This window comes from Hippoglossus hippoglossus, chromosome 19 (assembly GCF_009819705.1).
Source record: "Hippoglossus hippoglossus isolate fHipHip1 chromosome 19, fHipHip1.pri, whole genome shotgun sequence".
Classification (NCBI taxonomy): Eukaryota; Metazoa; Chordata; class Actinopteri; order Pleuronectiformes; family Pleuronectidae; genus Hippoglossus; species Hippoglossus hippoglossus.
Window position 1 is genome coordinate 17310014 of NC_047169.1, and position 144179 is coordinate 17454192.

At 41.2% G+C, this 144179-nt stretch overlaps 3 protein-coding genes across 3 annotated transcripts in view; 2 read left to right on the forward strand and 1 right to left on the reverse strand.

The window, feature by feature from the left end:
- The first annotated feature begins 17076 nt into the window (after positions 1 to 17076).
- On the forward strand, positions 17077 to 59023 carry LOC117753425 (myosin-IIIa). Its single transcript, XM_034571502.1, has 19 exons — positions 17077 to 19272; positions 19303 to 19333; positions 20266 to 20330; positions 20619 to 20682; positions 31606 to 31715; positions 31872 to 31946; positions 33606 to 33699; positions 33824 to 33927; positions 34043 to 34106; positions 36877 to 36990; positions 37121 to 37282; positions 37361 to 37474; positions 37568 to 37626; positions 44674 to 44797; positions 44889 to 44984; positions 52003 to 52134; positions 57806 to 57931; positions 58015 to 58092; positions 58784 to 59023. The coding sequence occupies exons 1-19, from the start codon at positions 17807 to 17809 to the stop codon at positions 59021 to 59023; spliced, it is 3318 nt and encodes a 1105-aa protein (XP_034427393.1). The 5' UTR covers positions 17077 to 17806.
- A 9918-nt stretch (positions 59024 to 68941) lies between these two features.
- On the forward strand, positions 68942 to 120292 carry myo15b (myosin XVB). The gene is made up of 43 exons (XM_034571121.1): positions 68942 to 69001; positions 71044 to 71103; positions 71227 to 71284; positions 71390 to 71514; positions 71966 to 72061; positions 72149 to 72384; positions 73869 to 74038; positions 78005 to 78077; positions 78181 to 78363; positions 78476 to 78585; positions 80032 to 80099; positions 80391 to 80460; positions 81526 to 81558; positions 81724 to 81804; positions 82175 to 82278; positions 82417 to 82656; positions 84557 to 84635; positions 84886 to 85014; positions 92239 to 92392; positions 93210 to 93300; positions 95272 to 95539; positions 95687 to 95793; positions 96946 to 97005; positions 97083 to 97158; positions 97332 to 97450; positions 98800 to 98915; positions 100317 to 100458; positions 100609 to 100720; positions 100851 to 101169; positions 101275 to 101338; positions 103214 to 103286; positions 103372 to 103448; positions 103539 to 103615; positions 104624 to 104754; positions 104884 to 104978; positions 105096 to 105173; positions 105271 to 105367; positions 110006 to 110154; positions 110269 to 110399; positions 113524 to 113657; positions 113756 to 113889; positions 119470 to 119610; positions 119976 to 120292. The coding sequence occupies exons 2-43, from the start codon at positions 71101 to 71103 to the stop codon at positions 120030 to 120032; spliced, it is 4860 nt and encodes a 1619-aa protein (XP_034427012.1). The 5' UTR covers positions 68942 to 69001; positions 71044 to 71100; the 3' UTR covers positions 120033 to 120292.
- A 22810-nt stretch (positions 120293 to 143102) lies between these two features.
- Positions 143103 to 144179, reverse strand: part of rbfox3a (RNA binding fox-1 homolog 3a) — a 556640-nt gene continuing 555563 nt past the window's right edge. The window contains exon 16 of the mRNA XM_034571195.1: positions 143103 to 143381. Within this exon, the coding sequence (XP_034427086.1) occupies positions 143379 to 143381 (3 nt within the window). The 3' untranslated portion in view covers positions 143103 to 143378. The remainder of the gene's footprint in view (positions 143382 to 144179) is intronic.

Genomic DNA, 144179 nt, shown 5'->3' on the forward strand with positions numbered 1-144179 from the left:
AACTCGTGAGCGGACTCCAGGTGGTCATGGAGTTTCCTGGCATATCAGTCCCTGGAGGTTGTCAGAGGGCTTGCTTTCCATCATCTCAGCCGGAGTCCGAATCTCCCATCCTAACATGCAGCGGGGGAGCAGGAGCTGGAGTCCTGGGACACAGACCGGTATGCCATCAGCACGAGGGGAACATGGGTGGCCCAGTCTCTTTAGTGTTTAGCCGCCACTATGGCAGGATGTTGCGCCAGTGTGCGGTTGAACCTCTTGACCAGGCCGTCACCCTGCGGGTGGAGGGTTGTGGTGCAGGTCTTGTGGGACCCAGTTTTTCGCACATGGTTGTAAACACACAGGACTCAAAGTTCCTGCCTTGGTTGGTGTGAATGACTTTGGGTGCCCCGAATCTGCTGAACATCTCCTCCACCAAAGCATCTATGATGGTCTCCTGGTCAGGCAGTAGTGAAGTAGTGCATGGCGGTGAGAATGTAGCGGTTACCCATTTCTGTTCAAACATTGACCATAGTCCCTTTGTGGCTCGAGAAATCACAGATACCTCCTCCCACCAGGGCTGTGTTGTGCTGCCACCCACATGAGTGCTGTTCTGATTTCGACATCCTCCTCCAGATTTGTTCTTAACTCTGCTGCATCCACAGCCACTAGTCCCTGATCGGCTGACGGTCCCCCTGGTCCCACAGCTGCACATTTCTCCTCAGTCTGTAGACATTCGCTCTCCTGTGCCTCCCTTTCTCGCAGTAGCGGCACTCATCGCTGTAGCAGGGGCGGCAGGAGACTGCATCAGCGTTGCCATCCCATGCATCTGGTCTATGGACCACCTTGAAATCATAAGCCTGTAGTTCTTCGACCCAGCGTGCCAGTTGACCTTTTGGCTGTCTGAAGGACATTAACCATTGCAAGGCTGAGTGATCAGTCCAGACAGTGAAGTGGTGGCCCCCAAGGTAATACCTGCTGGACAGTGCTGACCACAGCAAGCAGTTCCCACTTGGTGATGCAATAGCGCCGTTCATCCTGGTTGAATGTCCTGCTGTGCTGTATTATGCCACCACTCTTTCTCCTTCAGGTGTCACCTGGGTCAACACAGCACCTGAGCCGATGTTGCTGGCACCAGTGTCAAGAATGAAGGGAAGGGTGAGGTCAGGTGGGGTGAGAATCGGTTGTAACATCCCCACTTGATTAATATGCCTTGATACCTCCTGGGGTCGGGACACAGAAGCAGGGGTCCACATCGTCCCGATTATGCCGTCCCTGATTTCCATGGTTAGCTGGGTTGCGAGGGCATTGTCGAACCAGGTGACCAGGCTGTCCACATCCCCAGCAGACCCTAAAGGGAGGCCTTGGAGGCTGCTCCTCTCTGTTTGGTGGCACACACGGGTCAGTTTTTCCACCCAGGCAGGTTCTGCTGTACTTAATTCGGCTCCACAAGCAGCTCTCACTTTTGGTGTGTGTCACCTGCAGCTTCCCGTGCCCCAGCACACAGCGTCTCTCGATCTGTGGCTAATTCCAAGGCCTCCTGGAGGGACCTGGGATGGGCCAGTAATGTCTGGATATGCAGGTCAGCCGGTAACAGGGTTTTGAGGAAATAGTCTCGGGCTAACTCACACTGGATAACGGGGCCCACCTGAGTTTAGGTGCGGTGGACCAGCACCTCAATATCGTTGACGAGATTCCTCAGTAGCTCCACAGGGTGACGCTATCAACTGCATAGTTTAGAGTGAAGCAGGCTGGCCGCTGAGCATAATCCGAGTAATAATAATAATGCAAGTTTGTGTAGATGGCGGAAGGGCTTCTCTGTGACGGCCAACATTCCTGTTGTCTTATTTTTCTTATCACCTCTCCTCTCGCACAGTGTCCAACGCTGTGCGATCCAGATGCCAACAAAGTCAACAACGCCACAGGTGCAACCACCAGACCCTTATGGGACATCAAAAGTCCCTTCTTGTCCTTTGTTGCCCCCCCCCCCCCCCCCCCCCCCTTGCTGCCAGACACTGTGCTCACTTGCTCCTGCACTCTTATATGTATATTGTTTACCTTTGTGTGTGAATGCAAACTAGTCTCTTCAATCTTCAGCTAATGAAATTCTTAAGAAGCAGAACACAAATCACGTTTCTTTCCATTCGACATTTGATGCAATTTTCATCATTGGGCCCAATTCTTTTTGATTCTAAAATTTCACTCACCATTAATTTACCTTCAAAATGAATCATAATACACTCTACAATGATAATCAAAGTATGGTTTCTTTGCTTGTGGGATCTCAGCATGAATAAACTTTTCCCACTTCACTTACCGGTTATGTTCTCTAGCCAATAAATATTAGCCCTCTCAACCAAAACACTAATGTGGAGGCTAGGTCCAGAGCTATCAATGTATCCCTTGTGGTGAGTACCAATTTTCACCTTCAGAAGGCAAATACTGGTTAAGTATCAAAAATCCCATTGTTAAGCACACACCCATTCATACACTGTATCTATACATAGCACATACACATTTAATGCATCTGTAGCCCACATTGGAAAAGCAGTGAAAATACATTCTTAAGGCTGCAATATTGTGTATTGTGTAATTGCTATAGAGAGAGAGAATGTATACTTTAAATGACACTGTATTGGCTCATTGGGTGACCTACTGTTACATTTTCTAGCCAGTATAGGGAGGTACCCAGCCATCCTCTCTGGTAAATCTACTCTATGTCGAGTTTTTTTTATCTGTGTGCATCCTGTCTGCCATTTTGCTGCTCAAGCTAAAAGCATACTACCTGCTTTGCTCAGATCTAAAATCCTGTGTCGATGTGTGAGGTAACCCTGCTGACCTGTTGAAAGGTGCAGGAATTCTCATTATTCAACGGTGAGTAGTAAGACATCCGTAGTTGTTGATTAAGAAGAGATTTACCGCTAGGCTAACGGTTACGATGTAAAATTTCATTGACATTCGCTAATAGCATTAGCATGTGAGATATGGGGAAAACGTGTTGAGTGAACCGCGATTCTGTCGCCTCGGATCTTTGTATGTTAATTGTCTATTGTTAAATGTGAATACCAAAAGCTACCTTGTTAGCTATGTTGTTTATAGAGGTTATTAGGGCAGATTTAAAGCACTGCTCCATGTTCATTTACTTTTTGCCCAATAGCTGTGAAGTTTCTACTCATTGAACTTCAGTATTACCATGTAGCCATTATGTGCCTTGCATAAAAAACCAAAGGACTGATAATATGTGTATGAATGTATGCCTTAAGTCAATGTGATTCTGTTTTGATACTGATACTTGACCTTTATAGAATTCTAATTTAATTTAGCATTGAGTTTGAACTAAAATAATTATATTTTGTTGTACAACAGAGCCAATTATAGGCCATAACTTGAAGTGGAGGCTGTGTTGATATGTGAGCAATTGTTCATGTTAGCAGATATGGTCAAGATATTACTGTGTTTGGATTACATTCCATATACACGTGTGACCTGTCTATAGGTCAGGTTTGGTGAAGATACGAATTCTCCGGTGCCAGAGAGGACATCCACCGAAGAACCAAGATTCCAGTTAACTGGATGCCGAGCCACCATAAAGATCTTTGAGAGAAATATTGACTTCCATGTTCTTCACTCCACGGTGTGGTAGGACAGACCCTGTACAAAGACGGATTGGGCCCCAGCAAACAATCCACAAATTTGACATTTAAGACTGGACTTAGGGACTTTAAAGTGACTTATGTGCACACTTTTTTTTATTTTATTTATTTCTGTTTATTATTTGGGGGAAATCGATGCTGTATTCTAACTGTCAAAGAAACTTGAACTGCTGTTTGTGTTCAAATACAAGTTCATTTAAGGCAATCCTGTTGTGTAATTCTCATTACTGATATTCAAGTCCAGGGCTCCTATTAACCTAGTATCTCCTATCCTGGTCCACATTTATACTCTTTCTAGTGTAACCAAGGGTTACACATCTCATACATTTCTTTATTGCATTTAGTGCATAACACGACACTACATTGCATATTTCCCCTGTTTGTGCTGCAGTTGCACCAAACAATAATGTCTACCTCAAGCCTGCAGGGGTCAGCTGTGGGTAATAGTGCTCATGAAGAAGGTGCACCTTCCCTCATCGATCGATTTGCATAAACAATGCAATGCAACCCCCAATGCATATGCTGACCCGGGTCGTCATGTTACAACTAGACACAATCAAAGTGGCATCACTGAGTTAACCAGCCTGTTGGAAACTATATATCTATAGCCTCCTGATGAGGAACAACAGCAGGCTGATGAGTATGAGGACACTGCGGCAGCCTCATTTGTGGAACAGCTTCAGGACCTTCAAGCGAAGGTTGATACCTCGGAGAAGTGGCTCAAAGAAGCAGTTGACAGCACTCTCAATCGTGAAAAGAGCTGCAATTGAGGCAATGGCTCAGGAAGCTAAGTAATATTTCAACACTAAGCTGCAGAGGTTTGGTCAGGCGGTAGTGGCTTGTTTAGAGCAAATGGATAATAGGTGGGGAGACGAACCTCAAAAGACTGTCAACAAAGGTTTTTTCTCCTGGAGGCCAATCAGCTTCTCCGCTCCTGCAGCGCCAGGGCCTGCCAGCCGCCATACGTCTGAGGGAAATGTTACTCTCCCATCACTACCTGCAGCCACCCACAAACCTCCTATTACGATGGAGTTTCCTCAGTTTGGTGAGTCAAGGAATTCCACTGATGTCACTAATTTCATTGAGCAGCGTGACAACTTTTAGACCCTCTGACCGTTGAGTGATATTGAGCTCTTTGGCACACTCAATGCCATTTTAAAAGGGCCGGCACTGAGTTGGTGGTTAGCTGCAGCCCATAGTAAAATCGTTGATTAGATAATTCAAATTTTTGCTTTCTTGCCCACCGACTACCAGTCTGAAATAGAGGAGCAGCTCAGCTCAAATGTACAGTCACCCACTCAATGCCTGAGGGACTTTGCATATGACCTCCGTGCTTTGTGCTTGAAATGGAGACCAGAGATGTCGGAGGAAAAGATTGTGTGACGTATCCTCAGTGCATGCAATCCAAGGTTGGCAAGTGGCCTACGCGGCATTGTGACCACTGTGGACCAGGTGGTCAAGGTGGGGTCTCTGATAGAAAAGGACTGGAGTAACTCCAAAGATTACTGGAGCTCTGTACAACAGTCCAACCCTTCAGACCGCTCTTCTAAAAGGTCCAGCAAGAAACCTGAGCATGGCCAGGGCTGTGGGCATGGAGCAGATGTGGCCTCTGTGCTTGGGATCCCAACTCTCCTTGTGGTGCTCATAGGGATCCGAGGCACAAGGGAGGGATGCTGTTCTGGATTCAGGATGTACACATTCCCCGATGAGTAGAACCCTGTGGGAAAACATAAGGAAAGTGGATGAGATGTTGAGTGTGAGTGAAATACCAAAGATTATTCTGGCCAACGGGCAAGAGAGTAAAGCTATCGGGAAGGCTACCTGGCTCCTCTCCCTCCACGATGCCCACATCACCATCAGCATACATGTTTTAGGTGACGACCAGCTATGCATGCCTTTACTGCTTGGCTTGCACTTCATGTGTGCAAGCCAAATCATCTTAAAGCCACACATGAGGAGATATGTCATGCTAGTTCTTACCAAAAACACGTGATGCATTGCAGTGGAGCCACGCAGTGACTACAGTCAACGTTTACATGGCTGTAATGGACAATGAGAAGCCATCAGCAATTACCCTCTTGGAAGCTCCACCCAAGGTTGTTCTCCACCTTTTTTAATCCTTATCTAAGAAAGTCTTCTTTCCAACCCAACAAAACATATTAATAGTTAATAGTGCACTCACAGTAAACTCTTATTTTCATAAACAATATGATCTCTGTACAATAAGAATGTACTGTATTGTTCATTCACATCTATTACCTTGGTTTTCAGCAGGATATCTGATTAATGTTGAAGATGGGCCTCTGTCTTATATCTTGTTTTAATTAAGTGAGAAGATAACACACAAGACAATAGGTCAATTATGGAGTTACAGAAATAATAACAAAATATACTTTCAAAAGTGATTACCATTTCTCTTTGTCCCTGTCTTTCTCTTACTCTCCTCCTTAGTCCCTGTTTTCTCTTTCTCTCCCTTGAATGTTTTTATTTTCATGTCTTTCTATTAAAAACGTTTTTTTAAATCGTCATGTATAGGCCATCATGTGAAATACCAGGAGCGAAGTGTGAAAATGTGTGTTTGCGTGTGTGCGTGCGTGCGCGCACACAAACACAGAGGTCTCGGGGTCCCGCCCCCACTCACTCGCTCAGAGCGACACACACGCTTATCCAATGCCACTGGTGCATGAAATCTTTGAGTCTTTACAAGGGGCCTGGTACTTTAGCTCTCTCGACCTTCAGAGTGGGTACTGGCAAGTGTCAATGGATGAAGAGAGCAAACACAAGTCTGCCATGGTCACGCATATAGGCCTGTTTCAGTTTAAGGTCATGCCATTTGGTTTACGGAATGCTGGAGCCACCTTCCAGCGGATGATGGAAAACGTCCTGGGGAAGTTAAGAGGGAAAATCTGCTTCATCTACATAGATGACATCATTGTCTTCTCCAGAACTCAGGAACGACATCTTTGTGACATAGAGGCAGTTTTCCAAAAACTACACCAGGCTCATCTAACCCTTAATGTCAATAAATTACACCTGTAAGAGATTTAGCTCTCTTTCGTTGGGCATGCAGTTTCAGGCCAGGGAGTGGAAGTAGACCCCAAACATTTTTTTAATCCATTGCAGCCTACCCGCAACCCACTGATTTGAAAAGAAGGTTATGATACCAGCCCACCAACCCCAGAAACCTCCGGGGGTTAAGTTTATTCCTCGGCTGGCAGACATTGTAGCCCCACTCAATAATCTCAAGGGAGTGCCATGCGAGTGATCTATGTATTGTCAGGTCACCTTTGAACAGCTTCCTACTGTCCCCACCAGTGCTGACTCAACCAAGCCCACACCTTGGCTTTCAGGTTCATTGTGACTCCAGCGATGTGGGTCTTGGAGCTGTCCTGATGCAGACCATTGAAAGAGAAGAGAAAGTCTTTGCCTTTACATCAAGGGTTCTTCATGCTGCCGAGCTGAGGTATTCCACATCAGAAAAGAAATGTCTGCCAGTTGTTAGGGCGAAGTGGTGACATTATCTGGAAGGTGAAACGTTTGACGTGTTCACAGAGTTCTAGCCTGGGCATTCAACTGTCCCAAAACCTCATCCTGCATTACCAGATGGACACTGAGGCTACAGGTGTTCTCCTACTGCGTCCATTACAAGAAAGGATGCTGTAATGTTGTCCCAGATGCACTGTTCCATGCACCTTCTCTACAAGAATGGACTGCGTGTATCGCTGTTGCAAAATCATACTGGTCCAATCTCCCCAATTCCCTTCAGGACAACGAAAAAAGAAGAGCAGTCTGACACAGTATGCCAAGAGCTTGGTCAAACCATCTGCCAGCCCGCACCTGGCCGCATTCATTATCAACAGCAGCAAGGAGCATTGTACGAGGGTGTGCCATCGAAGTATGGTGGATTCAACTACCATATGGTCATCCCTGTGGTGCATGTGTCAGAGGTCCTTGCTTGCAACAGCCTGTTTGGAGGTCATTTAGGGAGGATAAAGACTCTTGAAGGTGGCTTGGTGGCCAACTGTAAAAGGGCTGCTATTGGATCATGAAACACCATGGCTAAACTTTAGCGAGAGTCCATCATGGACTCAGTCTCAAACACGCGAACAATTGCAGTGAATAAGAGCTGAAGTTTTGATTGTCACTCAGTGCCCAGGTCCCCACAGATTACATGAACCACACTTGCTGAAAGTGGACACATTCTTCCTATTCCTTAGCTTCTCACAAAAGGACTCACTTTTAAGAGGGGTCTGTTTGTTACTAGTCTCACTATGAAGTTGTGCCGTTTGATTACCTTGTTTCTGTAATCATGTCTTAAGAATACTCTTCATGTTAGCAGAGTTCTAGCCTGGGTACTCAACTGGTGGCTAACTCTTCATGTTCAGTAAATTGGTCGAGCTTTTTTCGCCCTGAAGATGCCAAAACACCAAGTCTGCCAGATCCTAAAAAATGACATCTTCACACGCTGGGGGGTGCCCACTTACCTGGGGTCCGACGAACCCCCAATTCACAAGCCAACTGATGTCCAGCCTATGTGACTTCTGCGGCATGGCACAAAAGCTCACAAAGTCCTCAGACCAATCTGACGGAGAGGGTCAATAGGACACTGAAAACCATGATCGCCTCTTTTGTGGGGAACCACCATCAAGACATCAACACAGCAGTACATGAGACCTGTGATGGCCGCTGCAGCAACCACACACACTGAAACTCAGTAACATGGTGGTAACCTTTCTTAATTCCTAATTTGCTTAGTTTGTTTCTCTTTGCACACGCACCCACATCACAGATAAATAACTGGACACATAGATTTTGGTTTAATACAACATACTTCATTTATTTATATCTTTCTTTTCTCTGATAATTAATCAAGTTTTCTTTGAGTTACCAGTTCCTGGGGGTTGCTGCTGGAGTCATCTGGCCATTCATCAAAAGGAGGCCCAGCTGCAGCAGACAACCTTAAATGGCTTTGAGCATTAATTGGACTGCACCATGTCACTTGTAATCATGGGGAGGGATATTGTTTGTTTTAATCTTTGACTACTTTTTGATATTTATGTTTAATTATTGTTCCTACGTTAATATTATACGGCCTTATACTGGGGTATTATGTTGTGGCTGTAGTTTGTTTTCAATATTATTATGTCTAATTCTACCCCCTTTTGTGTTTTGAGTGGCTTGATCCGCCACTATTTATGTTCCCCTGTGTAAGTTGAGAGGGAGTTTTTGTGGTGATGTTAACTTGGCTTCACTGGGTACCAAAGGCTAGTTTGGTTGGTTGACCTTTTGCTGGCCCAGATTGGTGAAGTTTGACCTTTTGCATTTTTGTTAATGAAAACCAAATTAAAATACTATTTTTTCAAAGAAAACTATCTGTGGCTCTCTGGTCTTCCTGCTCGGTCCCTGACAAGACCACTGGTGTGACCCCTGCTGTGCTAGCCCTGGGATGCAACCTTAATGGCCCACTAGAGTGTCTCATTCACAAGTCCACTGTACCCAGCACTCCCTCATACTACACACTACACACACATACACAAATGCTTAAGGAGGTGGAAAGACGTGTGGGCGTGACAAAAGCCATCAAACCAGATACTGTAATGCACAACGCAGAGATGTACACTTTGCAGTTGGGGATCTGGTCTGGGTTTCATCACGACCATTGTCTAAAGCCTCAGCTAAATTCTCTGCCAAGTTTGCATCCAGATGGTGAGGGCCTGTCAGGGTAGAGAAAAGGCTAGGTCCTGTAAACTACTCTGTTCGTTGGTTAACTGATAAAATGAGGGTGGATAATGTAAATGTGGTCCAAGTGAAACCATTCTACAGTCCTGATAAGCTGCTGGCTGAGGGGGAGGGTGTAGTGATCACCTGCCTTTTGAGTAGTTAAAATAAGGTGAATCGTTACAACAGTGCTATGACCTCTTTAAGGTAAGATGGGGCCATATCATTAACGGCTCTGTAGGCGAGGAGGAGAATTTAATTTAATTTAAATTTAATAAGAAGCCAGTGTAGTCTAGCTAATACAGGAGAAATGTCATCTCGTTTCCTGGTTCTTGTCAAAAAATACAAAATATATAGATAAAGAATAAAAAATATTAAAGAGAGAGAATGCAACATGGTATCCGGATGTGTGCGAGGTTCAGGTATTGGGTGAGTCCAGAATGTTCTCTGTCAGACAGAGGTGACTGTTGTAGTATAATTGCCCGTGGCAGGAAAGATTTCCTGTAAAAGTCCTTGTGACAGCACATGCACCTCCTTCGGAGAAAATACGGAGCAACTGTGGAGTTCAGTGCATGTCTGAAAACAGTAGCTTTCGATAAGGGAGACCTGAGCTGCTAGCGGACACTGAGAAGAGACGGTCCTGTGAGAAGGGGTTAGGGAGTTGATTTTGTATTTTGTGTCAATAAAAACGTGTCCTGGTGAGGGGCTGTCCTCTAGTCTTGTGTTGGAGACCCATGGTGGCAGGCAACTACGCCACAATTAAATTTGGGTATATAGGTAAGGAGATTCAGAAATACAATAAAGAAAAATAACAAAAGTTTCAATAATTGTGCAAAACATCACACACATTGCAGCAACTGAACTCACAAGAGAATGATCTATTCCTGTATTCACAGAGCTATGTTCCACTAACACTTTCAAGAAAGAGAATACAAATTATACATACAGGGGGCGGCAACAGCCAGACAGTGGCCTACGACTTTCAAGCTGTACCTGCCGTCAGGGAAACGGCTAGTGCCGGTGAAATATGAGCGGCTAAACTACATTCAACTAACAAACCCACAATGAGGGCAGGATAACTTCATTTGTCAAATTGTTGCACAGGTGAGATGGTGTTCCTGCTTTGGCATTTTAGCCTGTTGCCCCTCCACCTGGGCCATTAGGACAGCTGCAGGGTTATCAGCTTGTCCGCCATTTATTGAAGTTTCACCCCCTATTCCTTTCTCCCTGCAAGGGGGCGGTGGCATATTGGGGATGTCTCCCCGGGATCCCCTGCAGCTGCCTTTAAAGCCAGGTCCTTTTCTGCAGTCTGTGCTCCAGAAATGCAGAGGCTCAGTGAATTAGACCATGCTGTGTCTACGGTTTGTGCCGTGACTCGTGAAATGACTGCCGCTCTGACTGATAGTGAGGCAGTTTTGGAAAAGCTGTGTGATGGGAAAAAACTTGTCACTGCCAACTGATCTTTGTGTTTCTCGTTTAGAATTGTTGAAAGAAAAAATAGAGGACCAATCTCTAAAGGACCTGTATGACTTAGTTTTGCCTACATCTAAGGTAGGAAAAGTGAAGCAGGGATATTTCATTGTGAGACATTTAGTGGTGAACCTATTCTGCAATTCGTATTTCCTTCAACATTTAGGACATCTGTAATTCAGACAGCTCATAATGTTGCAGGACATATGGTTATGATAAAAACCTACAATCATAACCTTCAGCATTTTTTCTGGCCACGTTTAAAACGTGATGTTTCTGCATACATAAAGATATGTCACACATGTCAGGTTACAAGCAAACCTAATAAACAATAAAAAACGGCTTCTTTGTATCCAATACCTGCAGTGAGTTTTGTGTTTGAGCACCTGATTATTGACTGTGTGGGTCTTCTTCCCAGGTCCAAGTCAGGGTGTTCTTATTTGTTGACTGTAATGTGTCAGCCAACAAGATATCTGGTTGCTTATCCACTCTGCTCCATCTCTGCAAAATCTGTTGTGAAGACCCTGAGCCAATTCATGTCAGTGTTTGGGATCCCTCAAAGTGTTGAAGGGTCAAATTTTACATCTTGGTTATTCGCACAAGTTCTTAAACAGCTTCAAATAAACCATAACAAGGCCTCTGCGTACCATTCACAGAGCCAAGGTGCACTTGAGCGCTTCCATCAACATCTTAAATCCTTGCTGTGTGCTTATTGCAAAGAACTAAAAGCAGACTGGGAGGAAGGTTTACCTTGGTTCTTGTTGGCGGTGTTCAGGATTTAGTCCTAATGAGCATGTTTTTGTACACACTGCCATTGGCTTCTTGTCAGTGGTGCAGAATCAGTGGATGGTGAATGATCCTCCACAGAACTTAATTACCTATGTTAATGGTTTCAGACAGACAAAAAAAAACTGTTTGTCCACAGAGTACAACAATGGAAATTTAGGGCAAGCGACCAGGTTTTAAGTCAGCTGTAGGTGTACAATCGTCAGCACAGCTAGTTCAAATCCTGTCTTGCTTTTGTTTCAGCAGCCATGTCTGCCCTGGTATATCCCTGCGAAATGGAAGAAAATGGGTTAACATACTTGACATACAGATAGCAAATGTCTTAGGTAGTGGAGCATGGAGCATCCAGTAATACAGAGACAAGTGTGCAATGTGCAATCAGTTCGTTTGAAGCAGTTTTTACAAAGAGCGCTATAATCATGTGAAACTCAAAAGGCATAGCTAGAGTCTGGATTGTAGCAGACTTATCCTTAGCAAGTTCACAGGCTCTTATCAATTCAGTTGTCTGTAAAGATACATGTCGTGATAGAGTTTCTGCTATTAATGTAACATTATATCAAATTTGACTCGAAACAGCGTCATTTACACCATGTTTACAGCCCAAATGTCCTCTGATATCCTCCTCTGGAGACGCATTTACGTTCACACGCACACAAGGTCTCGCGGTAGCATCGCTACTTTAGGTCCCGACATTTAGGCTTAAAACATTGTGTAAATGGTGCTGTTTCAAGTCCTTTGAATGTCGGGGCTTACAGACAGGTGCAGTATGGAGGCATTTCTGTTGTTCACCGCAGGGATGACCGTATGGTAGTTGAATCCATTGTATTGTATTTTGCTACAACGCTGTTTACCCTTGAAACTCCAAAGTGTTTTGTGGACCCAAACACTTCACTTATCCCTCCATCAGCATAGTGGTGAGTAGATAATGAGTGAATTTTCACTTTTCTGTGAACTATCCCTTTTCAGGCTTTTAGAAACAAGTGTTGTACCATTTGTTAAGGAAGTTCTCTGGAAGCTGGTGAAAGGAGAACTCAGGCAGCAGCTGATGTCTTATGCAAAAGATTTTAATGTAGACTTGATGCATCAAGGAGACCAGAAGGTGAAACAATATACAAAGGCTAACAGAGTTACTTGAGCAATTGTCACCCCCAAGTCTGAAGATGTCTCCCACAGCAGCCACATATATCTGTCAGGATTTGTGAGGCAGATGGACCCAGGATGCAAAGTTTAAACTAAAGAGTCTTTTTAATAAACAGTCTTTAACAGAAAAATAACAAACGCAGGAATCTCAAAAGGTAAAACTGAAGAAACAAAAGCACATGGGAGAAAACACAGGAGGCTTACACAGGAGATCAGGACGGGAGCTCAGGAGACACGGGATACAGAAACACAGGAGGACAGGACATAACGACAATAGACAACGATCCGACAAGGACAAAGGGGAGCACAGAGACTTATATACACACACAGGGAAGGCAGAGGCAATTGGACACAGGTGGACTGGTGCAGACAATCACAGACAGGAAGTGAAGAAAGAAAACACACAAGCAACAGAGACTACAAAATAAAACAGGAAACAGAACACGGAGTGTGAAAACATGAAACACGAGGAGATACTAAATAAACTGAAAACACTTTGGAAACGGTGGAAACTAAACACTGAAAAATACCAAACCATGACAATATCTCCCTCTACTTGTGTCACCCATTCCAACAGCACATCCATGAAAGGCTAGAATTGCTGTCACTCTTTATGTAACATGTAGGTGTTTGCATCCTAATGGCTAGTTAAGCCTTAATATGCATTCCTAAATCACAGTGTGTCCGTAGTACGTAGACACTACAATGTACTGTTGGTTGGCCCTTTATCTATAACTTGACCTTGGGTACTGCTTGGAGAGAGAAGGGAATACCTGTGGAATTAGACAGACACTATTCTCCTGTACAGATATAATGTAATATACAATATACATAATATATAGTGGCATATACAGTAATGTGTGAGGATGGTAAAAAATTCCTCAACACCATCAACGATTTTTGTGTTTCTATGGATATTTACAAGGCTAACATTAAAATTTGGAAGCAAAAATTAAAGGTGGAGCTCCTTTTATTAGGCCTACATCATATTGACCTTGATATAGTCACAATTTCTTCAGAGTCCTCTGTCATAGTTTGAACATGAAATAAATGTTCACATCTAGTTGTTAAATGCTCTCTGCGTTTGACATGAACCATTAAGCAGTACTGCATTGTGTACACATTTGCCCATCATTATTATGGAGTACTCTAGGTGTTGAGTGTCCAACTTCCCAGATCTTTTCATTCCGTGGATTTTTGGTAGGTCAGTATAACATGAGGAGCATATAGATCTTGACAACCTTGACTGTATCTAATTTAGGCTAAACCTGAGTTAGACAGGTGGTATCATTCTAGCAATGCAGTAAATGCACTCTGTGAGCATGCTCTCAGTTTATTTATTTTATTTCTTTATTTAGCCAGTTCTCATTTATTTAGGTCACAGTCATATTCACTCCAATACACATGCCCACAGAAGAGGATTTCACATTCATACGGCTCTGCTCACATTGCCCTCAACAACTTTATACCATCCTTAGTAGAGATTATTCAAAAACCCATTCTGCACTGCAAATCTCTTCCCAATGAATTATTCTGTTATATCTGTTGTTTTTGTTCAAGGAGTGCAATGGCATCCTCTCGGTATTTATGGGAAGATTTTAATGTTCTTACTGTCTTGTGCAGGTTGTTCCTTAACACAAGTATCTTCATGTCGAGCTAGTTGGCAGTCATCCCTTCCCTGACTCTGCCGCAAGTGAGTCTGAAGTTTCAAACTACTGCTTTGGAAGGTCTTTGGCCCAATGATTGGATAAGCCACATTTGAAGCAGGCATCATCTCTCTTGCTTCCTTTGCCGACTCTTCCTTCTCTGCCACAAGCTCTGTGTGCCACCAAGCCCAGTCTTTGCTTCATACATATCAAATGAGCCACCTAGAAAAAACAATGTTTCCAAGAGAAACAAAAAACTTTTAAAAGGGTAAAAAGAACATAGAAACCTCAGAGAGAGCCACATATGAGGGATCCCTCTCCCAGGACGGACAGAAGTGCAATAGATGTCAAGTGTAATGGAGAACATGAGCAAGATAAGGGTATTTACAGCATTGATTAGAATAAACACTTTGTAGCATAATGGAAGGTCAATGAATTGATGGATTATTGTCAGTAATGAATGAGTATCTGAGGAGAAATATTGTATATCAAGCAGTCTTGTTGTAATCATAGTCCATGGTCAGCAACCACCACGATCAGGATCCACCATCAAGATCGGATTCCACTATAGTCCACAGTCATTGTCCACTGCCACCATCAGGATCCACCATCAGCTGCCACCTCGATCGTGGTCCACCACCACTATCAGATGCCAACACGATACAGGATCTGCCATTATTATCACGATCTGTTTCCTGGAATAGGTGATCACAAGCTTCTCTGAAAAGAGGTTGAGGTTTCTTCAATTGTCTATCAATTGCCCTTGCTGGGAGATAATCCCACTGTCCTTGAAACAGCCAGAGGTTAAGACCCTCTTAGTAATGTGCTGGAAATAATCTAGAATATATTGTATACAATATATGGAGACAATCTTACCACGGTTAAGTCAGGCAAGCGTCTCGTTGAACAAAGGTTACATATTTCTTATATAGCATTTGTGGAAGCCATGAACTTAAAACCCTTTGGTATAAGTTTCACATCATGCAGGCTGGTCCAATGATTGGTCTACAAAAGGGTCAGTCCCACACAAATAATATGCATTATGTATTTGACACAGAGACCCCTAACTGGACAGGTTGGCGCCGGGAGGCCCCAAAACCAGAAAAAGAAAAACTGTATCCATAGATCATGGTGAAATACATGTGGTAAAAAGAAAGCCCGACCACAAAATCATGAAACCCAAAACCAATCGACCCATAAGTCATGCATTTGTTTACTATTTACAAGTCTCAAATATACATTTGAATCCATATCACTATTAATTTATCTCAAAAATCGTAATTTTGCCTTTCATGCTAGATTGTACTCATCATCACCCCATCCACTACTCTTTAATCAACCACCTCAAATCTGTTACGTGCTTAGGTTCCCTAAAATCAATCAATCAATCAATCAAATTATATTTGTATAGCCCATATTCACAAATCACAATTTGTCTCATAGGGCTTTACCAAGGTGTGACATCCTCTGCCCTTAACCCTCAACAAGAGTAAAACTACTTATTTAATGGGGTAAAATAACATTCAATTTTGCTGATAATATACAGTCTGATTCTGTGAATGTCCTACCCCTTTAAAGTGGATCACAGTATTCGTTGCTGTAGTTCTTCTGCTATTAGTATTTGCTGCTAACTTTTGTGCAGTAAAATTGGTCAGTTGGACAGAATGGAATTGATGTGAAGGTCAAATAGATTAATATTCCAGTACAAAAGGACAAGCATTCACTCTCAGATTAAAAACAAGTCATTAAACCTCTTTCTCTCTCCTCCATCAGCACCCATTGGTGATCACTTGAAGCAGGACCTCTCACCTTTCCTCCCAAGCATTCACCAGCTGGTCATATGAACAATGGAGCAGTATGGCCTGACAGATAAAGCTGAATTATTTAGATGGGACTTTGTGTTTGTGTGTGTGCGCATTGGTGCATGCCAGCTCACCTTTGTCAAGGGGGCACAGTGCATATGCATAACCACACTCAAACTTATTGGGTTTGTGCAATTGTCACTTTATATCTCCTTGATATTGGGGTGTAACTGCCCCCCAGTTTGTTTGTTAGTATCAGTAAAACCAGCACTTTAGGACAAGCTGGAGCACATTGCGGCCCCCAGCCATGCCTAAGTTCACCTGAGAAGCCTGGTAAGGTATATTAAGTTGAACTGAGCTCTTATTACTGTCCCCCCAAGGCACATGGGCTACACAACTATATTTAGGCAGATCTAAAGATAGCATCTCACTGCCATGTTTGTGGTTGCAATGGGAAAGGATGCAGTATGGAAATCTTGAATGAATTTTGCTTTCTTCCTGGTTTGTTTCAATATTCAAAATTCAAGTTTATCTTAATCGAGATTCAGTGCAACTGTCAAACTCAGAGCAAGCAACAGGGACATCAAGTGTTAAACCCAGTCTAAATGTTGATAGATTGAGCAAGGGACCAGTTTTCAATGAGCTTTACAAATGTGATCGCCAAACTATTCTGTACTTTTATTGAAAGGCCAACATATTGTATCTGTTTGTGGGTTGTTGTCAGATGTTTTCTGATGTTTTAAAACCGAAGTTTACACAGTCTTTTTTCCTTTTCTTAGTCAATATGGAAAATTACACTCTAAATACAAATTATCAGATTTTGTTATTCTGTAAGCATCTTAAACTTAAGAATGAATTTTCATGTCACCAGTCAAGTATCAAGGTAGGAAAAATGCTATGTAGCAAAGGGCTGAGGAATCCAAAAAAGGAAATCAACAGAAAAATGTGAAACAGAATGTTTCAGAGGCATCTAAGCTGAGCTGAAGCGCTTAATGTAAAACTAAAAAGAAGGCAGGTGAAGCATAACAAAAGGAATGAAGCAAATGGTATATCACCACCTCAACATGAAAAAGATGGTAAAATACAGGTGGCATAAACAAGACTACCAAACTTGTTCACCTAAAGCACTTACTAAAAAAACAGGGAGAATCAATAACAAGCTACTTAAGACTGAAAGCAAGAGAAGTGAACTGTCAAAGTGACAAGTGAGGAGGAATCAGTGAGCATTGCAGAAGGCTCAGTGGATGCTACTGAGCAGGAAACCTGTAATAATGAGGAGGAGGGGGAATGGTGCTGTGACGCAGAGCCACCTGAGAAAGGGGAGTAAGAGGAGTGGTGAGGAGACAGAGCCATCAGATACTCAAAGATATACAGAACAGACAGCAAACGAGGAACCGGACAGTTTTCAGAAGAAGCAAGAATTGTGGAACCAGTGGCATCCATTGCAGAGGAAGAGGTAAATTAAGTTGACCTATTTAAGGACCTAATCAGTGATGGGGCTAAAGACAAGGAAATAACCCTGGACTTATCTTACAAGCCAACAGCTGATAAAACCTACAGAAGATGCGGACTGACTCCACATCCCTCCAAGCATGTACAAGTGCCAACATACAGGATGGTTAAAAAAACTAAGATGGACAAGCAAGCAGAGAGGGCAGAAAAACAGAGGGTTGAAGTAGAAAAGAAAAGGTTAAAAAAGGAAGCAAATCAAAAAGCCAGTAAACCAAAAAAGAAGACAAAGAAAGAGGACAAATCCACTTCTGGAAGAGAGGATATAAAATCAGTAATAGGTATTTCCCTCAACAAGGTTGACACAGAAAAGAGCAGGACATTGGTAGCAAAGAAAATAAAGAATGCCGACCTAGAACATGAGGAGGAGAAGACTGAGCCAACGATGACCAAAGCCATCAAAGACGAAATAATGCTGCTCAAGGGCAAAGGTAAAGACCTGAGAGCCATTCTGGAGCCTGAAGAGCAGCAGGATGCCCAAAGTTCTGTGAAAGGGCAGCGACAGAGTTTGCTTTTTCGCAATGTCAAGATGAAATCTCTCCAAGACAAAGCAAATAAGATGTTAGCAAATCCTGATGTGGAAAAATCAGCGAGTGAGACCATTGATGAGGGGTCCAGTAAACCCAAGGATGGTTTAATAGCAGGAATAAATGTTGTGGCATCTCCTCATCGAGTGTCTGGTTGGATTCAGAAGAAGCTTAACTTTAAAAATAAGGTTTCTGTTTGGACTAAAGCCATTGGGGTCTCTCACTGGCTGTCTTTTCAGGCCATAAAACAAAAACAAAGCACCAGAAAATCTAAAGGAAATGTTCTCCAATACAGGATGGCCATGAGAGTTGCCAGTAACACCAGGCTGGTCAGAAGGAAAAACAAGAGCTCCCTTCAGGATAAAATGGTGGAGAAAACTGGCCTCCAGAGAAAGGAAGTGGAGGGATGTGAAGAAGTATTCCCAGCTGAGGTAGAAGCCAAATATGCTGTAGTACTCCCCAGGATGAACATCGTGGGCAGGAAAAAGACACTCATAGCACCCCTTCGAACTCCTGGACCTCCCACTTCATCATGTACCCCTGAGTCACCAGGAGAGCCCACTACCTTAGAGCTCAAACCCAACAAAATGGGTGCCAGGCTTGTACACCTTGTCAAGCCAGATCCCACCTTGCTTAGGTCCACTCAGAAGACCTTTCCAGCACTTACATTAGACGGGAATGTTGCAGGGAAGGTCCCTGGGTCCAGTGGTTCGACGAAAAGAACATCCAACACTGAGCATAAAGGCAGGAGGGCTGCTCTAGACAGTGAGGATGGAGTCACTGTGCAACAGGCTGACAGAGGGAGACTGGACCAATTCCAGATCAACTTAACCAAGATGTCATTGTCAGGGGGAATGATAGGTGATGGATTGACATGGGCCAAAGGGCCAGAGCCAGAGAGAGAGGATGCAGCTGCGATACCTAGTTCAACCACTCAGCCGTTATCAAGTGGGGAGGCAAATGCAGTGATGTCAGGTGGCTGCTCCTTGTATGAAGAAGAGACAAACAGGGAAGTAGCCCAGCTGATGGATGTGGGTGGTATACATACTATCACCCAACCAGAGGTGCACTGGGCTGGGAACCTGCAGATGAATGGGGACCCTCAGGTATGTATTATATTTTTGATGTTATAGTAAATGCTGAAGGGGACGGCGTATAGCTCACCTGGTAGACCTGCCACCCCAAAGAGGCTACTGCCTCCGCAGCGGCCTGGGCTTGATTCTGAGCCGTGGCCTATTGCTGCAAGTCTTCCCCCACTCCCTCTAAACCCCCTTCACAGCCATTTCTCTGTCCTATCAAAAATAAAGCCCAATAGATTTACTTAAAACAAAAAGCTGAAGTAAACCACCAGTAAGATATAGTATGAAATACCATTCTGTCACATGAAGAAGAAGAACATCAAGAAAACAAGTCCCTATATTGTCAGGACTGGCTTTGTGCTGAGAACACATTGCCACACCAGATGGTGGAGAAGCTAAGCAAATTGACAGACGATGACAGTTGGCAGGGCCCCTTGGAATTTAGAGGACCCCACACAGGAGAGTCGAGTTGTCAGCACACAGGTATTTTATGTATAACGTCCCGTTAGCTGCCCTCGCCACAAACAGCTGAAGTGTGTTTTTGTATACACACGCACAACATATATATGTTTTATATATGTAAGGTAGATTTCTCTACCTTACTGGAACACAACACAAGAGAGCCTCAGTATATGCCATTTCACTATTTTTTCTCTCTTCTCGTAGCATTTTTCCATAAACTATAATTATTCTTTATCGAAAATATCATTGTGAAAATTGACTCTATTGTTGTATATTGACTATCACACTGCTACACTACTACTATGAGAAGAGTAAAATATTTGCAGCAGAGAAGTGCAGAATAAAAGCACATAAAGGGCTCTCATTCACATTTTGAAAAAATCTAATTAAATTCAATGTTACTCAGACTAGAAGATGGCTGTGGAGAGAAGTGAAGAGCTAAATTGTTAGAAATTGTTTGTCCTCAGGTAAGGTAGTACTGTTATTGTCACTTTCAGGTGGAAATGCCAGGAAGCAGAAGACCTGTAGAGGTGGATGAGGTGGAAGATCTATCTCAGTTGAAGTGAGTTTAAACACACACACACACACCCTACAATCTACAATACAAAGTTTTTTGGAATGTGTTTAATTTACTTCAATAATAAAATAAAAAAGGGTACTACACAAGTCATGAAAGAACCAGCACTTATCTTACAAATGATTTAATGTGTGAATAAAATAGGTATTATTCTCATTCAATAGTGCAAGCAAGGGAGAACATTAATTTTTAGAAGTGATTTTGAAAAATGTATTTTATATCTAGAGAAGGTACATTTATGCATAGTTTTAACCTGTTCCTCTATGTTCTTAGAGAGGTGTGCGAGAGCTCTGTGATTTTGAATTTGAAGAAGAGGTTCCACCGCGACTGTATTTATGTAAGTTTCATTACTGACCACACACAATGATAATAAATGTTTAATAGCTACACACTAGCCACAATTTCAAACAGTATTTATTATCAATCGGAGAAGCTAGTTCAGTGAATGTCTTTTACAGAAGACTTAAAAAAATCTATTTTTTCTTCAGCCTTTAACTAGATCTTGCACTCCTGCATGCTTTTTTTTTTTTATACGTTTTAACATGTTTTTATTTTTAATCTATTTTGTATGTAAAGCCCTTTGAGCTACAATTTTTGTATGAAAGGTGCTATACGAATTAAGCTCTATTATTATCAATGGAATCATTACTAACGTACCGGTATAGTCTGAGCCTCAAAGGTCCATAGTCAGCCCGATGCATGTTGTATGCATTTTGAAGAGAATAGACATTCAAGCACACAGGTTCCAGGCCAGGATGCTCTATCATGCAGGTGGGGGACTGAACTTGGTTTATGCTCTTAAGAACCTAATGAGCAGAAAAAATAAGACACTGTGGTACCACAACATAACGACTTTGGCTACAGTGCAGATTATTTCATAGTCTAACTTGTGTGTCTCCATGCAGCACACATTCTGTCTATCGGCTGGCATCATTGCACAATTACCACAGGTGGAAAAAGCGACATTACTAGCGGAATAACGGCATGTGACCTCATTATAAAATGTACGTTATGACAACAAAAGCAAAATGCTAACTACGCTACCACACGATTATACACTTAATGCGATACGCTTTATCTTTTCAACCTTCTAAAGCAACTGCCATTATATCAAATACAATGTTTTTTAACTAAGTGTTTTGTTACATGAACTGAGCTTTTAAACCGAGGATTATTCGAAAATAACTGAATAAACGATTTCTGCATGCAGCAGTACAGGTGTATCAGTCTTGGGGTCTGACTCTGGATCAAATATGTAGGGTCTAATAACGTTACTCTCAACAGTAGCAATCGCCATTTGTGTTTACCAGAGAGTTTTCCCATGCTCCAGCAGGAGACCAGTGATAGGCCTGGTCGCTTGATACTCAAAATGCAGTCAGCCAATCAGAGGAGGGCCTCATTAATAATTAATGAGGCAGGCAAAAACTGTCTGTTGTGGTTGGAGCTCCAGAGAGAGGCAGAAGAGGGGACACGGTAATCCACATTGCGATAGTTTTACAACCACTGATATGTCATTTTAGGGGTACTAATAACTCAAATTAAATCCCAGAAAAGTGTAAAATATGGGGCCTTTAAGTATTTTAAATCAGGTAAAATATTCTTTGAATTCATTAAAAATAATTCCATGCTGCAAATTTTGTTTAAACTGGATTTGGAAAAAAGTATAGATCTACATTACCCAAGGCCTTCAGGCACCAGGGACCCTAACTTAACCCTTGTGTTGTCCCTGCTTCCCCAGGCTGTTGGCCCCCTCACATAGCCCACCCTATATTAGGACGCACACGTAGGGCAATAGACGTGAGCAGCCCTTGCAGATGTATTTGTTACACCCACGGCACACGGTGTGAGTTTTACAGTCCTTTTTCCTGGGGCATATCTGACACCTCTTCCTCTTACTCGCCCCGAGCGGGGCTGCTGCTAGGGCTATGGAGGAGGCCGGACGCTCGGGTCGAGCGTCGTAGTTAAGAACTCTCTGTGCGGCGGCGGCGGCGGCTTTTACAGCCTTCACAACCGCGGCGGACGCTTCCGTGCGGGGGATGCGCTCCCTTCGTGTGATGAACGGAGTCACGAGAGCCTTTCCCAGCTGCTCTAGGAACACCCTCCGCTTGTTCCGCTTGCCCGGCATCCAGTCTGGCTCTCTCCATATCACGAAGGCGTTGTAGGAAGAGACGTCGAGAATGTTGTGAAAGACGACCAGGGGCCAGCGCGCGGTCATCCTCCTGCAGCTGTACGTTCCGATCACCTTGTCTAGGTTGTCCACGCCACCTTTGTTGCGGTTGTAGTCCAGGACGATGACCGGTTTCCCGTCCTCGCGGTCGCTGATGTCGGCCTCAGGGTGCCGTGTGCTCAGGAGCACCACATTCCTGTTTTTCTTTGGGATGTAGGACACCAGAGTGGCGGTGGGCGTGAATGCGAACTTGGATGAGAACACCTCTCTTCCCTTGACCGGGCTTGTTCTTCCGAACTGTGCCGACCACGGTGAGCTTCCTCTCCAGGAGCTGCCGCGCGAGTTCATAGGAGGTGAAGTAATTGTCGCACGTGACGTTACGACCGTGCAGTCCCTCCGTTACATCGAGCACTACCCGCAACCCCGGTTCCGTTCTGGGCGTCCGCCGCTCTGCTTTCCGGTGTACACTTGCATCTTCCAAACGTAGCTTGATTTCGCATCGCAGGCCACCCACGACTTGATCCCGTATTTCGCCGGCTTGCTGGGCATGTACTGACGGAACGGACACCGGCCTAGGGAGAAAAACAGGAGGAGATGAGAGGAGATGAGATGAGGACGAGGACTAGCAGCCGCTATCTACATAACATAACATAATAATAATATAAAAAAAAAAGACTAACCTCTGAACGGAACCAGTTGCTCGTCCACGGTCTCTTCGGGCCCCCGGGTTGTAGAGGTGCGGTAGCCGCGACACCCACGCCTCCCAGACCTCTCGCATGGCCGCCAATTTGTCCGTGGCTCGTCTCGCGGTCGTCGAAGCGCAGCAGTCTGGAGTATGTGTGGAAGAGTTTTAGGGGCATCGTGGCACGAAATATCGCCCGGCCGCTCTCAGCGTCCCATAGGCTGGCGGAGGCCTCGCCCTGGGACCTGTACACGCCCACTAAGATCAGCAGCCCTACGTAGGCGCGCAGGTCGGTCTCGTCCATCCCTTTCCATTCGTCGCCGTATTTTCGACGATCCTCCCGATTCGTCATCTCCAGGATAATGTTCTCTACCGTCGGCGTGATGAACAGGCGGAACGTCGAGGCTAGGTCACCGGTGCGGGACGTCACGTGGATCGTGGGGCCCCGAAGCACGGGGACTCAGGCGGACGGCCCGGAGGCCGGTCAGGGACTCAGGCGGACGTGGGGCAGGAACTGGAGTAGCCGCTGCCGGGACCCCCGACGCCGTAACAGGTGTGACGTCTGCCGGGACCCCGACGCCGGAACTGGAGTGGCGTCTGCCGGGACCCCCGACACCGGAACTGGAGTGGCGTCTGCCGGGACCCTCCAGCGCGGGACAGGGACTAGAGTAGACGCTGCAAGGACCCCTGACGCCGGAACTGGAGTGACGTCAGCCGGGACCCTCTGGCGCGGGACAGGAACTGGAGTAGGCGCTGCGAGGACCCCCGACGCCGGAACAGGAGTGGCGTCTGCCGGGACCCTCCGGCGCGGGACAGGAACTGGAGTAGGCGCTGCGAGGACCCCCGACGCCGGAACAGGAGTGACGTCAGCCGGGACCCTCCGGCGTGGGACATGGACTGGAGAATAAGCTGCCGGGACCCCCTACGCCGGAACTGGAGTGACGTCAGCCGGGACCCTCCGGCGCGGGACAGGAACTGGAGTAGGCGCTGCGAGGACCCCCGACGCCGGAACTGGAGTGACGTCAGCCGGGACCCTCCAGCGCGGCACAGGAATGGGAGTGATGAGTACTGGGACCCCCGACGCCGGAACAGGAGTGGCGTCAGCTGGGACCCTCCGGCGCGGCACAGGAATTGGAGGAATCAGTACCGGGACCCCCGACGCCGGAACTGGAGCGGCGTCTGCCGGGACCCTCAGTCCCCAGTCCTGGAACCCAGCCAGGACTGGGGGCTGGTGCCTGTGAGCCCGCTGCAGAGGAGGGAGGCTCCCGCTGTGGATGCCCCCTCTCCAACATCCGCCACCCACAGTAGAAACCTTTTGGAGGCTGCGGGGTCCTCCATAAGCCCAACAGCCCCCCAGGTACGGGTCAGTGGATGGGGCTGGAGGCTGGTGCCTGTGAACAGGCTGTAGAGGGAAGGGGTTCCTGCTGTGGACGCCCCCTCTCCGACATCTGCCACCCCCAGCAGAAACCTTTTGGAGGCTGCGGGGTCCTCCATAAGCCCAACAGCTTCCCAGGTACGGGTCAGTGGATGGGGCTGGAGGGTTGAGGAACTCCTCTAGCTTGTCCTGCACCACCAGAAGGTTTTACCTCAACTGCCAAATATTAAGGTGTGTTAATGTAGTTACCATCAGCATACATGTCACATTTGAGGCAGATGGGAGCATGTACAGCGACTTTACAACAACTTCCTGTTTGCTGGTGTTCCATTGAAGGTCACGCCATCGCCATTCAATGTAAAGGCTTAATTGTCACAACCAGTGGCGGCTTGTGCAACAAACATGTTAAACACAATTTAATTAGACAATAATAGTCTACTCTTACGATGCGCCTGGTAGACTGTAAGCACATGTAAGCATTCGATAGAAATTGTTTTCAAATTGTATTTGGTTAATATCAGTCTAAATACATTACATTGTAGTGTCACGGGTTGTCCCTAGGGGGGGGCAGTGCAAAAGAGAGCGTAAAACAGGCACCATCAGACAGTATAAATGAAAAATAAAGGTTTATTGGTCCGTCCCACTGGCAGTTCCTTTAAATCAAAAATAAAAAATAAAAAAAAGTCCATGAATAAACATAAAGTGTCCCGGAGGAGAAAGTGGTTTCTTCACCAAACCAAAGTAATCCAACCCTGCAAGGTCCTCGGTAGCTGTTCCTCCATGTAGGCGTCCTCTCTCCTACTCCGGGCCCAACTCTTCTCCAGTGGTGCTCTCCCCTCTGCCCTTTATTCAGTTTCCCAGCCCTGCCTCAATTAGGGGCCTTAAGCACCTGCAGCTGGGTGCACGATGAGGCAGTCTGAGAGCTGTAGTCTCTAGCCCGGCGGCCATTTTGGGTTGTGGGCACTGATCCTGGGTGAGGATGTAGCACCCCTCCACAACCTGTCCCCTTGTGATGCCACAACATATACTTCCTGTTGTGGGGCGCCGGCCAAATGAGTGAATGAAAATTTCTTTCACTTAGTTAAACTTAAACTTTTGCCAACCACAGGACCTGAGGCTGCTCTTTAATTGGTTGTTGCAGATTTTCCACGGGACGCAGCTCTCTGCGCCCCAGACACTGGGGCAAACTGTTATTGATTTACGTATTTTTTATTGAATGCCATTGGTCAACCCTCGACACCATCCTCAGCTAGATCCACCTTCACTGAGTTCCTCTCATCATCATTTACCTCAACATCTCTCCCCCTACGTCTTTCAGCGATGACTCTCTTGGCTCCTTGCCATTCACCTCAGCCCTATGCCCTCCCTTCCCCATTGGGACTCCCAACCAGTGCTTCTGTCTCTCCAATAACCATCGCGGCGGAGGAGGTAAGAAGAGAGTTCAGTCGTCTCTGCCCTGGCAAGGCTTCATGTCCTGACGTCCTCAGCCCCAGACTGCTCAAAGAATGCGCTTTTCAACTGTGACAGCACATATTCAACCTGAACCTGAGCACGATGGTTATCCCTGTGTCAGGGTTTTGGTTGAGCAGGTGGACCCAAGATGCAAAAGCAGAGTTTTTTTTAAAAATGGCCTTTTAATGGGAAAAAATTACTTAACAGGAGAAAACTACAAGCAGAGAAATCTCAAAAAGTCCAAACTGAAAAACAAAGAGCACACCGGGGAAAACGAACCGACAAGGGGAAGCACAGAGACTTATATACACACAGGGAAGGCAGGGGCAATTGAACACAGGTGGAACACATGAGGACTGGTGCAGACAATCACAAAGACAGGAAGTGAAGAAAGAAAACACACTAGGAGCAGAAACTACAAAATAAAACAGGAAACAGAACACAGGGAGTGGGAAAACATGAGACACAGAAACAACTCATAAACAAACATAAACACAGGGATAAACATGAAACACAAGGAGGTAATAATTAAACTGAAAACACTCTTCATAAAGAGGCAGAACTCTTTAGACACTCAGAAGACAAAACCATGACACCCTGCCCTGTGGAAAACATCATGTCTGGTTCCTGTGTCCAAGAGAAAACACCCCACCATGCTTAGTGACTCCAGACCAGTTGCTCTGACCTCACTTCATGAAGTCACTGGAGAGACTGGTCCTAAAGCACCTCCGCACAGTACTCAAGCCATCACTGGACCCTCTGCACTTCGCCAACCAGCCCAATATTGGAGTGGCTTTTCCAGTGCTTTTGAGTGGCTTTTCCAGCCTGCTCTTCTCAGCTACAAGCTACTCGGCGTGTAGGTGGATGCTTCACTACTGGTCTGGATTACTAGCTACCTCACTGATTGGCTGTGAGGCTGCAGAACATCAGGTCACGGATGGGGGCACCTCCGGGGACGGCCCTGTTTCCCTTCCTGTTCACTCTCTACTCCTCAGACTTCAGATACTGCTCACTGTCCTGTCCCCTGCAGACATTTTTGACAACTCTGCCATTGTGGCCTGTATCAGCATGGGACATAAGGCTATATACAGCAGCATTGTGGACTTTAGGAAGCGAAGGACTAGTCTGAACCCAGTCACCATCAAGGGATCAGTGGTGGATGTCGTTTAGGAATACAAGTACCTGGGCGTTCGCATAGACAATGAGCTGCACTTGTGTGGAAACACAGACTCGAAAGGTCAGAACCGACCGTCTCAGGAGCCTCATTTTCTACGCCGTAGTGCAGTGGTCACCAACTTTTTCGAACCCAAGATCACTTTTTACTTCTAAACGTAAGCCGATCTACCACCCTGATATTTTCCAAAAAACCCACTTAGGAGGGTCATATTTATAATTTTTACAATTTCTGTTAAAGGCTCAATGTACGAGCATAAATATACACAATAAAAGGCAGTTATGCATCTTTATCTATTCAATGAACAATATTCACATTAATATCAATTAATATATACAGCATCTGTTCAATGCTAAATATTTAGCTTCTCAGTTCAACGATATGTTCTGCAGAGGAGCTGCTACTGCAGCACAATGTTTTTACATAGGCTTTGCCTTGAATATGGCCATAAATATGATTATTTCCTTGTATAAAAGTACTCCTGTATACTCTATATACAAGTACTATACAGTATGAAGCTGTGCATCTTCCGCTCCTGCAAATATTTCACAATAAAAACCCTTTTTTTAAACAATGGATTCGGTCAACAGAAATGCTGTGGGTGAGGGTCACGTGGAGGGCAGAAGAGATTGCATCATCAGTAGACCTCTTTTGCCCGATATGCAAAATGAAGCAGGTCCAGGGTGGGGGATTTGATGTAATGCATGACCAGCCTCTCAAAGCACTTCATGATGGTGGGAGTCAGTGCAACAGGGCGGTAGTCATTAAAGCTGGATGGAGATGACTTCTTTGGCACAGGTATAATGGTGGTGGTTTTGAAGCATCTGGGGACAACAGCCTGACTCAAGGAGGTGTTGAAAATGTCTGTGGGGACATCTTTCAGTTCTTCTGCACAGTCTTTCAGCACCCAACCAGGGAAGTTGTCCGGACCCACCACCTCGTGAGCGTTGATCTTTGAGAGAGTGTTTTCTTCACATTGGCTGAAGAGAAACACAAAACATGGTCGTAAGGGGGAGCTGGTGACTTCTGTGCAGTGGTGTTGTTCAGTGCATCAAAGCGTGCAAAGAAGCTGTTTAGTTGGTTCAGCAGAAAGATCTTGTTGTCACAGACTTGAGGTGAAGGTTTGTAATCTGTGAGGGTCTGAATCCCCTACCAGAGGCTCTGTGTGTCTCTGCTGTCCTTGAATTGCCAGGTCATTTTCTTGCTGTACTGACGCTTGGCTTTCTTGATGCCACGGGACAGGTTGGCCGTGGCTGTTCTCAGTTCTGCTCCGTCACCGGCTCTAAAGGCAGTCTTCAGCAGTCTGTGAACCTCTCCTATCAGCCATGGCTTCTATTTTAGACTGTGAAGTGATGGTTTTGGTGACAGTCACATCCTCGATGCATTTGGAGATGTAAGCTGTCAGTCTCTGTGTACTCCTGTAGGTCGGTAAATTGGTTGTGTGTGCTTGCTTGAAGATGTCCCAGTCCGTGGTGTCAAAGCGGTCCTGAAGTGCAGAAGTGGCACCTTCCGGCCACACCTGTATCTCCTTTCCCCTGTGGCCTGTATGCTGTATGTTTCAGCATAATGGTGATGTGATCAGCCGAGGTGGGGGAGGGGGGATGCTCGTTTCAAAAAACAAGCATCGCTTATGTAAACGCACACACTGCCACCGGTGTCCGAGGCTCTGTCTACCCTGTAGCATGTTAGCTGATCCAGCGGCGTGGCAGAGTCTATGATGTTGTAATTTAATAATAATAATACATTTTATTTATTTAGCGCTTTTAAAAGGTAATCAAAGACACATAACATGGTAAACACAGTCGCAATAAAAACAATAACAATAAGGTAACATTATAGCTATTAAAAGACATTTTATATTAAAAACAATTATAATACATAAATAAATCACAGATTAAAAGCAGATATCAAAAAGGTGAGTTTTGAGTCCATTTTTGAAGGAGGTGAGGGAAGGAGAATGTCTGAGGCGTTGGGGGAGAGAGTTCAAGAGGGAGGGGGCAGCGATGTAGAAGGCCCTGTCCCCCCAGGTTCGGTGCTTGGACAGGGTGAGAGGGGTGAGGAGGTTGGTGTTGGTGGATCTGAGGTTGCGGGTGGGATTGTGTCGGTGTGGGAGGTCAGAGAGGTAAGAGGGGGCGAGGTTGTGGAGGGTTTTGTATGTGATGAGGAGAATTTTAAACTGTATTCTTTGTTGAATGGCGAGCCAAATTTTGATGATTTTGGTGGATGTACCATAAAGGATGCTATTGCAATAGTTGAGTTGGGAGGTGATGAAGGCGTGGATGAGTGTTTCATCGTCTGAAGAGGAGAGGGAGGGTCGTATATGGGAAATGTTTTTTAGGTGGGAGAAGTATGTTTTTGTAATGTGGTTGATGTGGTGTTCAAAGGAGAGGGTTTGGTCGAAGATGAAACCGAGGTTACAGAAGTGTATGGATGCGGGAACAGTGGAGCCGTCGATAGAGAGGGAGAAATTGTGGCAGGAGGTGGTGATTGATTTGGGGCTGATGTTGAGGATTTCAGATTTGTCGCTGTTGAGTTTGAGAAAGTTATTTTGCATCCAAGTCTTTATATCTGTAAGGCAGTTTGTGAGAGTGGAGTGAGTGGCGGGAGTGATTGATTTGGTGGAGATGTAGAGTTGTTTGTCGTCAGCATAGCAGTTGGAATGGAGGCCATGGTGGCGTATGATGGCGTATGATGTTACCGAGGGTGAGCATGTAGAGAATAAAGAGGAGGGGACCAAGTACAGAACCTTGGGGGACACCTTGGGAGACTGGGGCCGTGTTGGAGTTGGATTTATTGATGCTGATGAATTGGTGGGGGTCGGAGAGGTAGGATTCGAGGGTGTGTACTTTGAGGCCAGTTTTATTGCAAGCCTGTCTGTAATAATTGTCTGAATGGGGAGGACTGCAGCTGAGATGGTTGCTGACAGGTGTGACCAGTAGCGGTAGTGATCATGATGATTTGGTCATGTGTCCGTTAAAATTACAACACAGCAGTCCATTATGTTGCGCTGGGTATTCAGCTCTCAGGAGTTGTTTGTGATCCATCTTGTTGTTATTGGAGTGAACATTGGTGAGCAGATGGAATTGCCGGTCGGTTCAGGTTTGCTGCTAGCGTAGCCTGTACATTTCCGCGCTTTCTCTCACACCGCTTGCGGCGTCTCTTTACCCAGTCAGGGACAGCAGTCGGATCCGGTGATGTTGGCATTCAGCAAAACAGACCAAGGCTGCGAAGTTTCTGATGAGCTGTAGGTGGTGCTGAGTTTTTTTCACAGTCTCTACTGATGTCTAGCAGAACCTGGCGACTATACGTGTACCTCGAAGTAGACAGACGTGTAGACATATATACGTGGAAACATTAAAACACATTGTGATGGTATGCAATAATTACCATCATCTTATTATTTTAATATCATGCGCAATATTCAATATGATGTGCAATATCCCATATTAATCCTTTTATTTTTTCTACTTGCTGTTTTTTTTTTATTAGTTTCTCTCATGAAAATTGCTTATTTTAAGCATATTTTATTCTCATTTCCATTAGAATATTCTGCATTACTCTGTATACACTTTATCTTTATATTTTATTTATTTTTCATGGTATTCAGCCAGCCAGCATTTGGCATTCAGCCAACATGGTATTCTTCCGGAGGATGGAGGTTACTCTAATGCCAATGCATGGTGCTGGCCCAATCATAACGTCAACAATTAACAACACAGTTTCATGCTCGTGACACAGACATCCTAATGTGCCATGGTAGCTACTCTATCAATGCAATACTAAATTCACATACATGAAATAAAATCCATAATGACACACACTAGCAGCCTCTTTCACATTAATGTGATTTGATTGGCTAGCGCCTGTGCTTTGGGTATTTTCTAAACACCTTTTGATTGGCTAGTGCCTACGCTGCTACATGCAAGCGCAAGCAACATGATGCTATTCAGCCACAACGCAGTACATCACCCCATTCAAAGTGAATGACTTTAAGATGAAGCCTCCAACACATATATGTGAGTCCTGGATTAGACTAAAATGGAGCAGCAAAAGATACAATTAGGATGATGAAATGCAATTTAAATCTCCACAAAAAGAACTAGCAAGAGAGATGACAAAATGTATTCATGCTAAATATATTTGAAGCCAAAAAGCTGTTATTATGTTGGTAAATAAATAAGTCAAGTCAGATACAACCATAACTAAACTACTATCATCATTGCAAATATTTAGCAACAATTTACCTACAAAGCTTGCCAAATTTGTTTTTAGAAATTTTCCTCGAAAACGACATGATTTGTTTGCGTCCTTGGGTCCCTTGAAAGGCGCTATATAAATGCAAGCTATTATTATTATTATTATTATTATTATTATAATCATTCATTGAATGTCTGTCATCTTTTCCCCTAGACTTACATTGGAAACATGCTACTGTCCATTAACCCCTTCAAGCCTCTTAACATCTACACAGCTGAGCTGAGACAGCAATACCAGGGGAATCAGCAGCAGAAAAACCCACCGTAAGAAAATACTTCTCAGACTGCACAACATACTAATTTCTCTTTATTTCAATGATGGTTGGCAGCATGTGTCTCATAAGATATTTCAGTTCCTTAAAACACATCTTCTCTCTTGAAACACAACTATGTTTGCCTTTCTGTTGTTCTCTGCTTCAGCCATGTGTATGCCATAGCTGAGGGCACCTTCACACAGTCTCAGGCCTCAACACAGGAGCAGTGCATCATTATAAGGTACTGACAGGAACACCGGTTACATTAGTTTTAAAGTATATTTATGTGTAGTTTTGCCAAGTAGTTTAATCTTTCCTGTGTACTCCCATACAACATTCTCAGAATCAAAATGAAAAGAAGTAGGCCTGTGATATAGTGTTTCATTGACAACAAATCATGCAAACGGACAAAAAACTGGCCTTGAACAAGTATGTGTATTCAAATCCTAATATATATTATTCCTCTAAGCCATAGAGCTTAAAAAAATACTGTGTCCAAAAGCTAAAAGTATTGCTGTTCAAAAACTATTGAAACACTGTAGCATTAAGTAATGTTAAGTAAACAATTTCTGACCCAATCCCACACCACTGTACTGGTGTTGGAAGTACTCATCAGATATAAATTATCTGCTGCAGAGCATCATGCCAAAAATACATTACTTCCTACTAAGGCTTTAAAAAAAGGGAAATTTAACTATATATTTGTGAGGGAAGTTTTTTAAAGTCTTTTTCAGTACGTTGTGAGATGGACTAATAAAAAGTTGGTTATCTTATTTTAATTATCAATTAATCAATTAATCAAGTGATCAATCAATAATATTTTATTTATATAGGCCATATTCACAAATTACAATTTGTCTCATAGGGATTAACAAGGTGCAACATCCTCTGCCCTAAACCCCAAACAAGAGTAAGGAAAAACTACCCCCCAAAAAAACTATTAACAGGCACATGGCTGTGAATTGTTTCCAGTATCTTCTGATAAACACAGACTACAATAGAATTGCTGTCCAGAATCAGAGTAGTCAATAATCGTATATTCAAATGTCATTTAAAAAATGGTAAGACAGAAGAGGGTTTTAGGGAAATATTATTAAATTTTCAATTAACCAGAGTTGGTTTCTCAGCTGGTGTGTCGCTAAGTGTGGACAATTCATTGAAAACGTACTTGTTCACGTTTCCAATAAATTGTCCAGACTAAGTGACAGTGGTGAACCGGGAGCTTCAGTTTAGGACTATGCTTCGACAGTCAGAGAAGCTACAACCGCTTGGCTCGTACCAGCTACCGGGGACTGGCTTACTTTATCAGCCAATGATTTTGTTTCCATGGTGCAGAGCCGCGATTATAAATGGCTAATCCCCGCCTCCATCCTGGCAAATAAACTACATTTGTTACACATACTGTTATGGCTAAAGGAGGCAGAGGAGTAACAGTCAGCACACTGAGCAGGAGAGAGCATGGCAGTGAGAGGGGGAGAGAGAAGCCATTGTTAACTTCTAAAGCTATGTTTCTAAGCTAACACAAGACAGGAATAGTGTGTAAATCACTGTAAAAAGAGATGGAGAGATATAAGTTTGAAAAAAATACATATGTAAATGTGACTCGAAGTTAGCCTCAGTGGATCAGATAATTGCAGAATTAGGAGAAATGAAGAAGAGCAGAGATCGATACACTAACACCAGCGAAAACCGGAAGTGACACAATACAAAACTTTAATATATTTGTCTCAACAACTACTGGGTTTATTTTTGTACTGACTGGACTTACTTTTCATAAACCTTGCAATGTTACAATACGTGAAAACCCAATGACATTCCCATCAGCCCCAGCTGTTCTGTGTTTAGTAATAATTGGCTTACATGCTTACATGTTAAACAAATTCTTCATGTTCTTCTGTAGTGGCCAGAGTGGTTCAGGGAAAACAGAGGCAACCAAGCTGATAGTCCATTACCTCAGCACCATGTACCAGGGCAGAAACAACAATCTACGACAGGTAAATATTGGTCAAAAATGCACAAAAACACTTGAGTTGGCAGCACTGCACATCATAATGTATATGTTACAGTCCTTCAAACCAATCCCTAATTCACTTCCCTTATTTTCTCTTCCTTCACCAGCCCATGAAGGTCTTTCCAATTCTTGAGAGTTTTGGCAATGCCAAGACCATCCTCAACGACAACTCCAGCCGCTTTGGCAAGTACCTCCACATCCACATTCTCAAGTGAGTCCAGCTAATTTGAACCTTTGTATCTCACATATTGTTTCTTTGTTGCTTCCCATCTCAAAATTGGTTTCAGCTTTTTTATTTGCTATCCATGTCTTATCTTTGTTAAAAGTGGTGTTGTTGTCGGGACCTCATTGTCCAGATATCTCCTGGAGAAGTCCAGGGTTATATTTCAGGTGAGAATATTAAGTGTGGTGTGGTGTTTGTTCAAAATAGGAATCATGGAAGAGTCCATAATTTTACATTCACTGGAAAAGCAAATTTTATCCGGTTCAACTAGGTTCACTGCTGTTGTATGCCACCGCCAATCAGTAGTTTCAGTGTACATACTTTTTCATCAATTAATAAAATCAGTCAGACAAACATGAGACAGAGTCTTATAGACTGTTAGTGTTATTACAATTTAATATGTACAAAATAAGGTTTTCAATTCAAATATCGACGTGCTGCACCTAAAGCTTATCAGGACAAACTCGAATTATAGCCTTTTCTGTATCAAGGTGGCCCCGCCTGGCTCCCCTTAGCAGCGCCACTGCACTGAGGCGCATTACTCTGCTAGTCAACAAGTGATTCTGCTCCTTGGATGTTTTGCAATCACTGACATGTAGAACTGATCTTTATAAAAACCTGCTGATTTCATATTTATGTTCCTGGATAAACGGGGCCTCGCTCCTTCTGCAACAATGAACTTAAAACACTATCACGAGGCAAGGCCTCAACCCGCAGAGGCCCGGGTTTGATTCCAACCTGTGGCCATTTATGCTTGTCCTCCCCCACTCTCTCTCTGTCACCCCTTCACAAGCTTGCTTTCCTATCCATTAAAGGCAATAAAAAGCCCCAAAAATATATTAAAAAAAACAACAACATCCTAATCTGCAGGAAGAACTTCTGTATGCAGGTGTGTGTGTGTCTGTCTGCTCATCTGTGTTAATCTTTACACATACAGAGAGACTCAAACAACACAATGTAAACATTTGTCCTGTACTTGTCCTAATACCTTGTGATCAGTGATGGTGTTAAAGTGTAAAGTGAGAGCAGGTCAGCGGGAGAGCGAGGAGGAAGCAGACGCCGACAGACACTCTGACACAGGACGACCGGACCTTTAATGGACATCTGTCCTGATCCTGAAGCAGCAGTGGTTATAATTATGCAGCAATGAATATAAGCAATCAGGTTTTATGTTAAAGATATATGTGATCACACAGTATGTAATGATCTTGCAGCCCTTAAAGGGATAGTTCATCCAACAATAAAAATTCACTCTATTTACTGACCGATGGAGGGGTGGCTGAAGTGTTTGAGTCCCCCCAAAACTCCCGAAGTGTTCCTTCTTTGGCTCATTGATTTGCTTTTTGGTTAAAAAATGGTTTGGAAGCTCAGAATTAATATCACACTATAAACGACACGAACTAGGAAAGTGATAAAAAAGGATTTTCAACCCCAGAATTGCTTTTGGTGATGGAAATGGATTACAAAAACAGATTGGAAAAAACATCACATTGGCTTTGGTGCCTACATTGTGTTAAGGGCTGCAAGATCAAAATGCTGCTCACTCACTTTGACTGGGGTGCCATTGTGCATTGCTGAACCGCATTGTGGTACTGTTGGGGTACTCTGCCTCCCATGTGGCACCATTAAATGTGTGCCTTTGGGCATCCAATAAATTAGCTATCAGAAAATATTTAAGATTAATACTAAAATATTTATCTTAAATAATAACTTTAATTGGAAAAGATAGCCAATTTACTGATTCAGTCTCATGAATGTGTGTGTGGTTCAAAATGGCAGCTATGGCCACTATGAAGACAAAAGGCCACATGGGGTGCTTCGACCATGGGGCAGAGCTCACTGTGGGAGATGCATGTGTGAGATGCTGGCACCAGAACTGTTTTTTTAGGGCAAGTTTCTCACCTAGGTGTGACGAGATAAAGGATCCTGGGAGACTGAGTTTTGGAAGCTGTCCTTTGTCTTCAGGACAAAGACGACATGTGGTCAGACTTTGTGTACACATGTAAGCCCATCTATTGTTCACTGTGGATATGAGGTGGCTGGGAGAGCGCCTTTCCCTGTACCAGATGATCAATCTGCACAGGTGAGAGCTGTTAGCTGATTGATCCTCAGGTTTAAAAGGCAGCAGCTGAGCGGCCTTACAGTGTCACAATCACAGAGTCCAATCAAATCATATTTAAACAAACACGAGCACAGGCACAAATACTACTGATGGAATTCCTTGAAATTTTATTCAGGGGTAGGACACGGCCCAAGGAAGTACAGTGAAAATGTGGCAAGACAAATTTGAATATCATTGGCCACCCACAGTCTTAATTACTAGGAAATAGGAAATGCTGCTTTAAGATGGCAGGATTAGGCATTAGGCTTGGCGGAGCTATGCACTCTCAGAGCACCCCTTCTACCTCTGCCAATGAGGTTATGTTTTCATCTGCATTTATTTTTGTTTGTTAGTTAGCAGGATTATGCATCAACTATGGCAAGGATTACAACAAAACTTGTATGGATCAGAGAAGAACCTTTAAATTTTGGTGCAGATCTGGATCAGGGTTCTGAAATTTTCATTGATTTCTTTGAAAACTGATTCATGAATCATGATGAAAAAAATGATGGGACTGATATTTACGAGTATGTTCAAATTGATACAGATCCAAGTAAAAATGGAGATCAAGTGAATTTAAATTTAAGAAAGGTAAATGCTTTAGCTTCAACCCGCTAAACTAAGATGGCAATATTACCTGTTAAACATTAAACTTTAACATTGTTATCGTAAGCATGCTCACATGTTGTTTTCAATAGTACATCTGTGACTATTAAAAGCTTGGATGTTCTGTTAATTGTTATTATTTACTTGTACGTTTTATTTTTGTATTCATCATTTCAGTTCATAAACTCCATTTATGTCAACGTCTAGTTTTGGTCTCATTTCCCTTAAAGGCCAATGAGGAGAGGAACTACCATGTGTTTTACGAGATCCTAGCAGGGATGAACGACTGGGACAAACAGGAGCTCTACCTACAGGGACCTGAGACCTATTACTACCTAAATCAAGTACAGCACACATTAACACTGAATGATCATCTATGGCTTTTCTCTTGCGTGGTCTTGGTTCCTTTTCACTCATTAAATGTGTAACACATATATATATATATATATACATTTTTAATCTGTTCTCCACTAGGGTGGTGCCTGTAAGTTGAATGGGAAGCAGGACAAACAGGACTTCCAACTTTTGGTTCATTGCTTTGAGACCATTGGACTCCATGCTAACCAGGTCTCCACAATTTGGGCCATTCTGTCCTCAATTCTGCAGCTAGGCAACATCTGCTTCAGCTCATATGAGGTGTGTGTGTGTATGTGTGTGTTAGTGTTAGTCAAATCAAATTTGGTGTGGTTTCATACATTAAAGGTGTTGTTTCAGCATGAGTCCTTTGAGGTGTCCCACATCTTCAGCGATGCTGAGACCAGAAGAGTTGGCTCCTTGTTGCAGATTTCCTCAGAAGCCCTGCAGACCATCATCACTCACAGAGTCACAGTCAGTAGCACCTCATGCACCAGTCATGCTTTTTCTGGCTTAATTGTTCATGTATCTGTAAATGTGCACACTGATCAGTACTGTCATCTACAGGAGACAACCTATGAAAAGATCTACTGCCCCCTGTCTGTGGAACGTGCCATAGAATCCCGGTAAGTATACAGTTCCTCTAATGGTGATGCAGACTGGAGGTAACCACAATTAGCACACACTTGTTCTTGGCTTCTATCCATTCATCCATCAATTTCCTCACATTTATTCTGGACCTTGCAGTGGCAAAAGGCCAAGGATGGTATCCCATGTCCTTCTCCCGATCCATGTCCTGCAGATTTTCCTGGATTATTCCAAGGCCTACCTAGTTTAAATTATATAGTATAGGTAATCACTCAGGTGTGGGGTTGCCTTATTGTCTCCTTCCAGGTGGATGTGCCTGGACCACTTCCACAAGGAGGAATTCAGGAGGCACTCAAATTAGATGCTCAAACCACCTCAAATGGTTCTGTTTAACACAAGTGATGGTACTCTGGTGGTTGTGTTGATTATTGTTACAAGACATGTTGCTGTCTTGGGACCAACCCTTTGTTTTTGCATCTTCACATAGTATGCTTGTTGCCATTCCTGCTGGCCATCTATATTATGTGTTATGTCCAAACATGTGTGGAAAGACCTAAAGTAACACTGTAGATGGACTTAGTGGAGCTGTGCATGGCTCCCTGGTGTCTGCCCTGGACTTGGTGACCCTGCTGACGGGCTATGCGCCTTCTCCCGGCTGTGGAGCTGTCTGTGGTTTCTGAGTCCATAGCCAGGGACTGTTTGTGTTTATTTATAGCAAGTCATATCGGCATCGCGATATTAAAAACGTTATCGCATATCGCATGTTTTCCTAATATCGTGCAGATCTAGTGCCTACAATAAAGACCTACTGGACTGGTCGAAACATTCCAAAGCACACTGACTGTGCATGATAAGCCCATGCTTTGTTATGCCAGATAATTTAATTGCAGAATTTGAGTAAACAAATGTGATGATAAATTTGAACCTTGGTCAGTCTGAATATGCTATACCAAATATAAAAATAAACTAAGTGAAAGCCTTAAACACAGACTTAGCTCTGATAGTATGCAATGGAAAGGCAGCCGGATAACATGTAACCTGGCACATCACCGTCAATCGGGCCCACACAGTGAATAATTAGATGCTCAAATGGGTAAACCACAAGGATTGGACAAAGTTGCAGCATTTTGAGAGACTGTTTTGGCTTACCTGTAACGTGGAATGTATGACAAGTCTTAATATTAACTGCAATATCATACACTGCTCAAAGAAATGAATGGGACACTTAGTCGTCACAGTATAACACCAAGTCAGTTAAACTTCAGGGATATCAATCTGTCCATTTAGGAAGCACAAGTGATTGTGAATCAATTTCAATTTCTTTGGTGCAAATGAAAGGGACAACTTATCCTTCCTGACTGATTCTTTTCTAGTTTTGTCTTCTGCTAGCGTCCTTGTCACTACTGGTAGCATGAGGCGGTTGTGGCTGAGAGGGGTAGAGCGGTCATCCTCCAACCTGAACCCCAAACTGCCCCTCATAGAAAAAAGTGCTGCCCATAGATGCACTGTATGAATTTGTGTGTGAATGGGTGAATGGCAAAAAACTGTACTGTAAAGTGCTTTGAGTAAACTAGAAAAGATATAGAAATACGGACCATTTACCTGCAGCCCAATCAGTTGCACAGGTAGTCCAGCTCCTCCAGGATGGCATATCCATATGTGCGGTCGCAAGAAGGTTTGCTGTGTCTCCCAGCACAGTCTCAAGAGCATGGAGGGGATAGACTAGCTTTTACACAAGGAAAGATGCACTGGGCCATAGATGGGAATCAATCAAGTAGCAGGACTGGTATCTGCTTCTTTGTGCTGGGAGGAACAGGAAGAGCACTGCACTACTGAGTCACATATGAGTTGCCGTGATGAAATTTACCTTGCTTTTCAAAACTGGACACTTTCCAATGTTGATGGACCACGATTTGGCCTTGAAGATAAAGACCAAGAATAGTTAGTGCAGTGACCAAGAGCTTTGGCAGCAGTATTATCTGAAACCCTCTTTTCCCAAATATACCATGATGTGCTAGCACATATACATCTGCCAGAGTGGCAGCTTCAGAGACAGCTTTTACTCCATGTTCAGCAATATGAGTGGCAACCTCAGGTGGAAGGCAATCTTTAAACTGGGTTAGGGTTAGATCCTTAAAACTAGTTACCTCCAAAGCAGAACACCTCCTTTTGAAATGTTAAGTTAAGTCTACAAACCCCTAGCTACCGCCTCAGGTTCAAATTCATAAGCTTTTAAACCTGCATCTTCAACAGTCAACAGTTGAATATTTCTGGCTGTCACTTGCACTATGAGCTGAGTAAGCTTCTTGTGCCTTTCCTGTCAATACGGACTGCAACATAACTACATGGCCAACCAATAACATCAGTGACACGTTCAATAAGGGAGAAAATGTGTCTGGATCAGTCAACAAATTTTGGTACAAGACGCAAGTTACCTATCACATTAAACATTTTTTGACTTTGTGAAACCAACTCACCTGAACACTCAGGATCAGCATTACCTGACCTAATTAGGTCTAATCTTTACTGCTTTAACAATAGTTTTTTCTTTTCCAAAACCACTCTTAGCCATTTATTTTTCATAGTCAATTTATCCCTTTCCATTTGCAACAACAGCTCGTTTTGCTGCTTTAGGTTAAATTGTAGAGAAAACCACAGAATGATCAACACTGTTCCTTGGAATCGGCAAAGTAGCTGACAAAACACACTTTTTTATTAAAGTGGCGTTTCAATGATTGCTATTTTTTTTTAAACTATTCAAAAATCCCTGACGAAGTCTGAACAAAAATAGCTACAGTAGCCATAATAGGAAAGCTGTGATTTATGAGGGGTGAAATTTAGATTAGAGCCACTGCCACTAACTACCTGTTAAAAACCCCAAAATGGCTCATCACAAAGAGGTCAAACATAATTAAAGGTTCAGTGTGTAGAATTTAGTGACATCTAGTGGTGAAGGTACATGTTGCAGCTAACTACCCCTCACCTCACCCTCCTCTTCCAAACATGAAAGAGAACCTGTGGCTGATTTCAGTTGTCATTAAAACTCAAGAGTGTTCTTGTCTGTAGCTAATGCCTGCACATACCATAACCCCAACACCACTATGGGCCACTCTGTTGACATTATTGACATCAGCAAACCGTTTGCTGTATGCCATCTCCCATAGTGTAAACCAGGATTCCTCTGTTCAAGTCGGTTAAGAAAACGTACTGCAGTCAGGTCCAGACCCTGGTGAGGCAGACGAGCACTCAGGTGAGCTTCTCTGAGATGGTTTCTGACTGTTGGTGCACAAATTCTGGGGTTGTGCAAACCAACTGTTTCATCAGCTGTCTTTGTGGCTGGTGAGGCCAGTTGGATAAAATGAGACAAGATAAAACTTTATTGATCCACATCCCAGGGAAATTCTGTCGTTACAGCAGCAGGCAAGTCAGAATAAGGTAGACAAGAGAATAATAATATAAAAGAAAGGCAATAGAGAAATAATTAAAAAAAAATTTAATAAATGTATTATATGTATGTATAATATAGAACTTTTCAATGTAGTGGTTTGTATGAAATATTATAAGTAAACTGCAGTGGCACGGGATGATTGTTCAAGCAAGTAAAAAAACTGTTCATAAGAAAAAACAATTTTGTACATTGGAAGAACCTAGATAAAAAGTTATTTTCTGTTAAAAATAGTGCAAATAGTATAAGTAGACTGAGATGACCAGTGCAGTATAATATTTTTCCCTCCAGATGGTTTTGTAGAGTCTGACAGCAGTGGGAATGAAGGACCTGCGAAAGTCTTCTTGCACTGTGGGTGAAGCAGTCTGCTTCTAAAAGAACTGCTAAGGGCCCCTACGGTGTCATGCAGGGGATGAAAGGTGTTATCCATGATGGAATTCAGCTTCGCTAACATCCTCTCTCACCCACCTCCTCAGTGGGATCCAGAGGGCAGTCCAAGACAGAGCTGGCTCTCCTAATCAGTTTATTTCGTCTTTTTCTGTCCCTCTCAGTGCATCCTCATCCCCAGCAGACAATGGCATAGAACAGTGCACAAGCCACCACAGTGTCATAAAAAGTCCTTAATAGTGTTCTGCACACTCAGAAGGACCTCAGTCTCCTCAGCAGATGGCGATGACTCTGGCCCCTCTTGTACAGGACATCTGTATTGGTGGACCAGTCGAGTTTGTTGTTGAGGTGAACAGCCAGGTATCTGTAGTCCCCCACTATGTCAATGACCACATCCTGGACGTTCACCTGTGTGGTCTGGGGTGACTTCCTGCGGAAGTCTATCACCATCTCCTTTGTCTTGGTGGCGTTGATGTAAAGGTGATTCAGTATACACCAGTGGAGAAAGTCAGGGATGACCCCCATATACTCCAGTTCGTTGCCATCTGATACACGACAAATGATGGCTGTGTCATCAGAGAACGTCTGGATATGACAGCTCTCTGTGTTGTGTCTGAAGTCTGATGTGTATATGGTGAACAGGAAAGGAGAGAGCGCTGTTCCCTGTGGGGTCCCTGTGCTGTAAACAACCACATCAGACACACAGTCACAAAGCCTCACATACTGTGATCTGTTGGTGAGGTAGTCGATGGTCTATGCAGCCAGGTGGCAGTCCACTGCAGCTGATCATGTCCCTACTGCCCTGGAAGAGGAGGAGGGAGGGCGTGGTGGCTGCATCGGCAGGTCTGGGCTCTGGTAGTTGGGGAAGGGAGCGGGTACAGAATTAAAACTGTTGAAAAACTAATTCAGCTCATTTGCCCACTCCTTGTTTCCAGATTCTGGGTTCGTCCCACTGACCTTGCGGTGGCCGGATATGGTTCTCAGGCCTCTCCACACCTCTCTTGTGTTCTTCTGATGGAGGCATTCCTCCAACTTCCTCCTGTGGCCATCCTTTCCCTTCCTTATCTCCTTCCTTAGCTCCCTCTGTACCCTCTTCAGTTCCTCTTTATCCCCTGCTCTAAAAACAATGCCTCTGCTCATTCAGCAGGGCCTTTAGTGCAGGGGTCACCCAGGGTTTGTTGTTTGGGAAGCACTGCACCATCTGGGTAGGTACAGTGTTCTCCACACAGAAGTTTATGTAATCAGTTATGCAGTGGGTTAAACTGTCAATGTCCTCCCTGTGTGTCCCACACAGAACTTACCAGTCTATGGTCTCAAAACAGTCCCTCAGTGCCATGCTGGTGTCCTTAGACCATTTCCTCACATACCTCTTGGTTGGGGTTATTTATTCACCATAGGGATGTAGGCAGGGAGCAGACGAAGAAGGTTGTGATGAGAGCGGCCCAGTGGGGGGAGGAGCTGTATAAATCCTTGGCTTTTGCATAAAGACAGTCCAGTGTTCTATTGTCAAGAAGTTATGTAACTCAAATACACATTGTCCAGTCTGCCACCAAACTTCACATTTGACTAGAGTCCAGGGGCCTCATTTATAAAACATTTTGTGGAATTCATACTAAAAGTGTACATGCGTACAAAAGCCAAAAATGGCGTGCGCGGAAAAAAACCAGATTTATAAAGCCGTGCGCATGCACATGTGAACGCAATGTTCACTTTATAAATCACAGTCCACCTGGAAATGTTGGTTCTTGGATCGCCTCACTTCCCGCCCTTCACACGCCCAGCTTCAACCATAAATGGTCTATGCCATTGACATTGAGGTGTTTGTTAGTAAGGTGGAGGTGAAGAGCGATTTCATGGCACAGCAGTGATATCATTAATAAAGAAAATACAATGATACACTGCTGATAATACTGTGAGTGAGAGTGAAGACAGTGCCTGAAATAAAAAAAATCTTATTCAAAGTTGGAGGCAAAACAAATTTCACTTCACACTGTCGGAATGTGGGGGAACTTGTTATATCGCCTGTACATATTTTTATTTTATTAGTAAATTCAGAGACAACTGTGATGTCCCCAAGTTATAAAATATAACAGAATTATTTATATATGTTTGTGTTTGCACTAAGATGGTTCTGTTCCGTCGGGTCGATCTGTGTAATACTGGACTCAGTTCAGCACAAAGATCCAAGATCACAGATCTATAGAATCTAAATCAGCTGAGTAGTCATCATCATGGGCTAAAAAATCTTTGTGATCGCTGAACACTCTTTTCCTCCTCATCCTTCCATTCGCCTACGTCCATCAAGTAGCATTACGCACGCGTGTCACCGCAGTATTTATTTATTTAAAGCAATGAGACCGATTACTGTGAAAGTGAATGGTTTTTATATATTTTTGTGAGTGATCTCCTGATGGCATAGTCACGTTCAGTGCAGCGATTTTACACACACTTGTCCTTAATGATACACTCACAGTGTTAGAAGATATTATTAAAAACTATTAATCACTCTGCTGTTTAATGGAATCTGAACGTAATTAGCTGTTAGTCTTTTTCAATTAAAGGTTCTTATGGAACAGATATGTCACACGAGCACAAAGAACTCTGTTGGTTTTAATGTAAATGATGAAGTGGATCGATAATCTGGCTTCAATTCACCTCCTCATGTCTGCATCATCAATTTCCCCTCTCCAAAATGTTCGTACGCATGGGTCAGAGTTTGTGTGGAAATGCGCACATTTTCCCGTCAAGTTTGTTTTTATAAATCCCAAGGTTTGCGTCAGAAGTGGCGTGTGCACGTTTCAGGTTATAAATGAGGCCCCTGGCCATGACGACATGACATGTATTTCATTGCATGTTCTTATGCTCAACCTAGTGGCCACAGGAAGTGTTGCTAAATGTGCTAACAAGTATGTCAACTGCTACATACTCCATACTGGAAATAACATCTCAGTCTTTCACAGTGTCACAGTGGTTGCTGAAGTACATCAATCAGCATCCTGCAACCACCCCAGGCCTGTTTAATGCTGGTTGCAGATTTATTTGGTTATTATAATTTAAATGTTTGCTTGTCAATATCACTGACATCTTCAGGGTTATATCTTCAGACAGTAGTACTACCCAAGACAATTGAATTGATGTTGTGTAAAACTGCTGGAGCAGCCTTGAAATTATTGTGAATCAAAGTTTTAACTTGAGTTTGTACCTTTAAACTTGAAAGGTGCATATGCCTCCTCTCTCTTTCCCTCTCTTATAGAGATGCCATTGCCAAAGCCTTGTATTTGGTTTTGTTTGACTGGTTGTTGGAGCAGATCAATGACTGGCTGAGTCCCTCAAAGATGGACAGCACAGTGGGGGTTCTGGACATTTATGGGTTTGAGGTTAGTATCCTGGACTGACATCTGGAGACATAAAGTAAAGAATATCTTGTGGTGTTGGATGTAACATCACAGATTCTCTGTTATTCTGTAGGACTTGGGAGTTAACAGCTTCGAGCAGCTGTGTATCAACTTTGCCAATGAGCAGCTGCAGCACTTTGTCAACAAGGCAGTGATCTCTCAGGAGCAGGTAAGTTGGATAAAGGCTAGATGAATGATCAACTGACCGTCTGGGACCTTCTTAAATAAGGCAGACCTTGTAAATGGATTATTACTAAAAACATTACTGATGTAGATCAGTTAAGCTGCTCATAATACAACTGCTTTTGGGTTGAGAGTTTAAAAAAACATGAAGTAAATCTCCTTCTATTAATTGTTTACTTCCTGAACAATTTTGTGATGCAACCTGACCAAAAACATTTACCACTGTGGTGTTGATGGGTTAGTGTAGTAACCACATCCTGAATCCAGCCATATAATAAAATATACATATAGGATTGAATTTGCTAACACTTTGAATGAATGTAAATAAGCCTGTTCTCAAAAATGCTGAAACGTTACTAAATAAGAAAATGAAGCTTTGAATTGCAGAATTTATGGGTTAGTTGATGGGTTAGTTAATGTCAGACCTATTACCCTTTATTGATAACCTATTAACATGTATTACTGTTGATGGCTTATTAGAAAGTGAAAAACTAATTTAATGTATATAAAACAAGCAACCACTTGATTTATAATATACCTTCAATAACAACATTACTTTTAATGACTCACCGGCCAAAGTGATTATTTATGACCTGGTTTATCAGGAGAAGATTCCTGGTGGGCTGGGCTGGTTGTTTGGCTGCAATGGCCGGTTACAGGGTCACTTAAGACAATAACTTTATAAATGAATAATCACACATCAGCATTTTGCAGTAGGCTCACTTAACTGTACACCCAGATGTAAGCTGATGGATGTGTGTGATGTGAGTAAGAAAGAGAAATTAGAAAGTCAGGATTGAGAATAGAAACCTCATAGGGGGAGATGAAAACCAGAGTTAAAAAAGAAAAGCTTTACAAGCCCAATGCACATAAGCCAAACTAAGCAAATATAAAAAAAGGAAAAAAAAGCTTGCTGCTTAGTAAAGGTACAAAACAAGTGCTAGAAGTTGATGGTGATGAGGTATGAATGCTAGTTACAGTCTCAAAGTATATATGTGATACAAATATGTGCTTTGTTAAATGCAAAATTGTGCATTGCGAGTGTGAAACACTTAGTAGTTTAGTGTAGTTTTGAATCCACAGCAGGTGGTGGTGAAGAAGAGGTAGAACCAAGTACAATATCTCAACCATACCATTAACTCCAAAGTGGAGATGTAGGTCTGCTTAATAATTGTCCGAACACTATTGCAGGCAGGGGATATTGTTGCAATTAGACGTTTTAAAATTGTATTTAGTGATGCAGAGACCACTGCAAAACAGTCATGCCGAGTGAATCAAATGCACATAGAGCTGCTTTTGAGTGACCCCATTGTTACAGCCTCCCTAAACAAAAATTGGCTTAACTGGAGATCTGTGTTGCGTCATAATCTACCGGAAGAACTTCTCTTCTGTTTGCAGGAGTGTGTGTGAGTGTGTGTATGTCTGCTCGTCTCTGTCGCTCTTCACACACAAACTGACAATCACATATATTTAGGTATTAATTGATGGTATTTGATGATGAATCCGGAATCATTCCCTTTAACCCTGATGTCCTGGTTGTTCGCATCACGTTACGTCTCATGTTGTGTGTAGCAGGTTTGAACATGTCTCATAAACTCTAGAGCGAATCAAACACTAATTAAATGTCAAGTACTGTACGTGTCTTAATAATTTCTGATTCGTGTTGGTCTTTATTGTCAAAGTGTAAGGTGAGCAAAGGTCAGTGGGGGAGTGAAGAGGAAGCAGACTCTGACAGGTGACGCTGACACAGTACAGGACGACCAGACATTTAATGTGCGTCTGTCCTAGTTCTCAAGCAGCGGTGGTTATAATTATGCAGCTGCAGGACATGGTTAAAAGAATGAACATAGCAGAAAACATGAATCGATTATGTTCTGTCACTGCCTTGATGCAGCGTTGTCCACGTCTGCATCGCGATGCATCTAAGAATCAAGAAATTTCCACACCTCTAGTCAAGACCAGTGTGAAGTTGTCTCTTCAGTAGAGCCAAGGTGGGAGGCAGAAAAGCACTGAGGTGCAACAGAAAACAACAGAAAAGCACTGAGGTGCCGTGCATTGTAAAGACTGGCGAGCTTGCTTGGTTTGTCAAATCTTTCAGAGAGCCCATTTTTAGCCAAGTGATATGGGGTATTGGCGCAGACTTGATATGTTGAATACTGTTCTTTTCCATTAAGTGTATTGAACTCTTCATACACTAGTTGTGGGCCGTTATCACTAACGAGCTGTTGCGGTAGACCATAACAGCTGAAAATCAACCTTAGCTCTTCGATGGTTCTCTCTGAGGAGGTTTTTTTCATGACAGCAACCTCAGGCCATTAGCTATGAGCACCGACTACAACTAAAAAACATGAGGACTCATTGCCATGGTGCTTCAGGCCAGTCCCACGGATGTAATTGAGCCAGCTGTGGGAGGTTTCTCAATTTCTGGTAGGCTGAACATGACTTTGCTTTCTCCTCTATAGCTGTATCAAGTCCTGGCCACCAGATATAGCTGCATATGATTTCTTTCATTCGCACCACACCACAGTGTCCATAGTGGAGCTCGTCAAGCACTTTTTTTCTTAGTGGCAGTGGAATAATGACACGCTAGCCCTAGCATCTGGACTGGACCAAAAGCTTGGGGCCAAGCTGTAAACCCATATGACAGGAAAGATGACCAAAATGCAAGAGGTTGGTTGACACATCTTGGTATTGCGTTATGCGTTTGCACAGTGAATGAAGGAGATAAGTGTCACATCCTGTTGAGGCGTGCATCCTGTTGCCAGTAGATGGTGCAATGATTATGTTGAATTTGGAATGTAAATGTGGTCACAAGGTCATTAAACATGTTAAATCTTGTGGACAATGTAAAGTCATGTTAGTGAAACGTCCTTTTTCATGGCAATATGGCAACGGTCATGCTGTTGAATTAAAACATACGATTAGCAAAACTTTTCTTTGCCGTGGTTTTGGAGGTAGCAGGGAGAGCACCATCACCAGGACCATAGGATCAATCAGCGCAGGTTAGAGCTGTTAGCTGATTGATCCTCTGATACAAAAGCAGAGCAGCCGAGCTGCCTAAAAAAGACGGAGACGGAGACCCATGCTGAGAGACACTCATGAACAGTCACACAGAGACAGAGCTAAAAAGCTGAGACGCCAGCAGGAAGTGCTGGTGTATTTTGAGTTAGGTTGCTACAACCAGGTTCAATCCGTGAGCCCTGCATGGCACAAACAGAGCTTGTGGATTAATTTCCAGAAGTCTGGCTCCAACACCTTTGTTTTTGCCTCTCATATTGTCCCCATTATCATAAGACTGTCCTCTGCATGAATGGTCCTCTATGTGGAACCAAATGGGTCTTCATCCTCAGGCTCAGACAATATTGGTGATGCCTGTGTGGCTGAGGAGGTGGATGGCTCCTCATCCTGGCCAGTGGTCGAGGGTGCTCCCAAATATTTCAGAAGTAGACGTCTTTTCCTGTGGGGAGACCTGAGGTCAACCGGCCACCGTCCCCATCTCCTTCTGAGTGTGTGAGAGACCTCAGCTTCGCTGCCTGCTGCTCACTAACTGGAAATAGAATGCCTACTCTGACAAGGTAAACTGACACACGGTGACATGATGAAATAGAAAATAGAAAATCATCTTTTTTGCGACCACCTTGTGCCACCCCGGCATGATGCCACCCTGGGCAGCTGCACATGTGACCCATAGATTCATGTCTGCTGTTGGCCCTTGGCAGAGGTATATTCCCTACTGAGTGCCATTCTAGTTCAATTTTTTATGAAAGATATAGGACTGTACTCTGGTCCAATCCCGTCAGATTGCTATCTTTGGTGTCCTTGAGGAAGGTGTTAGAATGAGTGCTAAACAAAATGCAATCTCCTTGGTTCTAATTGTGTGTTGAATGCGTGAATTCTCATTGAATGAAAAAACAAACAAATCTACGGCTAACCAACCAGACATAGTGGTGCTTGACAAGGACTAGAAGATGGCAGGAGTGATAGATGTTGCAATCTCCACTGACAGTAACATCAGTAAGTAGGAGCACAAGAAGATCTAGAAGTGGCTCAAAGAACAATTGGAACAGATGTGGAAGGCAGGGGCAGACTGGGACAATAATTCAGGCCGGGAATTTGACTCCATTCCAGGCCACCCTTTTCACGCAAAGCACCAGGGGTCTCATTTATAAAACAGTGCGTGGGATTCATACTAAACGTGTACGTGCACACAAAAGCCGGAAATGGCATACGGAAAATAAAATTCCGATTTATGAAACCGTGTGCACGCACACCTGAACACAATGTTCACTTTATAAATCACAGTCCACCTGGAAACGTTTGTACTTGGATCTGCCTCATACTCCGCCCTCTACATGCCCACTTTCAACCATAAATGGTCAATGCAAAGCACCTCATGAATATTAAATTATCCTGATGACCAATGGGTTTCCACCGAAGAAATGATAGCAGCTGTCATGACAGAGTCACGGCATCAATCGATGAGAAGAGGAAGCAAAACTTTCTGACATTGACTTCGAAGTGTTTGTTAGTGAGGTGGAGGTGAAGAGCGATTTTATGGGACAGCAGTGATGTCATTAATAAATAAAATACACTGACACACATCTGCTGCTGCTGTTACACACTTTAACCTAAATAGCGGCAACCATTATGTAGGCAGCGTACTTACCAGGGGGAGATTCTATCGCAAACCCCTATAGACACCACCACGTGAGCACACTGATTACTACCACTGCAACTCACACTGCAAGGACGAGACCACAACACACTTTTCAAGTGACCACCATCCTTCAGGCCTACTACACAGCATGCAAAGTGGTGTGCATCCCCTGAATACTCCCCGTAGGTCACCCAGCTGCCTAAAACAAGTAAAGGTGTGAGACACTCAGTTGGTTCAGGGTCACCATAAAATATTTAAAAAAACAATCAATACAGACAACACTGGTGTAGGCAAAGTAGCAATCTGGCACTTGATCTGCAACGAGGGGGAGACAAGGTCAGCCATCAAATTGCAACCAAATACATTAGAGGGGATCAGCCTTTACGCTGCTATTAAATATAACCCTGCTCAAAATGGGACCCTACTTTACAGAGACAATGGATGGCTGACTTTGTACTGTGGCTCAAACAGGGGAGAGGTGAACTCTGAATCTTTTCTCAAACATGGGGTCACAGAAATCTGGGTCGAGACACAGCCACCCAACTGAATGTACAAGACACGTCATTAGATTTCAAACAGAACAATATAAACATATCTTTCTCCCAGTCTCCCTTACCTGCACAAACACAGCAGTCACCATCTACCAGGCATCAGACAAAAGAGGAAGTAATTGCCTGCACCTGTCCTTATATAGGCGGGGAGTTCTCCAATCCCACCTTCCAGGCCGGCGCTCTAACTCATAGCTGTCAACCCTCACATCTAATTTTGCAGGCTAACCCTATTTGTTGATGTAACAGTTACCTGACTAGTTATACATTTGGCCACTCTGTTTATCAGAGAGGAAAATTATCCAAATTACAAAACATAAATATGGGACTGACCAACAAGTATTTAAATACTGAGTTTTCAAGGTATGCTATGGCTATGGTTGAACCCTCAAAAATTCACTAAGAATACAGCAATCATAGAACACACAAATGTACAAGGCAAGACACACAAAACAATTAGCCTACACTTTAATAAAGAGAATGAGATACACCTGCTCAAATTATTAACTTTATTTTCAAGCATCAAGCATATTAAAAGTATCAAAAATTTCACACACACTGATATTTAACTTAAGCTACAACCATGTAACTAAGTCAAAAGTTTGAGCTTACAACGTTCACTCACTGGTATCCATAAAGAAAACCACTAAGCGTAACCAGTAAGTAATTATCACTAGTATACCAGTAGGCGGCACAGTAACTCACTGCTCTCTGCCATCTTGTCAATGACGCCATCTTTGTCAAGTGCCATAAGAATCTCCTTCTCTGTTGCCATTAAAAGGAACACTTCTAGGTTCTCTTGAGTTAGGGTGGTTCTTAGGCGGTTCTTCACTAATTTCTTCACTAATCTTTTGTCCAGAACAGTGCAATGTAGGAACAGCTAAGTTACTGTGCAGAGCTCTAAAACTCCCAGGCTTCTGGTGGACAATCCAAGCTTGAGGAAGACATGCAAACCATTTATTATTTAAATAATATGAGTATCGTCAACTTACAGTAAGTGAGCTGGTCTGAATCATGAAAATCCTGATCTGAAAATAATCCAACTTTGGACTTGTTCACAACCCAAAACCCTAAATTTGTTTTTGCTAAGGGCTTTTAACGTCGGTATCAAACATAAACAGTTTATTATCAACAACTGGTATTACACTGTACTCCCATGCTCCTTGGAAGGTCCTATTTCCCAGGTTGTGAAGTTGTTGTTCTGACTTTGGTTTGTTCATCTGCTTTTAAGTCTTTACAGCGTTTGAACAACACCTTGACCACTCTTTTCAATAGTTGTATATCAATTAAGAGTAAATAAAAAGGATCAGGTTCACATTAATGAGAAAATGTCTTTACTGCCGAAAAAGTATGGTGTTATAAGGCTCTTCTGAGAGATGGACATGCAGTTTGCCAGTGACAAAAGTGTAACATTTGATAATTTCACCTTAAAAGCTACTATTTAGAGCTGATTGTAATATATATATATATATATTAATCTGACAACACATAAATTAGATACAACTATTGAACCTTTAACTGAGAAATTAGTTCAGCAACAGTAGTTTCAAACCTGGATCTGTTGTAGTCCAACCAGCTCCTGTAAGCAGCGAGGGTTCCACCTACAGCTATTTAGACCTGCAGATGAAAACATTTAAATGTCAAAATTTAGACCACCTACAGGCATGTAGTACTAAAACCAATGATCTTGTAGTCTGTGTTTTCATCTAAGTAATAGGTAAACTGTTCAATGAAACCAAGAACTAGCATTCTTTAAACCAAAGAGCACCCACTGCAGTATCACTGTGTGTGTCCTATAGGAAGAGTACAGTGCAGAACAGATCCAGTGGAACTCCATGCATCTCAAGAACTTCAACTCCTGTCTGGAGCTGATTTCCTCTAGGCCACAAGGCATCCTGCATATATTGGACGAGCAGACTTGCCTCCCCCAGGTACAGATATGCACACACGCACACACACATTCATAAATATACATATATCCCTCTTATTATCCTTCGGGTATTCACCTTATTCAATGTTTAAAATCTCTAACAAATGGGTTTGATAAATTTTCCAGATTTATTGGGGACAACTGGGTAAACATAAAATGTACATATTATATGTTTTCAATGTGAACGCATCTGTGTATAAACTTCTAATCATCTTCTAATCATCTTCTAATCATCTAAAAAACCTTAATCTACTCAATCATATAAGATGCCGGCCCTTTTATCTGCCGCGGGAGTTTACAGGCCTTATTGCTATGGCTGTATACATACCACCTAGTGCCAACACCAAGCTTGCACTGGACGCCCTGCTAACCACCATCGGTAAATCACTCAATGCTTACCCTGATGGAATTTTTAACAACATGTGACATGTGCCACGAGAGGTCTTAACACACTGGACCATGTCTACAGCAATGCTAAGGAAGGATACAGAGTCTCCAGCCTCCCCCACTTGGGCCTGTCTGACCATCTATCCCTCTTTCTCATGCCTGCTTACTAACCTCTCATAAGTAACTCCAAACCTAGTGTGAGAATCATAAAGACATGGCCTGAGGAGGCTTCCTCTCAACTCCAGGACTGACTTACTACACATCCACAGTCCTGTTTTACATAAAGAACTGTGTTGATTGTACAGTTGATAAATGCATCTGGTCCTTCACAAACAACAAACTGTGGATGAATAGGGATGTCAAACTTCTGCTGCTGGAACGCAATACAGCCTTCAGATCAGGAAACAGTGATCTCTACAGCACTGCCAGGTCCGATCTGAAGAGAGCCATTAGGGGGGCTAAGGCACCATTCTTCACCCCTGAGAATCAACACCGGAGCCCCACAGGGGTATTCTCCCTCAACACACATGACTGCACACCGACCTACAATACAAACAACATTACATTACATTACATTTCATTTAGCTGACGCTTTTATCCAAAGCGACTTACAATAAGTGCATTCAACCATGAGGGTACAAACCCAGAACAACAAGAATAGAGAAAGTACAATTTCTTCAAAAAAAGCAAAACTACAAAGTGCTATAAGTAAGTGCCATTTTAAGTGCTACTAAATTGTTAGTTTTAAAAATGTTATTCAAGGTATAGTCGGAAGAGATGTGTTTTTAGTTTGCGGCGGAAGATGTGTAAACTTTCTGAACATAATTAAATTTGCAGACGACACCACCGTGGTTGGCTTGATACACAATGGTGACGAATGTGCCAACAGGGATGAAGTCTGCAAACCAACAGAATGGTGCTCCACCAATAACCTGGCACTTAACATCTACAAAACAAAGGAGATGATCATCATCTTCAGGAAACAGAAGGAGGAACCTGCTCCCCTACACATCAGAGGAGACCAAGTGGAGACTGTGGCCTCCTTTAAATTCCTGGGCATGCACATCTCCCAGGACCTCACATGGACCACAAACATCACGACTCTGGTGAAGAAGACACAGCAGCGGCTGTATTTCCTCAGGACGCTGAAAAGAGCCAACCTGTCCCAGCAGCTGCTTCTCTCCTTCTATGATTGCTCCATTCAAAGCATTCTCACATACGGCATGCTGGTGTGGTTTGTTAGCTCCACTGAGGCAGACTAGAAAGCTCTTCAAAGAGTAATTAAGACTGCACAACAAATCGCTGGAACACAGTTACCAACACTAAAGGACATTTACAAAACACGTTGTCTCAGCCGAGCCAAAAACATAATCAGAGACTCATCCCATCCGGGTCACCACCTCTTTACTCTACTGCCCTCTGGGAGGCTCTACAGGTCTTTAAAAACCCACACTTCCAGGTTCCAGAAATGTTTCTATTCAAGTACAATTAGAGAACTAAATTCTGCTCAAAAGTCCCCAACACTGTGAAATAATCAAGTATGTGCAATCACTGCCATCATGTGACACATTTTATATAGTGCAATACAGAACATGTGCAATTTAATTTTTAACTCTTGACTTTTAACTTATTTATATAGCTTTTACATTACACTGTTTTTACGTGTGTATGTGATCCACTGTTTTTGATGTGTGTGTATATATGTGTGATCCACTGGAGACAGTAATTTTGTTGTGCACTGTACAATGACAAACACGGCATTGAATATCTATCTTAGTGAGAGAGCCACTGATTTACCTGACATGGGGAGTTGTTGTCTCAACCGCCAGTATTACCTTTCAAAAAAGGAAAGTTATAATGGTCCGGTTATCCACTTGAACAACAGGGTAGACTTAGTGCTCTCATCTAAACAGTTCCAGGCCCCAGCAGGTATGCTGTTCACATGTCAAGACATAAAATCAGCAGTTGAGCTCTTGATAACACGATAAATTGAGAAGGTTATACTTGAGATGACAACTTGCGTTATGACCCAGCTCAAGGGAAGCAACATAGAGGAACAAGTTATGCCGAATCGAATTTATTGTAAATTAAATTTATCAGAAACCATAGAGTGCTGGCTGATAGCAATGCTGCTGATCCTGGCTGCACAGATAGAGAGAGAAGCTTCTCAGGCTTTGATTAGGCCAGACAGCAGGTGCCAGGTAAAGAGCTCAAACAAGGGAAGTAGGAGCTCCAGGTTGGCTGGAAAACATGGCACAGAACAAGTTTTGAGACATAAAGGAGAGGCACATGTATGGGTACACTTAGAAAAACTTGGTTGCATAGAAACAATGCAGGACGGACCAGAATGTGACAAAATTGCAGTAATACAGAAGATATAGTTACTATTTAGTTAAGCGATTATCCTTAGTTAAGCGATTCAACACTTCGGAGCCCACCCTGAAGGAGGTCCAAGAAGCAGTCAAAGCTGCAAGAGCAAGTTCTGCCCCTGGCCCCAGCGGAGTATCCTATAAGGTCTACAAGCAGTGCCAAAGGCTCCTAGTATGTCTCTGGAAGATCCTAAAAGAAATCTGACAGAGAGGAAAGGTGGTTGCTCAGGGGAGGCAAGCGAAGGGTGTTTGGATACCGAAGTAAGAGGACTCAAGCAACATCAAGCAGTTTCGTACCATCTTTTTCAAGATTGTGTCCCAACGCCTTACTGAGTTCCTCTTTAAGAACGCATATATAGACACTTCAATGCAGAAGGAGGGAGTCCCAGGGGTACCTGGATGCCTAGAGCATACACAAGTGGTAACCCAACTGATCCGGGAGGCAAGGGAAAGCAGAGGAGACCTAGCAGCACTCTGGCTGGACCTAACCAACGCATATGGATCGATCCCACACAAGCTCGTCGCAACAGCACTGATTAGACACCATGTTCCAGACATGATCCGGAACCTCATCCTGGACTATTACAACAACTTCAGGTTGAGAGTCTCCTGAGGATCAACATCATCTGCATGGCATCAGCTGAAGAAGGGCTTCATCACTGGCTGCACAATCTCAGTGTCACTGTTCTCCCTGGTTATGAACATGATTGTCAAGTCAGCGGAGGTGGAATGTAGAGGCCCCATGTACAAATCCGTGACTAGGCAGCCCCCCATAAGAGCATTCATGGATGACCTAACGGTGATGACAACATCTGTCCCTCGGTGTAGATGGCTCCATCAAGGGCTTAAATGACTCATATCATAGGCAAGGATGAGTTTCAAACCAGTCAAGTCCAGGTCTTTAGTCCTGAAGAAGGGAAGAGGGGCTGACAAGTTCTGCTTTACCCTGGGAGGGACTCAGATTCCGACAGTGACAGAGAAACCGGTCAAGAGCCTGGGCAAGTTCTTTGACGGATCCCTGATGGACACAACCGCACTTCAGCAAACCAGGAGCGACTTGACAGATGCGAAAGTGGCTTCAGTAGGAATCTGTGTCAAGACCGGAAGGAAGTGGCAGGCACATGAAGCTGTCGACAGAGCAGAGGCATGGCTGTGGCACAGCATCTTGGTGGGCACGGTAGCGGTGGGACAGGCTGGAGTGGGCAGCTTTCCCAAACCATGCTATGACAAAGCCCGGGGAAAGGAGAAGCATCAACTGGTGCAGGAGGAGATACTAGCAGAGGTGGAGGAAGAACGCAGAAGCAAGATGGGTGGCATGTACAAGCAAGGCGCCTGGACTGTATGGGAGCAGAACCCCGCAAGACTACCTTGACTGAGCTCTGGAAAGCCGAAGCATGGCGCATCAAGTTTCTCATCCAATCAGTATATGACGTTCTCCCTAGTCCAGCCAACCTGCATTGCTGGGGCATGCCCAACACACCAGCATGTCAACTGTGCCAGAGGAGGGGCACATTGGAACACATCCTCAGTTGCTGTCCAAAGGCCTTGGGGGAAGGGCGATACAGCTGGGCGCCATGACCAGGTCCTAAGGTCCTTGGCAGACACAATCAGCACAGCGATCCAAAGCAGCAAGAACAAGCATGCCCCGAAAAAGTCCATCACCTTCATCAGTGCTGGGGAGAAGGCACACTATCAGCCTAGCGCTGCAGAAGTGCTTTTTGCCACGGCACAGGACTAGCAGCTCAAAGTCGACCTAGGAAGGCAGCTCAAGTTCCCAAAAAAACATTGCAACCACGTCGCTCTGCTCAAACATGGTGTTAACATCGGTCTACAAAGCAAGTCGTCCTGATGAAACTTACCGTCCCCTGGGAAGACCAGATCAAAGAAGCCAATGAATGCAAGAGGGCAAAGTACAGAGATCTTGTCGCAGAATGCAGGACCAATGAATGGAAAAACCCGCTGAGAGCCAGTTGAAGTTGGGTGCCAGGGCCACTCTCTAATAAAGACACTGAAACTCCCTGGAGTAAAAGGACTGCAGCGCAAAAGAGCCACAAAGAGCATCCTGGAGGCTGCCGAAAAGGCCTCATGATGGTTGTGGATCTGGAGGGGGAATCTATGGTGTAGTCACTGTTACAGTTACAGTTGATATTCTATTTTAAAAATAAGATCTTTCTAAATGATTGAAAAGGTGTTTGGTTTTCCTTTTTTTTCTCTTCTTTTCTTCCAAATGTTATTTATAACAATAAACACCCAAAAGATCTGTCTTTCCAATTTTAGGTCAATTGGTGAGATTTTACAGTGATTTGTATATTCTTCTATAGTTGCATAATTGGTACTCTGGATGAATACATCCAGAATACTGATTTGGGTGGGTGGGAGGAATGATCGAGGTGGCAGCTGATGATGGATCACGATGGTGGATCCTGATGATGGACTGTGGATTATGGTGGCACCTGATTGTGGTGGTGGATCCTGATCGTGGTGGCAGCTGATCGTGGACTATTATTTTTAACGAGACTGCTGATATACAATAGGCCTACTCACATACTCTACCATAACTGACAATAACTCCTCAATTCATATACTTTCCATTATGTTACAAACTGTTTCTTCTAATCAATGTTGTAAATTCTCCATTACACGTGGCATCTATCGCACTTCTGTCTGTCCTGGGAGAGGGATCCCTCACATGTGAGGGATCTATCTGAGGTTTCTAGGTTTTTTCCACTGTTTAAAAGGGTTTTTTAGTAGTTTTTTCTTACTCTTGTTGAAGGTTAAGGGCAGAGGATGTCGCACCTTGTTAAGCCCTATGAGACAAATTGTGATTTGTGAATATAGGCTATGCAAATAAAATTTCATTGATTGATTGATTGAACATAAAGGGCTTTCTTTTTTTCCATTTTTTTTATTTTTCAGGCCACTGACCACACCTTCCTCCAGAAATGCCACTACCACCATGGGAACAGCCCCCACTATGCCAAGCCCAAAAGCCCACTTCCAGTCTTTACTATTTATCACTATGCTGGAGCTGTCACTTATCAGGTACCGGGAAAAGCACAACAATTTATTGCAGCTGATGCAGTGACAACAATTGTACTTTAAATAATGCTCTTTTCTTGTTTTAGGTTCAGAATTTCCTGAATAAGAACCATGACCAGTTCAAGACAGAAGTGGTGGAACTTTTTGCCAGGAGTCAGTTAAAGGTGAAAACAACTAGAAACTTACACAGGTTGTCAATGTGGGCCCATTTGCTTAGCATAGCATAGCAAAGCAGAATTTTTGGAATTGGTTAACAGGCAAAATACTGAAAGTATCCTGAATTAAAAAGACAACAATTTCAGTCACTCTTCTCCACCCGTTTCAATTTTAATACATACAATCTCATTCCTTCATAACAACACCATTACCCTAAGGATGATTAATTATTGTAAATACATAACAAACCAGTCACAGTAGACGTCCCAGAGTGAAGGACACAGGAACAGTGGGGAGAGAGGAGTGATCAGACTGTGTGCAAATATAGGCGTGATCAGTTGGTACAGACATTGTAATGCAATGTCACCTGGGTCAAAAGGAGGGAAGAACAGGGGATTTACATTGACCCCGTTCAGACCTGGTATGAATTATCTTCCTGAGTGATCCGTTAACAAGTGGTCAGCGCTCAGCCCAGGTCTGAACGCACCCCAATTTTTCCTCAATGAGTCTTGAGATCTGATCACTCGGACCACATTTTGGTGTGATCTGAGTGATGAAAGCATCAGGCAAGGCAAGGGCAATGGGTGAGATGGGAAGGAGTGGAAAAAAGAAAGATCTCCTGGATAGACCAATGGAAGATATGGACATTCATGACCTTCATGGCTGCCTTGATGTCTTTCCATCTCCCAAGAATCTCAGCCAGTAGTGGGGAGAGGATCCCACATGTCTTCTATTCCCAACTTCAACAACACTAAAGGACATCCCGGTGGGCTAAAAGACCAGCCTCACTCAAGGCCAAAACACTTATTAACCCTGCCAGGTCCTACAGCCCTGGAAAGTTGGAACACATATGTCAACACTGTGGCAAACGACGCTGCCACCGGGGTCTCCCAACAACAACCAGAGACAAACTATTCAGGTTTCAACATGCCTCATTAGAGGAGAACGGCAAACATAAATGGTCCAGTAGTCTCAGATGGCATCGTGGCAGCTCACCTCAGCTCTGTCCATGTGTCTTTCTCTGTCTCATGTGTGTCACCCTCTGAGTTGGCAGCTCTGCTGCTGCTTTTTTAATCCAGGGAGAATAATTGGCCAACTGACCTCAGCTGTGCCAATTAAATCTCCCTGATTCACCTGGAGGTGCTCTGACAAGCTACCTCCACATACCCCCCATTGCCAAAAAACACATTCGGGGGTCACCGCCACCTGGGGATCCAGAAGAGGAACGGGCACCGCTGCCTTCACCACTATCTGGGGACCTGGAAGAGGAGCGGGAGCAGTCTTCACCTCCCATCTGCCTGCTCCCGGTACATGGCCATGAACTCCTCTGTCATTCCAGCCAGCTCCATCTCCAACTTCACGTTGCCCACATTGGGCCCCACATTGGGTGCCACTTTGGCAAACAACGTTTGGGTCTCCCAACAGCAGCCAAAGACAAACAATTCATTTTTATTTTGAGAACAGAGAAAACATAAATTCAAATAACAGAACATAGCTTTATCGTGGCCCAGCTCTGTTCAGTCTCCTCCTATCTTAGGTTTCGTGTGTTTCTCCCTCTGCACCAACTAACTCTCCCTGGTTCACCTGGAGGAGCTCTGACGAGCTACCTCCATAAACACCTTTCCTCCACACTTCACACCACAAACAATTCTTTGGGAAGGTGAGGGTCCAACTAGACTCGCCACTTCCCCTGAGCCTCACTCATGCAAGTTTAAATCAAGCTTACAGTGGGTGGATGCAGTGTAGGAGGCTTATGAGCGTGAATATGTGGAGCTGGCCAATGCTCAACAATATGGCTGGAAAACAAAGGTCTAGCCAGTTGAGGAAGGCTGCTGAGGGTTTGTACCCAGATCAACTACAAGACTGCTTGAGATACGAGTACAAGGGAAGACCAACCAACTGCTATAGACTTCTCCAGAGTGCTGAGAAGAGCAGTCAGAGGGCTTGGATGAAGATGATTGGGCACCAACTGAGTGGATGGCATCTAGGGACCCTAAGATTCACTGCTTAACCATTTGGAGGTACAAAAACCTTCTGGAGAGTAAGTGTCCAGTACCTAGTATCTGTTGTGCCATAATGCATTAAACGTGATACCATAAAATGGTGTGCCTTTCGGCATTCAATAAATTTGGTTATCAAAATAAAATATTAAATATTAATGTTTTATTATTAATATTAAATAATAACTTTAATTGATTAAAGTTACCTCGGGGCACCACCCTTCAAAGGAAGGGAAAAGATAGCCAATTTATTGAATAAAGTCTCATAAAAGTACTAACTACAAATTTGGAACTCTGATTAACAATTAAATTAATAACTATAACCAAAATTACCATATAGATAGTTAGCTAAGTTGAAGGATATGGATTTCTTGACAGTGTAGAGGTTGGCAAAATTCACTTATGCAACATTAATAAAAAAGCATTTGTGAAAGGAAAACATTTATTATGAATATAATAAAGTATAAAAACACAAATTACTAACTGGCCAAAGAGATAACACCCTTCCCCCACCTATTGGAATGTTTACGACCTGTAGAGATAATGAGGTGAAGGGATATGCATGTGTCTGTGTGTGTTGGTGCCAAATTAGACAAAATTACTAGATTGGATGCAACGAAAGACTGTGAAGAGCATAACAGACTAACATTACTTTCTCAATAACTTGTACCCAAAATATCACAACACCACAAATCAAACTTATAAACATCACACAGAATCGAATAAACAGTCTTGCTTAGCCTAGTATAATTATTAAGCCCAGTTGTGTTACCCGTCCGTGGAAAGGGGAAAAAGGAAGTTGCTGTGCAGTTCGCAGTTTTGTGTCGTCTTGCAAGTCTGTGGCTCCTGCCTTGGTGATTCTGTTGAGCTGTGTAGCTCAGTTGCTGGTTGAAGTTTTCCTGCAGGACATCACATCGCTGCTAGGAGGGTTGGTAGAGCTTGGAGTATGAGGAGGTTTCCTTGGTGAGATGAGCTGGAAGCTGCACCTTTGTGCTCCTCTCGAAGAGTTGGATGGAAAAAGAGGATGTGAGCTGGAGAAGAGGCTCGACAGCCTTCCCTCCTGTGGAAGGATTGTAGGAAGAGGCAGAAGAGACAGAAGAGGGGGAGACCTGGCCTTATATTGGCCCGATGACCTCACAGGTCATGGGGTCCAGAGTGACCAATGGGAGTTGAAACCTGTGTCCCTGGGGGGGGTTTCACACCTCTGATGCTCCCTGGGAGACTGAGTTCCTTGCTCTGGTTTTTGATGGCCCCTGGGAGACTGAGTCCTGGAGGGACATGCTGCTTCAGGCTTTGACGGCACATGTAGGCCGAAGTGTGGTTTCACAAAAAACCATGGCCCAACATATCTTACTCAAGTATCTCAGGTGTGTGATAAGTATATCACCGGAGACATATACTTCTATGTAACAGATGTCATAATGACAAAGTTTTTTTATTTTATTTATGAAAAATATACATAGAAGACATGCATGGGAGTGAAAATCACTTAAGCAAATTGCACGTCCAGAAATGTCAGACAGGTCACCAATTTATATATTCTCTGCTGATAATTAAGAGATAAAAAAGTCAAACCTTTCGTGAAAATAAATTCTTATTAAGTAATTTATTTGCTTTGGTGAAAATAGTGTCCTTCTTTAGTCTTGTACAGTAAAAATGATCAACAAGCTACAGACAAAAAATGTTTTAAAGTGAAAATGATTCATTACCGGTATCATGACTAGCAGTAGTCTAAAGAGTAAAAATATTTAGGGAAATGCATTGTACAATGATTTTAAATATGAGAAACCAGTTATTTCAAAAACATCCATAGGAATCCCAAAACACACTAACACACAACAAAGAAAAAAATGTTTACTTCATAAGGCCGTGTTCAGCAGATGGTGTCAGAGATGTTCCAGAAGGTTCACGATGATTACATTCAGCAGAGAGAGCTTGGCTGGAGAAGGAAAGGCCTTCGACAGCAGCACTTTACTGCTGCCTCACACTTCCTCCAGTCCTTGAATGAACTCATCACCCGCCTGGAGAGGTACCGACACACAAAGAATTCTATCAGTAAAAACCTTTGAAGGGGATACAGTTTGACGACATGCATTTAGCAGCTGTGGTTTCTTGGGGTCATTTATTTAAATATATGTAATGGAAATATAAAGATCCATGACAAATATATCCAAAATATTAATTTGGTGTGAATCGTCTCTGATACCAGCTCTACAAGAGATTTCGTGAGATGACTGAATGGCTCTGATGAGGATGTTTCTTGAATATGTGTTAATCATGTGTATTGCTGTTGGTTAATACTCATACGATATGCCAAACATTTGTCGTGCCTTTTAAGATAATTAAATACTAAACAGGTCTCAGTTGCAGGCATGTCTAAAGATGAAACAACTTCTTGATAAGTAATTTTTGTCTTTGCTTTTTCTCACTTTATAACCAGATGCAAAACTACGTTTATTCGTTGTCTGAAGCCAAACTATGTTAAGGTGACCTCAATTGATTTATTTAAATGTAATCTAGTATTATAACACCAGGTACCAACAGTATTTTCCCGGACAAACAATGCATGCATTGGATCTCACATATCTTCTATCAGCTTCCAGGTATCTTTGATGTGGACTATATGTCAGCCCAGCTGAGGCATGGAGGGATGCTGGAGACTATCCACATCCGGAAAGAGGGATTTCCCATCCGGCTTCAATACTCCTACTTCATAGAAAGGTGTTGCAAATATACAAAGCCTCCCTGTCTACATCATTATTAGACTACTTGTTACTTAAAGATGTACAGCACTTCACAACAACTGATTCATTCTAATTGTGGGAATATTCAGATAAACATTTGCAAGCAACAACAGTGTAAAGCAGAGTGTTTCCCACAGTTGATCTGTTATTTCATAGAGGCTTCTTTTATTTAGAGTACCCTCCACAACAAAAGTAATTAATTTGTATGGAGGAACAGAGATGATCTGTCGAAGTTGTGTTATGGTGCTGACACTCTCAAATCATTTGCATCATTGGGGATTTAAGGGCTTCCAAGATGAGCTTGCCATATGATCCATTTCACAGGTATGGGGTTCTGTTGACCCAGCAATTGAGTGAGGTGTCAGACAAAGAACAGACAATGGCTTTGCTGGACATGGTTGGTGCAGAGGAGGAACACTACAGACTGGGTCTCACCAAGGTACCTATTTGCTTATTCATGAGTTTCATTGGAAGTTTTTACTATACATATCAACGTTGTCAGACTTATATGTGTGTTAGCTGTTCCTCAAGGAGCTTCTGTACAAGCAGCTGGAGGAGAAGTGGAACAACACTCAGACCTGGGCTGCCATCACCATCCAGAGGAACATCAGGGGCTTCCTCTGCAGAAGGAACTTCAAGTTCTTCAGACAGAAAGCCATTGTCATTCAGAGCCACATTCGAGGACACCAGGCCAGGTATAGAGAGCATAGAGACCAGAGAGGAATAGAAGGTTGATAAAAGCTGTGACGAAATCTCTGGATTTACAGGAGACAATGTCATTTAAATACAAATGGCACTTGTGATTCTTGGTTTTGAGTCTTTGACTGTGGTAAGCTGACTAATGGCACAAAGGAGCCCCCTAAGTGCTTTGAGCCAAGTGGCTGGATGAGTCTGTTGCTGAATGTGCTCCTTACCTACTTCAGTTTGGTACAGAGGTAATGAGAAGGGTTGTTGATAGCTTTTAGCTTTCCTCTCATCTTGTTATCTGTTACTGGCTCCACATTGTCCAGCCACATCCCCACCACAGCGCTGGCCTCCCTTACCAACTTCTTCAGTTGGTTAGCACCAAAGCTCCCTAAGCTGCCACCCCAACACACGACAAGAAAGTAGATGATACTGGCCAACAGTGGCTGCTTGTTAATACAAGGCGCCGTCCCTTCCAACATCCTGAGACATAATTTAATTACAACCCCAAATCAGAAAAAGTTGGGACGGTAAGTTGCATTTATAATTAATACTGAAAACACTGATTTGTAAATGATATTTTACCTGTATTACAATGAAAACGATACAAAAGCACATTATCTGATCTTTGACCTCATGAATTCTATTGTTTTTTCAAAATAAAAAATCTATTTGGATTCTTGTAACCTATTTCCAAAACGTTGGGACAGTAAGGCATTTTCCACTTTGTAATATTGCCATTCCTTTTCACAACACTTAAAAGACGTTTAGGGACTGAAGACACCAAGTGATGAAACGTTTTATGTGTCATTTTGTCCCATTCTTCTTGCAAACAAGTCTTACGGTGTGCAACAGTACGGGGTCTCCGTTGTCGCATTTTGAAACGCAAAATGTGACACAAACTCTATATGGGACAAGTCGGGACTGCACACAGGCCAGTCGAGCAACCGCACCTCTTCTTCCGCAGCTATGCCTTTGTGTGTGCAGAATGTGGTTTTGCATTGTCTTGTTGAAATATGCATGGACGTCCCTGGAAAAAAAGAGAAAATCTTGAAGGCAGCATATGCTGCTTTTTCAAAATCTCTATGTACTTTTCGGCATTAATGGTGCCATCACAGAACTGTAAGTTACCTTTGCCAAGGGCACTGACAAAACCCCATACCATGACAGACCCTGGCTTCTGGACTTGTTGCTGGTAACAGTCTGGATGTTCCTTTTCATCTTTGGTCCGGAGCACACGGCATCCATTTCTTTAAAAAAAGACGTGAAATACTGACTCGTCTGACCACAATACACATTTCTACTGTGTTATGGTCCATTCCAGATGCCTTCTGTTATGGAAGTTTTCTGTAAGCTGGTGAAAAGAGAACTCAGGGAGTTTACTTTAATGTAGACTTTATGCATCAAGGAGACCAGAAGGTGGAGCAATATACAAATGCTAACAGAGTAACATGAGCAATTGTCACCACCAAGTCTTAAGATGTCTCCCACAGCATCCCCATATACTGTATCTTCCTCTACTTCCGTCACCCATTCCAACAGCACATCCATGAATGGCTAGAATTGCTGTCACTCTCTATGTTACATGTAGGTGTTTGCATCCTATTGGATTGTTAAGTCTAAATATGCATTCCTAAATCACGTTGTGTCCTTACGTCTTGCCACTGGTGAAATACGCAAAAGAGTTAGAGTTGGTGAGAGTTGAAGTTGGTGTCTATCTGTCTGGCGCATCTGAGTTAGATATGGAAGTCCCCGAGCGTAGACACTACAATTTACTGTTGGTTGGCCCTTTATCTATAACCTGACCTTGGGTACTGCTTGGAGAGAGAAGGGAGTGTAGAAAGTTTCATTACCAATAAAAATTCCTTCTAGGGGTTTAACCATGCCTCTGTGGCAGGATCAGGGAGTTAGAATGGTTGCGACAACTCCACCAAAGGGAATTTCACCCCCAGAAATTATAAGGCTGTGTTTAAAATAAACACAGACTTTTCACACAGGTTTGAAACATCCAAAGGGTCAGTGAGAAAGTTCCATTAACTAAATGTATTTATTGAACAAAAATGTATTACGCATTACTGGGGCACCAGCTCCTATATAAATGTCAGATCATGAAGTCATGAATTTTTGATTCAATGTATCTTGTTCTCTTAAAAAGACACAAATGCAACAACCAGATACAAATATATGAGATTTATTGACTATCTACTAAGGGAATGTTTACACGGATCATAATGCAAAGAAAATACAAAATGGAATAAATGAAACATCTTGATATCTAGCAATGAACTTGAAAGGTGACTATTTGGGTGATTGTGGCAGATTATGTGATAAAATGGATTCTGCTGTAATAACGTTACTGGTAATTTATGAATTGATAAGAATAAGCTTAACTTCGTTATAGAAATACTGGGAAAAATTGGTGATGGTCATACGACGTTAAATTTCCAAAATATTTAAACAAGAATTTTATTTTAATTGTAAAAGTTATTTAAAAGTATAACAAAAATGAGTATATGATGCACTGGTCTTCTGATTAGCTGGCTGTTGATTTGGCTTAAAGAAAAATAGGATCTCTCGCAGGAAAGTAGTAGAAGTAAGGTAAAAGTAAAGACAAAGAGTCTTTGTCCGACCACTGTTTAATGGGGGCGGTCACACTAAAGACAAAAAAACTTTTGGAAGATAAGTAATGATTTTGCATTTTTAGGATTGATTTGAAGGTTCTTTTAACAACTTTCGAAGCTCAGCATGGGCTGGCCACTTGTTACATTTCGCAGCTCTGACTCCCTACAATCCCAGTCGCAACTTGTCTTTGTTAGTGGTCCCTAGGTCAAGGCTGACTAGTCAGGGTGACTGGGCTTTCTCTGTCAGGGCCCAGAGGCTCTGGAACTCCCTGCCTGACGAGATTAAGCTCGCCAACTCATTACCTAGCTTCAAAACACTGCTCAAAACTTATTTTTATAACATCCGATTTGTAACTCTGGTACCACTGTGTCGTTGGAAGTCCTTTATTCCTTTTATATTATTTTATCGCAACCACATTTGATGTAGTTTCTTAAATAGGTAAGCTTTTGACTGTGCTGCCTATAAGTGTAGGTGTGTAGTTTAGTTTTTTCTTTTAAAGGCTTAGAGGTAGTGATGTCTTATCTACTGAGCTTGGCTCTCACATGGCTTTCATAGACCTGCCATACAACCCACTAGCCCTGTTTTCCTGGACCAGCTGTAAGCCTGTTTAGCCTGTATTTAATTTTTAGTTTCTGAATTGCCCCACCTGAGAGTCGTTATTTTAGTCTTTGCATGAGCTGTGACACTAAAGAAAACAAGGATTTTAGTTAGAAAAAACTGGTCAAATAAAAAAAACACAAAAAGTATTTTAACAAAGTAGAAAATTATTTGAGTCTGAACTTAATAAAACCAAATGTCAGCACACTGTGACATCATTGTCAATTATAATTACAAGTGGACCACAGCGTAGCCTACCTCTGACGATTTAACCATCTGTCTGTAGTCAGAGGTGAAACAGTTTAAAAAAAAATCTTGTTTGGTTTGTGAAACAAGTGAGGAAAAGACCATGTTCCAGATTCTAGCTTGCGTGATGCAAATTTGGTGTAATGGGCCCCATCCTATCTTTGGATTTGGATTTTAAGCAGACCTATCCAAGACAAACTGAGAGCAGCGAATCAGTTTTGACATATAGGAAGCCAGTTCTCAACTGATTTGAACCACCTTCTTTAAAACTTGTTTTTTTAAATCACTTAATGTGACTGTGATGTATGTGTGTATAATAGCCAGAGGGCAAGAAAAGTAGAATGTCTGAATGACAAAAACTTGTTACTTAGTTATTTCCACCTAGTGTCATGAGTGTAGTGTAATGAGAACACAATTCTTAATTTCAAATGATGTCGTGTTCTTTTATCCCGAGGTATGAGAAGAGTCGGTCTCTGTTTGGTTCAAAAAGTATTTATTCAGAAGCAATGAAAAGGTACAGCATAGCTATGTGCACATAGCTATGGGCACTCAATACACAGCCTCGGCTTTCTAGTAGCACGGGGTAGTCAAGAGTCGCCCCGAACGGACGACAGGTAATATTTATAATAGTAGGTAGAAGGCGTGGTCCCAGCATCTTGGAACTGGAATCCACCAATGATGAGGAGCCGCTCCCAGGTTCGTCCCTCCTTTGATAGTAACTGGGCAAATCTTCACATTCTGACAGTGTTTGGTTTTGTGTATTAAAAACAAGCCTTTATCCGGCTGAAGCTTTGTGAGTCTTCAGTAGTTTTGCAGATACAGTGTTGTTGTTCATTGGAGTGAGAAACATTGTGTTTCTGCTTTATCGGCTGTATGTTCTGTGTGCGTAAGCATGCGTATTTATCAGACAAGACAACACCTTTCCTATCTGGCCTTCAGAAGCTGGGGCAGCTGCTTGATTTCTTTCTAAGGCATAGGTCACAGTGTCTTAATGAGCACAGTGCATTCATGTATGTGTGATGTTGAATAAAGCTAAAGGAATACTGTTTAAGTACAGTGTATTGTATGCCACGGATTACAGTCCTAACACATAACAAAACATTAATTCTTTCTGTTAAGGTACAAACATGGTGCGTGTAAAATCGATCCTTTTCGGGGCTATAGTGTCTAATTATATTATTAAAATCCTAACAATGAGCAGCAATAAAAACACAATTATAAATGTTATATTCAATTAATGGTGATGAAGAAGTGAATTAGAGAAGAATAGAAAACCTAAAGATGAGGCAGAAATTAGAGCTGAGAAGGAGTTACGTTTCACCTGAAGCCTAAAATGAGGTCAGAGAGTGATATACTAACATTGAACACTTTGTGTTGCCACCCCCTCCCTTCATCTAGGAAGTACTACAAGCGTCTGAAGCAGTCCTTCACCCAGTTCTGGGCGGTTATACTGGTAACAAGAGACACCATTAAGAGACGTCATTGGAGGAAGGTAAATGGTAAAGAGAGATGTTGCCCAGCAAAGTCCCTGATTGGGTTTCCTGGCAACCTCATGTTTGCTTAGTTTATTGTGCTGTAAACCTTTGCTCTAACAATCAACAACCTTTGGCCAAAAAGTACATTTGGTCACCTTTCTTTTTTAATTGTCTCTGAGATTGCTTTTTTCACCTCATAATGGAATCTATACAGTGATTATTGTTAATTTCTGTTTTTTATTATACATTTGTATTAATTATTATTATAAGAAATCTCATCCCTTTCCTTTAACCAACTTTCTTATCTTGCATTAGTCATGTCGTTTTGACAGAGACACACACACGCCCTGCTTACACACTCTGGACATGGACTTCAACCTCTCTCAGTGAAATTTGAAACAACACTAAATCTCTTGTTCCACCTTCTGTAACCCGTTCCTTAGACTTCTAGTTCTAGCTATAACAGGAGGCTTCTTTTTCCTAAAATAGTGCAAACCCAGGGGATAGTTACAGAGGAAACTTTAATCAACCTAAAGATTCTTCTATCAGGTACTGCTTGGGTTTAATCTATTTTTCTTATTCTCTCTAAACTTACAATTATTATTTTTCTTCTTATCATGCTGTTGTTGTTTTACGAGGCTTTGACCATGAAAAGTGGTGCTATGAGGTGTCTACTCACAGACTGCGTAAGGCAGCTGTTGACTTGTTCATAATCTTAACCTTAGAATTAAGTTTAAAAGACAAGATTCATTTTGGAGTTTTACAGATCTTACAGTACCTTCTGATACAATATAAGCACATGTTTTTATGTAAATGATTCATTTTCACCTTTTCTGTGACATGAATTTTAATTTTGATTTCATTGCACTCTTGTTCAGAGATCTACGTAACTCACAATTTTCCTAATAATTTCCAAGGAAATGTGTCAAACAATTCTAAGGAGTGTTCCTATAGAAAAGATTAGGTGATTTTTTTGGGGGTTTTGGAGAAAAGGAAGATACTTGTAAATTGGTGCACTTACCAGTAAGTAATTCCAATCAATAAAAAGCAGTAATGCATAATATTTACTTAAGTTTAAAACATGTGACCAATGTTACACACAAATATCAAGTTACTTATTAGTTGTACAGTGTCTTCTAAAGCTCTGGAGGAGCAATACAAAATAAATAAGAGAATAACTGATTATATCAACTGGGTTATTTCAGCTAGGTTGATATATTCATAAAATTGTTATCTTTTCTTTCTTGTTCATTTTGTTGTATTATTTTCCTATGATTAATGTCAGATAACATAGTTCTTTAAAATTAAATCACTTCGATAATCAAGAAATTTCCTGCTATGATTTATGATACACTTATTTGCTTTGGGAAGGGCAGTCATTGTAAATCTCATGTGGTGCTAGGGCAGGGTTGGGCTGCCTGTGTATTTGTAGAAAACAGTTGTGAGTTACTTGATAACTTTGAAATTAGTGAAATTAAGCCATGATAAAAGAGGAATATTTGCACTTAAATATGTGTGTACACCAAGTTAAATCTGGAATCTGGAACAATGGAATATAAATCTAAAAATGTAAACTAGAAAGGAGAGGTTTTTCTTCAATCATATTGGAGTGATACTGCTGTGCTTTATTGAAGTAATACTTTACTACCTTCTGAAGAAAACCAAACCTTCTGGATTTTTAGAGTTGTTTGGCCAATTATATGAGCAGGGCAGCAAGACCAAGTGTGTTGCAGAAGTATATAACAGGATGTTAAATAATAAACACCTCATGGGAATATGAAGAAGGATTGAATTCTATGATGTACCTGGATAACAAGCTAATAATTCACCTGAGGACTGAGGAATACACAGTGGTTCTACAAACAGCTTGAGGTTAAGGATGCTAAATTAAGCATTAACAGTCCAAAGTGTAAGATTTAGGTGAAAGGGATCTATGGCATAAATGAAATATAAGATTCAAGATTCAAGAGTTTATTGTCATATGCACAACAATTACATTAAGCAGTCGCTGGCAATGAAATGCTTGGATCACAGGCTCTCTTATAGCAATGCTCCGAATATTACAAGCAGAAAAAATATTGAGTAAAATAAGATAAAATAGAATATCAAAATTTAAAATAGAAAATAAAATATATATATCTAAAATATATATATACACCTAAAGAAAAAAAGAAAAACAATAGTGCAAGTGTGTGCAATAGTGCAAATATGCTAAGGTGCAGAGTTAGTGGAATTATGACAGATTGGAGGAGTTTAAAAGTCTTATGGCCTGGGGGATGAAATAATCCTAGTGAGTTTTCACTAGTGTAAATATCTAAATTGTACGAATTGTTGTTATATTGTTATATTTACATCGGAAGCGGGTCTCTCGATGGAGGCCACCATGTTTGTTACAGTAGCCCAAACCGGACCAACTAAACACCTTTTATGACAACTGAAGGCTACCACAGGTACCACAACTTCACCACTAGATGTCACTGAATTCTACACACTAAGCCTTGAACATAACTTCTAGATTATGAGATACAATTATACTTAACACACAAGGACAAGATGTTACATTGACTGGCTTTGTATGTCTTTCATTTCAGGAATTTCACAAGGGGAACAAAGAAACTGTCACAAAGACAGAGTCTGTCTTTGCAGGAATGGTAAGACAACAAACTAAGTGATCTAATGCTATCACCATGGAGACCAGTAACAGTGAAAACAAATACAGATTTTAACCTGTGAAAAAGAACTAAGCCTGTTTCTCTACTGATAACCATTGTTAGGATGTGGGCAAGTTGGAGATCCCTGCTGAGCTGTCAGCCAGACTCTTCAGTGCTGCAGGTCAGCTTTATAAACTCAACTGGAGGACTGAGTGTATTAAGACTACAGACTGCACATATATAGGGCTCTGTCCTTCTTGATTCTACTTCCATCATCTTTCACCAGGGTTGCAGCATTTGCTACGGGTAATAGAGGTTGCACCTCCACAGGTGAAGGCAGAACACAAGCTCACCCTGCCTCTGGATATAGACAGATATCCATTCTCTCGCTATGCCAAGTCCATATTAAAGGTGAGTATTACTGGAGCATGCACATACATCAATGCCGTCCTGGTTCTCTAGACTGTAAACACACACTGCATATATATATATATATATATCCAGGCCCCAGAAGTCCCCAAACTTGTCTGTGTTTAACTTAATAGAGAGTATTATTTCTCATACAATTTTAGCATAATAGTTTTGCAGTGATCTATCAGGAATTTGAAGTATTTATTCTTGTATAACAGTTTCATGACTTAAACCAAGGAAGAAATGCATAGAACTTCACAAACTGGAGAAAAATAATCTTCTTTTCTTAAGGAAAAGGATGACTTGTCTTTAAATCATGGGGGACCATTTTATACCGACATACATTTGCTTGGCTCTATCAGACTCATTCCTAGGTTAAAATATGTTGCAATGACTGTATTATTTTTAAGTGGATGACAAAGATTTTATTTCATGCCTTCATGTTTCACAGGATACATGGTGCCAGCTTCAGGGATACTCCCTTCAAAGGCCACTCACCTCTTTGGAGCCAGAAGATGCAAAAACTGCCCTGGAAATTTACAAACTGGTATATTGTAGTGTTTTAATGACTTAGGTTACATCAAATTAGAGTTTGTCGCAGTCAACTCATGATTTTCATTCCTTTTCTCCTCAGATCTTACGGTTTACAGGGGAGTCAGACCTCAGCAGCTGGCAGGAGCAGATGCTGGGTAACTACATCGTTGAGAAGGGGCAGAGCCGACCAGCTTTGAGGGATGAGATCCTGGCTCAGCTAGCTCACCACACATCGGGCCTGCAAGAGGAGCAGGACATTATGAGGGGCTGGCTACTGCTGGCCTGCTGCCTCAGTGCCTTTGTCCCATCACCCACACTGGACAAACCCCTTCTCAAGTAGGTGCTACACTTTGGCTAGCCCTTTATTGCTAATAAAATAATTGGGATTTGTGCAAAGTGTATTGTACACTTTATTGACTAGCCTAATTGAGCACTATCTTATTACGCCCCGGAAATAAATGTTTGAGGGCCTATGGATGTTAGAAACCTTGGTACAGTCAGGCCTGGTGAAAGAGATAGGAAGACACAGATTTGTAGTGACTGGGCTTGGGCATGGCACATCTTTGTTTTTCTGGGTCAATTAATTTATTTTTGAGTAGATGATTTACTTTTGGAATTTTCAAGAACAAGAGAAACAAAAGACATAAATCCTATAAAGTCGACCAAAATAGCCAGCACCAGGAGGATAAAAACCAGGCTGTTGCAAATGACACTGTCCATAACCATCGCTCTCGACGTCATGCCCCCTCTTCACGGCCCGGCTTTGTACAGTTCACCCCTCGGCCTGTAACCAGCCCTCCCTCAGGCCCTCTCCCAGCGACACACCCCCTCCACACAGGTCTGTCAAAGCAAAAAAAATCATAGAGAAATTTTTATAATCTTTTAAATATTCGGGTGAATGCACAGATTTTACCTCCCGGCACAAATATTCTTAAAATGGCACTTTTTAATATAAGATCTCTATCAAATAAGACTTTAATTTTAAATAATTTTATTTCATCAGCAAACTTGGATTTGATGTTTCTAACTGAATCTTTGTTGAAAACTAATTTGCACTGTGTCCCTTGTACTTGTGATTGTTTTAACCAAACCAGACTCAGTGGTATGGGTAGTGGTCGGGTGAGTGTTTTTAAGAAGACTTACAAATGTCATCAGGTACATTATGATGAATTTTCTTCGTTTGAAGCGAATTACTTTTAAACTCGATGCTTCCAACCCGATTTTATTTGCTACTATTTATCGTCCCCCAAAACCGCCTGGCAACTTTTTTCACAGAACTTCCTGAGTTTTTATCTACGCTTGTTTGAAATTATGACAGAGTTGTCCTGTGTGGTGATTTTAATTTCCATGTAGATGACTCCACTAATGTGCACACTGTTGATTTAGGACAAACTCATAATAGAGGTTATACACTGGACCTCTTTTTTACCCTTGGTGTTAAAATACCAGTTGTGAAAACTCTGGATATGACCGTATCAGATCACAAATATATATGTACTTGCATTTTTAATGAGCATAGTGTCTCAAAGTTCTGCGCTTTATTTGATCACTAAAGCCACCACCTGTCTGACTGTTATATTTCCAATGATCTGGCCAACCAATTTACCTCAATCTGCCTGTCTTCATTATATATTATTGCACCTGTGAAGGTTCGGTCTAAGCCGTCAGGAAAAAAACTGCCTTGGATAAATGAAAACATCCAAAATTTATAAATGGGAAAGCGCAGTGTATATGTACAGCCAAAAGCCTATGGTGAAATTCATTATTTCCTGTCTAAAAAACACCACTTAATCTGTCATAACTCAGTATTTCTCTTGTAGGTATGTGTCAGACCATGGTCCAAGGGAGTACCGTTCGCTGTGCCAGCACAAAATGCTGACAAGTCTGCAGCTACCAGCTCCCACTTCGCGCATCTACCCACCCACCCAGCTAGAGTGGATGGCCAGCCAGAGGAAGGGCACAATGCAGGTGGATGTTCAAACCTTCAATGGTGAGACTGTCAAATTCTACAAAAAAACGAACTAAATATTTATCCGATCCGAATGCCAGACAGTCACATAACTTCAACAAAAGCAAGAACCTTTTGCTTTTTGTTTCACAGCCAAGTACTCCACTTCCCTCTGTTCTGTCGCTGCTCAGTCAGTTCGGTTGGTTCTCGCAATTCAAATTATATCTTACCAAAAAGGAAGCTCTTTACCATTAAAAATGTAGCACAAACCTTAGACCTCACAAATCTGCCTTTCAAAATTGAAAATAAAAGTTCTCCTATCTGGGCATCTCAGTCACAAGGAAATACAAAAATCTATTTAAATTTTTTTTTTACCACTTTGTTAAATCAGATTAAGCAAGCACTGGCACATTTGTCACCTCTGACTCAGTCAAAATTCTTGTACCTTTCTAGATTTTACCACTATTTATCCCTAGATCCTTCTTTGACCAACTTGATTAGACCATTTCCTTCTATTTATGGCAGGGTAAGCGCCTTCGTCCTAATTAGACCCACCTTCAAAAACCCAAAGCTAATAGCAGCTTGGCTCTTCCAAATTGTTGTATCTATTATTGGGCTGCTAATTTGCGTTGTCTCGCATTTTGGACTCAGAATAGAACAACTAAACACATGCCAAATCCAAACACAAAAATACAATGAAAATGTCCACCTTCAAAAGTGTTTGACCAAAATCCAAAAGCTCTTCAGATAAATGAGCTCAGCGTCATGACAACTTTGGCATAATTTGAACAGTTAAGCAGAACAATCATCCTGGTGCATCATGTAATACTTAATGCGTGCCCCTTTGGACCATCTCAATGCAGCATAGGAGGATAGTTCCCCAATAGTGAAAATAATCCATAAAACACTTTTGAAGTTTCAGGGGTAAACAGCGTTGCAGCCAAATCCAATACAAATGAAGTAAATGGTGACCAATTCTTCAAACGTAAAAAATCTACAGAAATAAAACATAAAATGCCTCCATACTACTTCTATGGTGTCATCGAAGTGTCCGTAAGCACCGACATTTAAATTTGACATTTACACCATGTTTTTCAGCCTAAATGTCCGCTATTATCGCGTCCGTGATGTTGAAGAATGTCGTTCACAAGGGGCTGACAGATAATTGGAGCATTTGTTAACCCAAAGGGCACGGCGAAGTACTTGTACAGCCACTTGGGGTATTGAAAGCAGTTTTCCATTCAACCAATCAAAATCTGACTGACTACTGGCTTGTATGGCAGTACTGTGAAAGCCAGTTGGCCCGCTCAGTAGATCAGACATCATTACCTCTATGCCTTTTTAAACTAAATGCTTTATCTTTTTAGAACATAGGACAAGACGGAGAATATCCCTTGTACGTTCTACTGCACTAATTAACTATTGAAGTCCTGCATTTTTAAACATACAAAAAGAGATTGATCTGTATCTTACATCAATTATTTTTAAATATGATGACCCTAAAGAAAACAGTCATATTGTCACCTTTAATGTGTGCGTCTCTTCTCAGTTACAACCTATGTCTGCAGCTATTGTCTTTCATCCCATAGTTGTCTCCAATGGGCCTTTCTCATCTTGAGTTTGGCTAGTTTGCCAGGACAGACGTTTGTTCCTCTGCAGCGAGTTCTCTGCTGGTTTGACGACCATTATTTGCAATCCTCTCACCACCATGTCTTTAGTCGCCTTCTCCGAGTTGTAGACGCACGTTTGTCCTTTGTAGAACAACCAAAGTTTTTTCATTTCTTTCAGTATTTTTTTTGCCTCTGTGTATTCCATCCATTTTCTCAACTTCTTCGGCGCATACAGTATATCATGGTCTAAGAACAACCTCCTTCCCGCGTAGAGGAAGCCTTTTTTCTGCCACGCTGTCTTGATTATTTCTTTATTGCTGAAAATTGGAAACTTTATCACAATAGATCTTGGTGGCAGGTCTTTTCGGGGATGGGAAATATGCGCTCTTTCGATCTTCACAGGGCTGCGCGATAGTTTCTCCCAGAGAGGGTTCAACCAATTCAATCATCGACGGTGCATTTTCCTCTGCCCCTTCCCTCTTACCACTAATCCTTATGTTCTCCCTTCTCAAGCTTCCCTCTTTTTCCATCAGTCAAGTCTCAAACTGTTTTTATAGCTCCAGAAGCTCCAAAAGTAGCATCCTCTATGCTTTGAATATGTTCATCCACTTCCACTATCTGTTTTTGGGCATCGTTTATCCTGCTGTTCATCTTGCTGATGTCATTATTAATCTCCTGAAGACTCTTTGCAATTTTGGGGCGAAACTCCCTTTCTCCTTTACAATTGTTTCCATGTCTATAAGGTTTCAGTGATTTGCTGTGCTCCTACATTAAGGCTACACAGTCTCTTTTTTTAGCGGAGCAGGCTCACTGTTCACTTTGTCTGGTTCCTTTAGCTCACCTGGCTCGACCGCTCGCTTGGCTAGCTCTGTTGCTAGCTCATCCTGCTCGGAGTTTACTTTGATATCTAACTTTTTTCAGCGTTTCCCTTGGTCGTCAAATTATTGATTAAACAAGACGTTTATATCTTAATGTCAGGTAGCCCACACTATATGCTGCTGCATTGTTGGAAGCTGCCAGGAGTCCCAAACCTGTCATTTACCGATGATGAAAATATTTGTATGCACATTTTCCTGCCCACACTGATTTTTTTGCTGTTGCTACATTTAAAAATATGTACCACCTGTTGCTATGAGCTGCCTCGCTCGCTGGAACTCATTCTTGAACTTTGAACTTAAATACTTCTGATCCCATTATTTCCAGGCCTCTCCATGATGTATTTAAAAATCATTTTAATCCACCCTAAATAGAGTGAATAAGCTTTACAAATGATATGGTTATAAGGTTTTAGCACACTGAGTAAATAACAGCTTAAGTAGAGTAAATTAATTTAGTTATATTAAATACATTACCAGTAAACTTAGAATTATCACAACATGTCCATAAAGTTGCTACTGTACATGCTGACAGTCAGCGGCATGCAATATAGTTCTCTCTCTCACACTAAGTCTTATACTTATTACATTACATTTCATTTAGCTGACGCTTTTATCCAAAGCGATTTACAATAAGTGCATTCAACCATGAGGGTACAAACCCAGAACAACAAGAATCAAGTAAGTTTACTCATTAGTCTGTGTACGTGTCACTCAGAATCTGTGTGCTGTGAGAGTGATGTTAATTCAATTTTGCAGGAAATATTGCAGAGAAAGGGAAACTAAATTCTTGGATCGGCCCTTTTTTCTGGGATCTGCACCAAAATTGAATGGTCTCTTTACTGGCTCATACAAGTTTTATGGTCAGATGTATTAGATCCCAGTGTCGCTCCAGTACAGGGATGGCTGTTCAAGCTCTCTGTTTAAATAGGGTTTCTAAGAATGATTAAGCAAGTGGTGCGGAGACTGGCCTGGCTTCTAACTACCTACATCCAAGTGTCTACCCTGATTCCACTAATGAAGCACCTAAATGAGTAACAAGAAGATTTTCACAAAACATCTATTTTATATACATAGTCATACGCATACACACTGACAAAATATATTAAACCCCTTTTCTCTGTCTTCTAGTCAGTAAGTAATGTACTTCCCTATTTTCCAGTATGTGTGGGTGTTTCCTGACTTTCAGTATATAGATCCTCCTATAGATCAGTATCATACATACTTTCAATATTAAATCATTACACTCTTTTGGATGTAAATCACCTGGTTAATATGAAACAGAAGTCTGTATTGTTATGTGTTGCTATGGACTGAGTAAAACATGCATAAATAAGTGAAAACATGCTCAGACATGTCCCCTATTATGTCTAATACAGGAGTCTTTAACAGTGATCAGGCGTAGCGATCTCAACCCTTCTTGACATATGTTAAGACGTTTTTGCGTAGTAAAGCTAACTAACAGACAAAAAGTTAAATACAAACATTGGGCATAAAATTACCATCCTCTGATATTTTTACAGATGAGAAGCTGACAACTGAAGTTGAGTCATGGACCACTGGCGAGCAGCTAGCAGCGTGGCTTCTTCATTTCAGGTACTCATCTAATGCCAAACATCCAAGGTACTCCAAGTGTCTCTATTAAAGCTTGAACATTCTCCCAGATTTCCTTGCTCTATGTATTGTTGGTGTGTCATAGAGGCGTGTCGGAGGCAGTACAAGGCTGGTCAGTGTCTCTGCTGAGTGATGAAGGCTGGTCAGATCTGGCTGGCTCAGATTTTGTCATGGATCTGCTGGCTGGAGCAGAGGCTGACGTGCTGCAACCAATAGAATCAGCCTCCTCTACAACCTCTGACTACCTGTTCAGCAGTCACGGAGACAGGTGAAGCAGTTAAAGAGCAATTCGTTTTTTGGGGGCGATCCAGAATGACCAACGTGAGCATCTCCGTGTCTCCTTCCAACTCCTCCATCTCCCTCTCACTATTTTTCTCCAGAATGCCGGCTACAGATATAGATGACCTAATCCCTCCGGCACCGCCAGTGCAAGCTCCTGGACTTCCCCTTTATGAGAGAAGCCCCTGGGAATCAGATTATCCACGTGAAAGTAGGTGTTGTGGCTAATTTATGGTTTCTGCTTATGCAAGGGCACAGAGGTCCAAATGTGCTCATGTCACATCAATTAAATCTGTCCAATTCTGCCAGGGTCCACACAGATCCCTGAGACGGTGCACTGCAAACATTCCATGGGCCATAACAGTATACTGGATACTTTTTTCATTTCAATTCCAAATCATCGGTTCTGTTCTTTGTAAGAACTGCAAACACTGCCGAACTTCTCTCTTCTTTTCCGTAAAAGCTGTATTTTCTGGTCAGCGTCCAAGGCTATCAGTAGCACTGCCCTTTTAAGTTGGTGCTTAAAAATGTCACCTTCCTCTGATAACCTGCTAATTCTGCCATCCCCTCTCACACATTCTTAAACTGCAGATTTGTTCACATCTGAAACTGAAAAGAACATTTAAGACACCAGGAATGATTGAATACATTTTTGAAGACTGCTTCCTATCGGACTCAAAAGAAAAGTCATTATAATTTGTAGTGCCAGCAGTGAATATAAAATACCACAAAAAAACAATGCATGGAATGCACTTACACATTCAGTGAAATCTCTCGCATAGTTGAAGTAAAAAAATAGTTTGATCTCAGATTTGAAGTCAAAATAAATATTGTCAAACACAGAAGAGAGGGTGAAGGGAAAAGAAAAGGAAGGTCCACAGAGTTATCTAAGCTGGATCATTTAAAACACAGCACTGCAGGTGAACCCTCAATTGAGCATCTGTGGATACTTGACCTGAGCCTGACGGGACCCATCGTGACCGGATATGCCGGGTAGGGTTCAAACAAATGTTTAGACTCATATTCTGGTTCAGGTTGGGCTTAGTGAGTGGGGCGCACACCCGTTTTTATGAACTGCATCCACAGACTTGAGTTCAGTGCGCACCGTGTGGTGCGGTTGCATCTCCTAAACCATCTCTTCTCACGGAAAAGAAATAAACTCTGTTTGAATAGGCTACACTTGGACAGAACAATTTAACCAAAAGCTGTAGCAGTAAAACTATGGAACGTGCGACACATTTAATATGTAAACACTAGTGTGTAAAACCTCAAGATAGATGAATATTTTTCTGACTAAATATTCTCCTCTTCAACATGTTCATGTGTTTAAAAAGAGCTATTGTTTGCAGAAAAGACCAAATATTCTGTGTTCTCCTCTTCAACTTTTCCGTGCTTTGTCAACTTGTCAGTCTTTTTAAGATAACATTTTTTTAATAAAGATTTACATCTAATTATACAACTGTAGAATTAAACGTAAAATAACTGACAACACACACACACACACACACACACACACGGGTGCTGTTTGGTAATGGAAATATATTCAAGATTCTATATTTTGTTCACACAGTGCATTTCCAAATGATTCTATTTTACCTAATTTGGCTGAAGGTGAAACAGATATATATGTACATAATGTAAAGCTGTCTGTTTGCAGGGCACGGTCAACAGATAGATGCCTACGTTGATGACTTGTTCGATCCTGTCCTCGACCAAGGACCTCCAGTCAGTGAATTCATTATATTTATTTCTATTATATAACACTAACCTGTGATTGATGTTTCCTTGTTCATCAGAAACACTTCAGTTTTATATTGTGGGGTGTACACAGTGTGTACACTGGTCCCTATATATACTTCACTGGGAGTGTTAAGTCATGGGGTTGCTTCTTTCTTTTGTGGCTGCTCTGTCACTCACAATGTAATGTATTACGTAATTGTGTGTGTGTGTGTGTGTGTGTGTGTGTGTGTGTGTGTGTGTGTGTGTGTGTGTGTGTGTGTGTGTGTGTGTGTATAGGATATGGAAAGAGTAGCAATGTTAAACCACAGGATGAGAGGAGGAGGAGGCATCGGACCAATGTATCCTGGTATGTATGGATCTGTCATCAACACAATATAGTCCAAATCCTGTGCATATACATAATCACATAGTCATATGATTGCATTATAAACATTCTCAAATGTCAATTTTCATCCTGAGAAGGTCAGTTTGAAAAAACAATCACTTGCATTATACTTTAAAAAATGAACATGTTTTTATTTTGTGAGGGCACAGGATGTTGAGTTATGTCTATGCAATAAGATTTGTGTTTAATTTGTTAGCATACTAGGGCTGCAACTAATAACTATAAATATGGACAAATTCTTACTGGTCACTATAAAACCAAAACTAATAACTCATAATTCTGGATGCTCTCTCAGTGACATTGCCACTGTGTGCTATTATTTTTATTATAGTATATTATCCTAACAAACCAGACTAATCGATTACTAAATTAGTTGCCAACTATTTTTATAATAAATTTAAAATCGATTAGTTGTTGCAGCTCTAGAGCATACAATGGTAAATTTAAAGATTCAAAGATGTTCTCATGCACATCAATATATTGTGTAAAGAGATATCATTATCACACAAAGAATAATTAGAGAAGACAAATTCTCTGCTGAAATGTTTCAGCCTTAAATGAGACACAACTATAATTGCATAAATGTCACGTAAAGTCTAGTTTATTAATATTTAGCAAATTTACATTCAGCAGGGCTTTGCAATCTGGACAGCATAAACCACCATCTGACTAAGACACTGATTTCAAATAAGAAACTTGATGCACAAAACAATATTAATCAGGAAGAGCAACAGTGGAGACAGATACAGGGTACAATGGGTTTCAAATGAAAATAATAGAAGTAGCAGTAAAACAGGATACATGAAGGGCTTCTTTGATTTTATTAAAAATGTAAATGAGTAATCCATCCATTTTATGCCCAGACACATGAGTAAATAAATTATATTAACAGTGAGTATGTAAAAAATGGAAATCTAGAATATCAGAAAACTGGTAGCAGAATTTGAATATATCATTGCCTGTCTGTTCCAAGTGTACTTATTAAGAAATGTAACTTAAATTGCAATAAGGTTACTTGTATTTCAGGTGTTCCTATGTCGATGCCAAGCTATCCTATGGGTACGTAGAAAGCTCATGCATGCCAAGTTTTTTTGTCCCGAAATAAAACTTTTCATGTCCTGTTCTCTGATATTTTCCCATGTCTTGAATATTCAGTATTATTTGAGTACCTTTACATTTTTGTAATCTTTATGACACTTTATGTCAACTGTTGTTTCTCTCCAGGAATGCCAGTTAACTCCTCAATGCCCAGTTATTATGCACCTCCTATGATGCCTACCATGACAGCCATGCCAAGCATGCCAGGTAATCCCCTGACATTAACTTTTCATCCAGTTTTATGAGAAATGCAGAGAAAATAAAACATTTTACAGGGACCTTAACACTATGTAAATTGTAGAAAATATAATTGCGTACTTACTGTATGCACATATACTTACTGTATGCACATTATCTACCCTAATGTGAAGAAGCAGTCTCAACAAACAAAAATTTAAGAAAATGGTCTATTATAATATCTAACGCTAGCTTAGAGATACATGAACAAACAGTGGGTTCAATGAATGCTATGTGATGTCATTGTCTGTTTGTGAAAATATTAATGAATAAAATAAAGTGTTTCTTTGATATGTATTTAAATGTAGCCGACTTCTATCTGACAATTGTCCCTACACAGCCATGATGATGCCTCAGGCTCCCATGCCTGCTCCTCCTGTCATTGACCCAGTTCAGACAGCAGCAGCACAGCAGGCACTCATCAACCAGCAGGCATATCTCATGGTGAGGAGAAGCACCAATAGCATATAATAATTTTTTTTGCAGCATAATGGTTAATTATTTAATACTACATTTGGCCCTTGACCGTTTTCTTGCCTCCCTAACTTGTATTTCCTTGTCCTCTCTTTTCCCTTTCTTTAGGCCCAACAAATGACCTTGCAAGCAATGAGTCTGTCCCAACAGCAGATACAGGAGCAGCAGAAGAAAGAGATGCAGAGACAGAAAGAGCAGGAGAGAAAGCAAGAGGAGGAGCAAAAGGAGGAGAGGATGTGGAGCAGACGGTCTGATCAACGGATCAGTGAAGCTCACTCAGCCCCACCTGTCCAGTCCAAAACACCCACAACTAAAAGCACCTCTACCTATAGGCAAATTGAGCCAGAAGTATGTAATATATATTTTCACACATCTTTATCTTACACTTCCTGATTTTTTGACTGCTTTCCTTTCAACATTTTATTCTACAACTTATTTTTGTTCTATTTATGTTCAGGTTTATAACCTCCCAACTTTTTTTTTGTGTCGACATTTATTTCATTGTTTTTCCTCTTGCTGCAGAAGTGGTACAATTTTCCCTTGGGCATTATTTATGTTTTGTCCAATCTTTATGCACAAGTTGTATGTTTATTGGTTCTAATTTGTTTTCACAGCTTTTTTCGCATGACACTGTATTAATGAGTGAAATATATTTCTTCCTGTCAAGACACATGAAAAGGCAAAAATCTGTGGTATTAAAGCAGTGTCCAGTTACATGACTTGATAAAATACTAACTTGAAATTAGTTTGTAAAAAAATATGAGACTGTTTTAATGCTGTAAAAAACAATACTTCAGTGCATCTTTCAGGACCTTCTGTCTTCCCTTCACTTTCCTTGAAATGTCACTCAAACAGGGGGACAAAGTGTGTTTGTTTAATACATGTTTGGTGCTCTAGTGATTATTTCCAGCAGCAGGATGATGTGTGTGTCAGGTACAATTCCAAATAAATTACAGTATAAGCATTCCTAATAGTGAAGGATCGACACCCAGAGCAACAGTTTGGTTCCCTGATGCTTTGCGACTCCTAGTTGCTAAGGTGAAGGCCCTTGCTGTTATCTGTACTTATGCACCAAACAGCAGAGACAATTCCGCCTGGGGACTCTAGTTCTGCTGGGGGTCTTCAATGCTCATGTGGTCAAGTATGGAGAAAGTAGAGCGACATAATTAAGAGGAACGGCCTGCCTGATCATATCCTGAGTGGTGTCTTGTTACCAGACTTCTGTGCTAGTCATGTAAATGCAAAATGGTCTGTATTTATATAGCCCTTTTCTGGTCTTGATAACCAATCAAAACGCTTTACAATACAGTTATGCAGCTTAACCATTCAAGCACACATTCATACAGTGCATCTATGTGCAGCACTTCTGTATCATACATCACTCATACACTTTTGGCACAGCTGCCAGGAGCAACTCAGGGCTCAGTATCTTACTCAAGAACACTTGAGTAAGAAGCGGAATGGGGGGGGCTTTCTGATTAGTAGACATCCCGCTCTACCTCCTGAGTTACAGCAGCCTCCATGGATTGATTGGCCATACATATTTGGTGTCTTTAAAAACAAGGTGGTTCATAAGTGTACCAGAAAACCTTAGGCTGGTGATCAACAATCAATTTTGTGGTCGTAATATCAGATCTGCGGCTGTATGTCTTGGATGCATTGGTGAAGAGAGGAAAGGTGCTATCAACTGAACACTACCTGGTGGTGAGGTGGATCAAATTGGTGGGCTCAGAAGGCTGCTGGCCAGACTTGGTAAAAACCAAATGACTAGTGTGGGTGAACAGGGAACTTCTGGCGGAGACCACTGTCTGTGAGGTCTTAAACTCCCCTCTTTAAGAATTTATCCTGCATCTCGATGGAGGCTGGGGACATGGATTCCAAATGGGCCATGTTCAGGGCCCCCATTGCAATGTTGTTCTGGTGGCTTCATCAGATGGTGACCTACAGTGCTTACTGGGATGGTTTGCAGCTGAGTGTCTGGCAGACCCAAGCTTGCTGTAGGACATATCCCATCTAGTCGCTAACACCTCATTAGGAGAAGCCTGAAAATGTGGGTGGGGAGGGGGATATCTTGATCATCCTTCTGCTGCCACAACCCAAAGATTGAAGGATGTTAGCATGATACATTCATTGTTAGTTTAGCTCAGAAAGTGTGGTTTTATTATTTGAAATAATGCAACCTTATTCTTTAATTTCCTAAATGTGAAAATGTGATGTTACTGAGTTTGTGTATTTATTTGTACCACAGCCAGAGAGAAAAATGGAGTCAACGGATCCAGTTAACCTGTCGTCTTTTACAGACAAGAGACACTACTTCCAAAAGATTGGTGAGTTGAGCTGACAAAGTAAAACATTTTAATACACAGTTTCTTATTGAAAGCATACTGTGTTAGTAATTCAGAAGATTAATATAAATCGTTAAAATACAGGGGAGGCGGATGCTGCTAAGATTTCTAATTGACTGTCTCAATGTCTTAAAGCTAATATAGTGTTTTTAAATGTTATACATAACACTTTTCCAATTTCAGTCTCTGTTTTTCTCATTCCTCATCATCTCTCTCCCCCACTGTTCTGAAGGCACTCAGCCCCAAGGTGAATTCAAAACCCCAAAGCCTCATCTGGTCCTCCCCAGCCCACCTACACCGCAGCCCCCTCCCTTGCCATTAGATCGTCCATCACCCCCACCTAAAGCACCTAAGCCTGATGGTAAATAACAATAGGCCTCATGCAAGAACATTTTTGTATTTTTGTCCCAAATGTCTCTTACATGTGTCCATGTGAGTTTGTGAGAACATGACATGTCAGATTCAGCAAATTCTTCTAACTTCAGAAAAATGTGCAAATGACCATTGCGAAGATGATGAATGCTACCTGTGTATATATAAGCAAACGTGCATGAGAATAGCAAATTAGCCCTAATATAAGGCTTCGCTTCCTGCCCTGTATTTCAGGAAGTGTTCATTAATGAAAAGGACATCAAGGAGTAAAAGAGGAACAATCTGAGTTTCGAGATTGAATTCCTGCTTTCAGAGATACAGAAAGGAAAGTTTTCTATTTTTAGCAGTGTCAGCAGGGCAATTAAGACACTATTAATGCTATGTCACCTGTGGGTTGCACTGTCACTAAAATAAAGAACTGAATCAATATGAAAGAATAACCCCGACGATTGGATGACTGCAATCATAGGAGGAAGTATATGGCTGAAAAACAAGTGATAGGTGATATAACACTGGCATATTTTCCACTGGTTCTGGTAACAATGTAACCACTTGGTTCATTGCAATATTGTGCGATATGCAGCAAGCTAAAATTCCTTCTCTGGTGTGTAGAACCGCCACCAGCTATGTGCAAGACACATCCACCTGGCTCATCAACTGCACTTACTGTACCACAGCATAACTGTGCATATGAGAGCTATTGTATGAGCACTCCTGTCTTGTCTGCAGGTTGACTAAAGGTGTCATGAGACAGGGAGATTGTCATCACTCAGTCATGTAGAGAAGATACATTCTACATTTCTGTAAAAGATCTAAAAATACATGACATGTTGACATATAACCATAGTCTCCATGTGGGAAAGATGCAAGCGAGCTGCACAAATTGCACATTTAACAGAACATAGGAGTTGTGCACTCTAAGCAGCTAAATGAAAAAAATAGAATTGCAGAGTTAAACAGAATAATGTCAACATAATTATGAGGTGTAAATTAAATACAGTATTGATTGTTAATTGCTTGTGTTAGTGAATTTGTAGTTACAACCTGAAGACTGATTTTAAGCAACAAGCTGGAGGTGGGTGAAAAACTGAATTTATAGCAAGTAGATAAAGTTAAGTAACGCACTGCGTGTGAAGCAATAAGATGTCATTCATAATATGTTAATAGGTTTAATTTGAGTAAATTTGTTGTAGAGGGAAGTTGTTCTGCATGTTCTTACTACTTCCCCTCATAGACATATCAGAAGAAGCAGTCAGACTCCTGTATAAATCAAACAGTCTTCTTACTCATGGTTTATCCCATATTTTAAAACAAATGTTTAAGTCATCCATTAGTTCTGATATAAAAAAAAATATTAAACCCTGTGTTCAAGCTCGTCAGTAGGAGGTGCCTCAGCTCTATGAATGCTTGGTCTCCTTGGACAGTATTTTTCATCACCTCATAATATGCTGAAGATTTATTAGCTGAATTTGTAACAAAAAGTTGAAGACAAATAGCTGAATCTTGTACATAGTGTTTTGTGCTAAAAATTCAGCTGCGAAATGGCAGTTTAAAAATGGCCGACGTGTCTGATTTGGATCGAAGTCCAATGGTTTTAGTATATAGAAGTCGGTAAAAAGGTCCTCTAGTTTTTTAAGCGGCCACTGGGAAACAACTAAAAGTCCCATTGATTGTGTTAAACAGGACAAATTTATCTATAAAATTAGCAAAGATTTGTGTATTGTGAGAAGTAGTGATAGTGTGACGTGAAAGATGTAGAAGCTTTGAAGGCAGTAGAAACATTTCCATAACAGCAGAGCCAGAAGTAGTAGAATAAAGGGGTGGAATCTCAGGAGATGTCAGAAATATTTAAGGCAAGGCAAGTTATTTGTATGTGCTATACACATATAAACTACCTTCAACAACAAGGTAATTCAAAGTGCCTTACATAAAATATAAAAGGCATCATGACAAATTGTAAAAGCAACATAAGACAGTACAAAAAAGAATAATTTAAAAAGAAACTCAAAGTTAAAAAGAAGTTAAATATAGCATAAAAAATGTATGAATAAAGTAGGAAATAAAAGAGTTAAAATAACAGTGCAGTTTAAGAAATGAGTAATTGTATGATTTAATAAAAGGCCGTGGCAAACAGGAAAGTCTTCAGCAGTGATTTAAAAGAATTAAGATTTGCAGCGGACCTACAGGTCTCTGGGAGCTTGTTCCATTAATGTGCAGCATGAAAACTGAATGCTGCTTCTCCATGTTTGGTTTTGACTCTGGGGACAGAAAGCTGATCCAGACGACCTGAGGGGTCGATCTGAGAACTGGAGGGACAGGAGCCACTTTCTTGGTGTTAGTGAGGACTCGAGCAGCAGCATTCTGAAATAGCTGCAGCTATTTCAATTTTTTTGAGAGATCTGTAAACACAAGGAGGCAAAATCACAGCAGGCCCTAGTTGATAGAAGTTTAGATGCAACAGACACCGGAGGATTTGTTAGACTGTTAATAGTAGCAAACAAGGCATGTGCATTATTATTGTTTTTGGTCATGAGCCTGCCTTGTATTTATAAATCACTGATTATAATTGTGAAGTCTGCCTTTGTAGATTTCATAATGAACACAGATTTGTTTTTCTCCACCTGGCACTCTCTTATTTCTCTTCTGACCAGTGTGGCATTTCTCCATGGAGATCTTTTCTTACCAGAGATGACCTTAACCTCTTTAGGAGCAATGTCATCAATAACATCTGTTATTTTAGAGTTGAAGTGATCTACAAGTTGGCTGGCTGAGATAAAAGAGAGGGCAGGTGTGTGAGGGTACATCTGAATAAATATTTCAATAGTGTTTTCTTTGATGTATCGTTTTGTGATGACCTCTTTTTGAACATTTATGCGCACTGAGATAGAACTCTCAAAGAAAATACAGCAATGATCAGAGAGAGCAACATCAGTCACTACAACCTTAGAAATGTTCAGACCCATGGGGATGATTAATTCCAGAGTGTGCACTTTGTTCTCAATCGTATCCCTCCACTCTGTTACATATTACATATCTACTGGTAATGATCCACCTGCTGTCTAGATGCATGGATATTTCCTTAAAGGGATAGTTCACCCAAAAATGATAATTCACTCATTATCTACTCATCCCTATGCCGATGGAGTCCACAAAACACTTCTGGAGTTTCAGAGGTAAACATTGTCCGCTGATAGCTCCCAATGAGTTGCATTCAGGGACTGTCAGAAATGCGGACGTCCGTTAGCTTAGCCATGTCTGGTGGACTTTTAGGCTCCTGTGGTGTCATCCAAGTATCTGCAACCCCGACACTCATATTCGAATCATTTCCACCATGTAGGAGCAGTATGTAGCCATGTTGTGTTTTTTTCCTGTTGTTTTTTTACATCTGAAGATAAGTCCCTAACATCTTCAGTTGTATTGGATTCGGCTGCACTGAGCGCACACATTATGTTTAAATGCAGCCTCATAAACTCTGGAGCGAATCAAAAGAACACTAAGTTACTTCATGTACCGATCAGGTCCTAATAACTTGTAATGAGTGGAGGTCAGCAGGAGTGTGGAGGGGGATACAGGAAACTCCAGCACGGTACACTGCACACTGCAGTCAGGGGCCTGTGTGTGTGTGTGTGTGTGTGTGTGCGTAAACTCCAACTCGCTCCCAGTCTCAAACAAACAGCTTCAGAACCTGCATTAGTAGATTCATCTGTACCGCTAACACGAGCCATGCTGGGCTGTGTCTGTGGAGATGTCATGCAGCGTGTGCTAAAACATTGTCGAAAAAACAACTCTGGCAGCCTGAAGGTACTGTGTTCTTTCGAATACTCTGTCCCCCCGAAACATTCACCGGGGTGGCTGTGGTTCAGGAGGTGGTGTTGGTTGTCCACTAACCAGAGGTCCCTGGTTCAATCCTCAGCTCTGTCCAGCTCTGAACCCAAAAATGGTCCCAAAGTACCTAGATGACCTGCTGGGCTGCTCCTTGACGGCAAGGGTAGGGTATCGGACTCCAAGAGGGCAACCATTGTTCTGGTTTCATTCGAACTGGGATAACATCAATCCAGCAAAAATGTATAAGTTCTTTGCCCCATCTAGGGTCAAACTCACCCCATCGGTGGTGCAGCACCTTAGAGGCAATGTGATGGGGTGCCTAAAACAATCCACAAGATTCTGGGGCCTACATGTTACAGTCGGACCCTTCTTTTGTGAGCGGGTGCTGTCTGTGACCCCTAGTCAGACATGTCGACGTGTAGATTAAACTATCAACTGGTACCAAGCCAAAACAAGTGTTTTAAAGGTAAACTGTAGGGCATGGCTGGACAAGCTGGTGTGTCTTAAAGAAATATCCACATACTTAGACAGCAGGGGGTTAATTTGCTGTATATATCTAATATGTAACGGAGTGGAAAGATAGTCTCTTCACTCAGAGAACCATGGTTACAATGTAACAGAGCTTTTTGTGTGGGCACCATCACATGTTGTGTCGGGCAATAGTTATCAAAAACAACAACACAATTCTTTAGTGCCTCTTTCCTGGGGATTGTCAACATGGATGTTAAAGTCACCAACACTAACCACCGATTATAGACATCAGTTCAGCAAATTCATCAAAGGAGGTTGCACAGTATTAAGGTGGCCCATAGATTTTGGGGTACATGGCTCAAGAAAAGGAATTTAGGAGCCACATAAAGAAGCAACATTTCTGTAGGAAATGTTCTTACCTTGGAGGGAATCATTAAACGAGATGGCAAGTCCACTTTCATTCTTATGTTATCTAGTTTCACTCATAAAACGGATGTTTGGAGGGGTTGACTCAATAAGAACAGTTGCACTATTATCTTGGTCCACCCAAATTTCAGTTAAGAACATAAAATCAAGGTGGTGCTTGATAATACAATCATTGATTAAAAATGTTTTGCCTGCCAAAGATCTGATGTTTGATATAGCTAGATTTAATGTATTTGATGAGGAATGGGGGCTAAATTTAATGTTTCCCTGTTTCTTAGTCGATTAGTAATTCTATTTCTGTTTCCTATAAATACAGGAATTGAGGAAGCTTCTGGCATATTGGGCCATAGCTTGTATTGGGATGAGCCATGAGTGACACTAACCTTGTATTGCGGGCTGGACCCAGAACATGTCAGATTGAGATACAAACTGTATCCTGTACTGTAACCACAGTGTGTTGTGGTTGTTCCAGGGGTGGGGAGATAAGGGATGATTCTGATGCAGCTGGGGGCATGGGGGAGGTGTGGGGTGTCGTGGCTGTGACTGTTGTGTCAAAGCTGGTGAAGGTGGATGATGGGGTCGTGGGGGAATTGGGGTAGAGAAAGTGGGGGTCGGGCAGGGGGTAAGTTGGGTCCCAGCAGTGACCACCTTTTTCATGTGGTCAGTGAACTCCAAGAGTTGGGAGGAGGGGGAAAGGGTTATTAGACATGAGGGTGAATCTTCATAGGCAGTTGTTGATGTGAGGTGTGTCACATCCTCTTCTTCTTTGCTCTGATGTTCCCCATGATTAATGCTTATATCTGGGCGTGAGGTGGCTCCCCTTCAGGGTATCAGCTGTTTTTTATTTTGACTTCCTACTGTTTTAACTCCTCTTGTCTGTTGTCCTTGGCAGAGGAAATAGATGGATGATGCAAGAAGAAAAATAGTTTGTGGGTCAAAAGTTGTCCTGCCTTGTTGAGGGGTCCATCTGCCTTAAAAAGTGTGTCTGTGTCTGCGGTCCCAGAAAAAGTTGAAGTTAACAATAAAGTGCACTGAATGGGCAATACATGCAGTTGAAAGCCAAGTGTTCAATGCCAACAATCTGCTGAGTGTCTCAGCTCCTCTTCTTACTGGTGGTAGAGGGCCACTGATAAACACCTCAACTGACTGTGTTCAACAGATCAATAACATCTTGTTTCAGAATTTCTGATTGTTGCTTTAAGACATTATTTGATCCAGTATGCAGTATGATGCCTTTTACAGTGGGATGTGCAGCTACAATATGTTAGATTCTTCCTGCCATATCCGAGAATATATCTTTGGGAAAATATAATTTGTTGGTGCTTTTACTGCACATGCTTCTCATGTATTTCACAGCAGTCAAAGTTAAAGGCCCAGTTATTAACTTTCCCTGTAGCCTTTTACTTTCTAAATTACTCAAAGTTCTTACTCTTGTCTGTGAGGGTGATAAGTTATGTAGGTCAATAGATGCTGATCCAGTTCTCCCTGGTCCTTCCATGTTGCAGAGATATCATATACTGTTCAGTTTTGCACAAGAGAGTTTCAGGGAGGACTGCCACTTGTAGATTTTGTATCCAGTACACAGCCCTCCTGTTTGTTGGCAGTCTTGTTGGTGCTCGTTAGCTGTGTGTTAGCTGTATGCTCCTGCCCACTGCTATGAGTCCATGGTAAAGTAGTGTCCTTTCAACACGGTCCACTTACCTCCACATTCACTTCTAACTAGTGAATTTTGGTCTCCAGCACGGCATCTTCTGTAGAAGCTTGTGGTAGTCATATGAAGAGAAGGCGGGCATCTTGCTGCCAATTAGCTTTGGCTGAGTGTGCAATCACTGCAGTGCATGCTTGTGGTGTTGGTAGGCCACACTCGCACCACTGAGAAGCTGATAAAAAAGAAGAAATATGGCAAAAGCCTTCTATATTCACAAAAATATCATCCAAGCTATTTGTCCTATCCAGAAGCTGCTGATTTTACTTTCTTACGTCAGAAAAACACAAATATCAGTAGAAAAATGCAAGCTAAAGTGAGAGTAAGCAAAAAAGTGTATCCACTGTTAAAGCAGGGAGAGAGAAAGACATGAGAGACGTTTCTTTCAGGAAAAAGCATACATTTTAAACAGATTACTCATTAACTATACAAGATATCAAATAGATAAATATCTGCAAAGCTAGAAATATCCAGACCCATTTTAAGTTTGAATAAGGTATGTAAAATGTAGAGAGAAGAAGAAAGATTTCAAATACATGAAGTTTTTGAAGAGTTGCAGATTTTCCTCATTCATTTGGATGAGAAATATATTGTAAAAAAATGTAATAAAAACTATCAATTGTATCATAAAAATTAAAAGTAGAAATGTTCTGAATGAGCTGAATTTTTTGAAATTGGTCAAAGTATGTGGGAGTAGTAGAAGAAGTAGTAGAAGAAATATAGGAAAGAACAGGAACACTGAAAATGAAGAGCTTGAAATATATTTCTGTTTGTCTTCTTGTACAGTGAAGTGTCCCTTGGTCCCTTCTTCTACGGAAACAGATCCTCCGATCGAAATGTCTGCAGAGTCTCGGGTCCAACCCACATCCAACATCAGAGACATCATCAAACTGTACAACAGCCGAGCTCTACCAGAGCCCAAACCCTTTGAGCCTGTCAGGTCAATTTCACTGTTCCATCTTTTGTGTACACTCTTCCCAAATGTTCATCATGTCTACTATCCTATATCCAAAATGTGCAACTGTATGAAGTATAACTTCTGAATTGGAGTTAACCTTATTCTGCAGTTAAACACTGGGATGTCTCTGAACCTCGTCTCACTGTTGTTGCATTGGTCTAAAGCTTATATGAGATGAAAACATACTCACAGTTCATGACATTAACAACATGTTTTTAAACATTGAAATCTAAATTTGAAAGGTTTAACTACAGTTTGGCCATCACAGATTTCAGATATCTGGACGCATATCTATTCTGTCAAGGCACTAATTCTGGAAGTAGCTGTAGGTGTTGGCAAAGGAGGAATAGGTCGTTTTGTGTGGTGGGTAGTTGTTTCTAAGTCATTGTGTTTGTAAAGATACCGAAATCACCTACTCACTCTCTCACTTAGGCCTCTTCGGGTTATAAACCTATAAGCTCAAATCTTGAGTGTTCTTACAGTGATGTAATTTCCAATGAGAGATGTACAAATACTCATGCACAGAACAAAGACATTCTCTGTTCAGGTAAAAGTAAATTGATGATGAGCATGTGTTGTTATTCCTCTGTTAACTATACTTAAATCACTAAGCACTATATAAATCAGTTATCGTATTAAACCTGCCCCATTTGAGATAATCTACAATATTAATATCCCACAGGTGCCAACCCTTGTTCAAAAACAAATAAATATGAACTTGCGGTTTGATCTGGTTTCCTGGCTATGAAACAATTCTTTATTTATTGTTGGTAATATACTGTTTTTATTCTCTTCACAGACCCTCTGCACGGCATTTTCTAAAGAAGTGTGACCCCAAAGAGGAAGCTTTGGCCAAACTCAAAAACACCTCACCAATGCCAGAACAGAAGGTCAGTGAGGTCTAGAAAATACAAACATAAATAAAAGCTCCTATAAGCAGCAATGGGTAGGGGCCGGGCATTTTGAGGAAGTACAGGAGGAAGAGGAAAATTAGCTTTTCATGATGCATTTTGCTTAAATAGACATAAGTGACTTCACTTCACTCATGATGTAACTTGACACTATGACTAAAGACAGTCTGCATGGCTGCTGACTATTGCTACTGTAAAAGATACATTTATCAAGATAACATTTTGATCATTTTTAAGGTCTTCTATGTAAAGTGCCTTGAACTATACAAATAAAATTGAATTGTTCTTCATCTAGACAGTATAGAGATGTCTGTGATTTATTTTCACAAAGTTTGATTGCTCCATGATTGAGAAACTGATGTTTAAAGATGATGTATTTCCATTGACTGCAATGGGTGACATACTGATAAATTTCAAAACATTTTCAAAGATTCTGTTATTGAGATAAAATTCAGAAATATTTCACGTTGCATCTACCAAGACATGACAATTTTGTCATTCATTTTTCTGAACATTGGGAATTTATTTAGTGAGAATTTCCAGTATCTGTTTACAGAACTGTTTACTGTAAAAAATGTTGATGCACTGTGGGCTCAATATTTGATAAAACAATAATCTGGTTGGATCGTTTGTGGAAGACAGTCTGATGATGCAGTGTAGCAAATTTGGTGTCAATTTATCCAAAATTGTAGGAGGATATAGGTTAATTATTATAGATAAAAACTATATATTTTTTACAGTTTTTCTCAAAAAGTGTAAAAAATTGAATTGTATTGTTTAGTATTGGAATTCATAGTTGCTGCCAACTAACTAACTATAATTTGGTGAAAATTGCAAAGTAATAGTACTTACAGTTGATTTGCTATGAATTTTCAAATTTTTTAACTTCAGACGGTTGTTGTAGCATCACCATCAGGACGATTTGCCCATAAAGCCAGTTGAGCACTATTGACATAGGACTGGACCTATATGCTTAGTTTGGTTTATTCATGCATGGGAAGGTGGACATAATTGTGGCAATGGACGATGCCAACGGGGTCCCCCAACAGCAACCAGAGACGAACCACTCACTTTTCAGCATTATGTATTTGAGAACACCAAACATAAATTTAAAAGAAACATAAATTGTCCAACAACCTTTTCAGGTTCCTCAGCCCAGTGTCCTTGTCCTCCTCATGTTCCTCCTCATGTATCTCCCCTGGCAGCTCTGCTGCTGCCTTTTTAATTCAGGGAGACTAAATTGGCCAACAACTCTCAGCTCCACAATCATTCTATGTTTCTCTAAGACAAGTTTATACTAGTATTTTTCTCAGAAATACAATGGAAAGAGCAAGTGGTCAGACCCCTTCCATTTGTGCACACTTTATTGTGTTGTAGATTTAATTGTAAACTTTCACTGCATAGCGGGTTTAGTTGCTATTTCACCTATTGCAAAATTATTATGTGTGTTGTCAGACCATTCTTTACCGATGATAGATTACTGTGGAGATAAGTCTGGCTATGCAAGACCACTGTTAGAGTGATTGTTGTGTTCTTCGTCACCTCCCTGACCAAGGCCCTTTTTCCCCTCTACCTCAGTTTCACTGGACAATCAACTGTAGCAGGAGTCCTGGTTGTTTTAAATGTTATTAATTTTGCCACAGTACAACTCTAGAATCAAGTTCTTGACATATCTCAGGAAAGATTTTAGCAGGAAAGGCTGTGAGTACTTTTGTAAATAAGTTCAATTTTAACTTTTATTAAACTGGCAAAACAATTCCAAGAACTTTACTTTGTCATCATAGGTTATTGAGTGTAGATTGCCAAAAAGCTTGATTTATCCATTTACATTTAAGTCTACAACAAAATAAAGTGTACAAAAAGTGAATGGGTTTAAATGTTTTAAATGTTTTCGAAGCCACTGTCTACTGGATAATGCAATATCATATTTTCTGTCCCTACTGCGTGCAGAAAAGGTACCTGCCTCCTTCACCACCAGTCAAGCCTAAATGGGAGCAGCCTCTTCCAAGAACCCCACCTTCGCCTCCTTCCGGGGGGGATTCCCACATCATCTCCAGAGACATGAAGCAGAAGCAGCGCTCCCTGGAAAGCCTGTTTGGTTCACAGCGTTCGCAGCAGGCTCCACCTATCCCAACTGACTTGCCACCAATTCCTCCACCTCCAGCATCCACCTTGCAGGACATCCCTGACCCACCATCCATGGCTGCTCCATCTCTCAGTGAGTATTGCTTTTATCATATTTTCTGGACGTTGTGTTTGCAAGGAGATTAAGATCTGAATCTGTATGATACTATGTTTCAGCTGTCAAATGCTGCCAACTAGCCAATAACTGAAGAATTTTTCATTTATTGTTTATTACCTGAAGACATGATGCCTGAAGAGGACAGCATTCGGTCTGAGTTTCAGCGCTTTTCAGCAGGGGTCTACTTCTCTTACTCCAACATGCTGGGAAAACTGTTCATGCGAAAAGAAGTAAGAAATAAACATGCACAATCACACTCAGGACTTTATCAGGAGTTTTATATTAGCAATAGGATCAGGTGTATATTATCAAAGGCGTTGCTCATAGTGACAAATCCAAACAGAATTATTACCAGCTCTGAGCGTCCCCTTAGTTCTACAGAGCACTTTAGCATCTTTTATCACCTTGTTTTGCTAAAACCTGAGGAAATATTGGACGTATTCATCAAGAGGCTTAGCCAGGAACAACTTCAAATTAATGCTAATTTATTGATTTTGAGTCCCTGAGAAAATAAGCAGCTGTTTGCTCACATTACTTTAAAGCTGACATTGAGTCAGTGTTATGTTTTATAGGTTTAAATGTCCCACTATTAAATTAGGGTCATTATAAATTGAACCTCCAAGATACCATTATAGCCTTCACATGGTCTTCACACAAAGCAGTGGCTCGGGACAACACATAAAGTGCATCAATACACAGCAAAAACCACATGCGTCCTAGAAAATGAAGTATCCAAGATCCTATGGTAGAATAAATTGTTAATTTCCTGGACAGTTGAAGGGTATTGAGAAATAGGACAGTGACGTATCCAGACAATTTGTCTTCTGGTGTTTTGCCTCTCAGGGCTGTACATAAAGTTTCCTAAATAAATTTACTTAGCTCTTTCTTTTATACTTGTGTGTACTACCACTCCTTTTTTGTTGTCTCCGTTTCAAATCCACCAACCGGTAAGAGTCAAATCAAGCAGCTTGCTAGATGTGCATGTCCATACAATGTGTAGGGGAGATTTTGGAGGAGTATACATTGGCTCCATTGTGACTTACATTTACCAATAACAATCCTGTCTATTCAAAATATTAAGAAAAGAAGTTAAATACATAATAATATAATATCAACATATTTATTTTTCTTCTCGCTGCTCCTTTTCAAAGAAAAAACGTTTGTTATTACTATATATATATTCGGTGTGAAGTTTTGTATATGAGAGTTGACATATTACTTATTATTATGACTTTTATATTATACATCGATTAATATTTATGGCATCTTTTTATCTGCCTGTAACAATAATGCCTTTTTACTCCTCATGGCTTTTGAACTAAACACTGTACTCCTATAAAAGCCTGCTTCTCTAACCATTATTATTATGTATTTGTCTGCAGGTGTTTTACCCTAGAGAGATGTTCAACCATCCGTACATTCTCAATCTGTTATGTGAACAGGTTGGTGTAGTTTACTAAGAAATTATTCTACAGTACCATTCAATTCTAAACTAATGATCTCCCTTGCACTTGCACAGATCATGAGGGACACATACTCTGACAGTTGTGTGAGGATCAGCAGAGAGGAAAAGAGGAAGATGAAGGACTTGCTCTGTGAGAGTTATGGAGTTTTGACAGATTACTATTGAGTGGGATACAGTTTTTAAAATGTGGATTAAAACGTTGGTGTTACAAGTTAACCAAAACTATTTGCCTTGAGTTAGTCAGAGGCAGTACACGGAATATCTTTGTACGTGCAGTGGATCACATCTAATTTTGTTTTGTAGCAAATTTCAGTGTGGGAATGACTATAAGCACCATCCAGGATGACCACATGAAAAAAAGGATTGTCATTGCTGCTCGAGACAACTGGGAGAACTACTTTAGTCGACTATTCCCTGTGAAGGTGAGCTGTGGTAAAGCTTGGGATAATGTGGGATTGGGAATGTGGGATGTGGATGTGTTAAGCATCTCAGTATCTCTAATTTCATAGATAATTTCAAATACAGTAACAATTCAAAAGCTTTAAATGGCTAATAAACATTTAAAAAGAGTAAGAAATTACAACTAGAAATACAGTTATAGCAGTTACAGTACAGTAGTAATTTATAAGTCACCTAAATGCAACAAATGAAATAAAAGTGTGGTACTGGAACTTATCAATCAAAACCACAGGACAACAGCTGTTTAAAAGGGGTAAAAATGGCTGTTTTTGGTTACCATCTGTTAACCAACAAAACAGTTTCACCCTGTTTGGATCAGACTCGAACCAACTGTTTCCTAAAGATTTAAGAACTTCAAGAAGATCAAACTAGAATTGCAGCACTGCAGTTGTGTGCCTCTGCTAACCAGTGGAGTTTCTGTCTACATATTTCTATATCATTTTTTCCCCCAGATTCTTATAAGGTGATTGTGACCTTTACCTCTGACCACTGAAATGTCATCACTTCATCTTTGAGTCCAAGTGACAGATAATCAAAACTTGAAGAAATTCTCTCAAGTCTGTGTTGCGATATCACATTTAAGGGGCATTTGTTTAAGAGGTCACAGTGACCTTAGACCTTTGACCACCAAACTCTAATCATGTCATTCATGAGTGAAAAGTGAATTGTGCCAGATGAAAAAAAAAAAGATTTCCTACAGGCAGTCCTGATATATCACATTCACAGGAACGCAAGTTCACTGTGACCTGGACCTTTAGGCACCAAAATCTAATCAGTTCATCTTTGAGGCTAGGTTAATGTTTTTTACAGAATTTGAAGACATTCTCTCATGCTGATGTTAAAATATCATGTTCAAGAAAAACATTAACATACTTTGTGAGGCCACCGTGACCTTGACTTTTGACCTTTGGCTATCAAAATCGAATCATTAAATGTTTGTGCCAAATTTGAAAGGATTCCTTGATGCGTTCCAGAGATATCACCCTAAAAAATGTGCTTTGTGAATGCAATATCTTTGCAACGCCTTTGCACAAACAATCACTTGAACTTGGATTTAATTTTGGTAGCCAAAGGTCAAGGTGGCCCCATAATGACAAACAGATTATTTTTAGTTTTTAAAAAAAACTTATTTCATTATTTCCATTATTGTAATGAGATTTAAGTTTTTATTTAAATCAGTTTGCAAAAATTAGCAGGAGTAGTAGAAGTAGCGGGATTTTGATAAAGAAGTGGTGATAAAGTGACCATTGACTTTTATTAAACGGTATGGTAAATGGTATAATACTAATATCTATGTATGTTGTTGTTGCAGTCAAACAGTGGGGATGCTGAGCTTTTGGGTGTGTCTCATCGTCGGATTCATCTCTTGAAGGTAGCCAGAGCATCAGGCATCAACCCAAAACATCTCTGTCTGCTTAGAAGCTACAGGTAAAAATGCAGCTAACATATCAGAAGACAACAGAAACTAAACAATATTAAAGTTTACATGTATAATCCATGTTCTCTGAGTGGAGAGATCTCTTCACCTGACTTATTCCATATGTACAGGGCTGGGCAAGTGGTTATATTTTAAAATAGGGTAGCTTGCAAAGGTACACATATTTGGGGGCTTCCAAATTACACCATCTGACTTTTTGCATTTAGTCAAGAAAGATATATATTGACCAGTCCAGATTAGTTCGATTGAGGATGCTATGAAAACCAAGAATCAATCAAGAACATTACTTAATTATTTGGATATGGATAGAAAATTATTATTAGAAAAGAATAGCTGATACAAAACCACCCTTTACAGCAAACTTGCACCTTTGATTTACCCTTTATGAGAAAATTAGATAATAATCATAATTAACTACTGAAAACAGCAGCTGAATGTAAGGAGAGTTCATTACATTACATATATCCTGGTATTTAAAAATAATGCCATCCAAAGTCTGACAAACTGGTCTTAACAAGTACAAATAAGTCACTTTCCACTGTTGAACATCTTACTTTTTAATAGGCAATTTTCTGCCGTAAGAAATGATTCAGATTTATAAAATTGTGCGCATGCACACCTATAGGCCATGTTCCTTTTATAAATCTGGAAACGTGCGTATGTGGATCTGCCTCATAGTCCGCCCTCTACACGCCCACATTCAATCATAAATGGCCAATGCAAAGCACCTCATAAATATTAAATTGTTCTGCTGAATTTTAGTCCAATATTCATCCTCCAGTTCTGTTTTTGGTTTCTGTTTGAGAGAAATACCTGAAAGTAATTTTAGATGTTAATGTGAGCATCTTGATTAGTGCACCTTAAATTCTAAAACTGTTACACGTGTTAGGACTGGTCAGAGAACCCACAAGCAGCACACAGAGACAGAGACAGGTAGTGGCTGCATTCCTGAGATGAGACAGGAGGGAGCAATGGATGGAGGCAGCAGTCAGGCAGAGGAACTACAGGTACAGAGAAACACAGGGTTACTGGCTGGCAAAAACAACATAAGAATATATTTCCAAGAATGGCTGGAAATGCGACTCACTCAGTTGACTGACTCAGACTGACTCAGACCTCAACAGTCTACGATTGTTGAGGGAGGAACCAGGTATTTGTAGCTGAGCAGGATGATGGTGATGACTGGCAGTTGGTGGTCTCCTGCACACCTGACTCGACTCCAGTAATCAACACGCACGTGCACGCACACGCACACGCACACACACGCACACGCACACACACACGCACACACAAAGAGGGGGAGAGAGACACACTGTAGCTAGGCAGAGTTGGAGGCCCTGACAACAGGCATTGTCTTATATTTATCTTCTGCTGTATTCTCCCCAATGTAGTTTTGCAGAGGTGCTCTCAGTTGACCACCAAGGTGCAGGCAGAGTGAAACTGGAGCTGAAGAATGAAGACTTGCTGCTGCAGTCCAACAGAGCCCCTCAGATCACTGCCATGATCCAATTATTCCTTCAGGAGCTCATCAAGGTAGAATTCTATTATCATCGTACATTTATTTATCTGTCCTTTTGATGCTTTGTAGCAACGTTTGGCAATGTGACCCCAGGCATGTATTTTAGCCACAACCCTTTTAGTCCATATACTATCCTTCTGGACATCCCTCTCCATGCTCTCTAGGACTCAGGTCATGTCATTGCCCTGAAGAGTTTTGTGACAGATGACAAGAGTCTGCTCAGTTTCTGCAAGGGTGACATCATCAAAGTTCTACCAATGGAAGGAATCCAGACAGGTGAGATCATTTAATGGCTCCTTGAAATGTTGGATTAAAGTAAGGCATACCAAACCCTTGAAACTACCACATTGTTGGATGCATATACACATCTCCTAATCCATCAAATTACTTTTTTGTGTTCCACTAGGCTGGTGTTTTGGGACCTTGGGAGGGCGGTCTGGTCTTTTTCCAGAAGATGCTACTCAGCCATCTGCAGCCCCGGACTACCACTCTCTCCAACTTGACCAAACAGATCCAAAGAGAAAAAGCATGAGAAGCACTAAAGTTGTCAGTCCACCCAAGGGACTGTCTCCTGATCCCATCAGCAGGCATATGACCAGTGCTGATTCAGAATGGCCTAAAAGAGAGGCTTTGGTCCAGGGATCAGTCCAGAGCTCAACTCAGGGCTCAGTCAATGATTTGGAGATCCTCTCAGTTATGGCTAAGTTTGCCATTAAATACTTCAGGTATAATAGAAAAACGCAAATTATATAGCTCATTCTGCTGAGGTAATTCAGATTCCTATAACGTGACATAGCTAATTCTGTGCTACCATTATTTGTTTGTTAAAGAGTGGGGAACATGGGTCTGCCAGCCAGTGGAAGGAATTTTTCAGAGGTGGTTCAGCACACAAAGGTAAGACATTACAATACCTCAGATATAATAATTTTTTGTAGATTATCAAATCTGTACATGTGTATAATAACCCTTTGTCTAAGCTGGGCTGTCTGTTTAAAATGCTGGAATCACTGCTTGACTGAGGTACATGCCTCTCAGGAGAAACAATGTCTTTCAGCTGCAACATTCAGGCTTGAGACCTGGGGTCTCATTTATAAAACTAAATCACAGTCCACCTGGAAACATTCGTACTTGGATCTGCCTCATACTCCGCCCTCTACACGCCCACTTTCAACCATAAATGGTCAATGCAAAGCTCCTCATGAATATTAAATTATGCTGATGACCAATGGGTTTCCAAGGTGACTCATGACAGAGTCACGGCATCAAGCGATGAGAAGAGGAAGTGAAACTTTCTGAAACTGACATCGAAGTGTTTGTTAGTGAGGCGGAGGTGAAGAGCGATTTTATGGGACAGCAGCGATGTCACTAAGAAAATACACTGATACTCTGCTGCTGTTGTGGATAATACAGTGAGTTAGAGTGAGGACGATAGAAAGAAAGGAGCCTGAAATAAAAAAGATCCAATTCAAAGTTGGAGGCAAAAAAACCACACTGTCAGAATTTGAGGGGAACTTTTTGTATCTCATGTTCGTATTTTAATCATCCAAAACTGCAGGATTATTAAATTCAGAGACATCTGTGATGTCCTCAATCCTTAGAATTTAACAATTATTATTATATGCTTGTGTTTGCACTGGGATGGTTCGGTTCCGTCGGTCGATCTGTGTGATACTGGACTCAGTTCAGCACAAAGATCACAGATCACAGATCAATAGAATCTATATCAGCTGATCAGATATCGCTGAACCCTCGCTTCCTCCTCATCCTTCCATTCACATGCATCCATCACGCAGAATCACGCACCAGTGTCACAGCAGTATTTATTTATTTAGAGCAATTGAACCGATTACCTCACATCAGTGGATCCTAACCTCCACTCTGGGATACTATTTGGAAAGTGAATAGTTTTTCTTCATTTCTTGTAAGTGATCTCCAGTGCGCTCTGTGCGCCAGATGGCTTAGTCCCGTTCACTGCAGCGATTTGATGATACACGCACAGTGTTAGAAGATATTATTAAAACCTATTAATGACTCGGCTCTGTAACTCCTCTGTTTAATGGAATCTGAACGTAATTTGCTGTAAGTTGTTTTATATATTTAAAAGGTTTCTGTGTAACAGATATGTCACGTGAGCACGAGCTTTTGGTTTTAATGTAAATGATGAAGTGGATCAATAATCTGGTTTCAATTTACCACCTCACGTCTGCGTCGCCACTTTCCCGTCTCCAAAACGTTCGTACGCATGGGTCAGAGTTCGCTTGGAAATGCGCAAATTTTCCCGTAAAGTTTGCTTTTATAAATCCCAACATTTGCGTGAGAAGTGGCGTACGTACGTTTCAGGCTCCTGTTTTGTGCGTACTCAACGGTTATAAATGAGACCCCAGATCTGTAGCGTCCTGCCCATTGATGCAAGGTGGGGCACATGCTTTATTAGGTTTTTCTTGCTCATATTTCTTCTATGCTGCATACATTTCATGTGGGGCAGAGCATTACAGGAATCTACAGCACCACACAATTTCCTCATGCAAATCTGTGGTCAGGTATGGACCTGCGGCGAGCCCTGATACACAGACGTTGGGGTGAAAGAAGAGAGCCCAGACACATTTTTTTAATTTACTTTTTCACAAGGACACCTGTTTTATTTATTAGGCCTTGCTATCAAAGTTTCCAAGATATTTAACATCATTAGTGAGTGCAAAGTGAACAACCATGTCAATGAAATATCCTAAGTAAGTACAACTAACTGCACTTTGTTCTTGTTTTATCCAGGTCCCCATACAAGAGTCCCTCATTCTCTACAGTGATCCTGAAATCAATAAATTATCTGTCCAGTGCTTCATGAGTGAGTGTACTCACACGAACCATGCTAATATACACCAGGATCATTGATGTTCCTCTGTCATGCTTCCATTTGTTTGTCCTTCTAGACTTGATGCAGTTCATGGGTGACATGCCATTGAAAAAGGATAAAACCCAGTCAGACTGCCTTAGCCACATATTATTGGTCAGTCTGCATTCAAACTGTGTATATGCACGATTTATGGGTATCAATCAGACTTTGGGATTTAAAGAAGTGTTTCTCTGTTATGTTCAGCTAGGGAAAGAAAAGGAGCTGCTGCAAGATGAACTTTACTGCCAGGTCATCAAGCAAACCACCAACAACCCAGCCAAGTGAGTCTGTGGCATTTAATGAATTTTGGAAATATTTTCAATTACATACTACTACTAAGTAACAACAGGAATTTAAAATATGAATAAACTAACCCACATGGATCTTCCTCTGTAATGGTTTACAAAAATATACCATGTTTTAAAGTATGGATCAAATAACATGAGCTTTTGATGGAAGAAGAAAGTTTGGACATACTTCACACATAAATAAATTAAAGTGCTACATAAATTCTGATAATTTTTTTTAACCGTCCATTTCGAGTCTGACAATGCAACAAGAGTGAAATATTAAATCAGTAGAATATAACTGTGTAATGGTTGCGAGTTATATTTACTATCCTATCATTTCTCGGTCCAGCTAAAAATCTAGGTGTCACATACGATTCTCATCTGAATTTTTAAATACACGTTAATGAAATCATTAAATCCGGCTACTTCAATCTACGAAATATTTCCTAATTAAATTAAATAAATTAAATAAATTCTATCTCTCCCTGACTTAGAAAAGCTAATACATAGCTTTTCCCGTCTGGACTATTGCAATGCACTTTTCTACATGCCTTAGTCAAACCTCAGAAACTCGTTTGCAGCTTGTTCAAAACACTGCTGTCCGTACTTTAACTAAAACAAACTGTAGGTCTCATATCACGCCAAGCCTTGCATCCCTTCACTGGTTACCAGTTAAATTCAGGATTGATTTTATGATTCTTTTAATAACTTAAAGCTCAACATGGGCTCGCCCCACTGACATTTCGCAGCTCTGACTCCCTACAATCCCAGTCCTTGTTAGCGGTCCCTAGGTCGAGGCTGACTACTCAGGGTGACCGGGCTCTCTCTGTCAGGGCGCACTTGTACATCACTTTGTAACCTTGTTTAGATAAGTGCTATACAAAGAAAGTTATTGTCATTATTATTATATTTAAACTTTGCAACAAAGAAAAACAAATCCACCATTGCTATGTTTTTTTGTTACAACTATTTTCTGATTGTTGTATGTTGTCTCCACAGATCCAGTTGTACCCTTGGTTGGCGGCTACTCAGCCTGATGACTGGGTTCTTCCCTTGCTCTGGTACTCTGCAGCCATCCATCACACAACACCTACACAACATCTCTCAGGACTATGAACATCCATACCAAGGTAAGAGACACACAACATAGTACATACACACAGATTTCTCTTATCAGTAATTAAAACAACCTGCCATGTATGTTTAAAAAAAGACAGTTAATGTTTAGGTAGCTTATTCAATGCACATCTTCTTCTCAGAGCTGGCATATGTGTGTATGGATAACCTTCAACGATCTCTCGATTTCGGTGGTCGCCGAAATATCCCCTCACAGATCGAGACGGAAGCCATTCTGGTAAGTTAACCAATGCACTGGTGCATATAAAAGCAAATCCTTCATTATGTATTTTATCTGCTGCATTCCATCATTCCATCATTATCTGTCTGAGGACTGTGCCATGGTTTTCTGCAGGGTGGCAAAACCTTTCGACGCATTCCCATCCAGCTACCAGGAGGCGGGGATTTCCCAATGAAGATACACAGCTTCAGTGTAAGATGCATTTTATACAGACTGATTTAAAAAAAAAAAGAACAGTACTCTTTTGTTTTCAATTAACATTCTTTGTGGTTTGTTAATCTTCATCAAGATGGCATCAGATGTGGTAAAAGAGTTCTGTAAGGAAATGGGCATCTCAAATCTCACAGAAATCAAAGACTTCGCCATCTTCTGCAACAGACATAAAGGTAAATTAGATTATGATGTATTATAATAGACATAATGACAAGTCATAAATTGTGTAGTAAAGTTCGAGGCAGACTTACTCTTTGTTCAGCTTGTTGTTCGGTATAACAAGCCATTATGCTGTGTTAAACATGATCCTTTTTGGATTTTATGCCCTCTTTCTTCTCTGCCTCTGCAATTTGTACGTCTTTCTCTGCTTCTGCAGGTTAAATGCTTTGGCAAAGGGGGATTTTTGGTATAACTCACACTAAAACAGATGTTTTTGTCAGTCATGTTCAAAGGATCAGGTCACTCAAATTACATGATTAATGCATTTTCTCATCTAACTCGAGTAGTATCTAGACCTGTCATGGGAAGGGTGTGAGGCCCTGTGCACAATTGGTGGTGTGACCAAGCACACGCACAAACCACAGCATAATACACATACTGTATCCATTTTAGATTAAATATTTTTTATATACAGTGTAGTTGAATGCTTGAAAAAAAACACACAAACAAGTAAATGTTTTATTAACAGTAAGATGTAAATGTTTTTCTACTTAGTTCACAATATACAGTACGATTTTACCACAGCACTAAGTACAGTTAACAACATGACGCATCTCCGACAGCAGAAACTATTACTCATAAAGGGTGCAACATCCTCTGCCCTCAACCGTCAAGAAGAGTAAGGAAGAACTACAAACTACATCACTTTCAAGATTTTGGCGCCTGGAGGCAGAAGGTCAAGGAGTCATCTCAGGTTCCTGTAAATGTGATATCTGGCCTGCCAGTATAGGGAATTTCATTATAACTGGCACAAGTCACTTTGACTCGTGGATGACCTGACATGGTTCTGGCCTCTTGAATGTGTTATCTCAACACTGATTTGAGGGAATTTCTTTTACTTTAGATCAGTTGTCACTTGGACTCAAAGATAAAGTGATTGCATTTCAGTGGTCAACATTAGCATTCATTAAGGGCAGGAGATGATCAATTTTGATTTGAATAATTCAAATTTGATCATGAAACAAATGCATAAAGTCATTGCTGTTAAGCAGTGGTTTTGTGGTGCCTGGAGAAGTGGTAATAATAAATAATTTATTTAAAGCAGTACAACCGGCAAAGGATAACTGTTGCATGTTATATACAGTGACATGTAAGACTACTCTTGTATATTTTGTTCACCCAAGAATGGGCCAAAAGTATTTTCACATTGTCATTTAATTTCTGATGCAGATGCAGATTTTGCATCAATACTGGCCCACAGACTTATGAGTGAGACAACTATATGACTTTGCATTTTGAGTCCTTATTCCATTCACACATGAAAATTGGACAATCAATCTCTCAATTTGCAAGTAGAAAATGAGCCAGTAGTTTCTTGAGTAAACTGTTACTTGGAACAGCTCATTTGCATCAGAGAGTGTACACCATTATTTGTCAAGGGGTAGTTTTCAAATAAAAATACTGTATAAATACTACAGTTTGCAAGTATTGCAAATATTACTATGTACACACCTTTGCATGCCCAAACCAACAAAAGCAACGACTACAAAACAGTCAGAGGCAGATTAAGGCAGGTCATTCTTTTGCTGTCGTACGAAGAAATTTGACTCGCAGCACATTACTGAATGATGCGCACCAGAGGGCGGTAGAAAAAAATGTGGATTGAAAAATATGTGTGGAATACACCATATACCTGTGATATGCTGCACTACAACACTGCTGTTAAGGTTTTGAGGAATACTGGTTTCAGTAGAGCTGTGTCAGCCAGACTGCAGTGCTGATCTGAAACCTGTGGCTGTTTTTATTTTGCTCTTGTGTGGATGGGGACCTCTGGGAAACACTGGTTTGAGTTGGACAACTATGGAGAAAATGATTCCAGCCAGAGAATCTGTTTTGAGAGGATACTTTTTTTGTGTGCGGTTCTGAAAATAAACAATGGAAAAATAAATGCGATCTAAATATACACACTAAACGAGGCAGAGGCGACAATGCGTTAATTGTCCCTGCAGAATTACTGCTCCGTCCATCACTGCTTCAACCGGCACTAATTTGATATGTGCCTCTACTTTGGAGGTGCTATAGTCTAGTGTTACTCGTAGTCTGCAGTGCTATCGACTATCGTCAGTGGTGAAACAATTAAATAACTGGGATTACGTCGAGGGCCAAATAGGGTGGACAGGATATTGGATAAAGTGCAAAAATAAAACATATTTAGGTAGGCTCTTCTTTTATGTTCATGAGCCTGAGCCAGATGTTTGGCATCTTTTCTTGGCTGCCAGTTCATTATTGTTGTTATTATTGTGGTTAGGTTCTGTGCTGTAGAAACCCTCAAGATGGAGTGAAGGTTTGCATCAGTGAGACGACTCCTGTGCTTCTAGCCGGGCATTGTGCACCGTGGCTCGGTCAGTGGAGCCTGTGCACTCCGCTTGGCTCTCTGTCCTCCGGGGCTGTGTGCACTCTTGGTCGGCTAATGGAGCCTGTGCATGCCGCCTGGCTCTCCGGCCGGAGCGAGATGCAGAGAGGAAGACGGAAGGAAAATGAGAGAGCGATAAGCCTGAGAGACACGGTGAACTTGACGGGCAGGCACTAGGATCTCTTGAACACTGGACAAATAATTTTATATTATCAAATACTCTGCGAGTGAGTGGAGTGGAGAGGAACGCTCGCTCCGTGTGCGTCTAGCTGCACGTTGCGCATCGTGGCTCGGCCTATGTAGCCCGAGCACGCCGCCTGCCTCTCACTTGGCGAGTGAAGAGGAGCGCTCGCTCGCTCGCTCCGTGTGTTCACAAATAAAAAAAGGTGCATTCCATTTACCGGCGGGCCAGTTAAGATAGACATATGATATTTTATCGCAGACCGGATATAATTGTACCACAGGCTGGAAGTGAGGTTGAGGTTGATATGTCTGGTCTAGATAATCAACCTCAGTTGATCAGAACTAAGGTTTTTAAAATTGCCTTCTCCACTGGTTTTTACTGGGACATAAATTGAAGTGTCAACTGGGTAGCAGTGCTAGTGGATTTTGTGTTTCTTTATGATATGTCCCAGTGGTAGCATGTATAAACTGAACTATAAAGGGCCAAGGATGGAGCCTCGAGGGACACCCCCTATCAGAGGGGCCACTGAAGAGGAGGCATTACCCATGACTACAAAGAGAGTTCTGTATGATAGATAGGATTTAAACCAGTCTGGTGCAGTGTCTCTAATGCCAACCCACTTTTTACGGCGATCCATAGGGTTATCCACTGTGTCAAATGCTGATCTTAAATCTAAAAGAATTCAGATCAATCACCAGCATCAACTGTTAGTAAAATTCCAATAGTTACTTTAAGTAGTGCTGTTTTAGTGCTAGAGCCTTCCCCACATTCTGATCTAGTTCCTCTCTTCGCATGAGTGACCTCCAGGTTTCTACAATACAATACAACTTTATTGTCATTTTACACCGAGATTAATTATGCATCAATTTGATTCAATATCAATTCATTTAGGGATATTTCAGTGTATAATACCAATATGAACGACATATCATGATACCAAATTTTGTTGGATAATATAATGTCCCAGAAATTATGATGAATTATACTATTGTCATAATTTTCATACCCCTGATATTATGATAATAATATAGCATAATTATACTAACAACCCTTATGTTTAGATAGAATCTAAATCACCTATTAGAGGGCAGAAGTTGGTATTCTCTGTTTAAAACATGGTTGGAGGAGATATTCTTAGCAAGCCTGAGCATGCTCTTATTGTGGGCTGCTTGAAAGAGTGAGCCACAGGCTGGCTAATAATATTTGCACAGTTTTAGTTTTTGAGTGCAATAGACAGGCAGCTTAACCAGGCTGAGCTGCAGTAAAACATGACACTATGGATCACTGATTTAAAAAACGGAATAATTATCTGGCTAATGTATAATAAATGAGATTTAGATTAAGTTTTACTGGATCATTTTAGAGAGGTGTACATCGGCCTGAATTGTATTAAATACACATACAAATTCAAGAAAAGAGCTCTGGCATGTCTTTGGTTGGTTGAGGTTCTTGGTTATTAGATGCACAAGTGTGACAACTGCATCTTCTGTGCTGCGACCTCGCTTGTAGGCAAATTGAAAAGGATAATGTGTATTACCGTTGACAATGTTGAGAGAAGTGGCTCTAAGAGTCCATGTCCAGGGTTGGAGGGGTGGCCACAATTTGACCTGCAAGCCTCAGAGTCCTGGAGACGTACAGGCCCTGGAGAGAAGGCAGGTTGCAGCCAATCCCCTTCTAGTCAATCTCCCACCTGTAAGCAGACTCGTCCCCAGCAGAGATGAGTCCGATGAGGGTGGTGTCATCCGCAAACTTCAAGAGCTTGAAGGACTGGTGATCGGAGGTGTAGCTGTTCGTGTACAGGGAGTTTTAATTATAGCAGGAAAGATAAGTTTGAGATTAATTAGTCGTGGGCAACCGACGGTTGTTACGTTAAGTCAAGCTGGAATATAAGTAATTAATCAGTTTAGCAAAAATGGGAAAATCACCCAAAAGGAAAGGAATCTGGATCTGCTTTGATTGATATTTTTTTTAAAGGATATGTTTCAAGAACATTCCACGTATTAACAGATCAGTGTCCTGCCCCTGCTCATCACTGCTTTGCTCCTCCACTGTCAGATGGAATTGTGCGTCCCCTCCATGCTAAGGAGTATCTCTTTGACTTTCCGCTGGATGACAACTCCATCTTCTTGTCTCTGAGGAGAGTGATGTGGAGAAACCCTCTGTCCTTCAAGAGTGACCTCTATATGAATTTCCACTATCAGCAGGTAACAAGATGAGTTCATAGTAGCCAGATATAAAAGCACTTTTCTAGCCATTGGTCCGGTTTCAGTGTCGTTGTTATTTATATACTAACTTTCTGTGTGTGTGTGTAACTCTAGCTCCTGGGCGACTATTTGAGTGGGCGACTGATCCTTCCTCCTGCTGCAGGGGGTTCCTCATCAATCCAGCACATGGCAGAGCTCTCAGCTTTGCAGCATCTGGCTCGAGGTCAAGGAAATCAGCCCTCACTGTGAGTCACACACACTGATCTCAAAAATCCAATACTGATCAATGTAGGAATGTGACATTGTGGAAAACCAGCTCATTGTTCAATCACATCCTTAGTCTTCCTAATGAACAGAATTAAAAACAATCTCATTACTGAGTTAAAGAATAAACAAATCCCTTACTGTCTGCCCAGAACTCTCAAAATATGAAATATCTGGACATTTTTGTCTTTAGGCCCCCTTCACATTAAAAATATATTAGTTTTAATTTTAAAAGGTATTTCAACTGACTATATTTATCTAAGTAAAGTCTTAAGTTACAGAGTGGCACCTATACATAAAACAAGGTTTTCATTACCTGACTTTGTCTTGTCTGAAAAAATTGGTGCAAAATTGGTAGTCAGCGACACTTATTGTCAGTTAGAGTTCCACCATGTTGTGGATCCAAGAAAAGATATCCTTGCTCTTACTTTTCACCATTGTTGTTTTTCGTTACAATGAGGTGAGTGGAGAATCTGCTTCCTGTTTACGCACACACACGCCCAGTGTACGTGAATGGTCACATGACATCTGTTTTCTGGTGTGTTATGGATGGTAACTATTACTGATAAAGTAAATACGTGTTACACCTGATAACAAATAAGGAATCAAATGCAAGACCCACAGAAAACTCACAAACAGTTCCTATAAACAGTTTTTATTAAGACATATGGGTTTATTACGCTGATAGGCCGTCAAATCAGGCAAAAGGTAAGGTCAATAAACAAGGCTGGGTCATACACATCATTAAAACATCTGTTTCAAGTCATTGCTATCTGTTTCAAGTCATTGCTATTAGTGAGACTTGGATACAAAGTCTGGCATTCCAGTGCAACCAATGTAAAAAGTTAGACTGGAGCCCTGCTTACTCCTGGCTGAAAAGCCACCTGGAAAACACACAGCAATGTGTGCAAATCAATGACACCCAATTTAGGATGGTCACTTGTGGAGTACCACAGGGATCTGTGATTGGTCCATAACTTTATATTAATAACATTTGTAATGTTACAGAGTTGTTAAAGTTTGCTACTTTTGCAGAAGATACCAATATATTTTGTCCTGGAAATCCTCAAAGCTTAGTTTGATGAAAAACAGTCAAAATTTTAATAATTCAATTATAAATTAACATGGAAACAACATATTAAAGACATTGAAGAAAAGATTTCAAAGTGAATAGCAAGCCTGTACAAATCTAGACACAATAAATCATAACGTTTTGCATAGTATTTATTGTTCACTAATACTTCCTTATCTATGGGTGAAACTGTGGGGGTCAACATTACAATTTTAATTCAAATTGTATTACTAAAGGAAAAAGGCATACATATTATCAATAAGGCGGGTTACTATGATCACACAAAATGAACTATTTATAAAATCCCATACGATGAAATTACATGATTTGATATACTATAAAATAATGCAATAAATGTTTAGAGTTAAATCAAAGTCACTCCCAAGTTGTGTCCAACGTTATTTTTCAATTCAGGAGAGTAAATGTGATTTAAGAGACGTTTGTAAATTGGTGGTACAAAAAGCAAAACAGGGGATCACAAGGTCAATCTGAAGTATTGTAGGACAACTGCATCTATATCATCATCTTATTCTGCACAGTGAGCAAGTCAGAAACCTTGGTGTCACTATCAGTTCAATTTTATTTGTATAGCGCCAAATCATATTATGCATTATCTCCTTAAAAATTATAGAGAAACCCAAAAGTTCCCACGATGAGCAAGCACTTTGGTGACTGTGCAGAGAAAAAACTCCCTCATTAACTGAAAGAAACCTCTGGCAGAACCAGAGAGAGGCGAGATAGACCAGGAACAGGATTCAAATCTTAACCTCCAGCATCAAATCACCACTATCATGAAGACAGCTTTCTACCATTTAAAAAAACATCTCCAAACTGAGGAACTTCCTGTCCCATTCTGACTCAGAGAAATTGGTCCATGCATCCATCTCCTTCAGATTAGATTACTGCATTGCCTTTCTTGCAGGGCTTCCTAAAAAGACAGTAGGCAGGCTCCAACTCATTCAAAACGCTGCAGTCAGAGTGCTAACTAGGACTAAGAAAACACAACACATTACACCTGTACTTACAACAGTCCACTAGCTGCCTGTACAGTATAGAATTGATTTTAAAATATTACTCCTCCTTTACAAAACTCTAAACATATTTCTGACTTGCCAACTGGCTGCAGCCCAATCAGACCTCTCAGATCATCGGGCATGTGTCTCCTTGATGTACCTAGAATTAAAACTAAATCAGGTGAAGGTGCAATAAGTCACTATGGTGCTGCTCTCTGGAAGAAACTGCCTGATGACCTGAGATCTGCTTCAACTGTGTCTTCTTTTAAAAGCAGTTCATTTCTTTTCTCTCAGGCTTGTATGCTCACAAGACTCAAAGCTCAATACTGAATAGATGAACTGACAGAGAACTAGGGGGAAAACCCTGACTCAATACAAAACTGAAAATAGACATAGATTAAACAAATCCAAGGTGGGGCAGGTAATCAAAAAAGGTCACAAGGTAGACATCGACAGTAAGTGAAATGATCCAAAACATGAAACAATGGTGAGTACAAAATAAAACAGGAAACAACTAAAAATGTAAAAAAACTGAAAAACAAGTCATAAATCAGGGACCAGATGAAACAAAATGATCATATGGACAGAGTTTAGTTTGAAAACGAAAACATATTACTGTGGATGTAGCCTCTATCTAAAGTTAAAGAACACACATACCAACACCAAAAATATAAGTATACAACTTTTTGTGGTTTGAGGTCATGTTAGGAGCTGGTTATATTTCTTGATTAACATCAGTGTATCCATCCACTGAGCACATATAAGCATAGATTTGGTTTTCCTCTGTGTATAGTCACAATAGTAGTAGAATTGGCAACCTCATGGGAAGCTGCACACAGTTATTTTACCATATTATAGTAACAACACATACCTAATATGGAGAAACATATGGAATGGAACTGCTTTACTTATACACCAAACTGTTTAGGTCATGTAAAAGTCATCCAAAAGTCAAAGTGGTTTAACCTTTTAGAACCCACATTTATTTTATGTTGACAATTTATGATTGTATTTCTCTAGGCAAGAGATAAAGCAGTACCTGCCCTCACAGGACGGATTCAGCAGTAAAGCTGAGGAGATCCATTCCTTCTGTCTGGGTCAACTAGCTGCAATGCAGTCTCTCAGCCCTCAAGATGCCAAAACAGGCTTCATCGGTAGGTGGTACTTCATCTGAGCTACTCTGTCTCCTCTTCTCTCCTTTTTACATGATAACTGATGACAATTATATTTGCCTGAACCTTCTGTCTTTCAGAGTTTATGAGCAGTCTGCCTTTGTTTGGTTCCAACACTTTCTTGGCCCAGAAGGTGAGCCAGAGTGGCTGTCCCTCGCCCTGTGTGGTCAGCATAAGCCAGGAGGGCGTGCTGTTTCTTGACCCTAAAACACAGGTACATGTATAAACCACAGTATGGACTAGGGATTTCACAATTCCCAAAATTTAGTAGTCAATACCGATACAATGACATTTCCACGATTCTCAATACCCAATTCGATACCACAGCAAATACACTAAAAGAAAAGAATAAATCCAATGCACTTCAACACACACTCCTTTATTAAAAATATTTGTGTGTTATAATTTGCTAAGTTTAAGGACCCAAAATGCAGAACTCAGACAGTGTAAGGAGGTGACCATTACAATGTATTGCAACCAGAACTACAGGAGAGTGGACAGCCAAAAAACTGCAGGAGAACAAAAAAGCAAGAGTCTTCAAAAAAACTATGTAGCCTTCAAGTAATAAATAAAAAGAAATATAGCTCAATGACTGTAGGAAAACAGCAGACGCAACACACGTAATGTATTAACACACACACACACACACACACACACACACACACACACACACACACACACACTCTTACTTACTACACTTACTCAAGTGCAAGGCTGCTAGCACTAGGTTACTACAGTAGTATTTTAAAATGCTAACGTTATCAGTGTTTCTTCTAGGATATTCTTAGCAGCTGGGGCTCCCCACACGCATGAGGCACATCACAAGCGCCTCTGCTCTTTTCTAATCACTCACATGTAGAACTGATCTTTACAATAACCTGCTGAATTCATATTTATGTTCCTGGATAAACAGGGGGGCACTTCTTCTGCAACAATGAAGTTAAAACACTGCATTGTGTTATGATCTGCAGGAATAACTTATCTCCTGTCTGCGGGAGTACATCTGTGTCTGTCATGCTTCACACATTATTCAGTTATTAATCGATGATGTTGAATCATGAATCCGGATCACTCCAGTCACTTAAACCCTGATGTCCTGGCTGTGCGCGCCACGATATGTCTTGAGTTGTGTGTGTGTTGGACTTTTTTTCAATGTGTTTAAATATGTCTCCTAAAATTTAGCACGAATCAAACAAACACAAAGTAAACTTCAGTACTGTTCAGGTCCTAATATCTAAATAAGTGTTGGTGTTTATTGGTTTAAAGTGATCCAGGTCATTGGGGGAGTGAGGAGGGAGGACATGCGGCAGGGTAATACAGCACAGTACAAGGATACTGGACATGTAATGTCTGTCTGCCTGATCCAAGCAACAGAGGCAATCATTTTGCGGGCTGGTTTTGTTCGGTACCTACTGCAAAATAAAGAGTGCCGTGACGTTTTTTAGAATTTCGGCATTGGCTTGGTACCGAAGTATCGGTTCTTGTGACATCCCTAGTATTGACAGTGGACCAGGGTTCCCGGCTTCACTCTCACTTTTAAGTTTAAGGTTTCAACTACCTTTGCACCATTTGTCATTTCTTAAATTAATCCAAAACATGTTTAGGGGCTCAACTTACTCCCAACTAGCTTTGCTGAAGAGAGTAGGATTTAGTGCCCCTTAACAACATTTTTTTTTTTCATCTCATTGTGTCCATTTCACATTCGCAGGGATTTTAGAATGTTTATTTAGTCTTACACAAGAATGTGAAACAAAACCTCTATGAGTCTATATACACACAAAAATGAAGGGAACACTTAAATCACACATCAAATATTGATGAACAAATTATTCAAGTTGAAAACCTTGACTGATGTACATTGCATAATTTATTTAGAACAAAACTATGTAGCAATGGTAAATGGAAACCAAAATCCAATGAGGGCTGGATTCAAAATCTGAATTTCATCACAGCAACTCATAATGTGACTCAGTAGTGTGTACGGCCCCCTTGTGCCTGTATGCACTTCCGACAAAATCTGGGCATGCTCCTAAAGAGTCAGTGGATGGTGTCCTGGGGGATCTCCTCCCAGACCTGGAGCCGGGCATCTGTGAGCTCCTAGACAGTCTGTGGCGGTACTTGGTGACGTTGGATGCACCGATACATAACGTCCCATTGCTCAATGGATTTAGGACAGGGGAACGTGGTGGCCGGTCAATGGCATCAATGCCTTTGTCATCCAGGAACATGCAAAACAATTCCCTTTTTGGGGTTGTCTTGCTTTTGCCTCTCCATTGTACCTGTTGTCACTTTCATTTGCACCAAAGCAGGTGACATTGATTCACAATCACTTCTAAATGTAAAGATTGATATCCCTGAAGTTTACCTGACTTGGTGTTATACTGTGATGATTTAAGTGTTGCCTTAATTTTCCGAGCAGTGCACAATGACTGTAAATAAATATGGACAACATAACAAATTACCAAAAGTGAAGCCAAAATATCTTGATGGCCTCCCAAATGGCTAGCTGCAGTGGTGGTCATAAACTCTGCCCCCTATATGTTAGAAGATGGGACATGGGTCAAACTAGATAATCAAAGTTCAGGTCAAATAGTTTTTTCCAATAGATGGTTTCTGTCATTCCATCATGGTTCTTATCACAGTAATGCATATTCAAGTGTTTTGTTTTAATTAGTTCAGTCAGGACCATTTTCATAAAAATTCATCACAATTTGCCTCATAGGGCTTAACAGGGTGTGACATCCTTTGCCCTTATTTGTTGAATAGAGTGAGGAAAAAATAATTAGGAAAACCCTTTTAACAGGGAGGGAAAACGCAGAAACCTAACAGAGAGTTTCAAGTGAATGATCCGTCTCCTAAGAAAGACAGAAGTGCAATAGATGTTACAAATAACAGAGTACATCAACAAAATAGCAACATTTAAAAAATTCATAAAGACAGTGTCTACATAAATGGAGAGGTGTATTAATGTTTAAAGTATTTATACAAAAGAAAATGTTTGACAGAGATGAAGGGAACAGCAATGACAATTGTAATGATGGCAGGATTGTCAGTAATTGTAATGTATGTGAGAAGGCATATTTAGTTGTAATCATAATCCATGATCAGCTGCCACTTCAATCTATGATGTGGTCTGCTGTGGCTGAGAGGATAGAGTGGTAGTCCTCCAACCAGAAGGTTGGTGGCTCGAATGCCAAAGTTTCCTTGGGAAAGATGTTGAACCCCAAATGGCCTGTCATAAATGTGGAATGCAATAAGTGGAAGTCGCTTTGGATACAAGCATCAGCTAAATGCCATGTAATGTAATAATTTAATAATAATGATCCATGATGTGGCAGCATCCACGATCCTGGATCCACACAAGGAGCACAAGAAGACAAGTCACTAATGTGTATTATTGAGACATTATGTGATGGAGAGGGAGAGAAGTAAAAAAAAACTGCATGTGCCATGTGTCCCCTGAGAATCTAGGCCTATAGCAGCATAACTAAGGGCTGTTCCAAGGCAGACCTAAGCCAGCTCTTAGCTAAGCTTAAAAGTATAGGGTGTGTTTGCCTGAACTGAAGCAAACCTGCTTACATTTCCATGAGCCTTCATGGAAAGTGAGGAAGGGAGACGAGCAGCTAAAAGACCCCTGAAAAACCATGCCAGGGAAACCTTCCCAAGCGCATGTGTGGAAAACCTGAAAAAGAGAGCACACCTCCCTACCATTCCATTTGCATACATTTTTAATTATGAATGACTCAGAGGATTATATACTAGATAATGGCTGTCAACCTATTGATTTTGATGACACCATAATAGATAGCTTATGGTACTGATATAATAATAATATAATATTCTTTATTAATAGAGCACTAACATATGTTACAAAGTGCTTTACAAAGGCAGCATAAAAACAGATGCAAGTGCCGTTTAAAATGCTCAATAAAAAAAATTAAAAGAAAGTTAAGACTCAGGTAAAATTAGGAAAGGCTCTCAGATAGAAGTATGTTTTAAGAAGGGACTTAAAAGAGTTCAGTCAGCTGACCTGATCTCCTCAGGCAGGTGGTTCCAGAGCCTCGGGGCCCGGACCGCAAATGCTCTGTCCCCCTTATTTTTTAGCAGGGCCTCCGGAAAGGCCGAATAAAATCCGGAAAGGCCCTCTGATAAAAGTATGTTCTAAGAAGGGACTTGAGGAGTATATGTGGATGCTCCAATTATTATGTCTTTACAACAAAGGAGAGTTACAGAAAGCAATTGTACATATGTGTACATTCTGTGACAAATTGAAAATAAAGGTTAATGGTGATACAATTATAGTCACAGTCTTTGGTTGTAAAAAAGTTGATATTATTAAACTAAAGTTTGTTTGCAATGGCGAAAATCTAGAGATTGTCCATTGTTTTGTCCATTATTGTCTAACCCTATTAACTAAAATGGTTCTTTTAACATTGCCATTAAGGAGTTGCGTGCAAAACGTTTGCCATTTTTTGCAAATGTAGACAATTTTACTTACCTGTAGATATCGCACTTCATCTTTTTGACAAGTTATTTACAACTGTTATGTTGTATACATGTAATGTGTCGGGGTTTAAAAATATAGCTATTAGAAATATTTAATAAAATGTCTGAAGTACACCCCAAGTTAAAATTACAACATGCCGTGTCATGGGTCTTGCAGATTATTGAATGACCTTTAGCTCACAGAGAAGTGTGACCCCATCAACTGGGTGAAACTAACTATTAAACAAAATTCGATTCGAAACAAGGGCAATCACACTGTTTTAAAGCATTAATGTCCACTGATATCTTCCGACGAGGTGCGATCATCAGAAATGCTAACCTCCGCTGGCTTAGCCATTTCTGGTGGACTTTTAGGCGTAAAACATGGTGAAAATGACCTTGTTTCGAGTCAAAGATGATTGTAGGGGCTTGCAGATACTTGGATGGCACCACATGAGCCTAAGAGTCCACCAGAAGTGGCTCAGCTAGCGGACGTTAGCATTTCTGACGGTCCTTGAATGCACCTCGTCGGAAGATAGCGTTACTGTTGGGGACACATGACACATGGAGCTTCTATTTTCTCTTTTCCCTCTTCACATGAATGTTTAATCAATACGTGTTATTGACTTGACTTCTTTCACAGAGTACTTGTGCTTTATTGTGGCAGATCTGGGATCGCAGCTGTGGCCACATCAGACATTGTGATCATGGATTGTGGTCGCAGCTGATCATTGATTGTGATTACAACTAGATTGCTTAGATATACAATATGCCTTATCACATATACTTCAATCACTGGTAATCATTACAATTGTCATTGCTGCTCCATTCATCTCAGTCAGACATTTTCTTCTGTATAAAAACTTTAAACATTGATACACCTCTTCATTTCACCTAGACACTGTCTTTTTACATGAATGGTGTAAATATTGTTATTGATTGAGAAGATTCCAGTTGTTCAATATCAAAGAAACAGTCCTAAGGATAACACACTGATGGATAACTGGCTAGCGGGCAGGTGTATTGGCGGGATCATGATCACTACTGCGGAAACTCTGGCTTCAAATGAAAGCACCCGTATATTGTGAATTCATTTTTGTACAGTGGGAGGAAGTGGAGATTTGTTGTCCATCTTTATTACAGTCCTTGATTCGAAGTAGCATTTGACCTTTGTTGGGACACAGATCTTTCTACTGATAAAAATTCCAGCAAATGGTTAGAATCCCTGGTGAATAACAGAACTATGACACTGATTGTGAAAAAAGGCCAGTATCACCCATCTGATGATTAATGTTTCTTTCCTATGTAGGCGCAGGTGTTTATGGTGTCTTTGGCAGATGTACAGTCCATGCACACCATCCGCCCAAAGAGACAAGGGAAAGTGCCAGCATTCAACATCAGTTATGGCAATACAGCTTATCCCAAAAAAGTCACCATTCATCTCAAACAGGTAATGACTACAGTTATGATTACAAATACAATTTTTGTGTAAAACTTCATCAATCATATGGATTCACCTGTGGAATGTAATGGGAATGTGATCAAGACCTGAGAGAAACCCTGACATAATGGGATGATGCAAAATTTTATCTAGCATCACATAGCTTTACAAAGAAAAAAAGGAATGTCTTGGTTTTATAAGCAAAGGTAGGTTTACCACATAAATACTTTTAGAAAGGTAATGCCAACAAAACACCAAAGTATCTGTTAAATTGCTAAATTGCTGTGAAATCTGGTAAACAGTGACATTTCAAATAGACTGGTCAATTCTGGAGATTTGTGCATACATGTTTGGTCTTTCAATCTCTCTTTCAGGCCAAGGAGATGTGCCACACCCTTGCTCTGATCATTGAAGAGTTGATCCAGCTTTAAGTTACCAGCTCCATTTCAAATCACCTGTAAACACAAACACACACGTTTGTACATGTATCTTAGAGAGGACACTCTCTAAGATACATAATACATTCCCTAGCTCCTTACCCCAACCTTAACCATCAAAACTAAATGCCTCACCCTAATTCTAATCTGATACATGCTGCACTACACATGCTGTACAACATCAGGAGAATACGTCCCCTTCTCACTCAGAAGGTGGTGCAGGTTCTGGTCCAGGCCCTGGTCATCTCACGCCTAGACTACTGCAACTCCCTCCTGGCAGGTCTACCTGCTAGTGCCTTCCGACCTCTGCAGCTCATCCAGAATGCAGCAGCTCGACTGGTCTTTAACCAACCTAAATTCACTCACACTCGCTCCCTTCACTGGTTACCGGTGGCTGCCCGTATCCGTTTCAAAACATTAGTTCTTGCGTACCGTGCTGCGAACGGATCGGGTCCAGTCAACATCCAGGACGTGGTCAAACATTAAAACCCAGCCCGTTCACTCCGCTCTGCATCTGCCAATCGGCTTGTTGCTACCTCACTGCGAGCTAACCACTCAACGAAATCACGACTGTTAACTGATCAGGACAGCAGAAAGTCTACACATCTTCCGCCGCAGACTAAAAACACACCTCTTCTGACTATACCTTGGATAAAAGTTTAAACTAACAATTAAGTAGCACTTAAATGGCACTTACTTATAGCACTTTGTATTTTGGCTTTCTTGAAGAAAATTGTACTTTCTTGATTCTTGTTGTTCTGGGTTTGTACCCTCATGGTTGAATGCACTTATTGTAAGTCGCTTTGGATAAAAGCATCAGCTAAATGAAATGTAATGTATGTAATGTAATCTAAACCCCCTAACCCTTAACCCTCAAACAGCCTATTAAAGGTGGGCCAGAAAGTGAGGACCGGACAAAATGTTCTCATTTTCCCAAATACTCTTTACTCTTTAGGGTCTAGGCTCAAAATGGTCCTCACAAAGAAACTGTAGAAGTACACACACACACACACACACACACACATATATATATATACTGTCCTAGCTCACATCAGGGGACATTACATGGACTTGCAATTGTATGCTGAAAACATACCTTAACTATAACCCTAATCAAACAACTCACACACCCAATTTGTACCAAAGGTGAGTTTTTTTTTCTTAATTGATCTATTTTGGTATAACTCTTTGTGTTATTGCTGAAAATGAACTGAATACAAACATGACTATGCACACATAAGATAATATTCTCTTCAGTGTTCTGTTATCTGAGATGAAGTAATACAGAATTGACACATGTAATACTAATAATATGACTGAATTTGGAATTTGCTAGCTGTATGACTATGAATGCCCTGATTATATTCCTTTTGTGGTTTGAAATCCAATAATATCATTACAGAAATTTAAACATCCTCATTATTGGAATGTATTTAAATAATATCTTGTAATTTAAGTACATGTCATTTATATGTATTAAAGAAATATGTTGATTCAATTGATTTCACGTGATCGTTTAATCATATTTTCCAAAGAGGGCAGTATACCGGGGTTGCAGACGAGGGGGTTGTGGCAGGGCTGGCAGGGTGGGACCAGTTGCCTGATCAAACCTGTTGAAGAACAGGTTCAAAACATTTTCCCACTTTTAGTGCCCTGCAGCCTGGGAGTCAGCTTTCTTTGGCCAGAGATGGTTTTCAGGCCTCTCCAGACCAAGTGGCAACCTAGCGTGACGTCCCCCATTGGTTTGTGGACTGCTGTTTTGAAGCCAAGAGTTTCAAATTTTATCAGCTTCATCTTGACGGTTTGGAGCCAGACTGGGGCTACGCTACCATATTTGGACAAAAAGGAGGAGCTGTAGAGGTGGGCCTGAACTCTCAACCCAAGGACTATAAACACGCCCACCTACACCAGCTACTGACCAAACCGAGCTCCCGACTGCGCTGAGATCTAGCTATTAGCATTCATCATCCGAGGTAAAGTTCGTAATGTTTAATTAATCTAAAAAGCCAGTGGTGCTCATGTCCACATATTTCATAGGAGTAATGAATTGTAGCTGAAGTTAGTCAATCAATCAATCAAATTTTATTTGTATAGCCCATATTCACAAATCACAATTTGTCTCATAACAAGGTGTGACATCCTCTGCCCTTAACCCTCAACAAGAGTAAGGAAAAACTACTAAAAACCCTTTTAACAGGGTAAAAAGAAGGTAGAAACCTCAGAGAGAGCCACATGTGAGGGATCCCTCTCCCAGGACGGACAGAAGTGCAGTAGATGTCAAGTGTAAAGGAGAACATCAGAAAGATAAGGGTATTTAGAGCTTTGATTAGAATAAACACTTTGTAGCATAATGGAAGGTCAATGAATTGATGGATTATTGTCAGTAATGGTCGAGTATCTGAGGAGAAATACTATATATCAAGCAGTCCTGCTGCAATCATAGTCCATGGTCAGCAGCCAGCAAGATCATGATCCACCATCAAGATCGGATGCCACTATAGTCCACAGTCATTGTCCACTGCCGCCATCAGGATCCATCATCAGCTGCCACCTCAATCGTGGTCCACCACCATTATCAGACGCCACCACGATACAGAATCCGCCATTATTATCACGATCAGCCAGCACGATACAGAATCCGTCATACTGGATCCACCATTACGACCTCTGATCCGCGATCCACAGATCATAATCCACAATGTGGCCGCAGACGAGGCCCTGGATCTGCGGACAATAAGGCAAAGGGACTCCGGGGAAGAAGTCAAGTCAGTAACATGTATTGATGAGATATTCATTTCTTTGATGTGATAAGGAGGGAGAAGAGGAAGGAGAAGCTGGAAAGAGAAGCTAGTGTTAGTGTGTAAGCTAACATTAAATAGTGTTATTACACAATATTTTTTCACACTTTTAATCTGCAGAACATAAAGGGACATCAGAACCGATGTGAGCTTCTACATGAATTCTGATAAATAATGGCTCCTGGACTGTTTCCATCACCGTCAGTAGTTAAACTACACCCTGTTAAATGTTTTAAATGTAAGAGCAGCTTGTGTTCCTCCAGGCTTTGGACTGAACTCTTACCATGCACAGACGACTGTATATAAATATTAAGCACTAGAGATTATTTTCCTACAGTGACACAACTGTATTTAATTTTTTGTTGGATTATAAATTCATTAATGTATTTTAATTAGCAATAAAGTTATCTATGAAACTATTTTACTACTCATGATTCTAAGGAGGACATCTGTTAAAAAGTAACAGCAGCAACATGCACAGTATTATTATCATGTAAGAACATTTGGATGACTGTGTTGTTGGAATATGGAATTAATATCAGGCCTTTTATATTTTGGTTTCAAACAAATCATTGTCAATTAAGATATTAGTTAATACTTTGTGTCTTATGACAAATATTTAGGAAAATGAAGACATTAAATCACCAAAGTGTCCTGTTTGATTTATTATATGCAAAAACCAGGCAAGTCATCTGTATTCAATGGAAAATGTACTCAGTACAATTTACTCATATTGGGTACATGTGTTAAACACATAATCTGTTCAATCACATAAACTGTGGTTTAAAATGTTTTATGTCAGAGATTAAGTAAACACTTAAGAGTTTGCATGTCTAGTACATACTTTTAAAGTTCCAGCTGTTTACAATTAAAGACTCACATTCACATTGGTAAACACTTACTGTGAAGGTTGTGACTGCTGAAGTTGATCCATCTCCTAATTCAGAGGTCTTCAACAGGGGGTCCACGACCCCTAGGGGGTCCGCGGAGGTACTGCAGGGGGGGTCGCGAAATCTTTGGTTGATTAGACCAATTTTTTTTTTTTAACCAATTTTTTTCCCACAAATGTAAATGTCTTTAAATACACATTAACATGAATCCAACATATTGTAGCGAACGGATAAATGGAGGCAGAAGACGTTATCTTTCAGTCAGCAATGCACACACTGCAGCTCCACCTTGCACATGTTTAAAATAAAAACATGAATATATGAACCTGTGTATTATTTGAATAGCTTAGTATTGAATGCACAATAACAGGGTAGCTATGTTTATACATGGCACTAGGCCCAGTTTAATATAAAATACAATTTTATACAATATATATAGTAGGGGGTCCCTGCTCCATCTCTATCAGTTTGGGGGTCCTTGGCCTGAAAAACGATTTAGTTTTCCTTTACTGCAATGCAGGTACTCTCAGCCACAGAAGAACAGCTGATCCAAACAATTTCTATCAAATATGTTTGTGATTTCCTGAGGTTTGGAGATAATTGACTATCTTGGCCAAGCACAATGGTTATAAATGGCATTCTGTGTTATTTTATCATTAGAAGTAAATCCTTCTACATAGAATGGACATATAGATTGGTCTTTAGGGAAAAATGTATCATTTGTATATTTCATATATATGCAGTGGTGGAACGTAACTAAGTGCATTTACTAAAGTACTGTACTTAAGTACAATTTAAAAGTACTTGTACTTACCTTGAGTATTTGCATATCATGGGAAATATTGTACTTTTTACTCCACAACATTTATTTGACAGCTTTAGTTACTGGTTAATTAGCAAATTTAGATAATTAATACAAATTATAAATCATCTAATACATTTTGATATATTTTTATAGATTAGGCTACCCACAGTATATAGTAAGTAGAACTAGCCACACCTTTACCAGCTGCAACATTAAAGTGATGAACGCATTGATGCATCAATAGTTAAGTCCAATAACATGATATATTTATATATCATACTGAAATGGGCCATTCTGCAAAATGACTACTTTTACTTTTGCTACTTTAAGTCTATTTTAATGCTAATACTTTTGTGCTTTGACGTAAGTAAGGTTTTGAATGCAGGAATTTCACTTGTAACAAAGTATTTTTACAGTGTGGTATTGCTACTTTTACTTAAGTCCACCACTGTCTATATGTATGCTTATTTTGATAATGGCCTTGCTCTGCCAAAAAATAAAAACTGTGACAGGGCTGGCCTCTGATTTTAAAACACAAAGTACCCTGGCAAATATTAGCTGTTACCGTCAAGGTCAAATGTCCTATTTGAAAATGATTTAGTCTGACTAAGAGTTTAAAATGAAAGTCTGAAGTACTGTTGCTAGCACTGACTTAGATATTTTGTAATGTCCACCAGATTGTATGTGTGAGAAGCAAACTCTTACATCAGTGTCGGAGGGGGAATAAAAGGTGCTGTTCTTTAAAAACATCTGTTATTTCATGTTTTATAGAAATCTAACATTAAAACATATGTATTGACAAAAGTAGCTCATGTTAAGAATGCAACCAATCCATAGTAATATAGTACTGTAAAGTAGATCAAATAATATGGGAATATTACTTATAAAGGTAGTTCATTTCAATATTTTAAAAATTTGACACAAAATTTACATGTAAAATCACATTTTATATCTAAGGGTGAAAATCTCCAGTAAAATTCTTAAGTGGTCTTTATCTTCCAATTCCTACTAAGAAGTGAACTTTACTCAAGGGTTTCCCAAATAGAAATCACAAAGAATTTCTGTGTGGTAATCGTTACTTAGTCACTCCAAATTTGTTCTCAGTGAACTAAGTATTTGTTTATTAATCAATTCTGATTCCCAAGGTCTCATTTCGATTTGATTCAGTATCTATTTCGGTTAAGTAGATATCATTGCACGTACCAATTTTGCTTGGATATGTGTAACTGTCCAAGAAAACCTCTAACTTAGTGCACTATGAAAAATATTATGTTAGGCAAATTTCGCTAACCTTTTCCAAGAGCAATGTACTTAATTTAACTGTAAAGAACGTTCAATCCGACGGTTGAATTTGAATTTTTTTAAAAAAAACATAAATAGAACATACCACTCACAACTAAACGGATAAGATGGATTCTCTAGCCCTGTTAACAAAAATGGCTCTTGAATATATGAAACATTTGACACAGGATATATGTTATGAGCTCAGTAAACTGTTTCTCTAATTGAATCGTTAAAATCCAAACTATCATATTGTACAATTACAAAATTATTGGGACAATTACTAACTGAGCCGGAGCTTTTTAGATCTTCACACCCTTGGCACAAGAACACTTTAATAATTACATCAAATAGGAACATTAAAATTGATTAAAATAAAATATATGCTCAAACATAAAGTTAATTTGTAAATTTGTGATTTGTGAATATGGGCTATACAAATAAAATTTGATTGATTGATTGATTGATAAACTGGGAATTAAAGACTTGAATTGAATACAAATTATTATATATAATTAATTCACAAAAAGGAAACAGTCCTGTAAAGCATTTAGAATGTCTTAATTATCTATGGAATTAAAGCAACAAAAACCCTTAGTAGACTAAAATATCACTGTGTGATTACTAGAAATCACACTTGTAATTTTCATGATATGGGTGAAGTCCTGCTATCTCCATCGTCTTCTCAGAAAGATTCACTTAATTTACCTTTACCTATGAAACGTCCAATCAGTCAGGCTTTGGGTTGGGTATCTCATCAGCCACACTTACATACTTGGAGGTCTGTAATCAGCCTTATTAAAAGAATGGGATTAAACATTGGAGAATGGATCAAACTCAGCATATTTCAACAGATCCAGTCAGAGGTCATTATCTGCGTGTTTCTCTTTGCTCATAGGGAACTCAGAGGTTCATGTTCTTTGTCAAGTCTGCTTTTCTGCGTCTGTCAAGTCTCAATATGTTTGGGTGTGAGGGATTTGCCCTCTGCTGTGATCACATGACCCAGAAAGGTTACCTTTTGTTGAACAAATTGCAATTTAGACAAGCTTGCTTTTTGACCTTCAGCGGCCAAATGTTTTAGCAGAGTAACTGGATCTCTCACATTTTGCACGTGTTGGGCTGCAGATCATCAAATCATCAACGTGCTGCAACAGGGCAGAGCCTTCCGGAAATGACAATGGTTCAAGACTTTTTCTTAGTGCCTCATTAAAGATGGTGGGAGATTCACTATGGCCTTGACACAGGCAAGTGAATGTCCAACTCTCTCCTTTAAACTGGAAAATGAACCAGTATTGGTTGTCAGGGTGAACAGGAATGCTGAAAAATGCATTGGCCAATAAACATTTTGTGGAGGTGAGGGGGCTGGGAGAGCACCCTCACCTGCTAGAGAGGATCAATCAGCGCAGGTGAGAGCTGTTAGCTGATTGGTCCTCGTGCTTAAAAGGCAGCGTCTGCACTGCCTCAGGACGGACCCAGAGACGCAGACACTGGAGAGACGCCCGGACTGAGCTGCAAAGCCAGTCTGGGCGTCTCTCCAGTGTCAATTTACTGTCAATAACAGAAATCCAACAGGCATCAGGAGGAACCTGTGACAGGATAGTATATGGATTAGGAACAGTTGGAGCTCTTGGTTGAACGGCTGCGTTCACAGCTTTAAGGTCTTGGACAAAAAGCTGCTCGTAGGTTTATTTTTAACCCGTATTTTCTTGACAGGAAAAATAGGTGTGCGTACTGGTGAGTTGTTGCATGGAATGATTACTCCTGTTTTGGGCAATGATTAACAAACTGGAGTATTGCCTGTAACAGTCTGTGGTATTTCAGGACGGAGGAAATTGATTGAGTTGTTTCGCAGGTGGTCCGCCCAGGCGGAGACTTCCTCGCCCATGGGGTCAGAATGGGTGGAGAAGATTTCAACAAGACGAGCATAATATTCTTGGACTGATTCTTCATCTTTTTGTTTACATGCTGTGATTTTTGCACTGTCCTTTCGTGGAGGAAAAGTCAATTTATCGAGGTCTATGGTCTCTCTTAAAACTCCTCAAAAAAGTGTGAAAACACAGGCGTAGTCGAAAAATGTTGGTGTTTTCAATTTATTTACAGCCGCCTACCAAGGTGCTCGTGGACATATTTACAAGAATATAAAACAAAATAATTTAAAATAAAAAATGACAGGAAAAGTTCTTGCCCATGAGCTCTGATGTTACCTCCTCTGTAACCAGACTCAGACTCAGAGAGCCCTCGCAAGTGTCAAGGATGTGTTTTACGACAGTTACCACTGTTGGGTATGTTGTGGGGTGTACCGTAAAGAGAGGGGTACAGGAAGTTGTCACACACTTAACGTTACCTGTGCCGGGAGTTGTACTCTGTTAATAAAGTTGGCGTTTGTTGCAAAGACTGAACACTCGCTCGTCATTCCTATAATCAGTAAATGCTGATTATTACATGGTGTCAGAAGTGGGATGACGAGGACTCCTGACGACAATGGCAAAGTTTCAACCATTGGAGAGTTTCTGCCTTGAGAGACCGGCAGCGTTGCCAGATTGGAAAAAGCAGTTCACTTGCTTCAGAACGGCCACAAAACTGGACAAAGAGGACAGCCCAGTTAAAATTAGTAAGCTGGTTGCACTGGGAAAAGAAGCGGAGAACATCCTGAGCTCTTTCACCTATGGAGCAGGGGAAGACGAATCACAGTATAATGTTGTTATGGCGAAGTTTGACACATACTTTATCCCGAGGCGCAATGTGATTGATGAATGTGCTTGTTTTCACCAGAGAGCATAGCGCACTGGAGAGCGTGCAGAGACATTTACCCGCGCACTGTATGAACTGTCGGAACACTGCGATTTTGGAGCTAAACGTGAGGAACACATCAGGGACAGGATCGTAGTGGGCATCCTGGATAAGGACCTGTCACAGAGGCTTCAGCTAATGCCGAACCTCACTCTGGAGATGACGATACAGGAGGTGCGGCAGTCAGAGGAGGTGAAGGCTCAAATCAGCGAGCAAGGAGATGTTCCGAGCGCCGTGCAGGAGATAACACAACGACACAGCGGCGGGGCAAAGCCAAAATGGCGGCGGCTGCAGAAAAACAAACAAACGGACCGAGACAGTGACAGCGACCGCAGAAAATGCCGACGGTGCGGCAAAACACCACACAGCCAAAAGGATAAATGCCCAGCAATAAAGTCTACATGCAACAGGTGCGGAAAAAGTAATACCTGGGCTCAGTTAATATCTCACCTGATGATGATGATGATGATGATGATGATTGGACAGTGACATTGAACATTGGTAGCACACCAGTTGAAAAATAGACACTGGAGCTGATTGTAGTGTCATTAGCGAAGCTGTGTTTAAAACACTTAAGCCCAGAAGAAAACTACAGAAAGCAAAGACACCACTAAGTGGCCCATGTGGTGGTTTGAACTGCTTAGGGGAGTTTACAACACAAACCTGCTACAAGAGCAGGATGTACACATTCAAAGTCAGTGTCATCAGGAGGACGACTGTGAATAGCCTAATTGGTAGACCTGTAGCTCTGGCAATGGGGCTAGTGTGGCGAGTGTATGAGATCAGCGGTGATGAACAGGAGTTCGGCTTACTGAAAACAGCCTGTGAAAATCATGCTACAGGAACAGCCTTATGCAGTTTACACTGCACGCAGAGTCCCCATTCCCCTCCTGAGTGCAGTGAAAGAGGAGTTGGATCGGATGGAGGCTAATGATATCATTGAGATTGTGACGGAACCAACAGAGTGGTGTGCACCGACGGTGCCTCTTCCAAAAAAGTCTGGTAAGGCACGCATCTGTGTTGACTTGCAGAAGCCAAACAAAGCTGTCAAGATAGAGAGGTTCATCCTGCTGACACCTGAGGAGGTGATAGCCAAGCTGGGCGGTTCCTCAGTCTTCTCAACATTGGACGCGGCATCAGGGTTCTGGCAGATCCCGCTGGACAAAGACAGTCAGAGGTTGGTCACCTTCATTACACCATTTGGAAGATATTGCTTTAAACGTCTTCCTTTTGGGATCACCAGTGCACCCAAGAAAGATGAAAGATCTTCCAAAGAAAGATGGTTGAGACACTGGAAGGGCTGCAGGGAGTTGCAGTTTACATGGATGACATCATTGTCCATGGCAGAGACATGAGAGAGCATGAAGAGCGGCTGCAGAAGGTCATGGAGAGACTGAAGTCTGCAGGCCTGAATACAGAGAAGTGTGTGCTGAGACAGAGAGAGCTACACTTCCTAGGCCATGTGATCAGCAAAGACGGCGTGCGCCCCGACCCAGCCAAAGTGTCTGCGATCAATGAGCTCAAACCACCTGAAAACGTCCAAGAGCACTCGGCATGATAAACTACCTCGGAAAATATGTGCCTAACCTAACCACAGTGGGCTAACCACTTTATGAACTGCTTAAGTCAAAGTCAGTGTGGAAATGGGGGCGAATGCACTGTCCAGGAGTCCACAGAATGACATGGTGCACAACATTGACAGTCACTCAGATGTGGAGTGTTATGTTGCAGCAGTAATAAGCAGCATGCTGGCGTCTCCACAGAAGATCAACAGCATCCGAGCAGAGACCTCAGCTAATGAGCAGCTCCAAGAGGTGATCAGGTACATACAACGGGGGTGGTCTGAACACATTGCAGACACACACAGCAGTGCCAGGGAGTATTTTCTGATGAGAAATGAACTGTCATGATGGGTTAGTAACCAGGGGTAGCAGAATAGTAATACCTATGAAAATGAGGCCAGACATACTAGAACGTTTACATGAGGGTCATCAAGGGCTCAATAAGTGCAGACACAGAGCAAACACTTCAGTGTGGTGGCCTGGCATAGCCTCACAGATCACGCACAAGGTTGAGAACTGCATGTACTGTTGTGAGCAGAGAAGAGCACAGAGGAGAGAACCCCTCTTGTCACAGACACACCATGATGACTTCTCCAGTCACACTGTAGGGAATCCCGGGTCTTTTGTCTTTAAGAAGAATGACATTGCGGATCACACCATCTACTAAAGCTTGAGATGGAATATACTTTCTTACCTTTCCAACTTACACTTCAACATTACCTGAGGGCAATCTTGGCATGGGCACAACATCAATAACTCTTGGAGTTGTCACAAACTTGGGTTTTACAGTGGTTATCTCTACGTCATTAGGTTCTAATACATTGTTTAATACAGTCACAGATTTGGCAGTAGTGACTACTTCCCCAGATTTTAGTGTCGTGATTGAATCAGGCTTTGGAGTAGTAGTCACATCTACAGGTTTCAGAGTGGTAATCACTCCTGCAGGTTTTAGAGTAGTAAACATTCCTGGATCCACACGGTACAAGGTAAAAATGTCAACATTAGGTATCTCACCGGGTTATATTAAACCCAATCTCAAGATAAAAATCATAGTATGCTACTTGCCACTGAGGTTCTGGTCTCATCCAGACAATCCATTTGTAAGGTTTTTGCTGGGAAATGACTGTGGATTGGTCAGCCACCCATAATTCTCTTTCTGAAGCCTTCTTTGAGAAAACCTTCTAGAAGATTTGGCCACTGTAATGAAACTCTGGCATTTTGTGAAGGATTGGTCTTAATCACAATGGCTGGTGGAGTTGAAACCTGATCTGTTTGAGTGTTTGTCTGGTCTGTAGTTGCATCATAATTATCTGATTCATATCTCTCTTTGGAACGTTCGTCTCGTTATCTGTTCCTCCTGGGCTTGTCCTCGCAGTATCAACACCAGGCAGCCAATCACCAATAGCAATCAATCAATCAAATTTTATTTGTATAGCCCATATTCACAAATCACAATTTGTCTCATAGGGCTTTAACAGGGTGTGACATCCTCTGCCCTTAACCCTCAATGGCATCCTGTTTGTCCTCGTCCTCCGTTGGCGCTGGCCTGGCTTTGGTGCATTGGTTCAGGTGGTACCACGTGGTGCTTCCACTTGGACGGCCGTGAGCAACGCACAGACCACCTTATATGGACCTTCCCGTCTTGGCTGGTGCCACTCCCTCCGACAGACCTTAATGTAGACCTCGTCCCCTGGCACCACCGGGCTGGAGGCTGGAACTCTGCTCCTCTCCTTCAGATAAATAGCTTTGTGTATCATAGTTAATTGCTTCATATAGTCTTTCAGCTCCATTTGCAATTGTTCAAGCGGGGGTACTTTGTATGGGCCCCTTAAATTCGGTGCATTATATTACGGGGTTAAATGCGTGGTTCTGTTTGTTTGCGTGCGATAGCTAATTAGTGCAAGTGGTAGAGCATCTACCCAGTTCAGCTTTGTGCTAGCACAGATCTTGTTTAGCTTAGCTTTAAGGGTTCCGTTAATCCTTTCTAACATCCCCTGATTGAAGATGATAAACACACCCTAACCTTTGTTTAACCCTTAGTTGTTGCAGGATTCCTTTGGCTACTTTTTGTGTGAACGCTGCTCCATTATCTGAGCTTATCTCTGTTGGTATGCCAAATTGTGGAATCACTTCTCTTAGTAAGAATTTAACAACGGTTACTGTGCTTTCGTCTTTTGATGGTACTGCTTCAACCCAACGGCTGAAACGATCAATTATCACCAACATGTGTCTTTTTCCATGCACTGATTTTGTCATGTCAACATAATCCATTACAAGGTGTTTGAATGGTCCCTCTGGCACTGGAATATGACCTACTGGTGTCTTTACACCTTTTCTCACATTGTTTTGGGCACAAATTTCCTACTGTCTTAACCCCACATTAACCATTGACTGCAAATATGGCGACCAATATCCCTGTTGTCTTATTTTCCTTATCAATCAATCAATCAATCAAATTTTATTTGTATAGCCCATATTCACAAATCACAATTTGTCTCATAGGGCTTTAACAAGGTGCGACATCCTCTGCCCTTAACCCTCAACAAGAGTAAGGAAAACTACTAAAAACCCTTTTAACAGGGTAAAAAGAAGGTAGAAACCTCAGAGAGAGCCACATGTGAGGGATCCCTCTCCCAGGACGGACAGAAGTGCAATAGATGTCCCGTGTAATGGAGAACATCAGAAAGATAAGGGTATTTAGAGCTTTGATTAGAATAAACACTTTGTAGAATAATTGAAGGTCAATGAATTGATGGATTAATGTCAGTAATGGTCGAGTATCTGAGGAGAAATATTATATATCAAGCAGTCTTGTTGTAATCATAGTCCATGGTCAGCAGCCACCACGATCATGATCCACCATCAAGATCGGATTCCACTATAGTCCACAGTCATTGTCCACTGCCGCCATCAGGATCCACCATCAGCAGCCACCATCAGCAGCCACCTCGATTGTGGTCCACCACCATTATCAGATGCCAACACGATACAGGATCTGCCATTATTATCACGATCAGCCAGCACGATACAGAATCCGCCATACAGGATCCACCATTACGATCACGATCTCTGATACGCGATCCACAGATCATAATCCACGATGTGGCCGCGGCCCTGGATCTGCGGACGATAAGGCAAAGGGACTCCGGGGAATCTAGAAATGAGTACATAAAGCTTGAAGTACTCAAAAGGCACTTTTGGCAAGAATGAGTGTTATAATATGGGAAATGTATTTAAGTGTGTATTTACAGACGTCAGTATTCATGATTGAAAATACGTGTTACTGACTTGACTAGTCAGTAACACGTATTGATGAGATATTAATTTCTTTGATGTGATCAGGATGGAGAAGAGGAAGGAGAAGCTGGGAAGAGAAGCTCATGTGTCCCCCGACATTCTAGACCTATAGCAGCATAACTAAGAACAGGTCCAAGACAAGCCTGGACCGGCTCTAACTATAAGCTTCATCGTAAAGGAAGGTTTTAAGCCAACTCTTGAACAACAATTTTCACTTCCTGAGTTTTTGCAAGCATAGACGTACTACACAAGATTTTAATCATGGTCTCATCAGGAGAATTGAAAATCAAATTCTTTCTTTCCATTCAATATTTTATGCAATTTTCATCATTGGGCCCAAATCTTGTGATTCAAAACTTTCATTCACAGTGGTGGACCACGATTGAGGTGGCAGCTGATGATGGATCCTGATGGCGGCAGTGGACAATGACTGTGGACGATAGTGGAATCCGATCTTGATGGTGGATCATGATCATGGTGGCTGCTGACCATGGACTATGATTACAAGACTGCTTGAAATATAAACTTTCTCCTCAGATACTTTACCATTACTGACAATAATCCATCAATTCATTGACCTTCAGTTATTGCACAAAGTGTTTATTCTTATCAATGCTACAAATACCCTTATCTTGCTGATGTTCTCCTTTTCACTTGACATCTATTGCACTTCTGTCCGTCCTGGGAGAGGGATCCCTCACATGTGGCTCTCTCTGAGGTTTCTACCTTCTCTTTACCCTGTTAAAAGGTTTTTTTTGTTGAGGGTTAAGGGCAGATGATGTCACACCTTGTTAAAGCCCTATGAGACAAATTGTGATTTGTGAATATGGGCTTGATTGATTGATTGATTGATTGATTGATTCACCAGTAAGGTTATGTGATTCGGGTACAAGAGTTGGGATTAATGTTCAACGCTGCCCCTTCTTTTCCTATGAAACGTACCCTGTTGTTAAGTCCACACTCAAACCCCTGGTCAATTCTTCCCACTTTTCTTCAAAAATGTCACTTTGAGATGAATCATAATACACTGTACAATGATAATCAGAGTAGGGTTCCTTTGCTATTCGGATCTGAGCAGCAATGTACTTTTCCCACTTCCTGAACACTTCACTTACCTTCGATTGATAGCCGAACTGGAGCTGTCACTGGAATCATCTGTCTCTGTCCCGAGAATCCTACTGTCTAGACAAATTTATCAGACATGGGGATGTGTGTAGCATAATTTGGACTTACACATGTGTAAGTAGCTCCAGTATCAGCCATCATCAATGTTGGTTAATTTTCTACCTAAACCTCAATCATAGGTTCTTTATCAACTCCAATCCTTTAGGATTCTCTGGGCAGCCATAGTATCCATGGTTAGGGCCAACCCACATATTGACTGGGCCTGATTGCACACATTGAGCAGGCTAACCCCAATATCCCCGCTTTAAATCCCTGCTCAAAACATATTTTTATAGGAAAGCAACACTCGATTTGTAATTCTGGTACTACTGTATTATTTTAAATCCTTTATTCCTTTTAGCCAACTTTAATTGCAACCACAATTTATGTAGTTTCTCAAATATGACAGCTTTTGACTCTTCTGCCTAGAGAGTAGGTATTTAGTTTAGTTTAATAAAGGCATAGAGGTAATGACGTCTGATCTACTGAGCGGGCCACATGGCTTTCATAGTACTGCTATACAAGCCAGTAGCCAGTCAGATTTATCTTCAGCGTACCCTCAGGTTCGACTTTTAATGTTATTGCGATTAAAAGGTTGAAACACCTGATGACGCCAAGGTACAACTGAAGATTAGGATTTTCATTACAACAACCAGTCCAACAGAGTTCAAAAGTTATGTTCCCTATTATGGCAGGTCTCCAGGTCTTACCTTTTGTTTTTAGTAACTTTTTAATAATCCTTTTGTTATATATCACTCTACATTGTGTGTATTAACAAACTTTTTGCTGATCATGTATGAAACCGCTTTAACTGTATTAAATGGCAAATGGTCTGTATTTATATTGCACTTTCCTAGTCGTGATGACTACTCAATGTGCTTTACATTAGAGTTTTGCTGTTCACCCCCACACACATTTGTACAGTGCATCTATGTGCAGCACTTTCTCTATCACACATCTCTTATACACTCAGCCATCAGGGGCAATTGGTGGTTCAGTATCTTACCCAATAACAGCATCAACAGTAGTTACTGTGCAAAGAAATGTTTATTAATAATAATCACTGTACTGATATTTGTAATAATAACTGTGATAATAAAACAGTTCTGTTTTTTTAGCCACATTTGGAGCATACATATATAAAAGCCAGAGAAAAAAATATACAAAATGATCAAACCATGTATGGTAAAGCCAATAACATACAAAATACACACTTTCTATTTCACTTCTGTGTTGCAGATTTTACTTTGAATGGCTAAAATCTTGACCAAACTGTACTCAATAATCCATAATGATAAAGTGAAACATGGTTAAGTAAATACAAGTATTTGGACCCTTGGTTTGTAGCACTCTAAATTTTGATGCAACCAGTTTGTTTTAAATCTTCTTGAAATTGACAAGATATACACCTGTAGTCCTGTAGATAAGGCCCCACAATTCAGACTGCATCTCGTGACAAAGGACTGTCTTTAGACCTCTGCGACCTCTCAATAACTATGAAATTGAAGACGTTTTAAACCACAAGGAATCTTCTGGAGTTTGCTGTAAGGCCAAACCAAGTAACCAATGCGAAAAGGGGTTTTGTCAAGGATGTGACCAAGAGCACAGTGGTCACTCTAACAGAGCTTCAGAAGTCCTTTAGTTTGAGTTGGGAAAGCCTGCTGGAAGGAAAAACATCTGAACAAGCCTTCACCAATAACACCTTTGTTAAAGGCTGAAACTATTCTGTGTAAAATGCAATGTGACAGCCTTGGCTTGGAGTTTGCCACTCAAAGTATTCTGAGAAGAGATCAAAAACTGAACTTTTTAGGGACAATTCAATATATATCTTGCAAACACCTAGCACTGCTCATCATTTGGCCATAACCCACCCTATGGTGAACTATTGTGGTGGCAGCATCCTGCTATGGGGCTGCTTCTCAAAAGCAAGGACAGGGACACTGGTTGGCCTTCTGGAAAGGATGAATGCAGCCATATTTAAAGAGGTCCTTGAAGAAAACCTTCTCCACCACGCATTAGACCTGCATTAGGGTCGATGGCTAATGGCAAGGACTAAAAGCATATATCCAGACACACAGTCTCTTACTGTCTTTTAAGGGCCCATGAAAGGGTCAGACTTAAGCCCATGGCGACATCTGTGGAAAGACCTGGATGGTAATACACAGATGCTTCCCATATAATCTGATGGAGTTAATGAGGATCTGCCAGGAATAATGAGATAACCTGCCAAAGCTTTAATTGCTGACAAAGGATATTCTGCAAAGTTTGAATAAAAGAGGAATTTTAGTTTTTGATTTTAATACATTTCAAACATCGCTAAAAACAAATATTCTCTTTGTCGTTGAGGCTTATTGAGTGTATGCTGATTGGAATAACCATTTACTTTTTACTTCTTTATTTTTTACCTACTCTAGTATGCAAAAAGTGAAGGGGTGTGAATACATTTTGAAGCCACTGTAAAACACTTGGAGACATTTGCAGGAGAAAAAAAATGTTTTGGTCGCACAGGTTGGGTGAAGCCACAGGCACACAGAATGTCTTTGTTCTCCCAACATACAGTAATATAATGTTCTGCTATTGACTTAGAGAAAGGATATGCATGTAATGATTATGAAAAGCACGCTGAAGCCTCGCGCTTCCACACTGGCTGCAGTTGCGCGGCGGAATGGCTGCACTGCTGTTCTTCTATGGTTGTCTCTTCTTAACACTGGCTGCGGTTCAGCCGTGGAACTGCTACTGCCAGCGCTATGTTTTTACATACGGTTTGTTTTGTTAATGGCCATAAGTGTGTTTGTGTGTGTGTGTGTGAGAGAGAATGAGAGACTACTGCCCAACACCTGAGGTTCTCTATATTAGCTTTTAATGTAACTACAGCCTCTATGAGGTTTCTAGTATGACTGTATTTCCTTAAAAGTAGTCCTAGATACTCAAATAAATGCCAGTACTATACAGTATCTTCCACTCCTGCAAATATTTCACAGTGGTCTGTATTTAACTTGGGCTTTTCTAGTCTTGATGATCACTCTAATCGCTTTACAGTACCGTTTTTTTGCCATTCACCCACTCACACACACATTCATACAGTGCATCTATGGGCAGCACTTTTTTTTCTATGAGGGGCAACTCAGGGTTCAGTATCTTGCCTAAGGACGCTTCAGCATTCAGATGGGGAACACTGGGATCGAACCGCCGACCTTCTGGTTAGAGGACGACCGCTCATTCCCCCTCAGCCACAGCCTTTTCAAAACAAATGGATTCAGTCAAGTCAATAAGTGCTTTTAATTTGAAACGGGTAGGCTACAATATGGTGTAGCCGCTCTAATCTGTTAACATGGGCACTGAAATGAAAGCAAGTTGTTCCGCAGATGTTCCGCGGTACAACCGCAGCAAGTGTGGCCCAGACATCACACAGATATAGGAAGAGAAGAAAATAGACAGACAAATATAAATAGAATCATCTTTCTTTCTATTTTACTCACACTAGTCAAATGTTTGTGCTTTGGGGATCTGCATAGGAAAGGGAGGCTGTTAGGGTTTGGGGAGTGACGTGGTTGTGTAAAGGCAACAGTATACTTAATAGCAAGTCAAAGTTGCTGACGTAGATACATGTAATTGTATGTCACAGCAGCTTTGTATTTTACAATTATTTACATTCCACATGAGTGGAGGACAGCTTCAAGTGAACTGTAACATTAAGGCTGACCTCACTAGATAGACCACTGCATCGGTAGTTTTTATACAAGTGATCTTTCGTCTGCAAATATAAGGTTTAATCTCTCAGCAGCAAAGTATGGAAGGTTGACATCATCACCAGAGGCCATGGTTTGCTTTAGACAGTGATGCCTAAATGTAAGTGTTTTGCAGATACCTGAACAGAAAATAAATACACATATGAGAGTTGTTCTAGTACTCACACAGTTTGATCAGGAAATCCTTTCAAATTCTACATTCATGCCTCAGGTTCAACATTAGCGCACCATTTATCTCTTGTCACTTGTTTCCACTTCTCTCAGTAGTTGATTGCACAGATTATATACATTTATATATTCTAGAATATTTTACAGCTTTTATGTTTGATGCATATTACTTACATTTGTGCTGAGTTAGTCTGATCTCACTTGATAAAAAGCACAATACATATTTAAACCTAAGCTTAATAAGCTTAATTTGAAAAAAATAAATATGAAAGTTTAAAAAAAATGTGCAGTGTTGTTATGGAAAGCAGGTCCCTCACTTCCAATTTTACATGAAGATTCAACATTTTCAAAACAAATTTAGGAAGACATTTTACCGCTACTATGATGCTCAGATACTTTAGATCAACTGCAGGTGAATGAACAATTAAGGTTGACTTGGGAAGAATCCGAGCAAACCTGCCATTGCCGCAAGTATACTGTGGCCTTTATGGTGGAGGTCACCAGGTTACCAGGGGAGGTAGGTGTGGTTTTGGCTTGTGGGTTTTAACAAGTCTACACTAAGTGGATACAGGGGTAGGTGGGTGAATGAGGTTTGACTGCCAGGAGGTTTCAGTGAACAATAGCTGCTTTAAGCTTGTATCTGAGGTATATACAATATCAAAAATGGGTAACATTTTGCAGAAGGCCCACATGGGTTTTGGTAGGAAGCTCAAGGATTTTCACATTGTACATGCACTGTAGAACACATGAAAGGGGTTGGGTCTATGGTATGGTTATATTTTTTAGTTAAAGGTAGGGCTTCCTAGAGGGAACGCAGATGGAAGGTCTAAGGGAACAAGGTATAGGACATGCTAGTTTCAACAGAAAGGATTTCTCAGGGTTAAAGTTATCAGTCATAGAGAATACCAGAGATTGAATCAAAGATGCTTAACACTTTTTAATCTCTCCAACCAGTAATGGATGGACAGCATTTAAAGTACATATAAACAAGATGAAAGTCTTAAACCAAAAACAGAAAGAACAAAAACTTAAGAAGAATCAGAAGAAAATGGCAGAGATCAGAGGGTACCTGGATCTCTGCTAAGATTGACATCGTTGGTTGTTTTTTTTATTCGTTTTTTGTTTCTTTGTTTGTTTGTTTTCAGCAATGTCCCAGTCTTTATTTTGTTTGTCTTCAGTCATTTGCAGTCCATCTCATCCCCCTCAGCCCGCTGCAGGTGTGTAGTCTCAGGTAAGCAGCTCAGTATTGGGGATGGTGGTGAGGCATTTTTTAATAAGTCCATCAACTAGAAGCATCCACACACACATATTTAGTCTCGGCCTTTGAAGTAGCCTTGAGACATCAATCCAGATATGCATCCACATTGGTGTATAAACCCACCATCTGTTCAAAATACCACGTTCACTCTGAACAATTAAAAGATAAATAAATGCAGCAACATTGCAGAGACAATTGGATCTTTTCACATAGGATCAACATATTTTTGACAAACACCAGAGCAGTGAGTGCTTATACATTTGGGAAGCTGAACTGAAGGAGAAAGAAAAAAGAGTAGAGGCAGGAGCAAGATTAGATTGTGCATTCTCCCTCAAAACCTTTTTTTTTTAAATTTGGTCTCCAGATTGCTGGTCCTCAGTCCAGTAGGCTCTTGGGTCACTCCACTTTTAATATTAGACAGTTTGCTCTACATGAAGTGGACAGAAATAATGGAAACACACCACAGCAAAGGTACATCAGTATAATTGAACCACAATTGTGAAAGGCCAGAAAGAAATTGTAAGCTTCATTACACAACTCAACAATCTGTCAAAAGGCCTAAATTTAAACTGAGTCACATCCATCTGGCTAGCATGTCACGGCTGGAAGATAATTGTTATAATAGCTCACCATCAAACACAAAGCACCTGACAAAGCTAGGTCTGAAAAGAGTTAATGACTGCAGAAAACAGCAGAGAGATGAGGGGAAGTATCAGTGTAGCCTTTAAGGTGGAATGCATTTTCTGTTTAACATGTAACAAATATTCATTCTTCATTTGACTATATCACCACTTTTTATTTGTGGGTCATTTGTGCTGGAGCCAATCCCAGCTGACATAAGCCATGAGATGGAGAACACCCTAGACAGAGGGCTGACATAGAAAAAACAACCATTCACGCTCACATTCACACCTACGGGCAATTTAGAGTCACCAATTAACCTGTTGGTCTTTGGACTGATGGTGGAGGCCGGAGTACCTGGAGAAAACTTATGTAGGCAGCAAATATTGAATTATTAATTAGGCAGGCACAACTCATGTAAACTCTTACATGGCTAAAACTAGAATTACCGCACAGCGGTTGTAGGCCTCCACCAACCAGTACAGTTTCCGTGAACATATTTCTACATATTTTTTCCAGATTCATATAAGGTCACTGCAACCTTTACCTTTGACCACTGAAATCTAATCAGTTCATCCTTGAGTCCAAGTTACTGTTTATACCAAATTTGAAGAAATTCCCTCGGGACAGACGGAAAGACAACCCGAAAACATAATGCCTCTAGCCACCTGTGCTGAGGCATAAAAACCCTCATATGATTTCCTCATTTCTTCATGTCCATTACTCATAATAAAGGGGGATTTCTTAATCAATGTAAAAATGTAAGATGCCTGGTTTTTATCCAGTTTATATGCAAAATTGCCTTTTTAAAGGCATGAAGATCTTGGGTGAGAAACAACATAATTTTGGCGTGCAGTTAGAAGCTCTCCAACAAAGAGATTTACATTAACATTTAAACAGGTTATATTGAGGAAATGATAATGATATCACAATTTACTAGTGGAGGATTCCTTCATTTTGTCCACTCCATGTGTCTCAGAGGAGACAATAGCCACTCCCTCCCTTACTCTCCCTTTCCTCCTCCTATCCCTAGCTCCCCACAAAGCACTTAGCCCAAGCACCTTGATAACGATACGATTCAAGGGAGAAACACTAAAAGAAAGAGAAAATATAGCAAAAAAAACCTGGTAGAAAAATCAATCAGTGTTTCAAAGAATACACTTTAGTATGTGCATACACCTTCTGTCATTCTCTCTCGCGCAAGAGAAGACCCCTTCAGCTTCTATTTGTTATCAAATTTGAAAAACGTTGCTGAGTATTAATGTTGCTTATAAATGCTTCCCTCATCTTTATTTTTTTTCTCCTCTGGCTACACTTTTACTTTTTTGGGCATGGCCTTCCAGTCTGTCTGGCTCAGCAGAACAAATCCAGAATATTATCAGAAACATTTTGTTATATCATTTACATATGTATATAATTCAGAGTGTACTGCCTGTTTGTGTATATATAAAGTATATAGAAAAAAACATCTACCTAAAAAGGTTTGGATGTTACAGTCAGTGGCTGAACTGAAGGGAAACAAACCAAATAAATATAAACAGAATAGAACTTCACACTAATCGCAACACCGTCATACATTGTCAGTGAAGTGAATCCTGCACGGGAGTTAAAAATCAAAGGCAATCTTAAGTCCAAGAGTTGCAGCTCACAAATAGATATATCTATAGTCTTGTAATACAATAAATACAACATTAGTAAATGGCTACAATTTACTCTCCATCCCTGCCTGACAGCATGTTATTAGTACAATGTTTAAATATTGAAGAACGTCACTAAAGTAGAGATCCATATAAATAGAATGGTCTAAAGAGACTCTTAGTAAAACCTTGTTTGCCTGTGACTCTTTTTTCTAACTTAAAATAGTATTTTTTTTATCCCACTTCTACTCCCCCTCTCATCCTAGCATCCCTCCTGGTGTAGTGGAAGCCAAGGGTTGTATTCAAAGACGGACAGGAGAGTTTCCCGTGCTGTTCCAAAGCAGACATTTATCATGTTTTAAATTGTACCCTCCTTCAGACTGCATGTTGAACCCACTCCTATATCTTACCCAACACGATTTACTACACAGCACGGCCACCTCAAACCACAACAGAGCTATGACATGTTTGGTAGAGATATCAGGGGTGGCCAGACCTACTAGAGACATTTCAGCTCTCACAGTGGAGTTCAGCTGGGCTTGTGCACTGATCAACTAACTATGTTGTATCCATTCTTTAATTTAAACTTTACAAAGTGCAGACTACTTGACAAAACCAGCCAGTAGAGTTCAAACCACGCTACTGTAGTTCATTAGTGGAAGACAGGCTCAAAAAGTTTGTTACTATCTGAAGACTACTTCATATTTTCATAACATTCATGTAGTGACATGTCTGCTGGACCAGCACCCCCCCCCCCCCCCCCCCTCCCCCAAACACACACACACACACACACACACACACACAAACCCCTGGGTTGGTGTTGGGGGCGGGGGTTGAGGTGGTGGAAGACATTCCACTAGACGGGGGGAGGGAGTTAAGGGTAAAGCTGGCTTTACCTTACCCCCCACCCCCCTCTTCTTTTTTTAAACATACTATATTACACACATATACTAAATGATACGTACATATATGTACGTTTTGTTAGCTTTTTTGGAAATCATTAACTAAAAAAAGTTTACAAAAATAAAATGTTTTATGACGACCTCTCTAATTGGTCTACTCGGCTTGTTTTTCAGGGGTCCACAGGCTCCTCTCCCCTTGGACTACAGGCTCAATGGTTCAGGCCCTGGCTTCAGAGCAGTCCCAAAAACATTGTCCATCCATCTTTTCTGATCCCTTTCATTCTTGATAGAAGTGTTCCTTTACAAATCTGCTCTTTACCTTTAGGTCATCTGTTTTTAGTGTCCTGAGTCCGTGATGCTCTTCTCTCTTTTTTTAGATGATGTCCATTTGAAATCACCCCTGAAGTCTGTCTTTTATTTACTAAAAAAGAAAGAACAAGCAAGTCAGTGTAAAACATGAATCTACTCAGGTGAAGTTGAATTTGCATATCACAACTATAAAAAATATATTATGTTTAATTTCTTCTTACAGTAAAATGTAAATACAGGGTTACCATATGCACTATCTATCATCATCACCAACCTAATGACTTAACAAATAGTATCTGATCACTAAGATATAAAGATACATTTATGCTGCAGGAATCTCAATTGCTTGTCAAACATTGTCACAAGATCACATTGCACATTTCAAAAAACTGCTGCAATAAAAAGTGTGTAAAGCTTTGATCAGAGCAAAGTAATGTTGGTCATCTTCAGCAGCCAGCAGCAGGATATGACTTCCAGGCTGATTTACTTCATTTGTTGAGAAAGTGATCTTGTTGAATAAGTGTGATGCATCTGTTCTGTAAAAATATAATACATTGTAATTATGTATTTATTTTAATGCTGGTCAACAATTGACTGGATGTTTGTGGGTGTGTGGGGGAATGTGTACAAAAGGACATACATCTCCATCTAGACATTAAAGAAAATTATGTAATAATGTATTGTCCCCCAAAATATTTTTTATTATCTTAATGAGTAGAAGCTTTTAATCAGCTACCGACCAGGCAGGCAAAGATGGCACTGGAAAACAGCCTGGCCTCAATGGTGATGTTAGTGACATTTTTGCACAGCTCGGGGTGGATGAGGGTTTTAGGTTTATGGGAGAAACTGGCACATTATGTGGTGATGATGGCAGATGAGAGTGAGGTGTGTTGTATAAAAAGTGGTAGAA

What these genes read in the sequence shown, in the direction of transcription:
- LOC117753425 (XM_034571502.1), top strand. Translation starts at nt 17,807, where the DNA reads ATGGTTAAAAAAACTAAGATGGACAAGCAAGCAGAGAGGGCAGAAAAA. An exon ending in CTCCACATCCACATTCTCAA is followed by an intron (nt 33,928 to 34,042) that starts GTGAGTCCAGCT and finishes CTTTGTTAAAAG; the next exon opens with TGGTGTTGTTGTCGGGACCT. An exon ending in CAGTGATCTCTCAGGAGCAG is followed by an intron (nt 44,985 to 52,002) that starts GTAAGTTGGATA and finishes TGTGTCCTATAG; the next exon opens with GAAGAGTACAGTGCAGAACA.
- myo15b (XM_034571121.1), top strand. An exon ending in CAAGGAAATCAGCCCTCACT is followed by an intron (nt 110,400 to 113,523) that starts GTGAGTCACACA and finishes GTATTTCTCTAG; the next exon opens with GCAAGAGATAAAGCAGTACC. An exon ending in TCACCATTCATCTCAAACAG is followed by an intron (nt 119,611 to 119,975) that starts GTAATGACTACA and finishes TCTCTCTTTCAG; the next exon opens with GCCAAGGAGATGTGCCACAC.